General features: G+C 47.2%; 1 protein-coding gene and 1 long non-coding RNA gene across 14 annotated transcripts; both read right to left on the bottom strand.

The window, feature by feature from the left end:
* Positions 1 to 67,584: 67,584 nt before the first annotated feature.
* On the bottom strand, positions 67,585 to 125,726 carry TMEM200A (transmembrane protein 200A). Of its 13 annotated transcripts, XR_005986290.1 has the most exons (5): positions 125,608 to 125,726; positions 105,056 to 105,168; positions 103,481 to 104,485; positions 102,718 to 102,834; positions 100,993 to 102,448 (listed from the first exon to the last, which is right to left on the bottom strand). XR_005986290.1 is itself a non-coding variant. In XM_041745939.1 (4 exons), exon 4 carries the CDS (start codon positions 70,822 to 70,824, stop codon positions 69,349 to 69,351), a length of 1,476 nt encoding a protein of 491 aa, XP_041601873.1. In that variant the 5' UTR covers positions 70,825 to 70,840; positions 104,353 to 104,485; positions 105,056 to 105,168; positions 125,608 to 125,721; the 3' UTR covers positions 67,585 to 69,348. The 13 variants fall into 13 exon arrangements, 5 of the variants coding, with proteins under 5 accessions (XP_041601873.1, XP_041601874.1, XP_041601875.1 ...); XM_041745939.1 differs by lacking the exons at positions 100,993 to 102,448; positions 102,718 to 102,834 and adding an exon at positions 67,585 to 70,840 and having other exon boundaries at positions 104,353 to 104,485; positions 125,608 to 125,721; XR_005986288.1 differs by having other exon boundaries at positions 100,993 to 101,890; positions 102,131 to 104,485.
* Positions 125,727 to 139,801: 14,075 nt separating this feature from the next.
* On the bottom strand, positions 139,802 to 143,578 carry LOC121481656. Its single transcript, XR_005985334.1, has 2 exons — positions 143,311 to 143,578; positions 139,802 to 140,926 (listed from the first exon to the last, which is right to left on the bottom strand). It is a non-coding gene; the product is annotated as an uncharacterized LOC121481656 (long non-coding RNA).
* Positions 143,579 to 144,179: the final 601 nt, after the last annotated feature.

Raw genomic sequence — 144,179 nt, 5'->3', positions numbered from 1 at the left:
GTCCCCATGAATGCTTTGTAAGGAATCTGCTTGGAAGAAATATCAACTAACCAAGAAATGCCTGGGGAAACCATAGTGAAATGTTTGTCAGTGAACGTTGAAAATATTCAACTGCAATACTTGGTCCAAGCAAATGTGAGAATCGGGGTCTCAGAACAGAATGTCAATATTATTTACAACGTAGAAATAAGATGAAGGGAAAGAGCAAAAGAAGAAGGCAGGTGAACAAAGTCCTATAGTGGGGATTCAAAGGTTATCTTTTTTGAAACTTTATTTGGCAATGACTTCAAATTTATAAAAAGTTGCAAAAATAAAAATAGCGCAAAGTACACCTTTACGTAGATTTACCAGCTGTAAACATTTTACCCCACTTGCGTTATCATTAGTTCTCCTTTCCTGCACACACACACACACACACACACACACACACACACTCACTCCACAGTGGCCCTTTATCCTTAAATAAGTAAATGTATATTTTCTAAGAATAGGGATATTGTCTTGCATTACAGTATGGTTACCAACTACATAAACCTATATCGATGCAATTTATTACCTAATCTATCATCTATATCCAGGTTTTGTCAGCCAACCTAGGAAGATCATTACAGCATATTTTCCCCTCTAAAACAAGATGTGGGGCAGCCCCGGTGGCTCAGTGGTTTGGTGCTGCCTTCAGCCCAGGGCGTGATCCTGGAGTCCCGGGATCCAGTCCCACGTCGGGCTCCCTGCATGGAGCCTGCTTCTCCTTTTGCCTGTGTCTGTGCCTCTCTCTCTCTCTCTCTCTCTCTCTCTCTCTCTCTGTGTCATGAATGGATAAATAAAATCTTTAAAAAAATAAAAATAAAACAAGATGTGGTGAAGGGTCAGGTTTTACAATTAACTGTCAGGCTCTTTAGGTTCCTTTAATCTGGAATATTCCACTGCCTTTGTCTTCTGTGACATTGACATTTTTGAAGAATGCGGTCCCCCCACCACCACCACCCTTTTTGTCTTCTTTTTCTTTTTTTAGCAGAGCGTTCTTCACTTGTGTTTGCCTGATGTTTCCTCACCCTTGGATCTAGGCTATGAATTTCCAGCCAGAATGCTACCAAGGCAATGTTGTGTTTTCAGGACATCAGATCTGGAGGTGTGTGAAGCTTATCTGGCCCTCATACGTGACGGTAATTTTGATCATCTGGTCAAAATGTTCATTTTCTCCTCTTAAAATTCCTCTTTAAGAAGAAGTCCAATGGAACAATCCACAAAAACAGGGACTGAATAGGTATCATGATGACATATAATCACTGTTTTGCTTTGTTTATCCTCCCTTGCCACAAATAAGCAGTCTGTAGAGGGGATGCTTCAGGATTATGCAAATCATCTCATCCTCACCCAAAGTGTATCTTTTAAAATCATCAAATCAAGTAATAGAAGTGTGAGCATATTCAACAGTACAAAATTAAGCATTAAGAAAGATGATATAATTTGCTAACATAGAGTGGAGGAAGGGCGACAGGAGAGAAAGGAAAAAGGAACTATTGCTGACAGTAGCTGAAAGTGTATAAAGCATAAAGCTAGTACATCAAATGATCATCATTAATGAAATCACTAGAAGCAAAACATGTCTTTCAATATATCAGAACTACTTTTTGAAATTAAATCTAAGCTAAGCACATAATGAAATACTTTGATAGGGTTGTATAAACAAACAAAAAATGGCAAAATGAAGACAATACATAGCTGTCATGCCTCTATGTAAAAAAAAAAAAAAAAAGCCTCTTTCACCTACGAAAAGACAGATTTTCAGAGGGAGCCACAAAACAATATCTAGCTTTCTGTTTTATGTAAGGGGTACTTAAGACACGTGGGAGATATTTAAAACAGGTTGATTCAGAAAATTGAATAATTTTAGATGGACAAATATATGTGAGGAAAATGCAAACCCAATAGAACCCAATAAATCCCAAATCAAGGAACAGAAGTGTGAAGTATGTAACAGTACAAAGATAAATACTGAGCAAGGTAATATCAATGACTAAAATGGGGAGAGAAGAGGAGGAATGAGAGAAGAGAGAAGAAGAAATATCAGGTCACAATCCTCGTATTGGACAGACTGGAATTCAGCCCAAAGACCTGAGCGGAAGGCAGACGCTTAATGAACTGAGCCACTCAGGTGCCCCTAGATAATCTTGAAAAAATTGGTAATTTCAAAAACAAAAAACAAAAAACAAAAAAACCCAAAACAGAAATAGCATTTTTCTAGCAGAATGTAATAAAATCAAATGAATGGCAAAAGCATTAAAAAGGACCTTTCAATTTGGAAAAGAAAAATTGCACAAATTACCTAGAAGAAATGATTATGAGAACACTAGAGGTATGTCAGGCCTAAGGAATATATTTAAATAAGGGATCAGAGGAATAAGTATTGGCTTGCATATTCATATTAATACAAGTGAAGCAACAGAAAGAAAGAAATCGAGTGTCTGACTAAAAGAATTGACAAACGCAAAGCAAAGCAAGCTGAGCAAACCAGAAGGAAAGGATTCTTTTTTTTTTTTTTTTTTTTTTAAGAAGGAAAGAACTCTTAAAAGTAAAAGCAAAAATACAGGAGTTAGAAAACAGGAAAACAGTTGGACCAGCAAGCAAATCAAAAGCTGCTCCTTTGGGGGGAAGAAAGTAAACATTAAGTCACATAAACTGCTGGCTAAGCCAGCTAAGAAGAGGAGGAGAGCGGCCAAGGCCGTGGATAAGGCAGGTTAGGAGGCTCCTGCTGAAGCCCTTGAGCCCGTACCTACACCGGAGCAGCAATTTCGTGACTTCCTCCCTTTCTTTTATTTGAATCATTGTGTTTGGGCTTTTTTGTTTCTGCTGTGGTTATCTTTGGCAAATAGAACATTTCTAGAGAATTACCCTCTGTACCAAGGTTTTCAGACTGATTCATGTCAGTTTGAGGAAAGCAGCCTTCTGGGTCCTCTCCGTGGAGGAGGTTCGCGCCACATTGTCCGAAAGAAGGAGGGCAGCTCCAGAGCTTCCAGAAGCAACGACCGGCTGCCCGGTGGCTCTGGTCTGACCCTGTTTCATTTCCAGGGGCAGAGGGGAAGGCACAGCAGGCTCCGCATCAGCACCAGCCTGGCCTTGGCGTCAACAGCAATCTCCAGATACTTGGGGGGGGGGTCCTCGCTCGGGAGTCGTCAGCCTCGAGAGGGATGCGGGCTCTCCCCTGCGGTAGGAGAGGACACCTCCCAGCAGCCACCCCAAACCCCGAGAAGGTGGCTTTAGCACAGGGCTGCGCTTGGGCCGTGGCATACAACCGGCATTTGACTTCGTGCTACTCGGGCCTCTGTGCTCCCAGGATCAGGAGAAGGGAATGTCCCTCACCGTGGGCGCGCAGGGATGCACCGTGGGTGCGTGGGGATGCACCCTGAGCACCTGGGGATACACCGTGGGTGTGCCGGGATGCACTGTGGGTGTGCAGGAATGCACTGTGGGTGCACGGGGATACACCGAGGGCACCCAGAGATGCACTGTGGTCGCACAGGGATGCACCGTGGGCATGCGGGGATGCACCGTGAGCGTGCGGGGATGCGCCATGGGCACATGGGGATGCACCGTGGGCACACAGGAATGCACTGTGGGTGTTCAGGGATACACCGTGGGAGCGCAGGGATGCACCGTGGACACCGGGAGATGCACCGTGATTGTGCAGGGATGCACTGTGGGTGCGCGGATGCACCGTTGGGCATGCGGGGATGCACTTTGGGCACATGGGGATGCATCGTGGGCATGCAGGGATGCACCGTGAGCACCTGGGTATGCACCGTGGGTGTGTGGGGATGCACCGATGCACCGTGGGTGGGCAGAGATGCACCATGGACACGCGGGGACACTGCAGGCAGCGGCCAGCCGTGGCCGTCTAGCCAAGAGCCTCTCAGGGTCGCAGGCCACCAGGGCCCAGGGGAGCTGCCTGGCGGGAAGGGGCAGGCCCTCTGTCGCGCCAGAGAGCAATGCAGAACCTGGCAGGACCGGATCACCGGCTCCTGGCGCAGCTCCTAGCAGAAGCTGGGGAGCGGCCACGCACCCCTTTCACCGCGGGTCCCCAGGTGGAGGCCGGCAGGGCCCGGCCCACAGGTGCTGGATGTTAAGCTGCAGTGAGGTTTCGAATCCGCTGAACGAGTGGACCTTTTGTCTGAAAATGACAGAGAAGCTATGGCTCCAGGAGGACATGTCCTTAAAGGGCAAGAAGGGGAGCTGCCCGAAGCTGGTTTGGGTGCAGTGATTGGAAAGGAAAATAAAGCAAGGTTTTGGGGAACTCACCCGAGTTCAGGCTGTTTCAGGACGTGTGAGAACTAGGATCTAGAGACTGTTCCTGTGTTCATGGACGCCCTTGGCCTCTTGCTCCTAGAGCCTGTTGGATTCAGTCTGACGGCTTCTGGCTTGGCATGAGCTAGTCTAGATTTTAACATCTGCAGGGAAGGGACATATTAATGGGATTAACCTAAAACATGGCTCCTTATGACATTCTTTCGCCTTGAAGTAGGTGGAATCCACAATCAGCAAATCCTCCTTGACCTAATCGACAAATGTCCCCCATTACTGTTTTGTAATGTATTTAGGACGAGCCGATGCGACATCTGAGGATCTCAAGACCATATTTTCTACGTATGAGGTTTTTTTTTTTTTTCCTTTCAAATGCAGCCTGCACGTTTGTCCTAGAAAGGAACTTAAAGCATCTGTCTCTCTATCTGCCGGGCGCGTGTTCCTGTAGCAATAGCTGCCATGACACGTGAGTTGCACAGATGTGTCCCCGCTGGGCTGTCTCACTGGTGGGGGGGGATCCCAGAACTGAACCCTGATAATCCATAACCCGAGCTCCCAGCGACCGCTGCCTCTGCCATTACCCCAGGTGTAATCACTGCTTCCCCTCGAGAGAGAAGCTTCAAGCCCCGAGTTCACAGGCGCCGAGCGGGAACCTCCGCCCTCTCCTTGGCGAACCCACTTCAGGAGAGCCCACGAAAGCTGCCGTCTACCTGCTGGAGCTAAAACCAACACGGCTGAGGTTACCCGTGACTCAAGCCTTCGAGGCACAGGTGAAGAAAGGCGGCCTTCGTGCGGGTGAGACGGGGGCGGCGGCCGCAGGTGCGGGGAGTGGTCCCCCCGGCCGGTGCCTGGTGCTCCTGCTGGGGGGGCAGGTCACAGCCTCGGTAGGAGGAGCGGGACCCCAGCACCCACTGGGTGCGACCTGGAGCAGCCTCGCTGCCACTTCCCGGGGGTGGGGGCACAGATGATGGGGGAGAGGAGGGATGTGGGGGAAGGATGGGGCAGGGCAGGAGCCCCAGGAGGCCCAGCAGTAAGCCGTGTTCTACAGGAGGCCAGGAGCAGACTGGAGGAGCCGGTGGGGAGGACAGATGATGGGGGGAGGTGTGATGGGGGGCAGGAGGCCCCAGAGGCCCCAGTAGGTATGAAGCCATGTTCTACAGGAGGTGGGGAACGGACCGGGGAGCTGGCGGGGTGGGGAACTACTGCTGCCTCCCAACATCCAATGCCCGGCTTCCGTGTGGCTGCAGGGACCCAGCAGGGGGCGGTGAGAAGGAAGGAGCTGGGTGCCCAGGCTCACCCCGGATTCCGCGCGGGTCCTGCCCTCGGGGACCTGGGATCAAGCCCCGAGCGTGGACTCTGCTTTGTCCTCTGCCCCTCCCCCGCTCGTGCTCTCTCTCTCTCTCTCTCTCTCTCTCTCTAAACAGATAAAGACACAGAGATAAATGCAATCCTTTAAATAAAAAGACAAGCGACGGGAGTGGTGGGCAGTGGCCCTGTGGGCACCGATGGTGAGCCAAGGGAACGGAGCTTCACAGCAGCGCCGTGGGCCTCCTCCCTGGGCCTCCTCCCTAGGCCTCCTCCCCGGGCCTCCTCCCCAGGCCTCCACACTGGGCGTCCTGGCTGGGCCTCCTCATGGCGCCTCCCCTCCTCCTTGTCCTTCAGGGAGACAGAACGGGGAAGCGGCCGTGCAGCCTTTGCTGGTTTCTGCCTTCCAAAGTTTGGGTCTTCGGCAGAATGGGGACCGAGTGTTAGCAAACCCTGGAATTCGTGGGTAGGAGCTGAGGAGCAGGGAGCTGGACGGAGGCACCTGCTGCCCGTGCCCGCATGCCTATCCCAGGGTCTGCGCTTCCTGGGCGAGGGGCCTGCTGGCCTGCTCCGGGGTGCAGTCCCGGGTGGCAGCACTCAGCGCAGAGGCGGTGTCGCAGGTGAGTGGGGACTCCCTGAGCTCTCCCGTCCCCCCGCGGGGCCGACCTGTAGCCCAGGGACTGAGACCCTGAAGGGACAGGCAGGCAGACAGGGACAATCCTTCAGGAGCGACGACGAGCCCCTGGATTCGGGTGAAGAGCTTTTGAAGTGGAAAATTGCTCAAGGCTACGAGGTGCCTGGTATACAGTCGGGACTCACAAGCAAGTCGGGACTCACAAGTCGGGACTCACAAGTTGGCTCTGGCTGCGCGTGGCAGCGAGGGGCCCCTGATGCGGCCAGAGCCCTCGAGGTCATTGCTGCACCCACTGGTGAGAAGGTCCTGATACAGTGACTGTGGCACCAGAGTCACGGTCGGAATGTGGCTCCGGCACCCGCTCTGCCACTTCACCTTTTAGGAGTCGTTTCAATGATCCGGGCCTCAGAGATCCAAGCTGCTATTGCTCCTCCTATTTATTTATTTATTTATTTACTTAAAGATTTATTTATTTATTCATGAGAGACACAGACTGAGAGAGAGGCAGAGACACAGGCAGAGGGAGAAGCAGGCTCCATGCAGGGAGCTGACGCAGTACTCGATCCTGGATCCTGGGATCATGACCGAAGCCGAAGGCAGGTGCTCAACCGCTGAGCTCCCCGGGTGTCCCTGCTCCGCCCTTTTAATATGAGTTGTCTTCTTTGGAAAATTCAGCTTTTTGTCTCTAGATCCGGATCCCAAGCTCTTGACAGACGCGTTATGAAATGGGCTCATTTTAGAACTACCGATAAAGCAGCAGTGGCTGAACGGACGGATCTTCAGAACCACAGGTGGAGCGTCTCTAACCGCAGATCCCCGGGCACAGAACCCGGGGCGCAGGCTGCAGATGCTTGTTGCGCTGGCAGGCAGTGGGCCGGGACCCAGGGTTTAAAACAATCTCCCAGCTAACGCTGATTACCATGTAGGGTTGGAGACGATCGTACAAAGGGGCTTGGTGATGGTGAACCTGAGTTCACGAATGGCTCCTTAAATTAAAAATATTAATGTAAAAAATAAAATTAAAAAATTAAAAAAATAAAAATATTAACGTAAAGAGAAGCACCTCAGATAAACGTTGTTAGCAAACGTGGTAGCCGAGACCCCGCTGGCTCTGGAAGGAGGCAGAGACTAGGGAGTGTAGCCCATTTGTGCACGAATCCTGCTGTATCATCCTCATGCCTGAAGTTTCCGGGTTTCGGAGGTTTGCCCAAAGCCCTACCTTCTGTAAAACAGCTGGAGCTAGGAACTGGGTCCTGACTCCCCTTTCCCCTTCCCCCGCACCACCTCGTAACAGGACGTGCACGCGACGCGCATCTGCCTCAAGAAAGAAAAGGCAAGATTTCAAGCCCAGTTTCAGGAATGCTGTTCTCAGTTCCCTGGGTGCAGCGAAGCGGCAGAGAGGAGTGTCGCCTGTCTCCCGCCTATATTCTTCTCTAAGCTCACGTCTGAGCTGCTAGTCTGGGGCGGGAAGAGGGCCAAGATGTCCCGAATGCGGGTTCTCTCCTCTTGGATGTAATGTCTGCGGGTACAGACAGCCGCGGGCCCCTGAGACCCTTAGAAAGATCCTGCTAGAACAGCCCAGAGGACTTTGCTGAAGGTTCCTCTGCTGGTTATCAGCCTTCATAAACTGCCTTGCACTATTTTCTCTCTCTTTTTTTTTTAAAGATTTTATCCATCTATTCATGAGAGACACAGAGAGAGAGGCAGAGACCCAGGCAGAGGGAGAAGCAGGCTCCATGCAGGGAGCCCGATGCGGGACTCGATCCCAAGACCCTGGGGTCACGCCCCGGGCCGAAGGCAGATGCTCCACTGTTGAGTCACCGGGGCGCCCCATGCCAAGTGCTATTTTTGCACCCATTTCACTCTTCCTGGGGGCAGGAAATGGGTGGATAATCACTCTTCTGATGGGTCGGTAATCACTCTTCTAACTTCCTCAGCCCTCACCTTATTAATTCAAATACCAAATTTGTTTTCCTAACAAAAAATTATATGTATTTTAAAAATTTTATTATTTTTATTATTTTTTTATTTCATTTCATTACTTTTTTTAAGATTTTTTATTTTGTTTATTTAATTTTTTATTTTTTAATATTTATTTTTAAATTGTATTTAAATTTATTTTCAAATTGCATTTTTATTTAAAAATAACTTCATAAGGTGTTTTGGGAATGTACACACAGGATTCCTACGATATTCTCACTCATCAGTCATGACTCTAATGAGCCTATATTTAAGAATCATCCTCAAGCAAACCTGTTATTACTAAAAGCCTCCTGACATCTCATACGGGCTGTCTGAAAAATCACTCCCTCTAGACACAGTGTATTTCATCTATGTCTTTGCATTTGATTTTAGTCGTAATTATGGAAGCCGCCATCTGATTCCATATATTGTTTTTGTTTCTGCAATAAGGAAGCCGACTTCACTCGTGGCAACGTTAATAACCTCTGCGGGAAATATTAATCAGCATAACGCACATATGAATCTAAATAAAATCGTTTGGTAATTTTCAAGGATAATTTGGTTTTATGAAAGGAATCTGAGAAGATTATGTGCCCACAGGGCATTCTTGTCTTGCACAAATAAAGGACTATATGTAACGCTTTTGATACAACATTTTATGCAGACTTTTTCTTGAAACAGTAGAGTTGCAAAAAGAAAATGGAAGGGAGAAGAGCAAAGTTAACGTCCACTTATAATGAGCTGAGCTTTCTAAAACCAATTAACCTCTTTGGAACTCAGTTTCATCAGTTTTTTTTTCTTTTAATAAGGGGAGAAATGATCATGCGTATCTTAATGCCAGTGTAAGGATTAAGTGGCATAATTGATGTGAAAGTCCTCGGTAAAACTGTACAAATGTTTACGATCATAATCGCTCTGTGGAGTTTCATGAGCCATTTTGGTCTGAGGGAAATTAAGGGATTTCTCACCTTCCTGCAACAATCATTATTATCCCAATAATGATCTGATCCATTGCACTTTTTGCAATCCCAAATTTGGTTCATGATACTTTCTTGATTGTACATTTAGTTTGCTCATCTGTCTGATAGGGTGCATTTTACTTTTCCTTATTTTGTAAAAGAAGAGACAAAACACAACATTTAGTTAAGCAACAGTTTTATATTCTGCGTTAACAGTTTTATATTCTCCTTAGGCCTCGCCGTCCTGTGCTCTCTTGTGGAGATCTCCCATCTGGGGAGCGAGCAGGCCTTTGCTACCATCCTCCTCTGTGCGGAATTAAGAAAAAAGGCAAAGTGAGGCTGACTCTTTCTTTGCTTTCTGGATATGCAGAAATGTCTTAGGACGTAGAGTAGCCAGAGGCAGGAGGACAAGCTGGCAGCGCTTGGGGCTGCTGTCGCCTGCGCCCGGTGAGTCTGAGGCATCACTGGAGCGGCCAGACCAGAGAGAGCCTGAAGTCTTTACTGTGTGGAGTTATCATGCATATTTTTCTGAAGTAGTGATATAAGGAAGGTAAAAAGGAATTTGCAGCAGTACGCGATGTTGCTTCCTCCATCTGACTTGTGTGTCACGGGGTCACCAGTAGCAGCACACGGCTATTACTCACTTTGAGAGGCCCCCGGAAGCTGAGAGTTCTCAAGTGGCTTCTACCCCTGCTCAGGCGCAGGACCAAAGAAGATTCATGGACTTTGATCTTGGCTTTGGACACTTCAGTCATGCTGTTGCAGAGTTAAAGAAAGGCAGAGGGTTAAGGGTAATGTCGCTAGAGGAAGAAGTGAGAGCTTTCCAGCACTGAGTCTGGAAAGAGGCCAGAAGTCCCAGTATTTCTGAGGGAAGGGTTTTATGTTAATGTCTTTGAGAGAAACAAAACCAATCAGATACAGATGAGGAGACTTACGCGGGGGTGGCTCATTGGGTACGGAGGCTGAGGGGTCTCACTATCAGCTGTCTGCAAACTGGAGAACCAGGGAAGCCAGTGGCGTAATTCAATCCCAATCCGAAGGGTCGAGAACCAGGAGTTCTGATGGCCAAGGGCAGGAAGAGGAGAGAGGAGAGGAGGAAGAGAGAAAGAAAGGAAGAGAGGAGAAAAAGAATGTGCCCTCTGCCCGGTCTTGGGTGTGTACCTCAAAACTGAAGAAGGCAATTGGGTTTTTAACCAAGTACTATGGCCGGGAGCTTCTAGAAGCACATGGTAAAATTCATCCCGGAAGCTCCCCACCGGGGAGCACGTCAATCCTTTCTACCACGTCACGCAGATGCAGTGTTTTCCTTCCCTGGATTGCGGAAGGAATGGCCTTCTCCTTGTCACTCTTCAACGGCGCTCTATTCCGTTGGATTTTCAGCTGTGTGGAGGACAATGGCTGATACCCCAGGGAAAGGCGGTCTCGAGGACCAGCTGCATATACGGAGGAATGTACAGACCTTTAATCCACCTTAATACAGTCTTCAAAACCGTTAGGCGTTCAGAGCTGTACCCCTGTTTCGTGTCAAAGCTAAGTAGCTCCCAGCCATGGGAGACATTCTTTTTCTTTCTTAATATTTTATTTATTTATTTGAGAGAGAAAGACTGTGAGAGAGTGAGCATGAGTGGGGGTAGGGAGGGGGAAGCAGGCTCCCCGCCGAGCAGGGAGCCCGATGTGAGGCTCCATCCCAGGACCCTGGGATCATGACCTGAGCCAAAGGCAGGCACCCAACCCCGACTGAGCCCCCCAGGCGCCCCATGAGACAGCCTCTTTCTTAATAAGCTGTAGACAAGACTCAGTGGTTCTCTGTAGATACTTTGGCTGTAACCTTCTAGGTCTACCCTTCCTGGAGGCCCATCCAGCCCCCTTTTAGCTACCTACACACAGATGTCCTCTGTGATTCATTAGTTCCTTTTTATATAAACAGCATTCTCTCTCTCTCTCCCTCTCTTTTTATCATCCTTGCTGTCCTCATATCTCAAAATAGCAACTCTTACTAACCAAGGATAAACCCACCTTAAAGATGAGGAAACTGGATCCTAGAGTGTGACTATTACACCTGCTTCTCATTGCTCCTGACTCACCGTTCAGGGCTTTCTCCACCACCCATACTGACTGTCACGAGCTTCCCATCTCATGTGAGCTCTGACACTTTTCTGAAATCTTTGCCTGTGTTAGTCATTCTCTCTAAAGAGAGAAAGAAGTCAAAATCCACGGTAAAATCAGAAGTAAAATGTGACTAGTGCTACCAGATATCAAGGGATTTATTAACTACAGAAATCATGACAGCATGGTATTAAATCGGAGATAAGCAAATAAACAAATGGAGTTGGTTATGTAAGGGACAGAATCATATAAATATGGCTTAAAGCAGTGAAAGAGCCCTGGAAACAGCCCTGTAAAAATTAGATTCCATTTGAACAGAATGTAAACTTGGATTCCTATCCCTCAAACAAACACATTCGAAGCAGATTTAAAGATCTTAATGTGAAAAGTGAAAATTTTATTTTTTAAATTTTTTTTATTTTTTAAAAGTGAAAAATTTATTTTTAAAATTTATTTTTTATTTTTTAAAAGTGAAAATTTTAAATTGACAAGTGTTGGAGAGATCTCCGTGGCCTTAGGCTGGGGAAGGAGTTTTTTTAAAAATATACAAACATAAAGACTAATACAAATATTAAAATTTAAAACTTCTTTATCGCAAAGATGTGACACTGCTCCAAGATAAACCATAAATTAGCAGAAGATGTTTCCACACATTGACCCCATAAAGGTTTAGTATCAGACTATATGTTTTTTTGAAACTCTTTAAAATGAATATGAAATTACACAAGCCAATAGAAAAATGAGACAAATACGTGAACGACCGATTCATAAAAAAAGATGGCCAATGAGCCCATGAAAAGATAACCAATGACTCTATTAAGTGAGGAGGTAAGCGCACATTAAAACCACAGTAAGACAACATCTCCCACCCTTCAAAGGACTGGAAGCTTTAAAGCCCAACGGTCCCAAGAGGCGGCAGGGGTGTGGAGCCCTGGGATAAGAGTCTGAACCGGGATGCGGACCCCAAGGAGCAGTTCGACAGTGTCCAGTTCAGCAGAAGATGCACACGGCCTCCGCTCAACAACGCCCTCCGCTCCTCATCCCTGAGGCTGTACCACGAAGAGATGCTTGCACGCGCACAGAGGACAGGCGCCATGTGGACAGCAGCACGATTTGTATGGCTAAAGTTGGAAATATCCTATAAAAAAGACTCTTAACAGAGGATCGGGTCTTCACAGACCACCACAGTGTGGAGCAATGAAAACCAATTAGTAAAGTGGAGGTGATTCATATAATATAACAACAAACTCTCTCACTATCACGTTGAGCCAATAAAGGATAATTCGCAAAATACGGAAGACGTTATACTATCTATATGGTTTAAAATATGTACGATAATGAGATACAATGCCTCTGAGATATGCATATATGGGCATAAAGAAGTGGTAAAATCATTAAAAATGCTGAAATATGAAATTTCCAAATTAAAGATTACCTGGTGGAAGATGGGTGTTGCATGAAGGATTTCAATAATGTTGGTAGCACTTTTTTCTTTGCTATGATTTATGAATATGTTGAAATATTTCATAATAACGTCTTTAGTCGGAGGGAAGAAATGTGAGTACAAATTAACTTTTCCCAGGTACGTCGTAAGTGCCAGGTAACGTGCTGTGATCACGGGTATCATTTCATTCCACTCTCACGGCACTTTCTTGCATAAACTCACGACTCTGTTTCCATTCCGAAACATGTTCCACGTTGCCAGCGTAGGAATGAAATACCCAGGTTGTGGGCAGTAGAGTTGTGGGCTCCAGTCCTGCCCTCGACAGTGTCTACTCTGTGGCCTTAAGCAAGTTACTTCCCCTCTCTGGGCCTGTCTCCTCATGAATAGGGAGTCGGCCTCGATGTATACTTAAGCATCCTCCCCACCCCAGAATTGCTTTGTGAATTAAGTAATTGATGTTAATAATCATGTTCTCTCCCAGAAATATTTTATTAAAACAAACCAAAGAGGAAAGGCTCTACAGAAAATGTTCAGGTCAGGGTAGTAACTTGCAAGGACCAGATGACTGGCCTGAGTCCTAGACTGAGCACATAATCTGATAAAATGTGCCTATTGTAAAATACGTTTAAAAAAAAGACTCTTAAATACAGAGTAGAAAACCTATTCCCACTCGGATTCTCATTAAGCAGATTTGGTGGTGGCAGATTCTTTTTACCGCACCCTGGTACTGGACGGGAGAACGGTATTAATTAGCACTATTATTCAAGAGCTTGTCACGATGGTTATCCTACCAGTTTTAAAGAGAAGCGGAATTTAAAAGAGCTTAATTCACGTGACCGCGTTGCCACAACACAGGCGACCTCTAGAATGTCCTGAAAAGCAGGCAGCTGTCTGCCCGGCAAGTTCCGGCTCCTGACACGGTTGTGGGGAGTCGCCGACCTTGGCTCTCGGAGATGTCCCGGAGGGACAGAGCCGCAAGGTCTCACCTGCAGACAAACGCCAGCATCCTGGCCACCACAGGTGGCATGGGGCAGGACGGGCCGGGCGGGCAGGCCCTGGCTCAACGGCTCTGACTCCTGGGTCTCCTGGGCTCCCGGTCTCCGCAGACGGGGCTGTCTTAGCTCATCGCCCCAGGTGGGCCTGTGACATGGGTTGGCCCACTCTGGCCAGCGTGCTGCTCATGCAAACACCGTCCCTGGCGGGCGCTGGTAAGGGAGCCAGGCTAGTGTCCATGGAGCCGGCGCCATGCACGACGGAACACACGCTCCTAGTGTCCCGTGCGCAGCCCGCTCCCCGTGGCCGGGAGGGAGCCCCAGAGCAGCTCAGGAGCCGAAGCCAATACCTACCATGAATCAGCAGAGGCTCTTACAATAAACGGAGGAATGCTTGCAACAAATGGGGTCCGTGAAAACAAACGAGAATCGGAGGAGCGACCCTCGGTACCAGCCGGAGAGTGTGGAGCCCCTGAGCCCTGACGGCGCCACCCAAGGGCGCCGGGCTCCGGCGGCGAAGGTGGCAGGTGCACGGCCCAAGCTCCGGGAAGAGGGTCTCCGCGAAACCCAAACAGTGGCACGGATCTAGCCACCTCTTGCAGAATCTGACGACTCATGTAGCCCAAGCCATGTCAGCTTTGGGAGAATTTGGATAAATTTACTCAAATGAACATAATCAGCATGAAGGTGTTACAGCGCTTCGTGTCCTACAAGCAGGGCTGCACGGTGCGCCCGGGCCACGGCCGCCGCGTCAGTCACATACTGACCCAGAAAGAAAACCTCAGTGCGTTTAAGGCGGAGATTCTAGAAGAATGTTCCCTGATGGACTGTGGTGACACGATCGATCGGTCAATCAGCAAAATATAAAAGGAGAAATGTAAAATATGACAGAAATATAAGAACTAACTTCTGGGGAGAAAAATTAAAAAGATAATAATTTATCTTCTAGGATCCACTAAAAGGATAAAAGTCTTATAAATCGGTGTCAAGAAGTGAAAACTCAAATTCCCTCGGGGGCCGTGCGGAGAGATGAGGGGTGAAGCTTGTGAGATGGTGGAGAAGAGACGCCCAGCTCTAGATGCAAACCTTCAAGGGAAAATAAGATAAGACATGAAAGTAAGAGGGAGGGAGGGAGGATGAGGAGGGGAAGGAGGAGAGAGAGACTGAGAGAAGGAAATGTGAACCAAACAAAATGTATTTGTGGTTAATTTTTAACGCCTGTTCTATTAAATATAAATGAGAATAAAAATAAGAGACATCGTTTGAAGCATCAGGGTTCAGAGCTGAGGGCCGAGAGAATCCTCGAGATGTCTTTGATACAGAAAGGTGGTTTTGTCAAGGTAGGGGGGCGGGGGGGCAGGACAGGAGCAGGATGGGGGCAGGAAGGGGGAGTAAGCTGGGGGCAGGATGGGGGGCAAGATGGGGGAAGGATGAGGGGCAGAATGGGGGCAGGAAGGGGGAGAAAGCTGGGGAGGCAGGACGGGGGCAGGATTGGGGACAAGATGAGGGGGCAGGATGGGGGCAGGATTGGGGGGCAGACTGGGGGGCAGGACAGGGCCAGGATGGGGGGGCAGGATGGGGGCAGGAAGGGGGGCAAGAGGGGGGCAGGATGGGAACAGGATGGGGCAGGAAGGGAGGCAGGATGGGGGGCAGGATGGGGGCAGGACAGGGGGCAAGAGGGGGGCAGGACAGGGGCAGGCTGGAGTAGGGACTCATGAGTCTCTAAGGAGTTAGGGCACCAGGTTCCCAGGACCCCAAGGGGCCAGGCTGTGGCCAGTGGGGTCCGTGACTTGTACGAGGCCTCCATCATGAGACGGTGGGGGGACCCCGAGGTGATTGCCAGCGTCCACCTTGCGGGAGGAGGACAGGGAAGTGTCCAAAGCGTGTTTTCACGTTCCCGGAGGCCGCCGGGTGGTGACTGGGAGCTGGGGATTCTGTGCCCCGGGCAGAGCAGCGGCGGCCTGCATGACGAAGGGCCGTGGACTCTTCCTTTGTCTTTGTTCCCACATCATAGAGAAAGTAACGTGATACACTCAGCAAATGTCGCCAGACTGGTTTGGGAGAAAATAGATCTGGGGCTCCACCTGACACTGTAAATAAAGTAATTTCCCCGGAATCAACTGCACGTAGAATAAATTCATACAAGCAGCGAAAAAAATGGCAGAATATCACCAGCCCAGGTCAGGTGCGACTCTCCATGGACCAAAAGGAAACATGTTGATAGGTTTTTCTCTGTAGACATCTGCATTTCCTTGTGGTAAAAGATTGAGTGAGAAAGAGCAAAATATAAAACTAAGTACAGAATAAAAAAGAAGACAATTCGGAAGAGGAATCGCAAATTAACAATCAGTGTATTACGAATGCTTTTGCCCAATTAGAAGTCAGGGAAACATAAATCTCAGAAATGCCACGTGGTTCATGGGCCATCGGATCGGCAGAAAGGAAACGGACGGACAGCATGAGGCCCGGCCAGGGTGTCCGGACAGCAGGCCTTCTCTTTTGTGCTTAGTGAGATTGTTAATTTGTGCAGAGCGTTTTTTGGAAAGTACGTCTCTTTTTGCTATGGCGAGTGGGGACTTAATAAACATTTTTGTACACACGTTACTATATATTCCTGCTTTATTTCCATCAGAAATCATCCCAGAAATAGCTCGGCCATTGCGCACGTTCCAGTTCTAAAAGATCACACAGGACTGCTTTCTTCCACTTCGGAGCCGGTGGAAAAGCTGGGCCCGGCGCGTGGACTGTGGCTGCCCTGGCTTCTCGTTTCAGCATCTCTGGACTCTGCAGCTCGAGAGGCTAGATGCCCTCCTGCATCCTGGGCCTGCAGTTCCTCCTGGGGCTGGAGTCCTGTGGGCTGCGGTGTCCAGGACGCGCTCGTGTCCCGACCTGGCCCAGAGTGCGGGGCGGCTTGGAGGAGGGGAGACAGGTGCTGCTTAGGGCCGCTGGGGCCTGGGGAGCAGCAGGAGCCAGGCCTCAGGGCAGGACAGGAACCTGGGGGTGGCAAACGAGGACATGATGTCCTAGGTGCTCCTCGGGGCCACCTGTGCTGTCGCAGGCCCCAGCACCTGGAAAGCATCCCCTCTGTGCCCCCCCCCGGAGCAGTGCCAGGCCGCAAGGGTCTGTGGGCCTCCTTGTCCCCGGAAAAGACCGGGGAGTCCTCAGTCTGCTTCTAGGAACAGCTCCCTGTAAAGGGAAAATCCAAAGGAAGGAAGGGTATGGCCCTGAGGCTGCCGGTGACTTGGCCAAGGGCAACTGCAGGTGACGCCGACAGCTCCAGGCTGGTGGGTGAGCAGCTTTTCCGGGGGTTTCCAGGGCCGAGGAGTCCTCCCGCGCTCCCACCGGGGAGGACGCGTGTCCCGGAGGCTCCAGGCTGGGCGCCAGGCCGGCCTCTGCCCTCGGGCGCACGGCGGGTGGACGCTCTGAGCTCAGTGCGGCTTCCCGAGCGCGGGCCATGAGCAGGGAGGCAACTATCTGAGAGTCTGCTCATTTCGTTTTATGAGAAGTTTTGGTCACGTCTGTGCTGGGAAGCTGTGAAATGGGGTCACAGTAATAGCGACCTGGGAGCGATCTGAGGGACGTATGAAAGTCATCTACCACCGCAGTCTCTGGGACGCAGTAAATGCTCAATAAACACTAGTGACTAGTTGTGTTATTTGTGTTTTACTAGCCTTTATTTTTCTGTTTATAGAAGATAGTCTTAAGAAAAATACGAAAATCTCTAAAGAAGAAAATAAAACCCTATAATCAAAGGAAATCTGATTTTCTTCTCCTGTATTTACAAATACATGGATTGGAATTATTATATAGAGAGTTTTATCCCATTCTCTTAATTACATAACAAGCATATTCCTATACTTATTAAAAATTATATGAAAAAAGCCTTTAATATCTGTGTGATGTAATGATATTCATGTACAATAATCTATTAGCTATTCTCCTACTGATAGATTTTGGGGTTGTTTTCACTTTTTCATCATCATCATTGTTTTTTCAAAGTGTGAACATCTCTGTGTTTTGCCTCAATCTCTTATTTCCTCAGAAAAAAAAAATTCCCGTAACTAGAATTACTGAGCCAAAGATGATCATCATTTTTAAGTCTGATACATTGCTTTTTAAGACAGTTCAGCTGCTGTCAATTTTTGATTTTCACAGCCAAGTTTTGTGAGAGATTTATGCTCTCACCGGGACTTCATCTGACCCTACTTTCCCATATAATGGAGAACCGATTATATTTTTCTTTCTTCTTTTCAAGCGTTACGTTATGGTCACTCATTTTAATTGATATTTCTTTGATTTGTAGTGAATTCGAAACCTTTTCCTAGTCATTTCTAGTTTTTTATGTAATAAATTACTTATTTGTGTCTTGGACTGATTTTCTACTTGGGATTTTAGTGGTACCTTGGAATACTTTGTATATTAAGGATGGCAGCTCATATCCTAATGCAACACAGACCTTTTTCCCTTCCGTACACACTTTTTTTTTTTTTTGCCTTTTAGGTTGATGACAGTTTTTGACATCAGGTTTTTAACTTTTAGGTAGATGAATCTATTGATCTTCTCTTCATGAATGTTTTAAATGTTCTACACATTGCAAAAGCAGATAAATATTCACTTAAATTTTCTTCGTTTTATGTTTTTTCTTTTTTAAATTCAACCCCTTTAAATCATCTGGAATGTACTGAGGGCTTTGATAGGAATAAGGATCTGGGGATCCCTGGGTAGCGCAGCGGTTTAGCACCTGCCCTTGGCCCAGGGCGTGATCCTGGAGACCCGGGATCAAATCCCACATCGGGCTCCCAGTGCATGGAGCCTGCTTCTCCCTCTGCCTGTGTCTCTGCCCCTCTCTCTCTCTATGTGTGTGACTATCATAAATAAATAAAAATTAAAAAAAAAAAGGAATAAGGATCTGATGTGATGTTTTCTTCCAAATGGCCATTTTCTCCAAGATCGTCTATTGACTAAGGCAATTGCTCCTGATTGATTGACAATGTCTATCTTTATTTTAAAGTTTTTCTAAATATTAGGACTTGTTTCCGTTTTATTTTATTCCATGGCTGAGATGTTTTTATATCTTGGTTCTGTCACAGGGCCTCCACGCTAGCTTTCCCAGTGCTGCTTCAGAACCTTGTTAGCTAAACATGCATTTTTTCATCCAAGGAAAATGTCTAATAAGGCAAAACCACATGGCATAACATCAGAAACCTCACTGCAGTTGGACAGGAATCCGTTTATCCATGCTTTTTGGACAAAGGCCTTTCATCAGCTAAAAATTCCTTTGCTTCATGTGCTTCTCTGATTATAACAGCTTTGTTAAATACCCATTACTGACTGCATAAGTATGTATCGAGCCAGGCCCTGTGCCAAAATGAAAGCACCCTGTAAATAATGAGTTTCTCTCAAACAGCAATCTAAAAATTCTTACACAGCTGTCAAGTATTTGTGATAATTTACGCATATTATTATGACTTTCCTTTTTAAAGGCCTATTTTCTGATTATAAATGGATATTAATAGTTAATATTTATTAGTTTATAGACATATGTGATATATAGGGAAATGTGAAAAAATAAAATTATAACCTCAGTACTTTGAGAGAGGAAAACAACTATTGGCAATATTTTGGTATATTTTCATTTCAGGCTTTTGTATATAAGTTATATACTTTTTTTAGTTATATACATTTTAAAATAATGTTCATTTTTCTGATTATGACAGTAAGACATGTTGTCTGTAGGAAATACTTAAAGCATAAAGAGAAAAAAAAATCATCCCAAAACTCATGACACAATTTTTTTCCTGCTTTTATTTATTAGCCATTCTAGTATGTACATTTGAATATTTTTCTACATTAAGAAAAAACTATAAATATCACACAGGTATGTATTATATATTTAATAATCTCTCCACTGTTAAACATTTAAGTCTTCAAAGTTTCTAGTTTTAAACAATGTACAATGAATATGTTTGAACATAGTGGGTTTTCATTAGTTTCTTTCAGTTCATATTATTTCCTTAGGATTTCTTAGAAATGGATTGTTAGTATCATCCCCCCAAAAAACATGTTTATTGCTAAATTGCTTTCCAGAAACATCATATCCTTTCCTTTCTATAAGTTCATAAAATATCATTATTATATGTTTTTTGGAACGTACATTTCTTGGGAAACAAAGACACTTACCCATCTCTGGGCTTCTGTATTCTCGAAAGATTTCACTTTTACTTATTCCTTTTCAAAGATTTTTTAACTATTCATAAGAGACAGAAAGGCAGAGGGAGAAGCAGGCTCCATGCAGGAGCCCGATGTGGGACTCGATCCTGGGTCCCTAGGATCATGACCTGGGCTGAAGGCGGCACTAAACCGATGAGCCATGCAGGCTGCCCAAGATTTTACTTTTAAGCAACCACAGTTACAAGTTCTTTTATTTCATCAGGGTCTAAAGACTTCAACTGACTAATGGTTCTAAAAATAGGAATCACCTGGGGATCTTGTTAAAATGCAGATCCTAATTCAAGAAAACTAGGGCGGAGCCAAGAGTCTGTTTCTGAAAAGCTTCCAGGGGACATGCGGGGGTGATTGGTCTCTAGGTCACAGCAAAGAACCCAGATGCCTTGTTACTTTCTTATCAAATCTGGGGCTTCACTTCCTTCCTATGTTTATCTTACCTTTGAAGTTTGAAAATTATTCTTCTTGATGGAGACCTAAGCAAAAGAGAGGGTGGGCGGGGTGGGAGGAAGAGAGTGTGCAGAGCATGCTATTTTCTAGGTTAAAATTATGCCATGTGACCCAGGATGTCTCCTGTCCATGGTCTCAACACATCTTTATATCCTTAGTATCCTAGGACCGCAGCTCGTGTTAAGATTGGATCTCACTAATCTAATGACCATTTGTCCCCTTTTGTTCTCATCCTTGTTTTTTATTGTTGTTGTTGTTTGTTTGTTTTTTTGCCATATTTCTGAGTGTGTCCATTACTGTGAGCAGTCACTTGGGTTTCTAAAAGCCCTCACATCCCCTTCCTCATTGTGATCATTGCACCATCAGAATTTAGCTTTACAGACCCCCCCCCCCCCCCCCCCCCCCCCCCCCGCCAACACACACACAATGTCTTGAGTTACCTTATCGTTTCACGCTATGCATGTCCTCTCGCCTTCCAGTCTGCTCTGAGTTTTTGGAAATCCACTTTTTCAAGCTCCAGCAAAACAGGATTTTTTACCCACACTTCCCCTTCTTTGGCTACTGCAACCTGTAGGATGGGATAGCCACCTTCTCCCAAATGTCGGTCTCTTCCTCAGTTCTTCCCTATTGAGATTGGTCAAAATTGAGAAGAAACCTTGTGAATATGTATGTGAAGGAGATTGCCTTGCAAAATATAACACCCTTGAGGCTTGTACCGTATCCTTCTCAGAGTGAGTCATTCCCCCGGTTCCTTCCTTAATCTTGGACTTCTCAGCAAAGCAAGTAAAAATTATTAGTCTGCTTATAACGGAAGAGACTTTCCTAAGCCAAGTAGTTGGAATCCCTTCCTGTGCAACGTCTCACGTCCACATCAGGTCTGTGGTCTGTGTTAGGAAGGTGTATATCTTTGTTCTATCACTTCTGTTTCTAACTTCATGTGTGTGTCTCTCTACCTATAAAAAAAAGGTGTGAATTATTTTTTCACGGACAGTGCTAAATGTCCTTGTTAACAAGTCTGTTTATTTAGAAAGTCATAAAATTCTCTTGTCATATTTATGGAATGGACGCTAGCCAATGGGTCCATATTCAGATAGACTTACACTTTACTCCGTGTTGGTGTTTCTGGTTCACTGTGTTATCCATACATAGTGCACAGACTGTGCTTAAAGACTATTCCCACCGACTTCAGAAAATTACTTCAAAACACTGGGTCAGAAACTGCAGAGACAATCTAAGGATGGCGATGTGCAAATTGCATTACGCCACATATCAGGATTTTTGAAAAGCAGCCTAAAAAAGTGATACACAAATTAAAAAAATAAATAAAAATTAAAAAATAAAAAAGCGACACGCAAGAACGGCATTCAGATTCATGTGAAAACCCCGGCAGTCAACCTGCTTTTGGAAACTAAACCCATCTCTTTTAAAGGGTCAAGAGAAACATCGTATACTTGAATTTTTCATTCCAGATCTAAAACATTTATGTGAGATGGTAGGTTTGTGAAGAATTATAGAGTTCTATTGAATCACTTGTGCATCAGTTTACTAGCAATGTTGAGATTTTATATGCATCAAGATGCTCTTGAAGTGTAAACATTATAAGTAAACTGGTCACAAAATTCCTATTGCTTCCCTCAAAAACAGCATGGATAAAGTTCTGGTCATTAAGGAGATTGAGGTGTCAACCTAAATAAACTTGCTCTGTTTGGCCCCCCACAGACTTAAAGCTGGAGGAGCACAGAATTTGCTATCTTTGCTTATTGTTGAGAATTGTCCCCTTAATCAATCTCTGGGTAAACGGTAGCTTTCATGTTGTTGCCTGAGGATGCCTGAGGGTGGACTGAGAATACAGACCAGAACAGCTGGTGACTATCTCAGAGGATTAATTCATAACATTTGTAAAATAGGAAAAATATAGTTGAGTTACAGGGGCGGGATCTGCATAGATGGATTCTAAGGTCATATCCGTAACTGAAGAGTCAGAAGGCGAAAAACATCAGTATCCCCCCAAATGTAAAGTTTATGTAATGGTTTTTAATCATGTGTGGGGATGCTTTTGCAGTGTCTGGAGACATTTCTGATCATCCTAACTAACTTGGCAGGCAGTACTGCTCCCGGCGTGGAGCAAGCAGAGGCCAGGGATGCTGCTAAACATTGTACAGTTCACGAGACGGAATTATCTGGCCCAAAATATCGATGGTGCTGATACTGAGAGACCATGATCAACAAGGTATTTTTTCAAAGGAGCTTTATGTCTTAATTCTTGTGTTTTTATTGATTTGGTCATAGAGATAAAGCCAGTAGGGAAAAGGGGAATTATTATTATTGTTATTATTTGTTAAACTTGTTTATCATTGTAGATGATGTGGAGCCCATGTCATAGAAAAATGTGCTCTGTTTCTGGCCCTGTTTTGTTTTTGTTTTTTTTTTTTAATTGAATGGTGCTTACTTCATGCTGTGGCAAACTAATCAGGTAGAAATAAATGTATATAGAATAATAAAACATTACGAGTGCCTCAATATCACACAGGACAAAATGGAATCTGGCCATGATGTAGTGGATGTGATTAATATGGAAAATAAGCAAGATGGTTCAGGGCACCAGGGGAACATTTGTCCTGAATTATCTGGGTTGACTTTCCCCTCTTTTTATGAGAACTGAAAAAATCGCAGAGTCTTCTCTCCATGCAAGGCAAGCATGAGCTAGATGATGCAGTGCGCCAGGGTGTAGGCAGGGGAGATAATTAGTTAGAGGTATTGTTGTTCTTGGCTAAGGATGTAACTGGAAATAAAAGAACTGAGCAGGGAAACATGACAACACTCCATGTATTACTGTGGCTGACGGATGATACTTTGCACAACTAGCAGTTCACTTCCCCCAATTCTCCTCCTGCACAATTCCTTTTAATGTGGAAGAGGGATGCAATACAGAGAGCTCATAGGTATGTTAGCCCTTTGCTGCTGGGGTCTGACTACCTTGGATGCCTTGTTTATGTGATACGGCTGCTTTCTCTTTTTTTCCTCTTTTGAGTGTTTATCAACTTGAGTTGGTAGTAATTTATTATTTGTCTCTGGGTAGGAGAAATGAAATATTTTATTTATACTTGGCATATAGCTCTGAGTGGTTTTGATAAATATTGATTTCATACCTTACAACGTATTTTTAACTTGTTAAAAATGAGAGTGCCCCGGGGCACCTGGCTGGCTCAGTAGGTAGAACATGTGACTCCTGATCTTGGGGTTGCAATTTCGAGTCCCACATTGGGTGTAGAGGTTACTTTAAAAAAAAAAGTAAAATCTTAAAGAAACTTGAGTGCCCCTAGAAAACTCAGTAACACAGAAAGTTTTAATAAATACAATTAATTAAACCATTTGGCATCTTTAGCTGGTGATGATATGATATAGTCCCTTTTTTGTAGCTATTTTTCTTCAATTCATTAAGGTCTATTTACCAACTCACGTTAAATAAAAATGCAGGTAAAAAGCAAATTCCTATGGCTGAGCGACAGAGCAAGAGAGTAGAGTTTATACACTGAACTTATGTTCAAACTTACAGTAATGATAGATTGAATAGAAAACCAAAAATGTATGTCTAGGCTCAGAAATAAGATGGAGATCTCCGTGAAACAGGAACTGCTCAGGAATGAACACATAAATGGGGCTGAAACCATTGGCATTTTAGAATCTGGTTCCAAAAGCCAGAAGTGGTGGCCAGGAGTTTCATTCCTGCCAGGGAAAGGGAGCCAGACTTCGCGAGATGAGGGATTGGAGAGAGGCTTGCTGTGTGAAGCCATGGGCTCGGGTATGGCTCTCTGACCACAAAATGAGAATAAATAAATGTTTCTGAACCACCTCCTGGCTCTTCAGCTTCATGGGAAGCTGAAGACCTAGGGAAGTGGTGCAAGCAAACCATCACCTCACCACCCCAAGCTAAACCAGTCCATGTGCCGGGTCAGTGCCTGCATCTCAGTGTCCCCAATACTGCCATAGCACAGCAGTCCCCAAACATCCTTACGAGTCCTTGCCTTGGATTAGAAGCCCAAAATGCTGAGTGGAAGCAATAAAAAACTTCTAAGTAGGGATGAGTGAACTCAGATTTGTGTGTGTTGAGAAGAAGGGCAACTAACTGTTAGTGAGGAGAGTTGAAGAGAAAATTGAGAAGAGTGGAAAACTGGGGGAAAGGGTAAGGGGAGGAGAGAGAGGAAATCACCAATCACTTCAAATAAGCATTTAAAAAAACATCCCAAATATGTGAAGAAATAAAATAAGGAGCACTAACAATAAAAGGAATAATCAGAATGTGAATTCACTACATGTAGTATTAAATGCGCTTAGAATATTTTTTAAAGTGATGAAGAATATACAACATCTGCTCTTGAATGAAATCTTTTGTTTGAGGACGATGGTAGACTCACACTCAGTTTTAGAAACGAATCAAAATCCCATGTGCCCTTCACCCGGTGTCCCCCAGTGGTGACATCTTGTAAAAACAATAATACAATATTACAATTATGATATTGCCATTGATATAGGCAAACACATAAGATTTTCATCACCTCAAGAACTCCTTTTGTTGCCTTCTTATGGCAACATCCAATTCCCTTCCAAGATCCATGCTCCTATTCTTAACCCCTAGCAACCCCTAGCAATTCATCTCTTCTGCATTTCTGTAGTCTATAACCGTCATTTCAAGAATGTTACATAAATGAAACTGTCCAGTATGTAACCTTTGGAAGGGACTGGTTTTTATTACTCCACATAATTCTCTGGAGATCCATCTCGGGTGCTGATTTTATGAATAGTCTGTTCTTGTTTGTTGCTAAATAGTATTCCACTGGATGGATTGGCACATTTTAACCCTTAACCTAGGAAAGGATATCTGGTGGTTTTTAGTTTGTAGCTATTTCAAATAAAGCTGCTATAGACATTCATGTATACATTTGCGTGTGAACAAGAGTTTTTGTTTCTCTAGAGTAAATGACCAGGAATACAATTCCAAATCATATGGTAATTGTTTGTTTAGCTTTTAAGAAACTACCAACAGTTTCCAGAGTGGCTGTGCCATTTTATATTCCATACCAATGATGTATGAGTGATTCAGTTTCTCTACATCTTTACCCTCATTTAGTGTTGTTACTACTTTTTTTTTTTTTTGCCATTTTGATAGGTATTTAGTGATATTGTGATTTTAATTTACTCTCATGGCTTTTTATGTTCTTATTACTATCTGTATATCCTGTGTACTGACATATCTGCCCATACTCCTTGCCCAATTTCTAATGAAATTGTCTGCTTTTTGACTATTGAATTTTGAAGGTCCCCTATATGCTCTAGATGGTAGTCCTTTGTCAGATATGTGTTTTGCAAGATATTCTTCCAGGGTTTAATTTGACTTTTTATCCTCCTCACATGGTTTTTCATAGATGAAAAAATTTTGATTTTGATAGAGTCTTGTTTGTCATATTCCCTTTTATGGATCATGCTTTTGGTGTTGTGAGGAAGAGGTGTGTGGCCTGCTGAGTGGTGGTAAAAACCTTTACCCTCCGCTGGACTCCTCCAATACCACGGCAGGGGAGAGGGGTAGGAACACCTCCTTACTGCTAGGTGGCCATTGAAGTCCAGGCTTCCTACGTGGTCTCCATGGACACTGCAAGGGACAGACGTCATTACCACCCAGTGAGAATGAGCCCTATTTCCCTGATATATTGGAGGTAAAAAGAAAACAGAGGAACTCACTACATTGTTGTTCTTTGCATTTCAAGGTCTCTAGCCAATCTGCTTATTCTCTCCTTCTTCTAGAATTGTATTACCTTGCTTTTTTATATAACATCTAGGGACTTTAGTTGTGCTTAGCAGCAGGAACAGGGAAAATTGTGTCAACTCTATCTTCCTGGAAACAGAAGTCTTTAACTTCTATTTTAATATAAGACAGTTTAAATCAAAATCATCAGGAATAAACAAGTCATGGTACATCTGAAAAGCAGATTATAACTATTGGAAATAAAAGGATAGTCATAATCACATTTAGTTTCTTTTTAGATACAGAGAGCGGAAAGAGACATTGCTCCTACCATTATATATTACAGTAACAACATCGCTAACAACAAGCTGAACGAACTGTAAGTTTATGACTTTTCTTGAAACTCTCAGAGAGCCAATGTCACTGGGCAACTAAAAAACGATGTTGACTTCCAGCTAAAAGACGATGTTGACTTTTGTCAAGTGCTTTTTCTAGATCTATCGAGATGATCCTAATGTGTGACATCTTTAGTCTGTCAATATGGTAAAGTATGCTGATTTTTCAAATTTGAAATCAGCTCTGTTTTCCCAGGATATGAATGGCTGTGAAGTATTATCCTTTCTATGTGTCACTGGATTTGATTTGCTGACAATTTGTTGAGGATTTTGTGTATATATGCATGAAGGATTCTGCTCTATAGTTTTCTTTACAATACCTTTGGTTTTGCTGTCATGGTTTTATGATCATGCTATCATGTCTGGGCTCTTTTTTTCTTCACGTCTGGACTCTTAAAATGAGTTGAGAAGTATTGCATTCTCTTCTGTTTAATGGAGAAAATTGTATAGAATTGATATATGTTTATATCTTAAACATTGGATAAAATTTACTAATGAACAGTTAAAAAACCAAGATCTGATCTAGTAACATGTTGTCATTCAAGGAACATAATTAAAGCAAATGTGTAAAAAATTTGAAAATTGAAGACTAAAAAATGAGATAAAAGCAAAAGAAAATTGGAGTATATATGTTGGTGTCTGACATATATGAAGGACAATGTATAGTCATATGCTGTGAAGAATGAAAAAGAATAAGCACAATAGAATAAGAAGCTACTATTACCATAAATAAATATGTACATAACAATAGAACCAGATACTCAGAAAAGTAATAGGTGTCAGAATGTCAGGGAGAAATAGAGTAACCACCAATTTTAGTTAGCAACTTTTTTCCTGCTCCCCTCCATCAAAGAGATACAAAGATCTGAATATATGAATAATTCAGTTACTAACAAGCTAAAAAAAAATAGCTGTATAATAGAACACTATATAATAGAATGTTGGAAACATACTAAAGTATATCCAACAAATGAACAAGTGATACTTTTTTCGAGCACTTACAGAAAATTTGGAAAAGTTCTCTATGTAACTAGGCAGCAAAGGAAGGAGCAATAAATTCCAAAATAATATGGATCATTATGACATATTATGACACATAATTATGTGTTATGTTATATTATGATTATTATGACACATAATAATATGTCAGAACATCTCTGACAATAATTTAAATAAAATTAGAAAATAAGTGGATCGTTTAGAAAACCCAGTTGTCGTCCTTATAAGATATACTACTGCTCTACTGCTCTCCTATGAAAGGAATTCATAAGGGCTATTGCAAATATCCTTAGAATTGAATGGTGATGAAAACATGTTTATCATCAACTGGGAGGCACACAGATAAAGCAATATAAAAGAAATTAATTCTTTATGCATATTTGTCAGGATAAATAAATTGTATAAATATGTATAAATAATTCTTTATATATATTTGTCAGGATAAATAATAGAATAATCTTTTTAAAATGACCTAAGCATTCAATTAATACAATCAGGAAAAAAGAGTAGAGCAACATCAAAGAAATAAGAAAAAAAGAAATAAAGATAAGGATAGGTATAAGGGAAATAAAAAATTGAAGAGAATAATGAAAACAGTTCTTTGAAAAGATTGACTAAATCTAGAGACCTTGGGCCAGAACTTCTTACAGGAAAAAAAAAAAAAGTTAAAATAGATAAATTACAGAATAAGTGGAAACAACCACAGAAAAAAAAGCTTAAAATAATTTTCCAAAGTAAATTGCAGTGTGCCAAAAAAAAAAAAAGCTAAAAATCATCATGAAACATACATACTTACGAAGAAAAATAAATGCTAGAAATCAGCACAAAAAGGAATAGAAAAGTTGAGCAGACAAATGAGTGTTAAGGAAACAGAAAGTGTTGTTGAAAACTGACCTTTGGGCGTCAGAGCCAAAATAGAGCAGAAGACAGAGTTTGGGATAAAAAGGAACAATGGATTAATGGCTTTGCTGGATTAAGGAGTCTGCAGCAGGCAATGGCCTTCAAAACCTGCAAGCCCTCTGGGAGGAAGTGGGGGGTGCCTTACAGGGAAATACAGCAGCTAGCTGATTTTGACAGGAATTCTGTGCAGGCACTGGCCTCCTTTGTTCTGTCTTTAGGGTGGGACTGGGTCCCTGAAATGAAAGGCTAAAAAGGGAGTAGGGGAGGTTGTGGAAGGGAGGAAAAAAAATTCCTTTAAAAATCAAGCTTCCCTGAGGCATTAGTGCAGCCATTTTGATTTTTGCTCACCTTTGTGCTTTTAAGGGGTTTCAAAGTGGCTATTTTAACTTTAAAAATTCCATCTTAAAAAACTACAAGCTATTTTGAGATTCTACCAAATTCAAGGAATAAATAGTTAAACTGTTACTCATTTTTGTGGAAAATAGAGAAAGGGCACATTCTGGTTTGTTTCGTGATCATGGTATAACTTGATTTCAAAATCAGAGAAGGGTGACACAAGAAAAGAAACCAGGGGCTCATTTTGCTGATGAATACAGATGTACAAATTCCAAATAAAATATCAGCCAATTGAAACAAAGTAATAGCACAATGGTATTTGTTAAATACCATAGCATGAAGAACGGGGTTTGTCACAGAAATGCAAGGATGGTTGAATATGAGTAAAGTCATCAATGTAATTCTTCCCTTTAGTCAACTAGAGAAGATATAATACGGTTTTCTTACTAAAAGTGAAAAAATTATTTCATAAAGTCCAACATGTAGTTATGATTACATCTTATCAAACTAAGAATAGAAGCCAATTTCTCCAAGTTAGGATTATGAACCAAGTGTCTATGGCAAACCTTATAGCAAATGTCACAGAATCCAAGTCAGACATCAGTTGTATGGCTCGGCATTATTTTATGAAATTACATGCTGTCTAAGGCTGCTTTCTCGCCACACAGCAATAGGGACCTATGTGGTACACATCTAAAATATTTGCTTTATCTGGCTGGCCCTTTAAAGAAAAAGTTTGATAACTGCTGATCTAGACCATAAAGAAACTTACACAAATCAGTAAAATTACACCAAGGACCTAACTAGAAAAATGAGCATCTGCTAAGTCACATAATAGGTACATTTCAAAGAGGCAAAAAGCAATTGTAGAGATGCTCCAATTTATCATTAATTGAGAAAATAAATTGAAACCAGAAAAAGAAATTACTTTACACTTGTCAAATTGATAAAACCTAAGGTCGTTTTTTCCCCGCAAAGATTTTATTAATTTGTTTGAGAGAGAGAGAGCACCCATGTTGGTGTGAGGCACAGAGACAGAAGGACAAGCAGACTCTGTGCAGAATGTGAAGCCTGACGTAGGTCTTGATCTCATGACTTTGAGATCATGACATGAGTCAAAATCAAGGGTTGGATGCTTGACCGACTAAGCCATCCAGGCACCTCTAAACCATTATTATAAACATAATTTGAAGGGGGATTAGTTATTCTACTAATTTGATTCAGATACTAATTTGGCTAGATTTTGCTTTATAATATACTTTGTCTAAAATTCATGTAAGAATATTAATATGGAAAGAGAAAAGCAGAAGATGACCTTTGTTGCAATTGTCAATTTAAGAATTAAGGAAGCCCTGCGAAATCCAAATTCTAAGAGCACACTTCTTATCAGATTAACATAACTCCTAGTGATTTGTAAATATGTCAGAATTGATTTGCAAACCTAAATAGCTAAATGAACCTTGAGATGACAAAGTTCTATTTGAATTCATGTCAACAAAACACCAGATAAATGCTTTGGTAAAGAATCAACTTGCATGTATTTTCAGAGATGATAGTCTTTTAATTACAGACTTAACCCACCTGCTAAAACTTTTTATAAGAATGTCCTTACCCACCTCCACGTAGTCCTCCCCGCCGTCACCCACTCACACCATATTGCTCTACTCTGTCACAGGCAGGAAATGTTTTTATTCAATCTGAGTATGATGAAGTTGCTATTGTCCTTATGTTCTTATATAATCTTTGTGAACAGTAAGTAAATGTATAGTGCAAGGCAAAACCCTGTACTATTCATTCATGTGTCATACTACATGCATTTAGCTTGTGCCAGTGTGATGCCAGATACTCAACATATAAAAATAGTTCCTGCCCTCCAAAAAATTTTGTCTAGTTAGGCAACAGTTACAGTACAGTCTGGAAGTACTCAGAGGAGAGTGAACAGGGCCTTACGAAAGCACAGAAGAAAAGTGTCTGGTCCAGCCAGATGTTGAGAAGGTAGAGCACCAAGGGCTTGTCCTAGACAAAGGACTGCTTTAGTTGAGGTCCGAAGTGCGTGGGGTTGTCCCTGCAACAAGGCTCTAGGAAGTAGGAAGATGAGTCGGAGATGGCGGGAGATAAGTAAATAAATTCGGTTAATGAATATTTGGTTAAATGCGTATATCACTCATGTTAACTTTTCTACGGGCGCCAGGTACTATAGCATACGGTATCGAAAGTGACAGCAGGAGGACAAATGCCTGTCACTGGTGCAAGGCAGCCAATCACCTTACACATGAAGCCTCCCCACCCCACCGAAGGAGGCTCTTTCCAAACCTCAGGGAGCCCGTTTCAAGTCTTAGCCGTTGTTATTCAGGATGCTTTTTCTAACCCCAAATTTCATACACAAAGGAAAAGAGAAAGGACTATAAGCACAACGCAGATGCCTTAGACCCTTCTGATGTGTTGAGAGTTCATTTTAACCCATATTGGAAATCATGGACTAGTCATGGGTAAGTGAAAAATATCTATAAGGGGATCCCTGGGTGGCTCAGCGGTTTAGCACCTGCCTTTGGCCCAGGGCGTGATCCTGGAGTCCCGGGATGGAGTCCCACGTCGGGCTCCCTGCATGGAGCCTGCTTCTCCCTCTGCCTATGTCTCTGCCTCTCTCTCTCTCTCTCTCTCTCTCTCTCTGTCTATCATAAATAAATAAATCTTTAAAAAATATATCTATAATTTGAGTCCTATGAAGGTTAATTCTAACAGAAGTCTTAATCACATTTATTGAATTGGTTGGTTTTCCCTTTGGGATGACTCTCCAATAAATGCAGATGTGCAGTCATATTGGTATTTATAAACAAATGGGGAAACGCCGAGGCTTTCATATTTCCGTGGCTGATATTCATCTTGCTTTGAACTGGTTTGACAACTCAGACAGTGAGCCATTCATCACGTCCTTCCCATCCCTTTCCTATTTCAGGAGATAGTACCTCTCCCCACCTACTTGTCCCAACCAAAAAAATGGAAGTGATTCCTGATTTTTCTTGTCTTTTCCTCTGTCCCCTATAACCTCACCCCAATGGCTCAAGCCCACAAACAGCAACATACATATTTACACATGCAGCCAATGCATGAGCGTGTGCAGGTGTTTCTATGATGAAAATAAACCAAAAAAAAAAAAAGAAAATAAACCTTCGTTCTAACTACTTCTTGATCGGTACCGTCCGCTCTCACATGGGCTATTATGATAACCGTCTTCTGGTTTTACTGTTTGAATTTCCTCTCCTCCTACTCTAGCCTCCAGACTCTAGGTTGTGACTTTTAAAACTATAAATGTTCTTATCTTACTCCTTGGGCCAACTCTTTCGGGGGTTTTCTGTTGCGTTGATAGTAAAATCCAGCCATCTTACCCTGATCGAAAGGCCCTGCATAATCGGATGCCTGCTTACTTTTGCAATTGCTTTCCACTTGTTCACTATAGTCCATTGACATGCCTCCTTTCAGCCGCTTGAATTGCTAAGTGTTTCTGGCCTTAATGTATGCACTTCCCTTCGCCTGGAAAGTTCTTGCCCCCGTCTACATGGCTGGCTTCTTCTAATTATTTCTGTCTCCACCTCCATGTAACCTCCTGAGTCCTTACTGACACCTCTACCAGAGAATCTGCCCCCCGCCACCACCCCAGGCCTGTTACTCTCCATTACAAGGCCTATTGTTTCCCTCATAACCTATCACATTTTGTAATTATTCATTTCTTTGTTGATATGTTAACTGATGTGATCCTCTAAAATCCACGAGGGCAGAGCTGTATTTGTTTAACTCACCCCTGCATACCATAGTAATGGACTCAGCACAAGCGTGCTGGGTGAATAAAGGGGTGAATCAGTTGATGAATGAACCTGTGTTCTTTACTTGGCGTGCACTGATAATGAAAACTATCGAACGGAAATGTCACTCAGTTAATCTATCATGCACACCTGTGTGGGCGAAAGAGGCTGAAGAGCAACAAATGTGTTGAATAAGGGAAAGTTGCTCAACAACTTTAGTGCTATTCCCTAGGAGGCCTGGATTTTATTTTTAGCACTGAAATTTTAAGTAAAAAAAGTAAAAGCATGAAGACTTGAGCCAAAGAGAAATAAAATGCTATGCTCTCCTTTCGATTATAGAAACCAAATACTTTAATTTGGAACAAAGAGCTGAACTGGAATTGGCAGACATGTTCCAGAGAGCCTAGCTATCAAATGGATTGTCTAGAAAATTTAAAATTCTCCCTGTGGATGGTGACAGTGCCTACATCTTTTTAATTTTAATTGTCATATTCGCTGCCTTCAGGCTTGAAAAATAATTACATCAAGATGCCTATTATTTAGGAGGGGGAGGAGAGTTGTAACACAATGGATACTAAAGAAGATATCACATATTTGAAGCTCAGGCTATGGGAACAGTGTGTAGCCAAATAAAAGCAGTGGGCTGAGCTGCAAGTTTTCAGAAGAGAAGTTGGTATGACTAGAAGTTAAACACCCATGTGGGATAATTGCTCCTTCTTGGGCCATTGAATTCCTTAATGAAACAAAAGTGATGACCCCAGGAAAAACTGCCACAACATTAAAGCTCAGAGACCTATTTAGGTTTATTACAACCTATTTGGGTTTCTGAGGAATATGCAAAGAGAAGACAAAAGAGATACTGTCAATACCAACGGCCTTCAGTTCTTTGCTCTTGAACAAAAACTTGTCTAGTTTTGGAGAATTTATGCCTAGTAATTTAAAGTGATTGGTCTCAGCTTGAGCCCTACTCATCTTTACTGTCTTTGCTGATTTTTTAGCACTAAAACATGTCTAAGGCTTTCTGAGATGAGTGTTCTAGTTAACAATCTAGAATACAGGAAAGATGTGAAAATTAACATTTTCAAAATTCTACTTCTGGCCAAGGCTCAGCAACAAAAACAGGACTTAACCTCCTGCCATGAAAATGTAAAATTGCCAAATATACAGGCAACAGCTGTCTTCAGACTTTAATTATATTGTTTTCACAGACCTGTGATCCCTGATAGAAGGAAACAAGGTGAGACATCCTGTGAGTGGGCTCTTTTCTCCTTAGAACCAACGGTAAGACTATAAAAGTAGAGAACATAGCCCAGAAGTCCCAATGAGAAATTAGGATTCAAGGAGGTCACAGGGTCTGCTGATGGTGGAAAACAGAGCCCTAAAAGGAAGGAAATAACATAGATAAAGAGCTCAGAACTCTAAGGGAAGGTCCCCTTGAGTTTTTGCCGAGCAATAGGCTGCAGATGCTTAGGAGGGAAACTCCACAGGATGAGGCAAACAATTTCCAGGGCTCACACAGGGTGGGGAAATGTTCAATCATTTGGAGTGGAGACTCCAAAATGATCATATTAGTAACAGAAATTAACTGTTTTTGGAGTAAATGATACTATAGACCCAACCCAGGCCTTAAAGAGATCAAACTGATCCCCAAGTAACTCAACCACCTGCAAAAACAAAGCTTCGCACTAGGTCAAGAAAACATAATCCAGGCACTCAGTAACATAATGCTTACTATTTTGGGTATCCAAAAAAAAAATTGTTAGACATGTCAAGAAGCCAGAAAGTGTAACCTTTGCCATAAGAAAAGTAAGTCAAAGGAATCAATGCCATACATGATGGACTTAGCAGCGACGAATATCAAGGCAAGTTGTAACCATGGTCAAGGATTTAAAGGAAACATAAACATGATGAGGAGAGACATGCAAGACATAAAAAAGAGCCAAGCGACACAATAGAAATGTACCTAACTGCACATGTAAAAATAGTGAAAATGGTAAACTTTATGTCATGTATATTTTCCTACAACAAAAAAAGAAAACCAAAATGACTTTTAAGAAACGAAACATATAGTGTCTGAGATGAAAATTTCATTGGACAGAATTAACAGATGAATATATATTGCAAACAGCAACAACACTTGTTTTGAAGATATTGCAATAGAATCTACCCAAAATAAATTATGGGGAGAAAAAAGAAAGAGAGAGAGAGAAGGAAGGAAGAAGGAAGGAAGGAAGGAAGGAAGGAAGGAAGGAAGGAAGGAAGGAAGGAGGGAGGGAAGAATATGAGAGGCAAGAGGGAACAGAAAGCATATTTAAAGAATACTGGCTAAACTGTTTTCAAATTTGACAAAAACTATAAACCCACAGTATAAAAAAGCCTCTAATACTCCAAATTTAAAACAATCTACCTCCCAATGATAAAAAGGAGTCAAAAGAAAAGAGACACATGGTATACACAGGAACAAGAATGATTTCAGACACAATCAGGCATCATGCAAGTTAGAAGGTGATGGGCTAGTATCTTTGAAATTGAACACCAATAAAAAATAAATTTATAAAAAAAATTTAAAAAATAAAGTGCTGAAAGAAGTAAAGAAGGCCAGCTTAAATTTCTGTAGCCAGTGCAAATATCCTGCAAAAACACAGCCCTAATTTAAGACATTTTAGATAAACAGAAGCTGGTAAAATTCACTGGTCACAGAACTTCACTCCAATACATATTAGAGGAAGTTCTTCAGGTGAAATAGAAAATGATCCAAATGGAAACTTAGAGCTACACACAGAAATGGAGAGTGCCATAAATAGTGACTCTGTGTGTGAAGATACTAGGCAGCTTTTTTCTTTTTTCATTTAAAAATCACTTTGAAAGATAATTTAAACATTGAAAATAAAAATGACAATTTATTGTGGATTTTACGACACATTTAGAAGTGAGATGTGTAGCAGCAATAGCACAAAGGATGGAGGACCACCGTATGTGAAATATTTGAAAACAGCCTGTGGTATGTTAAAGACGTATATGCTAAACCTTCAATCAAATGCTAAAACTATTAAGCCAAGAATAGTGACTAATACCTAATATAGGACATGGAGCATCATAAAAATATTCGAGTCAAAAGAAGATAGGAAAAGAAAGAAAAACAGAGGACAGATAGGGAAAATAGAAAACAAATAGTAAGTTGGTGGATTTGAACCCAAACCTAACAATAACGACCTTAAATGTAATTTGTCCAAACACCCTAATAAAGGGCAGAAATGATCGAACTGGGGGGAAAAAGACATGAATTAACAGATGAATATATATTCATCTGATATATATATATATATATATATATATATATATATACATATATATGTATACAACACATCTGCTTTCTAAAGCAACATTAACATTAAAAGGCAGTCCACAGACTGGGAAGAGGTATTTGTGCTGGCTAACCCTGAGAAAGGGCGAGGCCACAAAAGTCAAGCAGACATTTAAAAAGAAAATTTACAAGTGGCCATAAACACACAAAAACTTGCTCAACATCACTGGTCATGAGAGAAATGCCAAGTGAAACCACAGAGCTCTCCTATGCACTCCGCCGAATGTTTGAAGTCAAATGTTGTTAAGGCTGGAGAGCGCGTGGGGTCCCGCCCACCTGTGACGGCCTCGTCAGCCGGTATAAACACTGAAAACCAGCTTACCCGTTCCTAGTGAAACCACACGTGTATGTACTGACCACCTGACCTGGCGGTTACACTTCTAGGTATTTACTCAAAAGAAATAAAAAAAAAAAAAAAAGAAAGAAAGAAAATCTATGCCTACAAAAAGCTCGTACACGAATAGCAGCTTTTTATACAATCCCCCCAAATGCCAAATAGCCTGGTGTCATGACAACAGAGTAACTGGAAAAACCAATTGTAGTGGGCCCGCACGATGGAGCACTACTCAGCGATGCAAAGGAGCCGCTACTGACATACGAGCCCGCGAACGAGTGCCCAGGACATCACGCTGGGCGAGGAAAGCCAGGCCCCGCGTGACACACATCGTATAAACGTTTCTAAAAAAATTTAACTTATAGTAACGGAAATCAAAGAAGTGGTTATCTGGGGCTGAAAAGGTGAGAAGCTGGGGGAGGTTTTTTTATTTTTATTTTTTTTTCAAAATATGTATGTAAGAAATTTGCTGGCATGTGCCTGTGAAAATATTGTATGTTGTGACTGTAGTGCTGGTTCTTGTAAATCTTGTGGGACTGTAGACTTAAAACAGGTATGCTGTACTAACATCGATTATATCTCAGCCAGCTTGGTTTTTTAAAAGTTCAGTCTGTATAATTGTTAGGATGTCTTGGGAGTTGGTGGGCTAAGTGGTTCACTGAAGTTCGAATCAAGAAGTGTACCTGCTAAAAAAAAAAAAAAAAAAAGAAGTGTACCTGCTGTCCAATCATATGTGATTAAAAAGAGAATTTATTTACGTGCATATTTGCTTGACACTTTAATATTTGTCCATATTAGTATTGTATATCTACAACACAAGCAATTAGGATATAGAGAGAATATACATGTTTAGTTAGGTTTAAGATTAGTATGGTTGGGACGCCTGGGGGGCTCAGCGGTTTAGCGCCGCCTTCAGCCCAGGGCGTGATCCTGGGGTCCCAGGATTGAGTCCCACGTCGGGCGCCCTGCATGAAGCCTGCTTCTCCCTCTGCCTGTGTCTCTGCTTCTCTCTCTCATGAATAAATAAAAATCTTAAAAAAAATAAGATTAGTATGGTTAATAAAGACCTAAAATCGTTCAATTATGATCAATGATACACCAACTTTTTTTCTCCCGTAGATAAATTACACAATCAGAGGGTTTTATCCGTATTCAGGCTCAACTCAAACATCCTAAATTTCCTAAATCTTTTATAATTTTGTCACTCGACAGATTTCAGTAATATTACTTGGAGTTTTCAAAGCTAATCTCCATAATTGTATTTCTCTATATACAAACCGTTTTCTCTCCCACTCAGATAAGTATGAAAAACCAAAGTTGCAGCATAAAAAGAAGACATTTTGGTCCACTAGATATATCAAAAAGTACAGTGAAATGTATCTGTGTACAGTCACGTGATGGAGCTCCCACGGCTTTCGGCAGCGGCTTTCAGGTCGTCTGGGGCCGTGTGTGGACATGAGGAGAAGCCCTGGGAGATGCGCGGGGCTGGGGTCGGGGCCACGTAGTAGATGCCACCCGGGGACCAGCCTCCAGTACAGTGGCAGGTCAAGGTGCAGCTCCATACGCACTGTGATGGTTTAGTGTATTTAGTGTATGTGTTACCTTGACCCGGCCGTAGGATGCCCAAATAGCCAAACATTGCTTTTTTTTTTTTTTTTTAGATTTAAAAAAATGTACTTATTTCACAGAGAGAGCAAGCGAGCACAAGCTGGAGGAGCAGCAGGGAGAGGGAGAAGCAGGCTGCCCACTGAGCAGGCAGCCCGAGCCGGGCCCATCCCTGGGCCCCCGGAGCGTGACCTGGGCCGAAGGCAGACGCCCAACCCACCGAGCCCCCCGCCCGGGCCCCTACACATTATTTTTGCCAATGTCTATAAGCGAGTTTCTGAAGAGATTAGCTTTCGAGGGGATGGGCTGAGTGACCAGGTGGGTGGGCACCATCCACCCCACAGAGCAAGGGAGGGAGCTTGCATTCAGTCTACTGGACGCGTTCAGGTGGGAGCCGCTGTCTCCCGCCCTCGGTGCTCTGGGTTCTCCTCCAGACTGGAGTCTGTGTCACTGGTTTTCCAGCCCGTAGCCTTCGGACTGGCTTTCCCAGGTCCTTCCAGTTGTGGGATTCCTCGACCTTGTGACTGTGAGAGCCAACTCGCTGGTACCGAATCTCATTTTCTGTGTCTCCGTATCTCTATGGACTCTGCTTTCCTGGAGACCCCAGACAAGGGCAGGCACAGGACCCTAAGATCCACACAGGCTTAGGGCGGAGACTGTTTCTGGATCTACCAGCTGCTCAGAGTAGGACAGCTAGAGGGCTGCTGGTAGGTCAAGGGGGGCCTTTCAGTACCGGACACCTGAGGTCAGGCAAGCTCTGCACGGACATCTAGGACGCCCAATTTGGGAAATAGTGGCAATTCATCCGGGATATTTGCAGCCTTTTCTGGAGGCATCTTGGTAGGCAGCCTCATTTTGGGGTCAGCAAGTGGTAGCCTGACTGGTCTTTCCACTTTGCAGGGAAAAAGGAAAAAAAAAAAAATAACACCGACTGCGTGTGTGAGGAGCCATCTCTAGGCACTTTGCCTGCATCTCATCTCATCCCCACCTACTGTCCACATTTTCATAAGAGGAAATCATGCAGCTCAGCAAAACGATCGCCTGCTTTGGCCCGACACTACATCATTAGAGTTAAGAATTCAACTCCCATCTGTCTCCCTCCAAAAACTGTTCTTTCTACAACTTTGCAAGGCTAAGAGGCCATTTTTGTCAGAACGCCAAAAATTAAGATTTTCACCGACCGTTCATACTAATCAAATTTATAAGAGACTGATTCCCTTAGAAAGGTGTAATTTATGGGGCGCCTGGGTGGCTCAGTCAGCTAAGCATCTGCTTCCGGCTCAAGTCAGGACCTCAGGGTCCTGGGATCGGCCGAGTCGAGCCCCCCATGGAGCCCCGCGTGGAGCTGCAGGTCAGGGCCTGCATCGTGCGCAGCTGGAGGTCTGCTTCTCCCTCGGCCCCTCCCTGCCACTCGTGCGCGCTCTCTATCAAATAAATAAAATCTAAAAAACAATAAGAAACAAAGAGTTATTCGTAAATATGCCTTGAGCACTAAAACGGAGAAGGAAGACTGGAGTGCGTCAGTCAGAGGGTTAGTATATCCTCTCAGCAAATTGAAGACTGACCTGGGAAGCAAATCATATTCTGAATATTGCTTGGTGGGTGCAAATGGGAAACCCAGGGCCCACGAGCTTGAGGACGAGGCTCTGCTGTTAAGGGAGCCGCAGGCGTCCTCTTCCTGAGGAGCGGGCCGGCCTTGGGGCTCGGGGCTCCGTCTGCAGCGGGCACAGCTGAGGCCACGGCACCGCCCCGGATCCTTACTGTGCACACCGCACGAGGACGCTTCTCTGTTTCGGAATCCGGTGCGCTGGACAGCCCGGGTGGCTCAGCGATTTAGGGCCGCCTTCGGCCCAGGTTGTGACCCCGGGGTCCTGGGATCGAGTCCCTTGTCGGGCTCCCTGCATGGAGCCTGCTTCTCCCTCTGCCTGGGTCTCTGCCTCTCCCTCTGTGTCTCTCATGAATAAATGAATAAAATCTTAAAAAAAGAATCCTGTGCATTCATTCAGTTCATACATATCGTGCGTCTCTAAAGGCCAGACGGTTCTCGGCTCTAAGCGATACAACAGTAAATAAAAATCAAGTCCCTGCTTTTGATGGAAGGAGTGTGAAAAAATATCTACACTGTCAGAATCAAGGAAGGTAAAACACGGACTTCACTGCAGCTGGAGATCTGCAAATACGATTGCTTTTACAAATGGATCTTCCGTTACGCTCTTCTCCACCAGTTACTTCTTTCAAAGGTCCCGGGGTCACTAGCTCTATCCTTGTGTGTCACCTATGTAAGGTGAGCAAGTGGCTGGGGGACACAATGCTTCCGGTGGAAGTGGGGCTTGGGGAAGTGTCAGGGCCCGCACCTGGGAGGCTCCTGCGGCTCCTGAGTGCTGGGATCCAAGATTCCTGCCCTCCCCCCCCCCAGGAGCCCGCAATCGCACAGCCCCGTGTCCTCGCGGCGCCACCACTGCCACCCTGGGCTCGGCTGCGCTGGGTGTGAGGCCTGCTCAGGCCGGGCCTCAGGGCCGTGGGGACTGTAAGGACGCCTCCAGGGTTCACAGCAGGTGGCCGGGGCTCGCGGGGTGCGGTTACCCCTCTGCAGCCGAGGCGCTCAGTGGCCTGGACTCAGCCATATCGACTTCTCCTCTAGGATGGTGTGGCCCACACTAGCAGGAGAAAGGAGGGGCCGGTGGCTGGCGCCGAAACTCTTAGAATGATTAGGAATTCTTCTCACGATGCCACCGCCAAGGAGTCTATACAGAGGAGGAGGGCAGCCTTCGCTCTCTGCTACTCAGTCACCGGCAAAATAGAATCCAAGAACAAAACAAACCCCTATCTTCAATACAGTAGAAGGTTCTGGCTTCTACTCGCCACTGGGCAGGTTCCAGAGTCCCAGCGGCTTCCCCCTGGAGCCCCAGCCTCTTGGGAGGGCCGGCCCTGGCCCTCTGCTCCTCGCCTGGGGGAGGCCGGTCGCGGGACGCAGGAGGGCCCGGGCGAGCCACGTAACCTCATGCACGGGGGTGGGTTGGTCTTGCTTTTCTTTCTTTCTTTCTTTCTTTCTTTCTTTCTTTCTTTCTTTCTTTCTTTCTTTCTTTCTTTTTTCTTTCTCTTTCTTTCTTTCTTTCTTTTTCTTTCTTTTTTCTTTCTTTCTTTCTTTCTTTTTCTTTCTTTTTTTTTTTTTTTGTAAATGAGGATAAAATGTACTTGATTCTATGAAAAACGACTTTCTTCACAAGCTGATTGAAAGGATCCACTGTGGTAGTTACAGGAGAATAGCGTGAGACTGTAGAGCGGTGCAGATCTTGGTCGGCTGTGGGGCGGTCCTTATCCTCTCCACCTTGCATTTGCATAATTAGGGACTTCTGCGCCTCTGCTCACAAAGGGTGAGCACTGGGGACACCACATTTGTCGTCTCGGGAATCAGAACGGCCAGGTTTTTGGTGGGTAGGGCACCATGCTCAGGGCTGGCGGGCCCTATTGCTCTTAGGCATCTGCATATGATCCGACAAGGTGCATGCTCATCTTCCCCGCCCTCGCCTTAGCCTCCCACTCCTCCATCACCGTGGGCACATCTACCCCCTCGCCCACCCCCGCATGCCTGGGCCTGTCCTGCCCGCGCCTGGGGACACGAGGCCACCCAGCCAAGCTTGCAGCCAGCTGGAATATACGAAGGCACTTGGTGTCTGCCCTACAGGTCCAGCTGTCCTCGCAGCCAGTTCCCAAGACTCAGAGGGAAGAAGTTCCCATTAGTCTAACCACGACTCACAGTTTGCAGATGCCTAGGAGTGAGCAGTAATGAAGGAAGCTAATGAAGGTGTGTGAGCTCATTCTGTTTGATGGGAGAAAGGAAGAGGAGTGTTTCCTCATCGGCTCACTAGACCCCTTAACTATAGCAGGGTCTTTAACAGGGGAATCTATGCTGTCCTCGAATATTTGTCACTTTTATTCCTTTGCTGATACTAAATCTTCAAAGAGGAAAAGTTAACTTGGAAAATGAATCTATAATCATTTTCCCTTTGACAATAAAATGAAAGAGAGAAAAAAATCTGTTTAGAGAGCTAGATGCAAAAACCTTTAACAAGAACCAGAGTCTATCTGCATCGAACTATATTTAGATGGAAAGCCAGCTGGCCGCACTCCAACTGCATCCCCATGTTTTGTTCAGAACTCAGCAAACTCTGCCCAACCAAATACACCGTGTGCGGCCAACGTTGGTTATTTAATACGGGTCTTGACTACTGGCAACAACAGTTCTAAAAATAATCACCCAGAATACATCACGGATTATCTGCAGGACAGGAAAAGTGTTTAAAACACTTGTTAACAAACAGACTGAAAGCAGCACATGGCCCGCTATCCCTAATCCGAAGGACCGCTGTCTCGTTAGTGGTTTCAGTTCACGATGTTTGCTACAATGGTTACATGTTTCAGTAGGTTTGTACTTAATTCCAATTTAGCTAAGATGACACTGTCCTTTCCAGGACCCCCTTCTCGGAAGAGTTTCACGTTAGCGGGGCCGTTGGAGACATTTTGCAGTATTATCACCTATGTGCTGGCTCCCCTTGTTGGGGTGGGGTAGGCAGCACTAGCCACACGGCCCTTCCAGCTCCTGCCAGAAACTCCTTCAACTCCCCAGACGCCTGAGCCATGCACATGCTTAGTCCCTCTAGGACACCCTGCAAACTTGGAAGCGCTGAGCCAGAGCCAGAGACTAACAGCTTCTATTCCATCTTAAGGGGTCCGGGTTGGCGTCTCACCTCTTATCGTCACATAATCTTCCCTTCTCGGTGGTCTCAAACTCTAGCACCAGATGTAAAGGCAACCACCTCACCTTGACTGTTTAACAAATTCCTACACATGTGTAAGATCAGAATTTTTAAATAAATCCTAATGGTTCTGTTTCTCTGATTGAATCTTGGCTAATACACGTCTTGGTGCTGGAAGGGTTTCCCCAGAACAGAATCTGAAGGGTGGGTCCTCTACTTACCCTTAAGGTTGCACACTATCTGGAATTGACTCTCTGATATGATTAGGCTTGGAGTCATTGATGACCTTGTTCCCAGTGATAACGGCTAATGAAGCACAGCAATGAGCCTGGGATCATGGAGTTTGCTGTTGTGATTACATTCTTTCTCACCCTGAAGCAGCTGGCCTAATACAATGGAGAAATGGCTTTTTGAAGACTCAGTCAGTGATGGATGGCAACACCAGGGCTGGGCCAATATCCTCATTTTTTCAATAGCCTTTCCCCTCAAGCTAGGATTCACAAGTCTAGGAATCAAAGGGCTAGAAATGGGATAGCTCTTCTTATGAGAGGTCAGCTAGTAGAATTTTTGCTTTCTGTACTCATGACTTAGGACTCTGGTTATCTTAGACATTCTGGTTTCCATGTAAGGAATGTTTCCTCCAGAAGACCCAGCGATGGATCCACAAAACTGAAAGCTGAGCTTGCTACCCACCTTGTTAGGCAACTTGTGCCAGCAAATCATCAGGCAAAGAATGGGGTTATAGTATTGGCTGGGATGCTTAACACTGATCATTAAGGGGGAATTGAAATGCTCCCACACCCTGGGAGTAGTAAGGAGGAGTATGTCTGGGATTTAAGAGCTCCCACGGGGCACCGTTTAGCACTTCCATGCTCTGTGACTAATTCAGCAGAAAGCTAACCAGCTCGATCTAGGCAGCACTTCTACAGACTCAGACCCTTCAGGGATGGTTTGAGTTACCCCGCTGAGCAAGGAACCACAGCTCTCTGAAGTGCTGGCTGAGGGCAAATGGAATTGGGTAGAGGAAAATGGTAGTTTTATCACCAACTATGCCTACATGACCAGTTACAGAAACAAAGAATGTAATAGTTTAAGTATTTCATTCTGAAATATATATATATGTAGAAATATATATATGTAGATACATATATTTCTTGATATATTCGTCTTCCTCTGTCCCATTCTTCTAGTATCTAACATAACATTAGTAGGAGTTAACTTTTTTATGTCAGTATGTAAGTTACAGGACACCCAGGGGACAGCATGACTCATCTAGAAAACGAATGAACATCCCTTAAAGATGGGTAAATAGATTCGGTGTCTTCTTTGCTGGAGAAGGTTACCATGTGTTCAGTGTATGAGGAGATTGTTGCATTTTGCTAAACAGAAGCATGATCTTGCCTGTATTTGTACTTTAAGTATGGTTAAAGGAGGTGGATATAGATGGCAAGTTAACAAGGGGTAGAATGTAGCGGCTCTACACGGTGTCAACCTAGCTAAATTGAGGCTACGTCTCCCAGAATTCCTTTCCCTGCATGAGTTCTAAAAGAAATGTTGTGCGAGACGAGAAGATAGAAGAGGCAACCATATTCCTTCAATTCGCAGAAAACAGGTGCAGGGGCCCCAGGCACTGTTGTGGGGTCTACAAGCTTCTCTACTGGCCTCACCTGGTTGGCCTGGGGTAACAACCGCCATGCTCCTCCTCCAGCTCTCACTATGTCCTCCTTCACCTACTCTGACTCCTGGGCCAGGAGAATGTTTAGTTTGGTGATAAGAGAACACTTCCTCATCAGTTTGGAGACTTGAGGGTGGTAAGTTCTCATATAGGCCCCAGCGTATTATGAACTCCGGTTTGTACTTCTGGGTTCCAGTTCGCCTTCTCTCTCCCCCTGGCTCATATTCCTGTTCCCTTCCCAATGGTCTGTCCTACTGGCTTCAAATTCAGCATAGATGCAAGAAGTTTTACTTAAACTGCTTATCCAGTTCTGATAATTGTGCAAAGTAAAAAATATCTACATAATCACCAGGTATGTACATGTATGTGTGCATATATATGAACATACACATGCAGAAATATATAAACAAAGACAAATATGGCACACACACATAGATAAAACCACCAGCATCTAGCGTAACACTCGACCATAGGCACTCAAAACACATATGTTGAACTGAGGCAGTAAAGTGAATAGAATTGAAAGATGGTCTGTATGAACTTACATAATGTTTGAAGACCATACAGGTTTACCATGTCATAGTTCTGTAGGTCATTAGTCTGGTGGGTTTGGCTGATGGCTGTGCTCAAGTTTCCACAAGGCTGAAATTAAGGCACAGCCAGGCTGGGCTGTTAATCTGGAGGTGACAAAGGAGAGCGTGCTTCCAGGCTCCTTCAGGTTGTTGGTAGAATTCAGTTTTGCCTGAGGTCCCTGTTTCCTTGCTGGCTACAGCCTGGGGGTTGTCCTTAGCCTAATTCCCTGCTTCATGGCCTCTGCATTTTCTTTTTTTTTTTTTTTTTGGCCTCTGCATTTTCAAAGCCAGCATCCGTATGTTGAATCCTTCTCATGCTTCCAATCCTCTACTTCGTCTTCCCTGCCTCCAACTAGAGAAAGTTCTGTACCTATAAGATTAGATGAGCCCCAGCTGGGTAATCCAGGGCACTCTCCCTATCTTGAGGTCAGCTGACTAGTAACCTTAATTATATCTGCAGAGCATTACCTGGATTACTGTTTGACTGAATAACTAGGTGATGGGAATGTTGGAGAGGGTATATTTGTAATTCACCCACCATATTGCTCAGTCACATGTGATCCTAATCCTTGAGTTTAAAGCACAGCATGGGGCAGTCCTGGTGGCTCAGCGGTTTAGCACTGCCTTCAGCCCAGGTCACTTCAGCCAAGATCACTCCAGGGCGTGATCCTGGAGACCCGGGATCGAGTCCCACTTTGGGCTCCTTGCATGGAGCCTGCTTCTGTCTCTGCCTCTCTTTCTCTCTTTCTCTCTCTCTCTCTCTCTCTGCGTGTCTCTCATGAATAAATAAATAAAATCTTTTTTTAAAAAATAAAGCACAGCATGGAGACTAGAGAGGAAGATGAAGATGAGTCATGGACAGACTCCTATGCTATGCTATGGCATAGAAACCTTAATTTGCAAACAATTGAATGGGTTTTAGTAGAGAGTTCAGGGTTGTGTTTTAGTTGGACTTTGGACTGCAAAAAAGAAGGCTGGAGAAAGTTGTTAAAGGTCAAGGACAAAGATGAGCCTGAATTGTGAGGATGATAGTAGAAATTTTAAAAAACTAATGCATTCCAGAAGTATCTAGAGAGTAAAATTGCTGAGGAGTTGGATGCTGAGAGGAAGCAATAAGGAAAAGGAGAGCTCTCAGATCATTTCCGAGCTTCTGGCTGGAGGAAGGTTACCAAGAGCACGGTGGTGGTTCCGAGACATGAAACACAGGGAAGCAAGCAGGTCTTGGAGGGATTAGGAGAGGAATGAAAGCTTCCATTCTGGATCTACTGTCCGTGAGATTTATGGGAGAAATACAAATCTGTGTGTATGTGTGTCAAGATTTTTGTGGTTTTTTTTTTTAACATGGCCATGGGGTAACAGCAAAGAGGAAGGGAGTAGATCATAGTAGCTCTTAAAACTACAGATATTTGGGAATAAACACATAAACAAAAAGCCAATCCCCCCTAAAATTAATTTGTACAAATTTCATATGGATTATTGGCTCACCCTTAATCAGTGGGTGGGTTTCAGAGATGTAGGCATGCGCATTTTCTCTGATGATAATATCAAACTCTGTTCAGGTGTGTTTGGCTTTCTGACATTCTTGGAGAATGTTTAGCTGCTTACAACTTAAATACACAGGTCGTGGAAGTCAGAGGGAAGAAGAGGAGGTTACTCGTAAATACAGAAATGGGGCCACGATCCACTCTCTACGCCATATCCGCTCTACCTTCTGGACCCTCACTTTTTGCTTTTCTGCCTTCAAGGGTATTACAGAAACAAAGAAACCTAACAAGGAAATTTAGAGACAAGCAACACAGCTTGAGTCCCTGGTAGAAGAACTAGAAAATTAAAAAGCAGCTATAAAACCTTGCTGCCATGACTGTCGGAGATGTCCTCTCAAGCAGAAAGTTAATGGCAATGGTCAAACCCAACCTTTTCCAAACCAGCCGCTACCCATGTTGATAATTGAGTCTATAAAGCATGACGTGTTTAACACATTTTTAGGAATTAGAATGGAAAGTGAAAGTACCTTGGTTAAAAACATAATTGGAATATGAGTTAATCGTGTTACAGGTACTGGACTTTCCTGCTGTTCTGGGCCTGGTCAAAAGCTTCAATTTTCCTGCATTTGCATCCTGCAAAATGCAATTTTGTGCATTCTGGTAACCCAAAATCAATTATGCTATCTCAGCAAAGGAGCGATCTTATAAGAACCGTCTCCTCTTAAGTATATTTTTTTCAGAAAGTTAAAGATAGCACAACTCTTTGTTATAAATGGCACATGCGGTCATACACGTGAACCATTTCAAAGGCTTCTATGTCCACAGTATCCACTTAACCTTGAACTTCACACATGGCTCGTTCTCTTAATCCTTGGAGGAATGAACTAAGCACTTCTTAGTACTTTCTCTAATCTGAATTCTTCTTTTTTGTGTGTGACTCTTGGAAAAATTTCAATTACTTCCATTAAAATTAAGCACCGAAGAAGAGTTTTGCCTTGGACCAAAAGTGGGGAGTCATCAGCCAAATTAAACATAAAATCACAGGGTGTCTGCACAGCTTGGGAGAACAATTCATGTCATTTGCCCAGTAATTGAAGGGCCGATGACGTGCAGTGACGAGGGTCCTCAGCCGTATGTGGGCTCATTCTTTACCAGCTCCTCATTATCACTGCCACCACCCAGCTTCCGCCCTCATTATCTCTCACCTGGGCTCTTGTAATAACCTTCTACTGTCTTCTTCCAAATCAGTACCCTGAACCTCTGCTTTCAAAATATCCCTGCAAGATTCACTTTCTTTAAGTGCTGTGCTGATTATGTCACAGCTCTGCTGGGAAGCTCTAATGTACCTCGTCCCCTGTGGAGCAGGTTTATCCAAGCTCCTCAGTGGCCCCTGCACGACCCTAATTTAGAGCACTGTCCCACCTCCTCCCAGTCTTCTTTTGCTTTTTCATCACTTTTACAGTAAACATCAACTAGCCTCCATCTACTTTCCCACCACTGAACCTCGCATCCCTTCGTTGCCTCCATGACTAGGCTGTTTCCTCACATCAATGGCCAATGATGTGGCCTCTTGACATAGGCCAATGTTCATGCCACTTTTGTCAAAAAAGTGCCACCAGTCTGGCAAAGCATCTCTCAACTGTGACCTCTTTCACTATGACTTTTTTCAACCCATTTACTTCCCCTTCTTGAGCTGGATAAGACCTGTTCATGCATCTTTCATGGCACTTATACTGCTTTATATTGTAGTTATTTGTTCTTTCAAAATAATTTCTCAATTTCTTTAATCTGTGTTCCCTTTGGGAGAAAAATCCAAAACTCTTCATTTTAATATTTTTGGGATTCCAAAAGATACGAGTTATCATGACTAATAAAGAAATCAAAGTAATTATAGTATTTACTGTGCTTTTAAAAACTATCGTGGTCCCCACAGAATGTCTTCATCAGTTGATAATTATAACTCAATCAGTGGATTACACTGAAAATGTATATAGAAGCTAAGCACAGTACCAGTATCCTAGGAAATGCCCCATAAAAGTTGGCTATTTTTATGAGTATAATGAGCTCCTTGAGAGTAGGATTGTCAACTGTTGGTTGCAATATTCACAACTGGCTGATCCCTTAAATGATATGATTTTTCCTTCATGGCAAATTTAAGATCGTATCGTCTAAATAATGATAATCAGTAGTAACACTCCATTCCACATGTGTTGTGACTTGGCTAATGGGGTAAAGAACAAATGAAGCAGTGGCCCAAAGGGGACAATGTAAATTGGTGCAGTGTGGATAGCAAAGGACGGGTAAGTTGATTCTGGGTATTTCTGGACATCACTGTGAGTTCAGAGTCAGATTATTTTCACACTGAAAAAGATATACAAGTTACCCTGATTGGTATGGTAGTTCAGCAAGCCAGGCAAATATCCATTCCAGAACTTTAAATTGTTCAATAATAATTACCAACGTGTCATCTCAGGGCTTGAATAGAAAATCTGTCATATGATTCAAATAACTTGTTGAATCCACATTAAGAGAAAAAAAAAAAAAACATCTCTAGGTTTATCTCTAGGTTTCTGGACTCAGTGATCTCCAGTGGGGGTCATATGACAAAAAGACAAGTTGGTGATGTCACACACCCATTTTAACTTAGTAAAAACTCATCTATGGTTAAATATTTATGAGCTTGGAATCACCCCAAACAGAACTTTTCTGAAGTTTTCAGTTATAATTATTAGAAAAGAGGGCTTAGAAATTGAGCCAACATCAAAAAATGAAGTTGAAGATTAAACTCAATCACCTCTGTTAAAGAAAGAAAACTATCAGCATTTTCTCGTCAGATGACTTAGAAAGATACTGTCCAGAAAAGCATGGTTACACCCGAGGACATCGTTAAATGCCAATGAAAACGCCATCAAACGTTCCAGAAAGCATTTCATTGTCCATTAAAGTTAATTTTATTATTTGTTATTAAAAACACAAACTGTATTCTTCAAGAAATCAGGCAAACCATCCATGCGTACCTTTTACATCCCTGCAGACGCTGCAGGGCCATGGCTCTGGATAGAGCGTTAGGTGCCCAAGGGAACACATTCACTTGTTTTGAATCTTATCAAAAAATTGAGTTTGTTACTCTACACCATTTGTTACTCCCTTATCTTTAAATTAAAAAGTAGCACAACAAATAGTTTTCATTGACTTAATGGGGGCTTTGAGGCCAACCCTTAAGCCGGCTGCCAGGAATTCCACAGGGTCGTTGGGGTTCAGGCCCTGGGAGGCGGCGAGGCCCTTGCGACACGGGAGCCTCCATCCCCTTGTCCACTGCTACGGGAAACCTTCGCACGGCCTGTGGGTGAACTTCGGGTGGGGAGACCTCGTCCGGAGGGCAGGGCCAAGGAGGCTTCCCCGGGACGGTAGCTGCGAGCGGGGACCTCGGGACAGCGGGGCGGGCCAGGGAGGCAGCGAGGAAGCTCCGTCCAGGGGCGGCAGGAGCAGAAGAGGCTGGAAGGAAGTGGCGGGGCCAAGGAGGGATGGAGCCTCGCCCTGAGCCAGCGTTATCAGGCCCCACGCCTTCTGCACTCGGTCCCCACCCGCCCCTGGTCACCGGCCGCAGTCCCGGCCCAGCCTAGCAAAGGCCTGCCAGGTGCCTGGAGAGAACCTGAGGCGCAGGTGTGCGCGCAGCAGGAGCCCGCTGGGCCCGGGCAGCAGGGAGCGCCCGCCTGCACCTATCCTCTCAGGCCCTTGCCATCGCCCCGGCTCCCTGTTGCCGGGCCCGCCGGCCCGCGTCCTCGCCCTGGTGGCACCGGAGCCCCATCTCTGTGTCCCGGCAAGGGTCCCACCGAAGGCTTCCTCGCCATCTCAACAAGGCTTATAGGGCTCACAGGGCTCGGGAGCGAGGTGCCGGGGAACCGCAATGAGGCCGCGGGACGTAGGCTTCCAGGTTGGGCCGAGCAGCTCCCCCGAGGCTGCCAGTAGCAAGCTGGAACTCAGATGACCGCTGTGTCCCCGCCTGTCCCCCTGCACCCACCCGCTGGCCGGCCAGCGCCCGAGCGCCAAGTCGGGCAGGACTTTCAACTTCCCTCCTCATGTCTCATTCATTTTCTATTTGTTTCTTTTCCTTGTTCCTTCCTCTCACCCTATAAACGCTTCTTGCCCTCCGTCTCGCTTTACAATTCTCTGGACCAGTGGGAACGAGGCCACCCACTGCAGGGCGTGACAGTGTCACCCAAGGTGCCGTCTTCAATCGCTTTTAGCAGATGGAAGAAGCAGAGGGTAAAGGAGTTGGGGAGGCGGACAGAGCGGGCAGGCAGGGGCTCCTGAGCCTCAGGAAAGACGTGGTCTCTACGAAACGAGAGCATAAAGGCCCTGAACAGTTCAAAGACACACGGGGATGCAGTCAGATGTGCATTTTCAAAAGATCATGTGGGCCTTTGACGAAGAAGAACAGCCCCAGTTTGAGATCTGTGGACATGGTTCATGCGCGACTGTGTTGGGCCACAGCAATGGACGGTCACAGCCTGAGCACATCAGGACCTTATCCTCCCCACGCGCGGGCTCGGGCCTGTTACGGTGGCCAGGAGCTCGGAGACACCTCCGGGCCCCAACTCCTCGGGCAGCTACCCCTTCCTTACCGTGGCCTTGGCCACACGCTGGCCTGGGTGCTCCTGCACCCCTGGGTGCTGAGTCCATGGCGCCGGGGAAGGGACACGAGCAACAGATGAGAACCCAGCCTGCCCCAGTCCTGACCTTTCTCCCCCCCCCCCTTTTTTTTTAAGATTTTATTTATTTGAGACAGAACAAGACAAAAAGAGAAGAGAGAGCATGAGTGGGGCGAGGGAGAAGCAGGCGCCCCACAAGCTCACCATGGGCAGCCCAGACCTTCCCAGGACTTTGCCTTGGGAGTTGCCCTCCAGGGACCCAGGTTCACAGGCTTCTGGGATCCAGCAGTTAATGTGTGCTCCAGAAAGGGCTTGGGGGGCCGGGGGCTCAGCCGGGAATCATCAGGCCCTTGATCTGGGCCCAGGTCAACCTCCACGTGTAGAAGAGGGTCTGCTTCTCCCTTCCCCTCTGCCCTGCGTGCTCAACCCCCACTCAAAGACATAAATCTTAAAAAAAAAGAAAGAAAAAGAAAGAAAGAAAGAAAGAAAGAAAAGAAAGAAAGCAAAGACAAGGACATGGCTCTGAGTAGGTGCAGCACGTGGGTTCGTGGCCACCGCACTGCACTCTGCAGGCCTGTCCCTCCTTCTGCCCTGCGGCTGCCTGCGCCCTCCATCCCTGCTGTGGGGTGCACCTGTGTCCCTGCCCTCGGGTGCACCTCTGCCCACCCACACCAGCCTGCACAGGATGGGGGGCACGACGTCATCACCCCCGTCCGCGGCCGCGGGAGCATGAGGCCTGAGCGTGCAGAGGCCCCGCGAGGCTAGGCAGCGCTGTGCGGGATGCGGGTGGGCAGAGAAGGCGACCACAGCAGTTCCCACGCTGTCCCCGGGCTTCTCACCGGCACGGTACCTCGGGGGTGGACCTCAGGCCGTGACAGCGGGGCCCCTGCGGCACCAGCCCCTGTGCTACCTGCCGTCTGAAGCTCAGGTCCCACGGGAGGCCGGGTCGTCCTTGGAGCCGTTGGCCTGCACCAGCCGCGCCAGCGCTCACACGGGCCACCTGCTGCTTCCTTCTGCTCCGCCCACAACGCACCCGCCCACCCGAGGCGCTGTGATGCTGGGCTGGATGCGGGGCTGGATGCAGGGCTGGATGCGGGGCCAATGCGGGGCTGGATGCGGGGCCGATGCAGGGCTGGATGCGGGCCTGATGCGGGGCTCCCAGGCACCCACACCAGGGCCTCGCTGCCCAGGGCACCGCTGTCCCTGCGCATCCCCACTCCACCCTGCTCACCCCGCTCCCAGCCCGGGGACCGAGGGGCAGCTTGCTAGGCGGGCAGCACGTCCTGACCCGTGGCGGGGAGGCCGGGGAGCCAGCTTCACAGTGGGATGAAGAGCCTACGTGCCTTGATTGTCTTACACATCCCAGAGAGCGAGGGTTTTAAGATGGATTGACTCAATAGGTTGATTGCATATTTTATTTTATTTATTTATTTTATTTTATTTATTTATTTTATTTTATTATGATTTTATGTATTTATCCATGAGGCACAGAGAGATGCAGAGACCCAGGCCGAGGGAGAAGCAGGCTCCCTGCGGGGACCCGATGCGGGACTCGATCCCGGGACCCGGGGTCGCACCCTGGGCCGCAGGCAGGTGCTAACCTGCTGGGCCCCCCCGGGCTGCCCAGTTGCCTGGATATTTTATAAGACACAGAGGATGGAAACTACTTGAAGACACGTGACAGGGATACAGACACTAATAATTCAAAGTACCAAGAATTTGTGATTTTGCCTCAGGCCATATTTCAGAGAAGGCTTCCTTCCACATTCGAATTTACCAAGACGGAAGCCCGCTCCCCTCCATTGTTCAGGAGCCTGTCTAGGAAAATCTTACATCTGGTACAATATTCATTGCTCTGAATGAAGACAGGAAATATCTGAGACCTCTCCTCATTTACAATTCACCCTTGAATACACTTAATTTTAATGAAATTCAGAAACTTTAATTCATTGTCAGCCGGTCTTGATTGAGATCTCTGTTTTGGAGAATACATAAAGCCATACTTAATATTTATTTTCTTTTTCCTTGAAGGAATTATAGCTAGACCTCCTCAGTCTATTTGCATATAAATACGGTAATAATACGTTATGTATGTTAAAAATTATCATGAAAATTTGGACGCAAACACCAGGAACTCCTTTACTCAGTAAAAACCCTTTGGGCCTTCAAGCCTGGTAACCGGGAACCAACGGACAGGATGCGCTCAGGACACCCTTGTACTTGAATTGCCTGAATACAGATTAATATTAATACCTGGAAGTGATGAACCAGTTTTCTAACATCAGCAATGAGAAATTGATGACTGAGACTGAACATTTCAGGATGACTCTGCCCTCCCAACCATTAGAGCCCAGCCAGTGCTGTAATGCAAAAATAAATATTACAGTTGCCATGGAAACTGAATCACCTTGGAGATGATTAATACCAGGAGGGCTAACGGGAGAGGTTGCAATCTCATCATTTCTGGCCAAATTAATCATGATCAAACAAAGAGCAGCAAACACTTTTATAAAGGCGTATGAGCCCAAAAACTTGTGTTTTTTTTTTCTAGACCATTTAATAATTATTAACAAGTTATGGGGGTGGTTCAGTCCTTTGAGTGAATCAACCCTTGTGATCTCAGAGTCGTGAGATCAAGCCCCACAGCAGGCTCTGTGCTGAGTGGGAGTCGGCTGGAGGTTCTCTCCCTCCCCCCAACCCCTACCCACTCTCCCCTCTGCCCTCTCTCTCTCTCAAATAATTTTTTTTAAGGAATTACTATCAAGTTTTGTTCTCTGTGTGTCAGGAAGTTTCCTAGTGAATCATTACATTTTCATATATGGAGCAACTTTTTACTAGCTCAGCTGTAGGGGGTGTTGAATGACTCTTCCAACACAGGCAGGAAGGTTTCATGATGAAAGTCCTCCTCTCCAGCATTTTTTCCTATTTTTCCCCTTTTTGCTGTGATTCTTCATCTTTTGAGAGTCTGGTGACTCTAGATTATTACGATCCTTGAGGTTTTGATTGTGGCTTTGACAAAAATTGCTTTGCTTGTGAGAGCCTTGCCAAAACATCGATACATGATGATGTTATCAAGAAGTGTATTATTGAACAGGAAGAAATTTTATTGTTTAAATAAAAGAGTTCTTAATGGAATGTAGAGACAATAAAAAAAAAATTGTTACCTGGCATGGCTGGTTGGTGATTAGGCTGTTCTAGTTTCAAAAGACAATGAAATTGTTATCAACAAACAGACTGTTCCAGTCACATATTTCTCTCAGAAATTTTAGCATCAGAGGGAGAAATAAGAATAGAAATAATTATGTTTTTTTTCAGGTGGAGGGGGTTACATTATAAAAATATTACTGAAAATTGTTGGTTCAAAAATGATGGTCTCGATGGCTGTAATTAGTTTATAATACTTCCTCCTAGGCAAAGTGATGTTACTATCAATGTCTTAGTAACGTTGAATAACATGCTTCTGTAGCAGAAAAGCCCAGAAGTCTCAGAGGTTTAATTCAATGAAGATTATTTTTCAAAACCAGCACAAATTTAACAGCCCACTTATCACGGAAAGGGGTCACGGGTCTCACGTGCCTCCTAAGAGGACCCAATGAGAAGTACCCAATACCATCTACAAAATCCGCTAGCCAAAAAGCTTCACTAACCAAATGATCCATTTACAGGACATATGGGGCAGAGAAACTTGTCAAATAACACCAGACGCATGTGGTCTCCTAAATCCAGAATATGGAGAATGAAAGGGGACAAATGGCCTGGTTTCTTCAATAAGGAAATCAGGAGGGAAATGTGGGAGGGGAATCTAAAGATTGAAAGAAACTTAGAGATATTAAACAATTGTAATGTCTAGACATTATTTAGATCCTAATATGAAGAAACGAAGAGAAGGAAAATATGAAATGATTAGGGAAGTTTTAATACCAAGTGAATATTTGATAATATTAAAGAATTAATGTTAATTTTCTTTGCTGTGACAACAGTATCGTAATTAGGCTAAGATGAAAGAAGACTGTTGGGGGTAAATGCTGAAACGTTTATCGATGAAATGGCATGTCTGGGATCTGCTCCAAAATAATTCAGCGGGAAGTGGTAGTAGAGGTGAGACCTTCACCTTTTTGGTTTTTTAATGTCTCAACAACTAGAAAATTTGCTCATTAGTATAATGACGTGAGAAAGAAGACTTCATTGTTAAAATCAGCGGCTTTCTAAAAGCAACAAGGATGTGAGAGATGGGCTTCCACCTGTGGTATCTGCAGTGTCTGAGACAAGAGGATTTGCTCCGGTGTTTTGGGGTCGTCCCCACATGCATATAAACAGATTTAATTGAAAAGTCCTGGCGCCCCTTTTATTTCCTTCTTCATCTTTCACTCTCAAGGATGGTGTGGGAGGTTTCATGCCTACATTGTTCTATATACAGATATTGGTTCAGAGGGTTCTAGTTGCATTTGTTCATTTTTGAGTAACTGAGTCCTGACTCTAGATTAGCGATGCTAAAAGTATGTAGCTGGGACCTCCAGGGGCCCCCAAGACTTGAAACAGGTCTGCAAGGTAGACTTATATTCCTGACAATAAGGTTCCGTTTGCTTTTTCACTCTGATTCTCTTGGGAGTGTGCAGTGGAGTTTCCCGGAGCCTACGTGATACATGAAAACATCACTGCTCTGAAAGCTAATGGGATGTGCGTTTTAATTTTTTAAAGTTCTCAGGTTTTTTTTTAAGATTTTTAAAATTTATTTATTCATGAGAGGGAGAGAGAGAGAGAGGCAGAGACACAGGCAGAGGAAGAAGCAGGCTCCATGCAGGGAGCCCGACGTGGGACTCGATCCCAGGTCTCTAGGATCACGCCCTGGGATGAAGGCGGTGCTAAACCGCTGAACCACCCGGGCTGCCCAAGTTCTCAGTTTTATTTTCCAATACAGCGAGCACCTAGATACATAAAACACAAATGCAAAATCTCCTTGGAGTCTTCAATAAATTTTAAGAGGATAAAAGGTTCTTGAGCCCAAAAAGTTTGGGAACCCCTACTTTAGATTGTTAGTACATCTGTCTTGAGTAAAACCACTGTGCAAGGTGTTGATGGGGTTCAGGACACACTACCCCAAAATATTGCATCGTGACATATTGAGTATTTTAAGCTAAAGGAGACTAAGGAAACAGCAGAAGCAGGAAGGTCACTCTGATCTCCTTTCCACAGTTGCTTTTCTTCCCTGAAAACAGGGGATAAATCTCCCTGTATCAGGAGGAAGACATTCTTATCACCAGAGAAAAGGATTTAGGGCTGAGAAAGCCATATGAGCAAATCTTGCTACTTTTTCACCATTTACTACCCAGAGCCCAAACCCCTTTGTCTTGTCAATTCCTCACAAATTTATTGTTTCTTCGTCTAAAAGGTATACAGGTTTCTTGCTTCCGCCACTTCTCCAGGTCTTTATTCTCTTATGAAGTTTCCTATAGACATGTAACATTTTCATACAATTTGTATTCTTTTCTCCTGTTAATCTGTCTTTGTCAGCTTCATTTTCAGACCCAATCAGGACTCTAAGAGGGTCAAGGAAAACTTTTAACTCCTCTGCAGTGTTGTAGAAGCTTATAAATTTTTGGAGAAGTAGGACTTGATCGAGCTTGCAGAACAAGCGGTTTTACTTCCACTTGCTAATAACTGTCTGCATCGTCACAAGACCTGGTAAGAGACTTGCCTTCATTATAATGTCACAGCAAGGTAAGAGAGCAGCCACGCCTATCTGTTAACTATTGGCGAGCATTGTAAGCAACCAGAAAGAACTTTTTTAAAGATCTTTAAAATTTATTTATTCATGAGAGACACAGAGAGAGGCAGAGACCCAGGCAGAGGGAGAAGCAGGCTCCCTGCAGGAGCCTGATGCGGGACTCGATCCTGGGACCCGGGGTCATGCCTTGAGCCGAAGGCAGATGCTCAACCACTGAGCCCCCCCTCCCCAGGCACCCTACAACCACAAATAACTTACTGGGGATTTGTACCCCCATTGGCTTAGGTCATTTTGTACCAGTAATGAAAACCATAAAGCATATGCTCAGGAGACTTGGAGTAGATGGTTGGGAAGTTGGTGGAAGAATAAAGCCAAGAGATGAGCACATAGACTGGAAGCCAAATTCACTTAGAGAAGAGAGTAGAAGGTTTCTGGGGGGGGGGGCGTCCATTGTGGAGGGAATGTAGAGGTTCTAGCTGTAGAGGTTCCAGGTTGTGGAAAAAGCTATGATACGGGTCTTAGGCTCCTCCATTCCCAGCAGTTCCTGTATTACAGGAACCATTACAGGAATGGTTCCCTCCGTGGCAGCTAAGCCAGCTCTAGTTTTCCCTTCTGGAGAAAGGAGTTTCCAAAAACCTGTAGAAGTATAATTTCTCCCTGCCCTACCTGCTTGCAGACAGGGATGATCTACTGGAGAACAAAGATATTTGTTCCACAGTTAGAGGAAAAAAGCTAAACATCAAAATATAATCAATTAGGCAATTGAATTGCCAATGGACATACCCCGAAAATTCCCCGGGCTCTCCTCCGGCCTGGGTCCAGTACACCTGTTTGCCTGGTGCTCTTTCAAGGGTAGCTAAGAATATATGCCAATCTGTTTCTCAAGGTTTGAGAAGACTTTGCTCTAGCCAATGGGGCATATGTTTCTTATTTTTTAAAATAATTTTAGTTCACAGATCTGTCACTGACAAAACAAAAAGCTTAGAATGTATGCAAATGCATTCGATGACAGGTTAAATGACTTAATAATTTGTGAGTGTCTGGATCATCTGAGAAATAGTCTTTTCAAAACCATTTGCCCTTATTTTTCCTGGCCTCGTCCAGCCCCTTCATTCTCTGGCCACGGGCTCCACCTCCCAACCCTCCCACTGTGGGCAGGGGCTTCCATGCAGGCCGGGGCAGGCCAGAGAGGCGGGAAGGTGGCCCCGGCCGGAGGGGATGGTTGACGCCAGGGCAGGGTGTGAGCTCCGGCGTTGTGGAGGAGGATTTGGCCATTTGAACTTTGCAGGCTCCATTTATTTATTTATTTATTTATTTATTTATTTATTTATAATAAATTTATTTTTTATTGGTGCTCAATTTGCCAACATACAGAATAACACCCAGTGCTCATCCCATCAAGTGCCCCCTCAGTGCCCGCCACCCATTCACCCCCACCCCCCGCCCTCCTCCCCTTCCACCACCCCTAGTTCGTTTCCCAGAGTTTGGAGTCTTCACGTTCTGTCTCCCTTTCTGATATTTCCTACCCATTTCTTCTCCCTTCCCCTCTATTCCCTTTCACTATTATTTATATTCCCCAAATGAATGAGAACATACAATGTTTGTCCTTCTCCGATTGACTTATTTCACTCAGCATAATACCCTCCAGTTCCTTAAAGGACAAACAATGGCTCATCTGGTGGTGTTTTCACGGCACTTAACACCATGCCTGGTACACAATGGGGTTTCAAAAAATGATTGTTGCATTGGCCAGTTAAGGGTGGCATCTTGAGGGACATTTAATTTTCTAAACTATGCAATTCCATTTTGTTGGGATGTGGATTTTTTTTAACAGTGACCACACTATTTCCATAACCAGTAATATCACACAAATACTTCTAAACACCTGAATAATGGTTGAAGAAAGTCCTGCAAGCAAAGGGGAAGTAATAGCTTGGGTTGTCAAATCCAAAGGAAAAACATAGACGTGGTGGAGAGACAAAAGAGATTGGGGACAGTAACAGCAGGAAGAGCAAGAGAGGAAGGAAGATAGAGATGACATGGTCTGGTACAAGCCCAGCGTCCGTTTTCCACAAGGGGCGGGACACAGGGGTAGGTTCAAGCCAAGCCTTGGGGAATTGGGGAGCAGAGAGGATGAGGTCAGAGTGAACCAGCGACGTCTCTCAGTGTTTTGTCTTATGCTTGGGGCGTCTCACCCCTGCCCTGGGGCCTAGCTCCCCGGCCGGGCTTCTTAAAGTTCCCGCTAATCTGAACTTCGGGTTCCCTTCCCGTTTCTCTTCTGTTGCTCTCTAACTCAAACTCCCGACTCCGGGAAGGCCAGATGTCCTGCAGGCTTTACTTCTCTCAGTTTCCGGGGCTTAACTCGAGCGGCAATTTCTCTCTAAAAAGACTGTCCTTGAAATAGTTCCTTGATTCATACAAATCCTTCAAAATCTAGTTCAAGCTGTTTCACTTCAGAGAGCATGACTTTCTTTTTGGTATTCTCTCAGGGTGTCAAGGACAGTGCAGGACTCACCGAGGGTTCCCAGCGCCACAAACGGACGTCACAGGGGTGTGTGTGCGATGCTTAAGAGTCCTTTAAAGAATCTCTTTCTTTACCTTATTTAATAATAAAATAAATAACGGCAGAATTTTTTTCTTACTTACCCTGGAAGAGTGAATGTTTGCATCTTCAGTTTCTATTTTCCCACTCTTCTGGTATCTGCTGTTAGCACATAGGCATCAAATTTCGTTATGCACAAGTTTCTATTTCAGGGTTACATCTAGGAAATAAAGGTAATTTGCATGCTCAGGGAATGTCGGGGTTCCTGAGTGACATGGGCCTGGGGAGACGTGCTGTACCGATCACACGGCCTTGTTAAAATTTTTTTTTTTAATTTTTATTTATTTATGATAGTCACAGAGAGAGAGAGAGAGAGAGAGAGAAAGAGGCAGAGACATAGGCAGAGAGAGAAGCAGGCTCCATGCACCCGAAGCCCGACGTGGGATTCGATCCCGGGTCTCCAGGATCGCGCCCTGGGCCAAAGGCAGGCGCTAAACCGCTGCGCCACCCAGGGATCCCTTTTTTTAAATTTTTAATTTTTTTTAATTTTTATTTATTTCACACGGCCTTGTTAAATGAACTGAACGGGCAACTCTAAAGAAACACTGAATGAAGATGGTCATTTTGGCCTACAAATTCATGCAATTGAAATAGTATGTAGGCCTTGGTAATTGTTCCATTGCTGAAATGAATTTTCAAGAGGGCTTGGGCCTTAAAGACTAAAGCAAGTAGATGGGACAAAAATATAATACAAAGTTAATGTTTCCAAAAGGCCACTGACCAACCATAAGTACTGAATTCTTTTTGCAGTTCAGAAATAGCTTTTCTGTTTTCTATGTTTTTACAAGATATACACAGCTTTTGAAATTACTTTCTTGTTTTATTTATTTTTTTAAGATTTTATTTATTTATTCATAAGAGACAGAGAGAGAGGGAGAGAGAGAGAGGCGAGACACCCCAGAGGGAGAAGCAGGCTCCTACAAGGATCCTGATGTGGGACTTGATCCTGGGACTCAGGGATCACACCCTGAGCCAAAGGCAGACGCTCAACAGCTGAGCCACCCCGGAGCCCCTGAAATTACTTTCTTATTCTTTCTAGGATCAAATGACCAAGAGTTACCCCAGATTAACTCTTTCTTTCCCTTCCTGCAGCTGGTTGATAGCCCAGTCCATGCCTTCCACTTTTATAACCAGCCACATATGTTCTCTCTTTCTTATCGTAGAGGTTTTTGCACACCGACACATCTGACTCGTGAGTATAGGACAATGAAATACAGTCTGTACTTTCCACCATGAACCGAAGAGTAAATTCTACCAACATCCATTAGGAGCCTGATATGTACCAACGTTTACAAGACTCTTGATGAATAGAGTCTGACGTCTATAAATAGAAATATTGAGAAGAGAGCCCGCAACAAATAAGTTAAAATCAATTCCTAAATTTCCTGGACTTTGCAGTACACACACCCGTTTCAAGACATAATACCCAAACTGACAATAACCTCCATTCTAACCAAAAGTCAACTCTGGGTTGACTGTGGCAACAGGAGCAAGACAACAGAAATCACACACATAAAGCAAACTTAGAAATACTCAATATCACACCTTTTCAGATATCCTCGCTTTCCTTCCATTGCGAGCCCATGGCAGCCTCACCATTATGCTGCAGAGGGCCAATACCCACTTTTTGGTTCTCCTTTAGCCAGAGAACACAGCCATAAGATTATGCCAACAAAGTCAATAATGAAATATATAAATTTAAAAAAGAATTTAAAAGAGAAGAGTTTAAAGGATCTGCAGATGAAATACTATACATTTAAATACTTGATTGCAAGCCATACTTTCGGGACCAGACTTCTTTGGTGTAAGTTTATAAACATACAGTAATTTTGCATCAATATTTCTTAGTGCACATCATTGCCAGAACTCCAGCATAAGAAAACTATGGCTTCTACTAAATTTACTTTGTAAGCTGCTAAATATCTTGCAGGTCAATATAAAATACAATGCAGGGTTCACACACTAGAGTATATTTTATTTTTCACTTTGATTACTTTGTAAGACATTTTTTTTTCCTGTGAATTGGTAATGAGTATACTGAACTTTAGGGGATAACCAATCATAACCTATATTGAATATGATCCAGGTTCTAAATGCCCTTCATATTTTTGCTCATCTGTATTTTATTTGACCCTGAAACAGTAATAGACTATAATAACAAACATAAAATCCAAGAGCCTTTGAACGATAGTTCCTTAACTCTTCAATTAACTGGCTGGAAAGTTCATTTGACTTCTCAGGTTAACACAGTATAAATGGTGACACAAGGTAACACAGTGGGAATTGGAAGTGCTTTAGAGAAAAAACTATACCTAATGAATACAGAACATGTGAGTGTAGAAAAAAAAGTAATTTCATTTTTAAAAATAATAATCTCTGAACAGCTCTGAGCTATTGATTCGTTAGTCAACAACCTCAAATTAATGAATAATTCACGAACCCTTAGGGTGATTGACAGAAATAAGCTGGAAAATAAACACTGATAATACCTATTAAGATGTATTTTTAAATCAAGTAAGAATATTTTCTCACTGTTTCCATGATTAAAAATTATAAGCTTGGTTTTATTCCAAAACAAAGTGTAAATGGAATGCCATTTGCTATGCATGGGTTTTCAATAAGCATTAAAAACATATGGGAGTCCCTGCTCTCTATCCCTCAAATCCCACACTCTTCCTTGCCTCCCCCTTGCCTTCCTGCCTTCCTTGGTGTACATGTGGTTCATTGAATATGGATGCAAATGACTCACTTTAGTTCCATAAATCTTGTTCAAAGATAATATAATGCTCAGGCAGGAAAAATGGTAGAGTTACATAGGTAATATATTAAAATGCAGGAAATCATGGGTAAGATAAATAGCAAAAATTCCCATTTCAAACTCTGTGCCTTATCTAATGTCTGTCCCAAGTATATCACCCCCTGCACACCCCACACAAACCTCTAAGATGGGATGAAAGTTTCAACACTGTATTTTCTGCCTGAAATTTTAGATACTTTTTCTTTACCAGTCCTAATGAACTCAAAATCTATCCATCAGAGTTTGAACATATATATATTTTAAAACCTTTAAAAAGAAAAAAGAACCACCTGGCTTGATTTTAATTGATGTAGATCCTGGGAGTCAACAGTTCCAGGTTTGAGTCCTGGTACTGCCACTAACGTGTGTCCCACTGGGTGTCAGCTCTAATGTCCTATTGCTTCTAAAGTCCAGGCTTTTATGTTTTCATTTGCAAGTATTCAATCTTTACACCACAAATACCATGGCCTTATTATCTAGATTATAAATAATTGCACCACAAACAAAATCTCTAAATTTACAGAGTACACGTGCTCCTGGAGACACAACCCATACTATTTGGTGATGAGAAAGAACTAGAAAATCATTCGAAATCTCAAAGTATTAAATGGTGAATGAGTAGGGAGGAGTGAAAATAAAAGTGAATTTCTCGATAATTTCTGTAATAAAATAACTCCTGAACCAACCAGGAGTGAAAGGAAGCAGTAAGAAGAGAATATTCGAAGTGTATAGTGAAGACCTACTTGATGCATGAGAATGACAAGATCCTGTGTGTGGAGTTTCCTGTGTCCTCTTTATTATTTATTTTCTCTTTTCCTACAGTCCCCATAGGAATTGACCTGCTGACATTTAAAGGTTGAGTGACCTAATTCTGTCGCTTTAATAACCCAGCTCTTGGGCAGGCCTGATTTTTAAATTCTATCTTCAAGATGGCATCAATGAGTAAAAAGCACTTCAATGAAGTTGGCCTTTCCCCTCTTGCGCCATCATCCTGAAAGAAACAGCAGACAGAAAGAAACCAACTTTAGTATATGTGCCGCCAAAACAAGCACAATGAGTGGGGGAAAATCAGAGAGGAAGACAAACCATGAGAGACTCCTGACTCTGGGAAATACATAAAGGGTTGCTGGAGGGGTGGGGGGTGAAGAGATGGGCTGGCGGGGCGACGGGCCCTGAGGAGGGCACGTGATGGGATGAGCACCGGGTGTTGGACTATGTGTTGGCAAATTGAATTCAAATTAAAAAAGAAAGAAAGAAACCAACTGAATTACTTCAGTTTGAATTTGGATCACAAGGGACTTAAATCGTTAAATGAGGATCTGATCCCATATCAACGTTATTATTATTATTATTGATACAAGACCTGAGATGGGATTACATGTAGCATGGGAGAAGAGTAACAGAGCAATTCTTTGGAAGTAAAAGACAGGATAGTGCATGTAGGGCCACTGCTCCTTAGTGAATAATGCTTAAGATCTTTTTTTTTTTTTTTTTTTAATGCTTAAGATCTTTAACAATCGAAAACACCACAGAAGTTGGATGTACATCATTGGGCAGGCCAAGACTTTCATCTTTAAAATACAGTAGGTAAGCTTTGGTAAATCGATGGATTTAAAAAAAAAAATACTTCCTTTAGTCATTCATCATGTGTTTCCATAAATTAAAAAGGGTTAAATTTGAACTGCTAAAACAAGTAACTAAAACTTTATCTTTAGTAAATTGTTAATTGCTAGTACAATATCCATTTTGATACAAACGTTGCTAAAAATATTTCCACTTTTCTTTTAAAATCATATAAACAGAAACACTAATTTGACTCTGAAAACTTTTACAATTGATAGCTGCTCTTAAGCCCGGAGTTTAAGATATGCCCTTATCCAAATATGGGAATATAAATATACATATATATGAATAATAATAATAAATAAGAATATATATATTTTCCCCTCTTAAGATTTACACCTCTTAATCCCCTCCACCTATTTTGCCCATCCCTACATTCCCCTCCCCTCTGGAAACCACCAGTCTATTCTCTTTATTTATGAGTCTGTTTCTGGTTTTGTTTGCTTGCTTGTTTGTTCATTGGTTTTGATTTTTTAGATTCTACATATAAATTATATCATTTATTATTTGTCTTTTTCGGTCCAACTTATTTCACCCAGGATAATGCCGTCTAGGTCCACCCTTGTTCTCACAAATGGCAAGATCTCATACTCTTTCATGGCTGAGTAATATTCTATTGTGTATATATGTCACATCCCCTTTATCCATTCATCTATCGATGGACACCTCGGTTGTTTCCATATCTTGGTGATTGTAAATAAAGCTGCAATAAACATAGAGGCACATACATCTTTTTGTTTTTGTTTTTGTTTTTGTTTTTACATACATCTTTTTGAATTAGTGTCCTCATTTTCCTCAGGTAAAAGCACAGAAGTGGAATTACTAGATTGTATGAAACTTCCATTTTTAGCTTTTTGAGGCATTTCCATGCTGCTCTCCACTGTGGCTACATTCCCAGGGCACAAGGGTTCTCTTTTCTCCACATCCTCACCAACATTTGTTATATTTTGTCTTTTTGATACTAGCCAATCTGACAGGTGGAAGGTGCTATCACATTGTGGTTTTGATTTTGATAATTCCCTGATAATTAGTTATGTTGAGCATTTTTTCGTGTGTCTGTTGGCAATTTATTTATTATCCACCAAAGTCAATATTTGCTGCTTCAAAGAATCTCTACCTCTTTTGTCTAAATAACTTACATTATCAATGTTGATCCTACATCAACACTGGGCCACCTGCCATCACCTGGGATGGACGCATTCACCCTGCTTGTTAGTCTGCAGACAACCGGCTCGCTTGTCTGAAAAAGCTCCTTTGGTTTTGGAGAATGTATTAGCTCCCCATGGCTGTAACAAAACACACAGGTTTAGTGGATTAAAATAACATATACTTAATTCACTTCTGGAGGCCAGAAGTCCAAAATCAGTTTCGTTGGGCTAAAATCAAGGTATCAGCAGGGCTGGTTCCTGTGAAGGCTCTGGGGTAAGAGTTTATTTCCCTGCCTTTTCCAGTGTCAAGAGCTTTGTTCCCGTCATTTCTTGGCCTGTGGCTCCTCTCTCCATCTTCAAAGCAAGGATCCTAGCATCTTCCATTTTCCCTCTGGTTTGAACACATCATCTCTGTAGTCAAATCTTTCTCGGCCTCCTTCTCATGAGGACACATCTGAATAATCCAGGATAATCTCCTCCAACTCAAGATCCTTCATTTAGTTGGAGTTAGACGTTCATTTTGCCATATAAGGTAGCATTCATAAGTTCCGGGAGTGGGACATGAACAATTTTAGGAGGCCTCAATCCATCCTGCATCTGGGGGTGGGATGTGGTTGGGGTGAAGGTGAGAACGCAATCAGCTGACACTGTCAGATAGTGATGCTGAGTGTTCACCATGTGCCCCCCTAGGCACCACCCTGGATCCTCTATGAGCTCCAACCGATTAAATCTATACTAGCCTGGAGTGGGGCTGGCACTCAGTTGGTACTCGTTGGTGGTCTTGCCACAGCAGGGGGAGGAGCCCAAAAGCGACAGAGCCGGGTGCAAATTCTGATGCTCTGGCTCTGACATCCATGAGTCTAACCACTCTGCTCTACTGTGGTTCCTGCCCCTCATTATTTGAGAAGCAAACAGAGATGGTGACAAGCACTGGGTCTTCATCCCAGGGCATCAAGAACCCAGTGCCTCTAGAGTTTAGGCTTTATCATTTATGTTCTTGCTCATTTCACTTCCCAGTTGAGGAATCTAAGGCTCGAAATTAAGAAATTAATAAAAATGGAGTTAAGTGAAATTGAAAGATTGATTCACTCCAGGCTACACAGCTGGGGTAGTAAAGCCATTAAGGGGTATACTGTGGTTTCCTTACCTGCTCTAGGCTAAGAACACCCACTCAGCTGCCCCACTTCTCCAGGCACACCTTGTGTTAGAGCCAGATTTGTGTTCCCCTCCAAATTCATGAAGTCCTAACCCCCTGCACCTCAGAATGACATCATATTTGGAGATAAGCAGAACCTTTAAAAAGGTGATGAAGGTGAAATGAGGACAGGATAAAGCCCTAATCTAACAGGACTAGTGTGCTTCTAAGAAGAGAGACTCGGAGATGTGCATTCCAAGGAAAGGTTGTGTGAGGACATAGGGAAAAGATGGCCTTCCGGAGGCCACGAAGACAGGCCTCGGAGAAACCAAACACCCTGATCTTGGACTTCTTGCTTCCAGGTCTAAGAGAAAATAAATTTCTTTTGCTTAAGTCATCCAGTTTGTGGTATTTGTTATGGCAGCCCCAGCAAGCTAATACATCCCAGGTAGATCACAGGCCTTAGATCTCTTTGGCCTAGAGGCAGTTAGCCCACAGTCCAGATACCTGATGTTTCCCAGGGGAAGAAATGAGAGTTTCTAAATAATTTTCAGGATTTATTAAAGCCTAAAGGGAAATGTACAAAACGCACTCTGACTAAAATTCCAAGTTTCATTGCTTTTGGGTAGAATTGTATCAAGTCAACATGGTGGCATCCACTGTCTCATATTCATCTGAAGCTTTAATTAGCAACAAGTGTCTGATTAATTTAAAATAAAGTTAATCATTTCATAAAGTTGGCTTGTTTGGGAAATAAAAAAAACCTCAGGCTTTTTGATGAAGAGAAGAGTGAGCAGGAATCACTGCTTTGGATCCAATTCCTTTCTTTGGATCCTCCAAGCCCCATGCTGTTTAATCCTCTTCAAGCTGCTACAGCTCTTTCAGGGGTGAACTGAGCAAATTACATGGCTTCAGTCACCTGTCATATCAGGGGTGCTTAGAGTCACTGTTTTCAAATTTGGAATTATCACTGACATTTGCTAGGTGCTATGTATCTGGTTGTTTTCCTGAAAACCAATGAAACTTTAAGTGAAAATGATCCCAAGTCAGGGTTCCCCAGAAAAACTGAACCTTTAGGAGATAGACAAATAGATTGATAGGTAGATAGATATAGAGAGATTTACTATGAAGCACTCGCTCACATAATTGTGGAGGCCACGAAATCCCACCACCTGCCATCTGCAAACTAGAGGGGCAGAGGAAAGGTGGCGGTGTAGTTCCAGTCCAAACCCGAAGGCCCAGGAACCAAGGGAGCCGATGGTATAAACCTCAGTCCAAGTCCAAAGGCCCAAGAAGCAGGAGTACTGATGTCTGGGGGCAGGGAGACAGATGTCCCAGCTCAAGCACAGGGAACAGATGTGCCCTTCCTCTGTGTTTTTGTTCTATTCAATCCCTCAACAGGTGAGATGATGTCGACCTGCACTGGTGATCAGTTGATAGATTCACATACGAATCTCTTCTGTAAAGACCATCATAAACACCTAGAAATCTGGACGTCCCTTAGTCCAGTCAAGTTGACACATAAAATTAATCACCACACAAAGAGAACAAATATGAAAATAGTCTATTTTCAATAAGTGGAGAGACCCAGCTCTTTAATAGAAGCAAAATAAGAAAGCCACAAAACCCAATACACATCCTAGAGGATCAAGTGCCTCCAGGAGACTACATCTTGAAAGTTTGAACAACAGTACTTTAAACAGAATTGTACATTTTATTTAAAAATAATAGCAAATGTAGGCAGAACACAAATTTCTATTAAGAACAGAAGTTTATTCAATGCTTTATAGCAAAATATTGAGCTCACTCTATAACAATACACAAGCTTGGTATTCTAACAAGTAACACTGACTCAATTCAGGGAAGCTCGGATGCCAACACAAGGTGGGATTGTGGGGAGCTACGGACAGAGATGTATTTTCCTTCTCCTTTTCCACAAGAGCTGCAATGATACTGATGCTGATGCCACTCAGAAACATTTAGGCATTGGGAAGAATCTGTAAAATTTCCTGAGTATTCCATTAAACAGTTCTTACAATTAAATGTTACCTTAATGGAAAACATGAACATTTTCTGATGGAAACATTCATTTTCGTGTTTATTATCTTCGGTGACTGACAGCCACAATTCCAAAAATGTATTACACCCTAAGAAAGTCTTTGGGGTCTTCATAAGGCTTTCCAGCACAAGGTAAATTTCAAGGCCATTTGTCAAGGATTAAATTTTCTTGAATCACCAAGCTAGTGATACACAAAGATAAAAAGAAATGTCAAGGTTAGCTGATTATTTCCCAAAGAACAGGATCTAAAAAATGTTGAGGGGAAAGAAGGATGTGGGAATGCGTGGATGCTGGATGACAAAAGAGATGGCGAGGAGGGATTCTGAGCCTAGTTACTGTTAACTAACCCATAGTGTATTTTTGTGACTAGTCAACATTTTCTTCATGTATATAATTATTTCAAGATAGCATTCCTACAAACTAAATTGGCTCATTCCTTTTTTGAGTTAGTTGCAAAGAAATTCTGATTCTGAATATCTAAAGTTATAGCTAATAGCATTTTGATATTTATCCCTAAGAATACCTGGCATTCTCAGCCATGGTTCTCGAATACATGTTTTTTTTTTTTGTTTTTAGTTTTTTGTTTTTTATAAAATATCCCCAAAATAGAACTAACATTGAAAAAAGATATACCTACCCAGAGCTCAGGGAACTAGTCACAACCAACTTAATTCCTATCAATTAGCTCACATAGAGCTAAACCAATTTCACCAATTCACATTATTTCGCTCACACAGAAACTAGATCTTTTTCCTTTTAAATAATTTATCTGATTTTGTAAAAAAAAAAAAAAAAAATTTAAAAAAGCAATCATTTAGAAAATCACACCTATGGTTTGTACTCATGTTCATCTATAAGTTTATTTTGAGTCTTGGGCCTAAATTTGGTACTGTGGGTCCACACATTGGTACCCTGCCCTTTCCGAACCGGACACTTCATTCTATGCAGATGACCATCAACGCGAGAACTTGAAAGTAAAGAAAAGGGAGCTGTAGTTCAGATGGGAGTCTGGTGTGTTCATATCAATAAAAGAGATAATGCTTCCAAAGGAAGAGAAAACACTAAACCATGTGCGATCGTAGAAAGAACTGCAACCATGAGCAACCCAAACATAAGCAGCCATCTCCCACACAGAATTACAACAGCCAGGTCTAACCCACTACAAACCATTTGATTAATAAAAAGGCTTATAACCTATACTTTAACAAGGAAACACTGGTGAAAATAGTTTTAAAATATATAGCCTTGTAAAACGATATATTTTTGAACATTAAAACCTGGTTTCAGAAGTTCCCCGCTTCAGGTTGTTACTCAAAAACTCATCATGTTCAAAACTCAAATTATTATGCGATCTGGAAATCATGAGGAGCTTCTCCTTGTTGGTAAAGTCTTTTTTGATTGCAGCCTGGGGCACAAGCAGCCTCTCCACGGGGTCCTCTTTATTCTCTAGTTTCATGTAGCCTTTGCTGTTGCTTCGGTCCAACCGAGGCCAACTTGGGTGTTTCCGTTGCTCCGCCTGAACAGTTAGGGTAGAAGCACCCCGGTCTAAGTCTAAGGATTTTGAGTGTGATGAGAGCAAATGTAAAGATGTGTTGGACCCGAACTGTCTTCTCGCGGCCCCAGGAGACAAGAACTGTCCAGCCCCAGGTCCGAGGGCTACAGAGGACTTGTACTGGCTCGACAGCGACTCGCCAACAGAATGATTCCTCGGGAAGGCCGTGCCGACCGGCTGGAAGGGCTCCCTGGCGTCGGGAGGAGGGAGCACCAGGGAGTCCATGGACAAGTTCCTCGCCCTGCTCTTGAGGTTGTCCGCAGCCTCAGTGATGTGGTCTATACTGGGCTCGTCAATGACGCAGTTGTTAAGCTTGATCACAGGCAAGGTAAAAGCGCTGATGGACGATGACACGATTGATTTGGTTCCACACTTCTTGGGGCCACCCATCTTGTCCTCTGTCGTCTTGGACGCAGGCGGGTAGAGGCCAAAGACGGAGACAGAGCTGTCAGAAAGCAAAGGTGGCATGAGATGTCCCAAACTCTTATTTTCATTCAGCGCAAGCTCATCCTCCTCGACAGAGCTGTCCATCCGAAAACTGCTCCTAAAGCCGGAGAAAGACGCGATGGTGTTTGCTGCCAGTCTCGAGGCGCAGGAGCTCCCATTCTGTTTAACCTCCGAGTCTCCCATCACACCCGTGTAGAGGCCGTTCATATGCTTCTGCTCCTTGACCCTCAGCGTGTGGATATCGATGACCGTGGAATAGATGTCCCTCATGTGTATGATTTTTGTTTCTTTGTCACGGTTCTCGTGAAGAATGGCATTGGCACAGATGAAAATGAAAATGCCAATCCCCATGGTGAAAGGGCCGAGCATTTTCATCTTATCAGAATGCAAATGCTGCTCAAAGAAACGGACCACCACGCCACCCTGGTTCCGAATGACCTGGGTCTCGTTGGTTGACAGTGTTGTCTCGGCATCGATGAAATGTTCTTTTTGGGGCCAGTATCCAAGGACTGCCATTGCGATTCCTACAATGGAGATGAGCACTCCTAAAATGAGGAAAAACCCAGATGGGGAATAAAGCCGGATTTTGCCCCGCACCACTACGACGTCGGCCTGAGGCCGACGCCGGGCCGGTTTCTTGTCTTGGGCAGCAGGTGCCGGGCTGAGGCTGACGTGGTGCTGCGATCTCGCCGAGTCTTGCCTTTTCAAGGCGGCCAGGCCTGTTATCACTCCCCCGGTTGCTATCATAGCTCAGCCTTCTGTTCTGAAAAGAAAGAGAAAAGATGATCATCTTAGCTGTTCTGGGACATGCTCACCAGTTCAGCAATTGTTTATATGTTTTTATTGTTTGCTGTTTCATTTAATGAAAAGGGGCAGTGGAGTATCTCTTTACCTGATGTAGTTTGGGTAGAAGTTTTGTCTATTGAATAGCGTAAAATTCTGGGGATTTCCTTTATCGGCTGAATTAATTTCTGGGTTGTTAATGAAACATGAGCTCAAGGTATAGTTTATTTAAATAATCTCATCATTTATATAAAACAGTCCCTGATCACAAGGCACCCCCTCCACACACACACACACACACACACACACACACACACACACACGCATGCCGTCTTTCATTATCTGTGTTATCTCAAAGAAATGGGAAAATCCAGAACACTTAATAGACCCCAAACCATCAAACCCTAGACTTACAAAGAGAACACATTCCAACAAATCACAGTTTAACATCCACTCTTGTGGAAGTCACCAGTGAGCTCTCGCCTATCACACTTCGTTTCTCCCGATCTGTTCTCAGCCTCCTTATTTCTCTGTGTCCATGAACACTCGGACCCCTGCTTCTTTGAAACTCACTCTTTTCCAGTCTCCTATGATCCTAAGTCGGGCTCTTTCCTGCCCTCACTGACTACTTTCATTGTGGTTCATCTTCCCTCCCCTACAACTAGACCGCCTGCCCCCACGAGGCCGACCTTTGGCCATCTTCTCTTTATATCCCCTCTTGGCCTTCATACCCGCTCCTACACCTGCCGCCATCACGTCTGTGCTAACGCATCCCAAGCCCGTACTGCAGGCCGTAGCCAGGGTTCCCAGGGCAGCGCATGTACGTCCACACACCGCTCACACAGCTGAGTTCACCCTCCCTCCGTATGGCTTGACTTGTCTCACTTCCCTCACAGTGTCGCTTCTTCGGGTTGACGCTTCATAATTATCTTTAACTCCTTCCTTTCTCCTTTCTCTCATCTGCTGATCAGGTTCTAAATCTGAGAAATGTTCACTCCCTGACGTCTCTCCTTTCTACTGCCCACTCCAATCCTACCCCGCCCAGCCCAGGCCGCTCTGGGTACCTGTCACTAGACCATTGTAATAACCTCCCAGCCAGCCTTCCAAACTCCAATTCTCTTTCTCTTCCACAGTCAAGCTTATAAGCTGAGGACAGATTAATTATGTGATTCATTATCCTCAAACACAACTCTGAAATTGTTTAAAGAGTGGAATAATGGATAAAACATTCCCCATTACCTACCAGCATTAAATGCGGGATTTCAGACCCAGGGGATTTAGCTTTATCTCTAACTGTTCTCTTTCATTTACATAAAACTAAAACCTAACAAAGTGCCCTGTACTTCATACTGTACTATTTTTGAGACTTTGTTAATAAGGTTTCGTTCGTCTAGATGCCCCTTCCTCACCGTCTATGCCCCATTTCACATATTAGCACAGGCTGGTCATCGAAGCTCGTGTCCCACTTCCCTTAAAAGCTTTCTTTGACTCACTCAGCAAATCCCACCCGAGCCCTCATTTCTCAGTGCATTTTAGCAAGTTTTCCACAGCACTGGCTGTATTATAACGTCTCAGTTCTTTCAATTCTTGTGGTCAAACATCAAGTTCAATTCATATTTTCATCACCAAAAACATTCAATATAATAGCTTGCGTGGAGCCACTGTTCAAGAAACACACGCTAAAACGTTCAAAATGAGAGTAATTCTTTTCCTGGGATTTGTTGGATGACCATCATGTCACACCACACTGACTTCCCCAGTCAAAAATAATGAACAAACAAAATTAATACCAAAACAGAAAGCAACATGTTGTGAGTTGGTAAAATATTTGTCATTATTTGTAAGAACAGTTCTCCAGCTGCCAGCGCTGGCTGGGAGGAAACGGAGGATATTTTAGGACTCACAGGGTCTCTGGCAAATTTTTGAGAGGGTTTCAGATCTCAGCTTGTGAAATCAAGCTCTCCTTTTGAATTGCTATTTATGATTTCTGAGCTCTGTTTAAATAAGCGGGGTCGTGGAATGCATCCACACGTTGAGCTAGCTGAACAAGCAGCTGAGTAAATCCAGCCTTGGCCGCAACTATAACTAGGAGGAAAAGAGTTTAATGTCGAAAGGACCAACTATCCCGTAACACACAGCACGAGCCTAGGAAAGTCAGCTAGGCCTCCTACTGCGGTTCAGAACCTCTCCCGGACCTTGGCTACCTCGAAGCTTAGTCAACCTAGGTTGTCTCGATCCCCAAACAGTTCTGAATGTTTGAATAAAATAATTTGATAAGATAGAAGCCATCTAACTCCGTTATTTCCGTGTGGCGGGACGAGGATTTAGTTTGCCATCCTTCTAAACAGAATGAAGACAAAGGCACGGACTTTTCCATCGGGGGTTGAAAGCCTCCATGGTGGATCACATTCCACGGAGCCCATGCCCACCTCCAGTGGTTAAGACATTCCCGCTATCTTGCCCTCTCCATTCCCGAGGCCCACGGAGGAGAGGCGGCTGGAAGAGAAAACCACATTTGAGAAAGACGGATGAGGATCAGAAGGCAGGACAGAGTGACGGGGAGTGGGCCTTGAGAGCAAGCATGCAGGGCTAGTCGACGTGTGAAAACGCAACTGGAAGGAGGAGAGTCCGGGCCGAGGTCAGAAATAAAGAACAGGGAGGGGGGGAGATGAAAGGACCCCCTGGCTTTTTCAACCTGCTCTGGCCAGACCCCGAGGGGGCACGCAGCTCCGGGCGGGTGCCCGTGTCTTCCTTTGTGAGCCGCTGTGGTGACTGGGCCCAGACTGACCCCGACAGGAAGGCAAAGGTGCTTAAACACAGTCACTGCTTCAAAGAACTTGAACCTCCACTGTAAAGAGCTAGTCTATCTCCATAAAACAGAATTAACGCCCCTAGAACCAAAGGTTTATCGTGGAGGACCTTTGCAGCAGCTTCCGGCAGGTGGAAGCTTTCTGATTCTCATCACAGTGAGAAGCCGAATGAATAGTATTTGGGACAAGGAAGGTCAAGGGAAAGCGAGGCTGGAGAAGAGAGCCCTGGTCTGCGCCGAGCACCCCCGAGCACCCGGCTCAGCGTGGAGGGAGGGAGCCAGGCCACGCGCGAGGAGAAAGGGAAGGAAGGCCCGGGTCTTGGAAGATAGCAAGGGTCCCTCCCAGGTGCTTGACTATCCCATTCACACCTGACGGGGCTGGAGGAAGACACAAATACCACTGTCATAGCTTAGGAGGATCGACCTCAACTCATAGGCCGATGCCGTAATGAGGGACCGACATTGCGACCCCCATGAAGATGCTGGTGGAACTGCAAGCCCGGTGGGGGGCATCTGGGCCTGGGCCCCTGCACCCCCGCCCTGCAACATCAGTCTGGTCTACGGTGTTCGGTCCATGTGAAAGCAGCCTAAATCTTTCTTTTTTTAAATGTATGCTAAAAAGCCACATCCTCTCCATCCTACACTTTTATCACTGTATGTGTGCTCCTACCATCCCGGGGCAGGGATAGGACTTATTTCCTTAACCATCCAAGTGAAGAATTTTGCTACTACACTGAATTTTCGTTCTGCTAACTTGGGCACAGAGTCTGTGCTTCCCAATCTCTCTGGATCCACAGCTTTCCCTAAACCTTTGGAATTGGAGGACATGCTGGGATACTCCAGTAGGGGCCTCCTCCTAAGGGGGGGGGGGTGTTAGTCTGTGTAGATATTCACTCATGTAACGGTAAACACTGACACCTGGGCTTACGCGTCTAGTGGAAGACTCAACATCGGTTTTCTGGCCAGAAGAATATAATGATCAGCAACTGTCTTTTTGAGGAGGCCTTTCGACGAGTTATACCTCAACCTAGCTAGAGGGTCAGCCACAGTCTCCTTCCATGTTCTCCAGAGAGGAATCATGATGTCGTCAAGACATGCATGAAAATAAGCATCTGTTGACAGCCAAAAATTTTTTTTAAAAATTAGTTTGGGTTAACTTTTGGCTGCATATCAGTCAGCCTATCTGCCATTCCCAGTGCTCGTGAATAAGCCACGTGCTGCTAGCTGTCCCTGCCCCAATTAGCAGCTTGCGACCCACACTCACCCTTCTTCCCCCCCCCCTTCCCCCCCCCGCCCCCCCGTCAAGCAGATTTGTGCTGGGCTGTGTCTGGCCTGCACCTTCTTACCTGCTCATGAGGCACGTCAGTGTCATCAACAGGGACTCAGGCCCCATAGCTACCTTTCCACCACAGGTGCAGCCTCTTGCACTCGCTCGCATGCCCCATTCTTGTCCGCTTGCCTACCTGGGGCACCTCTGCCCTCTGGGCCGTGCTCACCTGACACCTCCGGCTTGGCTGTAAGCGCTTGCTCCGGCCTGAGCAGATCTCTGCCTTGCATATCGTGTCAGTACCACACCACTGGCCTCACCATCAGGCCTCACCTCCCTACTCTTGCTCAGCCAATCGTTTTTGAAGTTGCTGCTGTGGCCAGTCACTCCCATCACGAGCTTACGCACCCTGTGGACCCGGCTCTCCATGGCATTCACCCACACGTGGGACTCCTGCCCTCACGGACGCCCATTCCTGTACCCTGTATCCTCTTGCGACCACGTGACCTCCTGCCCTGACCACGCCGTGAGACTCCCGCTCAGCAGATGCGGTTCCAGATGCATTCGCACACTCCCCTCGGACATGGTAAGTACGTGCACTTGCAGAGTCGAGGGACGTTAGAAGTCTTTGAATCAGACATTCCTTTTAAGCAACTGAGGACCAGGAATGCTGTCCCAGATCCAACAACGGAGAAGCAGAAAGAATAGGACTGGATTTCAAGTTTTCAGACTCGCAGGCCAGCGTTCATTCTTGGTTACATATTCCTCTTCCTGTTGTTTTTCCTGCTACCCCTGGGCCTCGCACGGCGCCGGGAACGCGACAGATGCCCAACAAGTTGATCTGTTGACTATGACTTGATGTGAGGGATGCCAGGGCATGACTGGCACGTGCTGGAGGCCAGGGGCACGGTTCACAGCTCGTCCTGACTTCCAGGAGCATGGAGTCCGGTCGAGAGCAGGAAAGCACCTAAAATGAAATCACCTACTTGCTGTGATGATGGACTTGAGGACGCTCTTCCCCACTATCTGGAGTAATCCGGAGGCTTTGGAGAGGCAGCGGCAGCAGGGCAGTGGAGACGCAGCCGTAGGATTTTGCCAAGAAGCAGATTCTAACTCACTGCTGTTCTTCACTCTTTCACAAAGGCCCTTGCACCAGGATTTCTCTCTATCCACTCAACCGCAGTATGCTTATTATCCTAAATATATTTGATATTGTCTTACTTCTCTGTTTGAATTTTTATTCTTATCTCAAGGCTTAAAAATGCACCAGAATGTGAGGCTATCTGCCAAAAGGAAGTGAAAGTTAATCTGTGCCTTCAGGACCAAACAAAAACATTATATAAAAACCCCATGTGGTATCCACAAATGTGACAGAAATATTTTCTGTTCTTCCCAGGAGAGACATTTTAAATTTTCAGACTGGGATTTTTAATCTACATCTTTACCAGAGTTGGAAGAGAAAATGCCTATGGGTGACTAATAAGTTCAATCATATTAAAGTTTAAAAAATAGGAATAGGGTAGAAATCATTGCTTAGCACATAGCATAATGGATTTGCACACTGTCTCTGGAATCACAGAAACCTGATAGCCAGGCAGCCTTGGACAATTTTTTTTTAAGATTTATATATTTATTTATTATTATTTTTTAAAGATTTATTTATTCATTCATGATAGACATAGAGAGAGAGAGAGAGGCAGAGACACAGACAGAGGGAGAAGCAGGCTCCATGCAGGGAGCCCGATGTGGGACTCGATCCTGGGACCCGGGGTCATGCCCTGGGCCTAAGGCAGGTGCCAAACCACTGAGCCACCCAGGGATCCCCAAGATTCATGTATTTTGTTAAAGAAAGGCAGAGCACTGGTGCACGAGCAGGGGGAGGGACAGAGAAAGGGGGAGCATCTCCAGCAGACTCCCGCTGAGCGCAGAGCCCGACACAGGGCTGCATCTCATGACACTGCGATCACGACCTGAGCCGACATCAGGAGTCAGCCGCCCAACCTACTGAGCCACCCAGGGGCCCCTTGGACAAGGTGTTTTAAATTCCTATCTCAGTTCCTCCATCAGTCAAATGGCAAAAACTTTCCTTAATGCTCAGTATGTAGAGCACTGGCCCTGTTAAGGATAAAATGAAGAAATATCTATGAAAAGTTCACTGTAGTGTTGACTATAGTAAATCCTCAAAAAACAGCAGCTATTTTTATTAGCTCTTCATTGCTCAGTGCCATCCACTCTTTCGTTTCTCTGCTAGGCAAACCAACACACACTCCAATATGCGAAGCGAAATAATTAACAACGGCTCACTGTACGTGGAGAGGGAATTATGACTGCAGGTTTGCACGGGATTTAGAGTCAAAAGCTATCTGAATGGAAACTGTATTTTAGTGGCAGGAGTGTTAATAATTTGGTAGTTACTAGGAAGAGCTGTGTTTATATAAGAGAGAGGCAAGTGGGGGATTATAGAAAGAATATAAAGCATGCCCTCCTCCTAGTTCTAGTTCTTCAGATTCAGAGACCTGTCGTACGACCAAAAAAATACAAGCAATTACAAGAATTAAGTTCATCTGATGTTTTGACCTATCTTAATGATGCAGGTGAACCAAAGGCAGCGGGATCTGATCAATTCTGCAAGCACCATTCTGCTTCCATTGGGACTCTCGGGAGGAATATGGGGCTTGGGGATATGGGGACTAGAGAATTTGCCATAAGGGTGATATAAAGCGAACATTGCAAAATGTTAATTTTGTGACAAGAGGTTTAAGCTGCGATTTTATGTACATGTGATGACCTGTGCTGGTCTGCCTTGGAGAAGGGCATCCTAATATTCAGCATAATTCTACATCTGCATGAGGGCTGGAACTACAGGGAAATAGAGAATTCTTTATAATTAGCAAATGATACTCGAGTCATTAGATAGAAAACACCACGTTACGGTCAAGGATATCCTATGCATGTGGAAAACGCTAGGAACAGAGGATGCGCTGGGAAATCCTATGTGTTCTTTGTTACTGACGCCTTCAAAACCCACCAGCCTGACAAACTGTACAATTAGGGCCCAAACCAATTATAGACTGTGTAACAATGACAAGAAACAACTGCTCTCCCAGGACTAAGAGCCACGAAGCTCGCAGAACGCAAAAGTCTTCAGGAGGCCAAATAACAGATCTGTAATGAGCTGTTGGAAAAAAACCCTGCTGAGACCCAGTGGGAGACATTTTCCGCAGGAACAAAAGAAATTAGAAGCCTATTTCCCCCAAAGTAGAAATAATGCTTCCTGCCTTGTACCCTCATTCTTCAAGTCAGGACAAGCTCTCACAACGTAGCCACCCTTCCCGCTCGCTCACTGCGTTTCCGGGCAGGAAGCCGACTTGAAATCGATGCACAGAAGCTACCGTTAAAGAAGTCACAGGTTTACGAAAATGCAGATTAGCTGAGATGAAGAGCTGAAACACTGAAAACCACGGGCTGGACTTGGTATACAGACCTCTCCCCTGCAGAGAAACACCGGCGGTCACATCACTTAAGGGTACGGTGACAAGGCTTCTGGAGACAACACTGGTAAGTGAGGCTCCAGTAATCACACCCTTTCCAGTGACTTAAAAACCCCAAGAAGCCCCAAACACGCTGGTGACTGTCCCATAGGACAAGGGGGAAGGCCGAAACCCGGTAGCAAGTCTCAGTTCTCCTTGGCCCCACTTTCTAGCAAACATCCTATGTCAGCCCACCAGGTGTGTGTGCAGCGCCGCTGGGTCAGTACTGTGACGGGGCCCGAACATCCCACTTTCTTCTCTGCTGCAAATTAGGGACCATTTCCCTCCAGAGCAAAAGCACCATCTAGATTAGCAAATAGCTGTGCCATCTTTTAATCCACAGTAACACACCATCCATCGAATTTCTCATAAAGTTTTCCAAACCATGGTAGCTCGAGGCTGCCATGAAGCATTTGTAAAAGCCCAGAAATACGTTAGGCAATAAGTCAGACCTCATCGTTTCCACTGGGGAATTTCTTTTCCCTCAGAAGTGCGACCTGAGTAGGATTGCCCTTCAGGCAAGGGGGGAAGGGGTGGCCTCGCGGGAGAGGCCAAGGCCAAAGCCTTCACCAGTCACAGAAAAGAATGAAACACACACAAAAAAAATTTAAAAAAATAAAAAAGAATGAAACACACGAGTCCTTCAGCATAAGGAACATAGTCTTTAGAGAAATTCTGGCAGAGGAGGCAGTGGGGACGCATGTGACTATTTCTATTTTCGTTTACCTCGTCTTTTCTCCTTCTTGCGCAGCTTAGGGGCAGCAAGGTGAATCGAGGAAATAGATTTTTACAGTTCCAATTTAAAACCAGTGTTGGGGGTGACTGGGGTGACAGGCACTGAGGGGGGCACTTGATGGGATGAACAGTGGGCGTTATTCTATATGTTGGCAAATTGAACACCAATAAAAAATAAATTGACAAAAAAATAAATAAAAAATAAGAATTTGCATCCATGTATCAAAAAATTAAAAAAATGAAAAAATAAAACCAGTGTTGGTCAGCCCATCTGTCCTTTTCACCTCCCTTCCCCTCGGCTCCCCTCCCCTCCTCTTCTCTCCCTTCTCTGTGCAAGGGAAAAATCCAGCAATACAGTAAGTGAAACCGGTTTCCCTAGTTTCCCCCTCCTAGAGGTCAGCCGAGTGTTGTGTTTTTGCAGCTTTTTGAGAAGTGGGAAGGAGGTTTTCTCACTTGGTGTCTTAGAATTGATCTATGAGAACTCTTTACATATGAAAGAAATCAGCTCTCTGGTAGTGATATGCCTGGCACACATATTTACGTTTTGGCTTCCGTTTTTATTGTATCCTTTATCGAACAGAAAATTTCAATTCTATGTAGCCAGCCTTATGTTGGTTGATGGCTTCCCAGAATCATTAGAAAGCTCTTCTTCATTGGAAGGTCATGTTAAAAGTTCTTCCATGTGGGGGCACCTGGGTGGCACAGGGGGTTGGGCATCCGACTCTGGGTTTTGGCTCAGGTCGTGGTCTCGGGTCGTAGGATTGGGCCTTCCAGTAGGATTCACACCCAGTGCAGGGTCTGCTTAGGAGTCTCTCTGCCTCTCTCTCTGCCCTTCCCCCTTGTGATCGCATGTGTGCGCGTGCACTCTCTCTCTCTCTCTCTCTCTCTCTCAGATAAAGAAATCTTGAAAAAAAAATTCCCTCATTTTTTCCCCCCAAAATTTCATGTTCTAATTCTCTTACATTTTCATTTTCTTGTGTATCTGGATGTGTGTGTGTGTGTGTAAGAATACAGGTAGGGCTCTAACGTGTTCATAGGAAACCTCTCCTCCTTTGCTTCGAAATACTTTCATTGTATATTAATTTCTTATAGTCGTACTATGTACCAAATCTCATACCCATTTTGGTCAATATTAAGATTGCCCATTCTGTTCCATTAATCTACTAATTTGCCTGAACGAAACTAATATGATAATACATACCTGGACACCTGATAAGATTAGTTTATTCTCATTCTCCTGCGTCAAAAATTTCTTGCTATGCTTACACATTTTATGTTGCCTGTGAACTTCAGAATTTGAGCTTTAAAAACCTGGCAATTTTATTGTGATCACACCAGATCTCTACATACATATGGGGAGGACGGACACTGTTGTACCACAGTAGCATTTCACTAAAAGCTTTATGCCATAGTTTCGTTTCATTTCTTTCTTTTCTTTTTTCTTTTCTTTTCTTTTCTTTCTTCTTTCTTTCTTTCTTTCTTTCTTTTTTTTTCAACATAGATGTTTCTCACTTCTTCTTACTCTTTTCTTTCTTGGGTCACTGGGTTTTGATGTAAAGCGGAGTTTTCTGTCCCTATCATTTCCATCTTCAAGTGGTTGTCATTTGGCTGTAGGAAGGCTGTTGACTTTTGTGCATTAATTTACTAAGCTGCCTTAACTGAGCTTGTTGACTGTTAATAAAATAAATTTTTAGTTCATTCTCTTACGTGTCCTAGAAGGACAATGATATCATCCAGATATATCTTTGCCTCCTCTTTCCCAATTTTTTAAAAGATTTTATTTATTTATTCATGAGAGACCCAGAGAGAGAGGCAGAGACACAGGCAGAGGGAGAAGCAGGCTCCCTGTGGGGAGCCTGATGCAGGATTCAATCCTGGGGCCCCAGGGTCAGGCCCTGAGCCAAAGGCAGATGCTTGACCCCTGAGCCACCCAGGTGCCCCCCTCTCCCAATTTCAAACCCACAATCGGCATTTTCTAACTGTACCACCGAGGACCTGGAGGAGGTAGGTAAACCAGGACAAAGTGGGGGGTGTATGTGGCCCTCCCTGCCTGGCTCCTGGGTTTAAAGGGAGCACCCCCGGTCCCACCACCGGAGGACATGGAGGGAAGGGGGAAGGTCAAAAGATAGAAATGAAGGAAGAAGGAAAAGTGAGTTCAGTGGAGGAAGAGAAGGTGAACCATGTTCCGGGGCAGAAAATTATGGAATACTAACGCAACACAAACTATCAGAAACCATGAATCAGTTCTATCTGTTTTCTTAAAAATGCTTCCTTCTTTCCAGAACTTCTTTAAAAAAAAAAATGGTCATGCAAGGTCAGGAATCCTCCTGCTGGGCCTGCGGGGCTTACCAGGTCGTCCACACACTCTGGCTGAATATATTGGCCGAGAGGGGAAAATCGAGAAGAACGGTAAACTGCCCACAATCTCAGGCATCGAAGAGCAAACTGGAAAGAGCGCAGGACATGATTTCGAGGGAGGCTTAATCTAACAACAGCGACGGAGGGAAGCATGTTTCTAAACACACCACACACGCACATGTCTGCTTTCCACGGGTGGGGTGTGTGGGGGCCCTGCCTGGGACAGCTTCAGCCTCAGCTGTCTGTGACCCCAGATCGCGGCCTGCCTCACTGCTAACTTCCACAGGAGACAGCAATCCGAGGGGAAAAGGGACAAAAGAGATTCCTCATCCAGCCACAGAAGAAAAAAAAATACAAATGTCCAGGAAGCAGAGGCAAAGAGCAACCCGACAGGAAAGAGAGGCACGCGGCCTGACGCAATTTCGAAAGAAAGCTGCGCCTTCGTTCACTCGTTGACGGAAAAGGAAAAGAAGGGTTGACTATGTCCATTCCTGGGGGTGACTTGCAAAGTCGCCCTCCTCCTCCCCCACTTCACTTCCACGACCACAGCCTTGAGAAAGCCTTGCAGGGGTCCAGGGGATGGGCGCGCGGGGACAGGGGAGCCAGGCAGTCCACGTGGGCACGAGTCGTCGGCAGGGCAAGGCTCTGCTCTGGCCGTGGCCTGGCGGGCGGGTGGCAGGGCCTGGCGCCTTGTGCCCAAGGGCCCCCGTGCATGCCCCCCGGTTCATCTGAATGGAGACAAACACAGTCACGAGGAACTTTCCTTCAGGCACCGGCATCCCATCCCGGGGCTTATGGAAGTTGAGTTTAGGCCAAGGTTGAGCCGGCCTCTAAACTGTGCGTGGGGATCCCTGGGGGGGGGGGGGGGCTCAGCAGTTTGACACCTGCCTTTGGCCCAAGGCATGACCCCGGGCCCCGGGATCCAGTCCCACGTCGGGCTCCCTGCATGGAGCCTGCTTCTCCCTCTGCCTGGGTCTCTGCCTCTCTCTCTCTCTCTCTCTCTCTCTTTCTATGTCTATCATGAATGAATAAATAAAATCTTTAAAAAAAATAAAAATAAAAATAAACTCACGTGCGACTTCAATCTGAGTTTTAAAAATGCCTTCGATCTCGATGCTTATCATCAAAATGAAAGACTAATGGGATTATAAGGACGAGTTTTTGATGTGTATGCTTTTTAAACAAATACGCAGCATTGGTTCAGGTTTTTGATCGTCAATGACATCCAGCCCACAGACAAAACTTGCTTTAAAATTCTAAGTATTAAAAAAAATAAAAATAAATAAATAAAATTCTAAGTATTTCTTAGGTTTGCCGCAGCTGCCTGCCAAACCATGGATTTTACCCGTAGCCTTTTGAAGGTGAATCAGACGTTTGCTGGCTTATTAACACGTTGGCCCATGAGAGCCTCACAGCCGTGGGGAGCAGGCTGTAGCACCGCGGCCCGACACACAGCTGCGTAGCTGCCCCCTCCCGGCGATGGGCCAAGAGTCCAAGACGATATATCGGTCGTGTGTAGGGCAGTGCTCTGCAGCTCTGCAGCTCTGCCGAAGCAAGCTCCGACCCTACAACCCCTGGGGCCACCTGATTACCTCCGAACTGGCTGATCTCCAAAAGGAAAATTACGTAGATGGTGGAAGCAATGGCTGGGCTTGTTCAGGCTTCAGCATCCTTCGCTTCCAACCACCTATTTAGAGGGCGTCTGGGCTATTTTTTTTTTATTGCTTTGGAAATGATGACGAGGATTCTTCTTTGTTCCTAAATCCACGTAAGATAACGAAGCCAAGTAATTAAACAAATCAAAGCACAGTCCTAATTCTTCCAGAATGATGTTGATCATTTATTCAAATTCCTCGTTCACTCTGGGAAGCAGGGAATCTCGCATTTCTATTTAGCGCTGCTTGGGCTGCTTTTCTTTTTCTTTTTCTTTTTTTTGGTGGGGGGGGGGGCTGGTTTTCATTCCGATCACCACTTACAATGATTTCAAGCTTCTACGTCCCTTGATCTGAGGAGCCGTGCTTGTGATGTTTATTTATTTCTGCACTCGGTGCAGACTCGTTGAGCACCAACTATGCGCCAAAGCTCAGCGGTGAGTGTGCCATCCCCTGTGCTGTCATCGGGCCGACAAGCCGGTGCTAAGACGCAGTCTAGGCACAGCGACGGGAGTGTTGGTGGACACACAAGGCCCAGAGGAGACAGTGACCTCGGAGTGTGCGGGTCAGGGCAGCGAACGGGCAGGAGAGGTTTCATGACCAAGGGAAGAAGAGGAGCAGAGAGGAACTCCCAGCAGAGGAAATAGAGGGAAGGCGGCCACTAGGACGGCATGGATGGACCTGCAGGAATTCGGGCTGGTTGGGGGTTTAGACCTAAGAAGCATAGCTTCCTATCAGCAATCCCCAAGCAGCACACGGAAGTCGGTGGTGAACTCCCCGAGACTTACTCTACCACAAGTCGTCACCACCATCATGATCACAGCCCAGCCCAGCCCCGCCTAACCTCATAAAGCAGCAGAGGACCCTGTGCTGCGTAAAAGGTCATTGTAGGATTCACTCCGATTGGAAAGGGCTGGAGTTGACTCGCCGAAGCTCTGCAACCTTACTGAGACCAAAGTAAATATTAGGTAAACGGGAAATAAGTCAATCGGAGAAGGACAAACATTATATGGTCTCATTCACTTGGGGAATATAGATAATAGTGAAAGGGAATAGAAGGGAAGGGAGAAGAAATGGGTGGAAATATCAGGGAGGGAGACAGAACATAAAGACTCCTAACTCTGGGAAATGAACTAGGGGTGGTGGAAGGGGAGGAGGGCGGGGGGTGGGGGTGACTGGGTGACGGGCACTGAGGGGGGCACTTGACGGGATGAGCACTGGGTGTTATTCTATATGTCGGCAAATTGAACACCAATAAAAAATAAATTTATTATTATTTAAAAAATGGTGACTTTTTGAAGATGGTGGCAAGGCTCTCACAAGCAAAGCGATTTTTGTCAAAGCCACAATCAAAACCTCAAAGATCGTAATACTCTAGAGTCACCAGACTCTCAGAAGATGAAGAATCACAGCAAAAGGGGGAAAAATAGGAAAAAATGCCAGAGAGGAGGACTTTCATCTTTTCCAGAGGGAAAGAAAAAAGTTTGACTCTTTTCCAAGAGAACAGTCAAGAAGCTCAACTTATTCATCTGGAGGCTTTGGGGGGAAAAGGATGAAAATTGTGAAGGAAGAATGAAAAATCAGAAATAAGAGAGGAGGTAGTGTTTACGGAGCTGTGATGTCTCATTAGGAACTAAATACACACCGTTGTCCTTGATTTTCAGAAAAATTCGGTGAGGGAGGAAAACCGCTTCACTGAGACTCAGAGAGGGTAAGTAATTTGCTTCATGTCGCACAGCCAGGAAATGGGAGAGAGAGCAGGGCTTCACATCCAGACCCGCTCAGCTCCAGGAACGTGATTTTTATCCCAAATCACACTGCGCAATAATAGGATAAGGGGGAGGGGGAGGCGTGACAGCAAGTGTCGAGAGAAAACAAGGAGATGAGGGGAAGATGGAAGAATTTGTGCTTATGAATATAAACTGCAGAGAGGAAATAATACGTTATTTAAAGCAACAACAAAGTCTTTCATTTAAAGGAAAAAAATGTCATTTAAAGAAGGAGATCGTACGCATCTCTGAATTGCAGAGCGCGGTGCCACGTCCTCAGCACCGCACCATTGCTGGTGATGACACAGTGAGTTCCGTATCTGACCTTTGTAGGAACCCATTTCTGTAAAAATCGTCAAAGTTGTATATGAGAAATAAACAAATGCCTCAAAAAAAACACACAGAAAAACCCTGAAACTACCCAAAACTATAGTACTGGACGCAGAAATAAAATAGAGATCGATTATCCCAAAAAGCAAGCGACGGTGGCGTCACTCCATCTATTTAGTTGCCTTCGCATCCTGCCACCTTGATGCGTACTCATCGCCATGCCGCTACGCACGTGACCCAAACTAAGGAAAGGCACTTAAGGAGGACCTGGCACCCTAATCGGATTGGAGAATATTTTAGACCCAACTGGCTTCAAGATTTTTTTTCCCCTAAAGCGTCATCGGTACAAACTAAGGAAATGCCAGCAAAAGGTTTTTTATTAGTTAGCAATGTTTATATGGAGGGGTTTTCTCTCTTTTTAGGGGGTAATTCAGCAGCATGTACCTTCTTCTCCTCTCGACTGTATTAACACAGCGACCCCACCCACCAGTTATGGCACCCTCACGGCGATGGACACTGGCGGTTATCCCCAAAATGTAGACAGACATTTTTTTTTAAAGATTTATTTACTCATGATAGAGAGAGAGAGGGGCAGAGACACAGGCAGAGGGAGAAGCAGGCTCCATGCCCAGAGCCCGATGCGGGACTCGATCCCAGGACCCCAGGATCACGCCCTGGGCCAAAGGCAGGCGCCGAACCACTGAGCCATCCGGGGATCCCCGTAGACAGACATTTAATGACAGGAAGACATGTTCAGTAAGTATATCAACCCAATATAAAAAACCCAGTGTGATAAGCAATCTCATTTATTTGAAAAATCTATTTCATATGTCTCCGTGCGGGCACAGCTGGAGAGCGGCAGCCAGGTGAGGCACAGCCGTCGACCGTCCACTGGTCGGGCCGCAGAAATGCCCCTGCGTAGCCAGAGGCACACTGGAAAAAATGCACACATGGGGAAAATACCCAGAAAAGCCATATGGAAAAGAGTTCACCCTACGGTCTAAGCACAGTCCCCAGTTGGCTCGTCTAACAACAAATACCCCCAATAGAAGATCACGTAGCATCTAGACTTTGATTTCTTCCAGCTCGTGCAGCACAGCTCGGTAAACACTGCTTTTTCACTCAAAAGTCATATTACTCTGTTGTTACATCAAGATCAGTTTGAGAGCTACAGCTATGAATTTAAAACTTGGCTCAGTCAACTACGTGATAGAGCTCCTTGTGCAAAATCACAGCCCGTGGATTTTATATTCCACCCCTAGAGCTGAAGTGACTTCGTGATTTCAAAAAGGCCGACTGGCTAACTAGCTGGACACCAGGTGCACGATGCAAACTCTTGCGAATTTGGGAAATAGCTGATGAAAGGGTCCAACTGTGTTATGTGACAGGAAGCCATCCCTTTCCCCTCCTTTTTTTTTTTTTTTTTTTTTTTTTTTTTTTTTTTAAACATTTTTTTTTTAATTTTTATTTATTTATGATAGTCACACACACACACAGAGAGAGAGAGAGGCAGAGACACAGGCAGAGGGAGAAGCAGGCTCCATGCACCGGGAGCCCGACGTGGGATTCGATCCCAGGTCTCCAGGATCGCGCCCTGGGCCAAAGGCAGGCGCCAAACCGCTGCGCCACCCAGGGATCCCCTCCCTTTCCCCTCCTGACCGAGTGCAGCCTTCAGGCAGCTCCCTGGACTACCCCCACCCCCGGACGGTCTTCTGGGACCAGAGGTTCCAGTGCTTTAGCAATTCATAATCCGTGACAATCAAAACAACACTGGGGCTGCACACAGAAGACAACACAGGGATTCTAAGAGCAGGGGAGAAGTCATTAGGGCCATTCCCATGGTTCAGAAGCAACACGAACAGTTATGTAAACCCAGTGCCTGAGCAGAGAGGCCCCCGGGAAGCCTGGAGGCTTGTGGGGGAGGCCTCAGGGGGAAGGAGGCCTGGGGGAGGCCCGGGGGAGGGGGCGGTGGAGGGAGGCAGAAGGCCTGGGGGAGGAGACCTGGGGAGAGAGGTCTGCGGGAGAGGGGGGAGGCCTGGGCACCTGCCGCGGGTGCCACGTCCATGCAGCACACCCAGGCACGTCCAGCGCGCCGCTCAGGGCTCAGCCGGGTTCGCAGACACGGGTTTCATTTCAGCACCCCCCCCTGAGGAGCATGCACCCACAAGCGCAGGAGGCTGCAGGCCTGCGTGCCTGGGAAGCCTGCAGCCGATGCCAGGCTGACAATCCAGGCGGCTGGGTCGTCGCGGGGCACCGAGCAGCTTCCGCCCCGACGGTGCTGATGGGCCAGGTGCTCCTGAGGGTGCTTCTCCACATTCCAACCCCCCCTCCCCCGGTCCACAGACCCCTTCCTGCCTTGCGTTTTCCCGACCCCATGAACCAGGCAGGGGAAGTGACCTGCCTTGTCCCTGAAAGGTGAGCGGACAGGTGTGTGTCCCTTCGGGGGACAAGGCGTGTGTGATTCACTAGGACCCCTTCCCCTGGCTGGGACCCTCCAGATGGGTCCACACCTCAGGTTCTCATACGAGAATGACGGGAAGGGCTGCGGGCCAACCCACATGGACCTGAATAAGAAAGACATCCTGGCTGTTTTAAAGCACTCTGATGTGGGGTTGTATGCTCTGAACACCCCGCCTGATGGATACAGCTAAGTACTGCTGTCTTTCCAGTGCCTTCTAAAGAAACCAGAGCCAGGGAGGCTAAAAAGCGACTTGAATGCAAAAGGGTACTGTCACCAGATTAATGTTTTGTTTCATGCCTGACCCTCTAGCTTCAGGAGCTAAAGAAAACCCTTAGCGGATTTCTCAGGGATTCCCTCTGGTGGCTCCAGGTCATTTTTCACCCAACTGATACATGATGACATCACATGACTAATAATTGCTCAGACTAAACATTGCCCCCATCTACGGAGATGAAGCAAATTGCTCACTGTGATTCAGCTGGTATGTGACCAACGGAAGGATCCAAACCTAGATCTTTAGGACCCTAAAAGCTGTGATTTTATCACACTGCTACATTGCCTTTATGGCCCAGTATAACCTGAAAAGACTAGAAGTTTGCATCCTTAATAAACTGTAATTTTAAGGTAATAATTCAGGTTCCCGCTGCAGGTTTTTATTTGCAAAATCAGAATATTGGCGCTCCCATCCTTAATAGGTTGCTCTGAGTCAGGTTGAGTTTAAAGGGTTTGCAAACTATACATTGATAAAATCAGAACTGGTGCATAGTGACACTTCGGGTTTGGGACACTCCCTGGTTTCTGAGGAGCTCTAAAAAAATAGAAGTAGCAGGTTTGTATTCACCTCTCTGTACTTTCATTATGGGGAATAAAATATTTCTTCTAAATAAATAAATAAATAAACAAACAAATAAATAAATAAATAAATAAATAAAAATTTATAATAAAATATAACACTTCAAAAAAAATAATGCAATAACAGTACTTCATTCCAGGTTCCTCAAGCAATATTAACCATAATTTAATTTTCCCTTGATGCCTCCGAGTTGTTTCGCTCCGTTTGGAATCTGAGTATCCGCCACGACCCGCTCCCGCGTGCCGCCCGGAGGGCTCTGTGAGAAGCCAAAGCCTTTTTTTGAGATGTTTAAGATCGAGAATGGGAAGGAACTTTTTAAAAGCAGACTGGAGTCGCGAGGTGCATGCGGTCAGCGCTGTGACACGGGTGACAGTCCCCAGGGTGCGGAGTGGGTGAGGGGAAGGTGCCGTGGCTGACCCGCCGCTGCCATAGGCTTCCCCGTCCCCAGGCTACGCGGGGTGCCATCCTCGGGAACGAGGGGCCCAGCAATGTGCCCACGGCGCGTCAAGGCAACGCGGGCAGAGCCAGAGCGAAGGCTCGGGGTACACTCCGCTCTGGGCTTGGCGGCATCTATTTAACCTGTTGTTTGACTTTTGGGTGTGTGTCTACCCTGGTTTTGCTGGTCCCTAATAGGTCTGCAGATTCCCGGGGAAGGTAAAGTCCTTAGGTCGCTGGATCAGCCTCTACCCGTCAGGGGCTGTTTAGACAGGTTGTAGCCGGAGTACGAGAAAGCCAGTGTTTTCTAGACGTTACATTCTGTATCTGTTCTCATGAAGGATGCTTCCCACTTGTGGAGGGCTTACCCATATATTTAAATTTCTTCACCTGCAGGATTCTCTGCGTTCCTACACACTGCCAAGCCAATTTGAACCCGAGTATATGAGCATGCCCATAATACTTTCAAACGAATTTTTTAAGAGCACCACCAGTCTGTGCCCAAATTTTCATTATTTTTTTCTAACTAATTCTAATTATTATCGTAATAATTCAATACCAAACTAAGTATCTGAGGGACATTCACATTGGTCTGTCATTCATTCACTCATTCATTTCATTTATTCATTTACATTCATTCAACAAATATTTGCTGAGCGTTCATTATGTGCCAAGCACTCTGTTGGGAGCCCGGAGAAAGGACCTAACTGTTGAGTGTTGAAGAGAGACATCGGACAAATCACTGTGAGCGTTATGTGCGGTAGGAGGGGCAAACATAGGGTGGTACAGAAGTGAACACCAAGGTGACCCCTTTTGACTAAAGGAGTGTGAGGAGGTGACTTTAAACTAGAGCAGGGGAGATCCCTGGGTGGCTCAGGGGTTTGGTGTCTGCCTTTGGTCCAGGGCATGATCCTGGAGACCCGGGATCGAGTCCCATGTCGGGCTCCCTGCGTGGAGCCTGCTTCTCCCTCTGCCTCTCTCTCTCTGTGTCTCTCGTGAATAAATAAATAAATAAATCTTTAAAAAAAAAAAAAAAAGTAGAGCAGGGAGGGAAGAACAGCATGGGCCAAGACTGACGTGGTAGGAGGGGCAAGGTCACAGGAGATTTCACAGATCATATTAAGGGCATTAAGCTTTATCTTGGGAGACACTATGAGCGGGCTCTAAGCAGAGCTAGATCAGGATCAGATTTGCATGATTATAAGATTCCTGGCATCGGAGGGAAAGGAGGCAAAAATGGATGTAGGAAGACCAGGTAAGGAGCCCTACAGCAATCTAGGTAGGAGGCAATAGTAGCTGGAACAGGGTGGTGGCTATGGGGTTAACAGGGTGGACAGAACTGTGGAGGGAGGACCAAGATCTTGGTGTGGGGGAGGGGAAGTTGTCAGGATGACACCCACCGGTTGCTGGCTTGAGCACCTGGATGAAGACAAGGAACAAATGAAAAGCTGTTTGAAGGAAAAGTTTAGTTTTGAATAGGTCATTGGTCCTTATATTCCTACAGACTTACAGTTAATTAACTATGTGTACACACACAAAGACAGCAGTCCTATAAGGAGAAGTGGAAAATCTAATCCACTGATAAAATAAGTATGAGGCTTAATGACCATGAATCATCATGTTGTTTTTCTCAGTGAAACAGATCCTCTGAATCTTCACGCTAGACTCAAATACTCCATAATGAACGTGATTTTGGAGCTAATTTCTGTTCTACAGTATTGCTTATTTTGTAACCTGGAGAAGAATCCCAGCAGCAATTGGCACGGAATAATTGTCAAACTTAATTTACTGTTAAAAACAACAGCATCAACAACAACGACAAAAATCCTCCTCCTGAAGTAAACGTCTTAATGAAAATCAATGTAATTATGACATTTAAAATGTAAAAAGGAAAAAAAAATCCAGGAATTTCTATAAAATATTCAGTATACAAAACACTTTCAAACCCTGGAAGAGATGGGAATTCAAAGTATTATTGTTACCAAATCATCTCTAGTTTAATTTCCAGATGACTTGTTTTAGTAAAGATGATGGATCTTTGCTAATGATGCTTATAAATACTCTAATAATTCCTTACACATACATAGCACAGTAGCTCATTTACATATCAGATTGGAGTTTTCGTTCGGATAAGGGTACAACCTCAGACGCCCTCCCAGAATGGTCTCGTGGGTGCCTGTAAGTGGAGGAAAGGGGTCTGTAGGGCAGAGGAGGGTGGTAGGTTACCATCAATTTAGTAAACTGTCCAAGTGGGGCTCAAGGGAGTCCCAATGTCCCCTCACAATTGAGGGATCCATCATCTTCTGGAGTCTTTGGCTCTCCTTTTTTCTGGCATATAGTTTTTTTGAAATTATAAGGAGCTGATTCTGTCACCAAGGAATGATGTGACTCATTAATAATGAAGCTTGCTGTTGGCAAGCCAGGCACGCAGAATTGAGAACATACTAAATCCTTCATCAATCCATGTTCCATTTTTATCTCTTAGTCTCTACAGGATGTGTGGGGACTTGGGGGTGAAGAGGTTTCCTTACCCATCTGCTCATCTCCGTAGCTTGGTACCTTATCAGGCCCTCAAATGAAGAAAATCCTTCCTTTTGGGCCAAACCTCTATTCTCTCCATCCTCTATAGTCTCTAACTCCCTGATTCTCTTCCATTTCTTTTTGCTTCCTCTGAGGCTCGATCTGCTAATGCCTGCATTCCACTGGGTTCTATTCTGGATGGGGTGGAAAGGGTGAGCTTTCAGTCCTCATGGACACAGTATTTACAAAACAATAAAATTTTACAATGCCTCAAGTAATCTGCCTCCTATGAGTTCATATGAACCAGGAGTCTCTGACCCTTCCTTCCTTCTCCCTGTATGTCATATCTAAAGGTTGGTTTGGATGTTCAGTATGTTCCTGGCTCCAGAAATACAGTGTGTATGAGCAAGGGGAAATATCCCTCCAAGCACATAAATGTATTTGCTGGTTCACTTGTTTATTATGTTTGTCCTCCAGGAGATCATGAGCACACTTTGTTCCTAAGTTCCTAGCACAGTGCTTGATGCGGAGTACTCTCAAACAATATTTACTTAATGACATGATGCTAATAAGTCACTTCTCTGATCTCATGAGGTTGGAAATTCAAGAGAGACAATGCACGCACACATTCTTGTACTCTGGGCTGTGCCATGTATCTGTAAGAAATTATTACAGCGCTTACAGACACTGCTAATAAAAATCCGCCGTCTTTACTGAAGCGACTCATGTGAAAATTGAGCTAGACATCCTTTGGTGACACTAATACTTTGAATTCCCCCTTATTTCCCCAGGATTTCAAAGGGTTTCATATACTGAATATTTTATAGAACCTGTGGCTTATTCTCCTTTTTATCTTTTAGTGTCATAATTACATTGATTCTTATTAAGACTTTTACTTTGGAAGCGGTTGGAAGCAGACTCTTCTTGTTGTTTTCTTAATAGTAAATTAAGTTTAACAGTTATTTCATATTAATTGCCACTGAGATTCTCCTTCAAGTACAAAATAAATAATACTGAAGGAGAACAGAAACTAGTCCCCAAATCACACTTATCAGTAAGCATTTGGCTCTGGTGGAAAGATTCAAACGTTCTTTTTCGAATAGGGACGTTAATGATATTCTTAGGCAGAGGATGTTCAAGAGCTCTAAAGTCGCAAATAAGTCTGATCCGTTCCAAGAACAGAAAGAGGGCCAGGCACTCAGGGCTTAGGGGGTAGAGGGGGTGAGCCGCACAAGATGAGCGTGGAGAGAGGGATGGGCTGGTCACACAGTAAGAATCGTGGGGCTTGCTGAGTGTGGTTAAGTAGGTTAGGGACGTGATCTGAGATGCAGACTTCGCTTTGGCAGCTGTGAAGATAAGGAATGAGGATAAGAAGTAAATGAGAGGAGAAATACTGGGTTTTTTTCTTTCCCTCTTTTTGAAGGAAGAATGAAGGTCACCTGCCCACTGGGCTCCCCGTGTAGCCCATGGAAGCTTCCTGTTCTCCAGCCCACAGCTATTTTCTTACTCCCCAGGAGGTTGTGGTAGGCTCTTCATTCTCAACTCTACCCCATTTTCATTTGTGATGAAGAACTTTGGCCCTCCATGTATCCATTTCAATCTTTTCGCTCTTTTTCCAAAGCACGTCCCCCCTGGGAGCCACTCAGAGCCAGTGTCTCAGAGCAACGCACTCTGCTTTAAACCGAGGGCTTGAAATAAATAAATAAATAAATAAATAAATAAATAAATAAATAAATAAACAAACAAACAAACAAACCAAGCGCTTGGGCAGAAACCTTGTGACTCTGTCATGAGTCGGGCCACAGGGCCCTTGTAATTTGCCTCTGGGAACTCTGTTGACAACGGGCGGCCTAGGGCATTCGATGGTGCCAGGTGGGACCTGTTTGTGTGTAGGCAGGGCCCAAGGTTTTGGAAGGGAGCCGTCCTCACTTCAAGGTCAGGGTAGAATGAAGTTAGACATCTCATTCCCAGCTTTATCCCAATCCCATTCCTATTCCAACTAGAGTTGAGACAAGAGGTCTCAAAAAGAACAGAACAGACCACAGACCACAGAATGCATTAAACTGTCCTACATAGGGATAAAGGAGCATCAAGAACATTTCCAGATCTCTCACTTGGGGCATGGCCGCGCCACGTGTCGGGAGTGGGGAGACTGGGAAGGAGATGTGCACTGCACAGGGTGGTGTTAATAATCAAGAGTTCGGGTGTGGACACGCTGAAGTGGAGATGCCTGTGAAATACCAAAGAAATGCCCAAACCCCAAGAAATGCCCATTTGGCGTCTCCATCTCGGTGTCCCACAGGCATGTCAATGACAAAGTTTTAGTACAACTGACACAAAGAACAGTCTAATGTAGAGTGGTCTGAAGGCAGCTCCAGGGCCAATATCTGTGCTGGAAATACAAATTTGGGGTCACCAGTATATACCGCGCGTACAGGGTGGGCAGTACCTTATACCTTTGCCTGATATCAAAGAGCATAGATCTGATGGAATGTCAATGAGAAACTGCTGGCACTTGATTCTGAAGGTTTCATCACAGATTACTTTGGACACAAAATCCTCTGAAGACAACCTACTCCTAAGTAATTAATGCCTCTGTCTATTTTGGAGAAGATATGCTATACATGTGTGTTCATTTCCTATGGAGCATAGAAGAAATTAAACATCAAAGCTCTGCTATATTAAAATATACATCCTCACATTATAAAATAAATCTTAAAAAAATGAATTGACATGAGGATACTTCAGGAATAATTTCTCTTTAATAGTATGTTCCAGAATCTTGGCTAAAAATATGACCACAGATCTTCTGAGCCCAGCAAATTATTAGGTTGCTTCTATATCAACATTTAAAAATGGCATTGAGCCCTATTCTCCTTCATGAACAATTCATTCCTAAAGCCATTTGGTGGGGAAGGAGCAATACTATGGCACAGCACACCAGCTCAGGGAATCCGAGCAGGACCAGGAGGAGGGCATCCCCTTGGTGTGGGGCGGGGACAGCAGTGATGATTATCTACTGAGAGGGTCTATAAGCAGCAACAATGCCCTAATAATGAGCACACCTATCACCCAAATTTGGGTTTCTAAATATCGTTCTCCACTGAAAGGAACAAGACCTTCTGGAAGAAATGGATAATTTCAGAACTAGGGTAGGAGAAGTGTAACATGACCTCAAAATAACATGGGCCCCCAAAAGCAAGGAAATGCTCAATGACAGTGATCTGTCAAGAGGACACAGAGGTCAGCTTGCACGAGCTCCTACCAGCCAAATGTGGAAGAACAGAGCATCAAAATAAATAATGGTAGCCACAGATTACAACCCACTAAGCCATGAGACCATGATAATATAAACAAGCAAATGCATAAATTTGAAGTTTAAGAAAAGATATTTACACAAATTCAAAGTGCCCCCTCATAAAACACTTATTAATTATAAATGGAAAACACTGTGAAACTTTGATGGACTAAGGAGTAGCAAAAACCGGAACAAAGTGAACATCATTATCATGAGGCGAACTGAAATCACGCACTAATTGACCCAACACGGAAAAAGCGCCATGAATCCAGAATAAGCCACTGTGGCATAAAAATTATTTTAAGATAAAGGTATTTTGAGTTCCTGAAATCCCTTATCTGCCTAAAAGCAGAGGCTCCCAAAACAGCTTAAAAAAAAATTCAATGGTCATAAATCCCCATCTCTGGGAACAACTCCAATCTTCTCTTTCAGAGAGAGAAGCTGGCACCACACCCGATGATCGTATCTCCCATCTATTTTCCTAAGGGCCCATTTATCATTCTAGAGAGTCATTTGTTTTTCCATAAGTGCCCTTTCCCTGCACTTCCTTTCTAAAAAGTCCTGTGTCCTCCTCGAAGTGCCCATCTGGCCCTCTCTGTTCCCGATTAGGATGCCATAGGAGTCTCAAATCTTTACTACTTCTCTGCGTTACCATTGTGACCTCCCGTGCATATGTGATTGATTAAATCTGATTTTCTTTCCTCCTTACTAACCTGCCTGTGTCGGTTTAATTTGCAGGCCCCCATACCCTGAACTGGAGAGGTTAGAGGAAGAGTTACTTTCCCCCTCAACAACCACTTCTGTGATACCCGTGCCGAACCTGAACCTGAGAACAAGGAAGCATCATCAAACAAACCCACGCTGAGAGACTTCCTACAAAACTGGCCTTTCACGATTATGAACGTCTGGGGCCGACTAAAGAAAAATTCCAGATTGAAGACGATGAAGAGACGCGACCGCTGAATCCAACACGTGATTCTGGACCGGATCCTTTTGTTAGAAAAGACAAGACTGGGACACCCGGCAAAACAGGAATAGGGTCTGAGGATTAGAAGGTAGTAAAGCATCAGTGTTAAGGTTTGGGATTTGATGGTTGTATTATAGTTATGTAGAGAACATCCTTGTAAAAAACGCACACTAATCTACTTGCCCGCTAACTCGTGCCAACAGGTTATTTTCAAGTGGTTTAGGGAAAAAGAAAAGTTCTTTGTGGTGTATTTGCAAAATTTTTGTAAGCATGAGGTTCAGGAAAGACAAACACTTCGAAAAATGGCGTTGCCTCGCCTCAGCACCCCGTCCGTTCATGTCCATCAAACACAGTCAACTGCTGGCTTGAAACAAATCTCAAATGTCGAAGGGAAAGGCCATACTGTGTTCCCAACTTCCATTTGACCCAGAGAGCCTCCCTGCAGAGGCCCCTCCGCACTCTCTGTGGCTTCCCTGCAACAACTCTGGCGACACGGAAAGCTCATTATTAAGTTAAATAAGAAGGTCAGGCACCCACCCAAATTCAATCTCACCCAAATTAAGATGTAAGCGCATTAACGTTTCACTCAGGCTTTTAAAGTAATGATTCCTGTCACGTTCGCTGATCCTCGTTTTTGTCTTCGTTTAAACGGCAGATCTGCCACGCTGAACAGAGGCAGCGTCTCACGTGTCACGGGTTCCAAACACTGCAAAGTCAGGATGTCACATGCGATCCTTTCACCAAATAGACTTCCCAGCACATTAAGCAATGTCACAGAAACACGAGGTTTTTCTTTACATGATTCTTTTTTTCATGTTTCAGCAACATATTATGTGTTCTTTTTAAATGAAAATGTAGGGGATCCCTGGGTGGCTCAGCAGTTTGGCGCCTGCCTTCGGCCCAGGGTGTGACCCCCGGGGTCCCAGGATCGAGTCCAGCATCGGGCTCCCTGCATGGAGCCTGCTTCTCCCTCTGTCTGGGTCTCTGCCTCTCCCTCTCTCTCTCTCTCTCTCTGTGTCTCTCATGAATAAATTTTTTTTTAAAAAATGAAAATGTACTAGAAAATGTGCACAATTACAATTAGGTTATTTGGACTTTAAAAAATGTGTTGGTTGTTTTTTTTAATGGGAAAGTTAAAGGCATTTAACATCTTATCACTCCAGATTTTGAATCCATCTGAGGCTTTATCGGCCGTCTTCTAGCCGCCTCCTACGGAAGAGATTCTAACGTGGAAGGATGAGAACAAAGCAGGGCAGCGAGGCCATGTGGTTGGTCCTCAGCCCCTCCCTAAGTCCTGGACCACACAGAGGACGCCTCCCACTCACGAGCACCTGCAAAGCAGGTGTGATCACAGCTACACCTGAAGGCTGGTCCAGGAGGTCAGATAGGGCCCAGTTCCACAAGGTAACTCAAACACCTCCCTTTTGGTTTTAAAAAAAACCTTGTAGTTTTTTGAAAACTATGTAGTCCATCGACAGCACTTTACCTTAAATAAATGGAGTATAGCGTTCTGCTGTTGGCCGTGCCCCACGACCTCCAATAACCAGGACAGGCCTCCGAAACGCTAAAAATGAACTTCCATACTTTTCTGAGAGCTTACTCCCAGGACATGATTCATCTAAATATGATTCACTCGGAAGTTTATTAAAAAGAAAGAGCGGGGAGGTGCCTCCCCACGGAAGGCAGAGTATTCCAGGGAGGGCACCTGCCTCAGAGGTCAGCGGGCAGCTTGCCCCGTTAGCCCTGTCCCCCCAGACGCTGGCCACCGGCTGTTCAGATGCCGAATCGGCTCCTTTGATGTGGCTGCCTGCTGGTCCGGAGCCCTTGACGCGCTCTAGAGGAGAGCCAGGCAAGGACGCCCACCGACAGAAGCGATTCGTGTCCACGACGTCTCTGACCCGTGCCCAGGGGGTGGCCAGCAGTGGGGGGGACACCCCGGGGAGAAGTCGGCCGGGCAGGCGGCCGCCCGCTGACCTTGTGCGGGTCAGAGTGCTGGGGTCGCCGGGGTCTGTGGGGCATCGCTGGGGTCGCGGCTTGCTTCAGGCCACACCTGGCTTCACACAAGCAAGGATGCGAGCCCGGGACTGGGTGCAGCCGCTCCCAGACCTACGTGGGCACCTGCCGTGGCCTCTGGAGCGCCGGGCCTCAGGCCACGTCCTAGGGAAGCAGGTGGCCACATGATCAAGCCCGTAAGAGGGTGCTGGGGGCCGGTAATGCAGGGCGGGCACGGGTGAGGTGGGGCACCCTGCAAGGGGGCAGGAGGATGCATGCGGCTGCGAGTCCGTGCGGTTGTCACCCCAGGCCCAGGTCACCCAGCAAGGCGCCTGGCGTCGGGCAGAGTGGTCAGGCAGTACTGGGGGCGGGGGAGATGCCGCAGGTGGGCCAGGTGGGCGGACCTGTGGCGGGTGATGGGGGAGCTGCGGCGGGTGAGCCGGGTGGGAGACTGCGGCAGGTGGGCCAGGTGGGGGGGGCAGCGGTGGATGGGCCAGGTGGAGGGCCTGTGGCGGGTGGGCCAGGTGGGACCCTGCAGGCCACTTGGCCGTGACCCCAAGGGGACCCAGGAGCATATGCCTCGCTCCAGCAGGAAGTGACCCAGCGACGTGGCACATTGTAGGGTCCACACCCCCGGCGGAGCACACAGGTTCCTTCACTGTCCAGATGCTGCCCTTGTGCCCCCCCCCCATGTCACACCTGTTCCCCAGAAGCGGCCGACTGTGCTCAGGCCCCCACAGGCCTCGGGCTGCCACTGCATCCCCAACTGTTCTCAGGTCCTTCCTGTCCTTCCGCATCTGGTTGCCCAGCGCAGCGTGAGCCCCGCACCTCCCAGAGTGTTCTGGGAGCTGGGCCACGCGGAGCCAGAGGCAGGGTGGAGAGCGGACCAGGACCCGAGGCTGGCGCTGCAGCCGGCGGTCGAGCGGGGACAGCTGACCACGTGTCCGGGGAGCTTGGTCACAGCCCTGCTCCGGTGCCAGGCGCAGCGAGGAACCCGTGCAAGTGCCCGCTGGGCAGAGCCCCCAACGAGCCCCTGGGTCGGAATCCAGGCCACCAGCTGCAGCTGTCAGTCGGGGTCCACACCGCCCCGGCCCAGTGCGTGCACAACAGCGCCCGAGCACCGGGGATGGGGTCCCGACCTGCCCCCTCATCTCTGAGCCCCTCAGCCATGTCCCACCTCCCCCTGGTCCACACTCGGGGTGCACTTGGGGCGGGCCATCGCACCTGCCACGGACACTGGGGCTCAGGTACGCGCAGGCCCCACGGCAGCAGGCCAGCCTGTAGAATCAGGGGCGAGGGCCAGCGTGGGAGACCACATGGATGCAGACTCAGCAGCATCATGCAGGGACCCGAGGAGAAAGGGCCAATGACGGGGCGGGGAGCAAAGGGGAAAGGTAGACAAGGACGCAGAGGTGGACACTCGTGGAGGACATGGCCCGGTTTCCTGTCGAAGGCGGAAGATCTTTGCTTCCGCAACAAGGCCGGCCTCGTGAAACGAAATAAGCTGCTTCCAGGGAATAACAACCGGGAAGTTAAGTTACTCCGTCTGGGATTTAGGACATTGTGCGTCAGGTGCAGCATCTACGAGGCGCACCTGCAGACGGGAAACCAGACGACAGGCACCTGCATGTCAACTTACATCAGCCCCACAACGTAGCTGTTTTGTTTTTTTGTTTTTTGTTTTTTTGTTTTTTACAATGTAGCTGTGGACGGCAGCTGCGGGTGGCACAGACACGGGGCAGGTGGACAGAAGGACGAGGGAGCCCGCGGCAAGCTGAACAGGGGCCACTGCTGGTACCGCAGGGGGAAGACAGGTCAGCCATAGGCGACTCCCTGGGGACCGATCTAATAAGCCACAATTATCACCCAGAAATCACTCTCTGGAACACAGCAGGTCATCAATACACGTTGACTGAAAAGCAAACCGAAAAGTTAAGTTCCGTCAAAGTTGAACGACTCTCATTAAGTGTAATAAAAAGTTCCTCTGTGGATCTTATCCAATTAACAATAAATCTCGAGTACTATGTGAATAGAACAGCTGACTATGGGCTTCATATTTCTTTCATTTAGATTTACTTAGTCTCTTCATGTTTTTTCCCATTTTTTTACGCAACCGTGTTCTATTTTCCACAAACAGTGTCGTAGTCTCGTCGCTGGAGGCGCAGTGTCTGAATTTCCATTACTTGAAAATTTGCTTGTTGGGTTTCACTTTAAAGTTTTGTTATTAAAAAAATAAAATAAAAAATAAAGTTTTGTTATTTTTATTGTTTTAAGTGTGTAAGTTTTCCCCCTATTTATTCCGGGAAATGTTATTTTTACATAATGTTCCATTTGCTCATTATATGAATTACTCATGACAAGTTAGAATTTTTTTCTGATGAGAGCACTTCACCAATTCCTTCTTTAGAGTATTTTAGTCAGGGTAAGAATGCCAAAAGTCATTGTTTCTTTTTTTTAATTTTTATTTATTTATGATAGTCACAGAGAGAGAGAGAGAGGCAGAGACACAGGCAGAGGGAGAAGCAGGCTCCATGCACCGGGAGCCCGATGTGGGATTCGATCCCGGGTCTCCAGGATCGCGCCCTGGGCCAAAGGCAGGCACTAAACCGCTGCGCCACCCAGGGATCCCATTGTTTTTTTTTTTTTAAAGAGGAACTATGAATATATAAACTTTAAAATTCTTTTTTTAATAATAAATTTATTTTTTATTGGTGTTCAATTAAACTTTAAAATTCTTATGTTGCAAAGCCACTACAGTCAATTTTAGAACAAAAACTGCAAACAACGTTGCAACATATACAACAGGCAATTGTATATGCCTGTTCCTACTATATAAAGAGTTCTTAGAAATCAATGGTTAGAGCAGCCTGGATGACTTGATGGTTGAGTGTCTCCCTTTGGCTCAGGGCATGACCCCAGGGTCCTGGGATCGAGTCCTGCATCGGGCTCCCTGCATGGAGCCTGCCTCTCCCTCTGCCTGTGTGTCTGCCTCTCTAGGTCTCTCATGAATAAATAAAATCTTTAAAAAAAAAAAAATCAATGGTTAGGGGCTCCTGGCTGGCTCAGTAAAGCACGTGACTCTCAATCTCAGGGTCACGAGTTCAAGCAACTCACTGGGCATTAAGACTACTTAAAAAAAGCGGGGGGGGGGAAGAAATCAATGATTAAAAAAAACAACACTGCATTGGAAAAATAGAACATAAACAGGCAATTTACAAAAAAACTGAAAAAGGTCATTAATAAATGAAAAAAATGCTCAACCTTATTAAGAAAGAAATGCCAAGTAAAGCAATTACATATCCCTTTATACGAATTAAATTTACACAGTTAAAAGCAACTGGAAAGATCTAGTGACGGCGAAGCATGGGGTAAGCATAGACCCGGGAGGGTAACAATCTCGTAATACCTGCGTAATTTTAAAAATATGTACACCCTTCGACCCAATGATTTCCTTTCTGGTCTCCGACTCCATAAGGTTGGGCACGTGGGACAGGAAGACACTTGTGTAAATGTCAAGATCCGCGATCCAATGGTCTCAGTAATCAAACATCAACAGCAAAAGTACAAGAATGGGGATGTGAGGCTTTACGAGGGACCAGTCACTTCCAAGGAGCGAGGGCAGAGTATGGGACGTAGTAGGAGGGAGCTGCCAGTGGCACCCCAGGCACTTTCCTCCCTTTTTTTCCAACTTTTAAAAAATATATATTTATTTATTTATTTGAGAGAGAGAGAGAGAGAGAGAGAGAGAGAGGCAGAGATGCAGGCAGAGGGAGAAGTAGGCTCCATGCAGGGAGCATGACGCAAGACTCGATCCCGGGACCCCGGGTCACACCCCAGGCCAAAGGTGGGCGTTGAACCGCTGCGCCCCCCGGGCATTCCGGCCTCCGTGTTTTCCCTGCCGTCACGTGTGGCATTTGCTTTAGCTTTGAAGTTGGACGCGGCCTGAGTTTCCTTCTTGACCACATTGACACCATCATCACCAGCAAAATCGCCTGCACCCAAGCAGCGATTTCAGAAGCAATCGTAGCGAACAGAAACGCACTTTCACTGACCCCTTATTTAAAAAGAAAAAAAAAAAGACATCACCACCTCCTATCAGGTTTAACAAGAGCTTTTTAAAATTGAAGCATTGAAGATTCTCATGCAGAGCCTGGAACATTCTCTGAGCTACTTGTACTCAAATTGGTTGTTTGTATAATCCTTCCCTGCGAAGAGAGGCTTTGCGGCCCGGCTCTTCCCGTGTGTGCCTTCACCGACCCGCTAGGGACGCTTCACAGAGCCTAACGGAACAAACCGTCTGGGGCTGGCGATGCAACTGCTTTTCCAATTTCTCCAAAATTACAGATTGACGTTGACACGCTCCAGCTGGCTGGCATTTCAACCAAGGTTCCAAGCACTCGGGAGCGGGGAAAGCTAGCAAAGTGACCCCTTTTCCAGGCAACTCAATCCAGCTGCAAGGACAACAGCCGGTCCACCCGGGGCGGCGACACAGCCAGTCAGCGCTGTTCCGGAGGGGAAATGGGGAGCCCTTGCTTCGCTGCGTGCTACATGCAAGATGAACCACGGAGGCAGATGACTCGATGCGTCTCCCACGTTGCCGAGGCCCTACTACCTGCGAAACACGACGGGAGAGTGAAAATAACACAGAACAAAGCGAGGAGCCCGGAGTTCGAGCTCGGGGTCCAGCGCGAGCCAGCGGGGTGAGCGCGGGCCCATCACTGAGCGGTGCCTTGCCGCAACTTCCTCTGCTGGCAAGAGCTCACGCTAAGTCCCAGACCCTTGCCCACCTTCCGGTTCAGGACCTCACAGCTCGACGTTCACTAAGGGGTCCTCCGACCTTTGCAAGCGGGCAAGTGAGTCTGGCCGCGGTCCTCCGCTTACCCAGAGCTGCGACCTCTCTCCCAGGGAGGCCGCTGCCCACGTCGCAGACCCGCCGGAAGCTCCGGGATATGAATTCGGCCCCCTTCACGCCCAGACTTCATGCAGACCTTGCGACATCTTAACAAATGCGTAAAAGACGCCAAAAAAACAAATTAGCAAGGGCGCTGTCAGCCAGACACGAAGAAATGAGGATAATGTGCCAAGAAATGTCCTCCCACGTGTACAGCAGCCGGTAATTGGAAGTGAGAGGGATCCCCGCCTCCCGGAGCAGACTGTGCAGAGGCGGGGTGCCCCTGCCGACACCCAGGCCTTTGCCAGAGCAGCGGTGGCGGCGGCGTGGGGGGCACAGGGCCCTGCCGCCCCCGCCGCCCCGGGTATTTACGGGGACGGGGTCCCGCCGCGGCAGGGCCTGTGGCCGGGGCTGTGCCCTTCTGCAGGGACGCTCGGCGCTCCCCACCTGATCGCTGTGAGGCGGCCGGGGATCTGCAGCTCTGGGGTCGGGCCCCACTGGCCTTCGGGGTCTCGGATCCTGCGGACCCCGCTAGGCAGGAGGATGCTGGCTCCCCCGGTGCGGGAGAGCCGGGAGCCAGGCGTCCGGGGCTGGTACGAGGCCATGGGAAATGGGCAGCCCTGACGTCATGGCCCGACACCCGCCCAGAGGGGCTCGGTTCACTGAAGCCCTGAAGGCCCCCAGGGCTGTGATCACGCTGCCCCGCACCCGCCCAGCACCGCACAAATGCCAGGGCCAGAGAGTTGCTGTCACCCTAATGAAGCGCGGCGGGCGCTGCTCCACCAGGAAGGTCAGGGGCCAAGGACGGACCCTCCGCACAGGGCGACGCGGGCGTCGGCAGCAAAGCTCGGCTACGGCCTCCCCAGCTGTGGCTTCCAGAGGCAGCCCCGTGGGCAGTGAGCCCACGCCTTCCTTGCCACCACCCCTCAGTGCGGTTCCTTCGGAGACAGCGTGGATCAAAGGGCTCGTCACCCAGCGCTGCTCTGGTCACCGCCTGGGACGGCCGGTGCACGTCTGCCCGTGTGGGGCAGCCTTGCTGCAGGCAAGGGCTCCCGGGATGGTGGCCCTGAGCAGCAAGCTGGCCTGGGAATGCTCGGGTGCAGGACGACCACCACAGGCACCGTGTGAGGGCAGAGGCTGGCGATCTGAGGCCGCCCGGACGGGAGCCTCCCTCCAGGGCGCCAGCCGGTCATTTCTGGGCCACAGGCAACGACACGACTCCACCGTGGAGAAGTTATTTCGTCTCTGTCGTCCCCACACGGGCACATGCCCTGTGAAGAGCACTCTCACAAGAGCGCGCAGTCCCGGGGGCCGGTGACCAGGGGTGGCTTTGAGGATGAGGACACGACGGTGCTTTGCCTTAAAGAGGAGATGTCAGTTCAGTGAAAAAGAGGAAGGGAAACAGGGCGAGGAGGAGCCAGCTCCGAGGGCAGAGGTGCGGGGGCCATAGGCATGAGCCGGGCTGCAGTCGGGCCACCAAGGGCCACTGCGTCCTGCTTGAGGTCGGCCTCCGTTATGGAGGCGATGGCAGGTGCTAGGCCGTCCATGTGTCCAGGGACCAGGCGACCAGCAGAGGCCCGAGGCCTGAACCTGAGGGCAAGAGGCTGCATAAGCATGGTCCTCACCCATCACGGCCTCTACTGAGCGGAGCAGGCGTTTTGGGTCCCCTCGCTGCTTTACACACTTTGTTTCATTGAAGTGATTTGCATGTATTACCCACTGTCGTCTTCACAGCAGCCCTAGGAGATCGGAATCCATCTGAGGGATGAAAAAAACGAGGCGACAAGAGGAGAAGGTCACCGAGTCCTCAGGTGGCAAAGGAAGATCCCGACTCCCGACCCCCGCACCAGGCCTGGCTCCTGGGCTAACACATCGAGGGAAAGCTGAGAAGGGGCACGGAAGGGACCAGGTGAGTCTACAGTCCTTGCACACCAGGCTGCTGGTTTGAGAGCTCGGGAAATGGCAAGAGGAGCTCCCCGGGGCCAGGAAACGGGAGTCCAACTTAGTAGGGAGGCTCTATGCCTGAGACACACGCTTGGGGTCTTCAGGGAATAGGTGGTTGGAGCCTGGCTATTCCAGGGAGGTGTTCCGGGGTGGGGGTGGGGGGAGAGAGGGAGAGAGGGGGAGGGTGATGGAGGGGGAGGGGGAAAGGGAGGAAGAGGGAGGGGGAGAGGGAAGGAGAGAGGGAGGAAGAGGGGAGGAGAAGAGGGGGAGGGAGAGGAAGGTGGAGAGGGGGGACGAGGATGGGAAGGGGGAGAGGAGGAAGGGGAGGGGGAGGTAGACGGGGAGGGAGAGGGGGAGGGGGAGGAGGAGGGAGAGGCTTTTCACCTCTGTCCCGACTTTGAAGCCTAAAGCCCCAGGGTTCAGCCCGGGTTGACCCACACTTTGAGTGGACCCCCAGCGTGACGGCGTCCTCTGGTCGGGCCGTGGGAGAGGAAGACCTGAAGGAGACGGGACAGCAGCGGTTAGACCAAAGGAGACCTCAGGTGCCAGCTAGTCCTTGCCCTTTTCATGCCCCTGCCCCCCAAATCCGCTACAGGTCCCTGACCAACCCAAGGATCCTAGCGGCTTCTGCTGGCCGGCGGCTCCCCCCCCTCCCCCCGCCCAGCTGTTGTGCCTCCACCCGAGGCAACGTCGGCTCAGGGAAGGCCTGGGGCCCCCGAGGGGCTGGCAGCTTAGCCGACGAGCCAGTCACGGTGAAGCATGGAGGGCTGCACGCCGTGTAGACGGCCGGCCCGGTGGGCGGCTCTGCACCCAGAGCTCAGGCCACTGCGCGCCCACGGCTCAGGGTTACAGGCCGCGGCCAACAGAAACGCCAGGGGTATTAGGGGCACTGGTGGGCAAAGGCCAGGCCTCCTCTCCCGCCACAAAGAACCACCCAGCCCTGTGGTCACTAGCATGGGGGCCGGGGAGCGGGGAGCCAGGGGCAGAGGGCACCCAACGCCGGGCTGCCGGGGGAGCACAGCAAGCCCACCCACGCTGGAGCTGCCCCCGAAGATGTGCGAGCGCACATGTGCTCCTTACTGAGCACTGTTTCCCCACAGTCCCGATCCATGTGCCAGCATCCAGTAAGCACCTACTGTATGCGATGCATCTCTCCAGCTCTCCGAGGGAGAGACTCATGAGGAAGGTGGGGTTCGTCCCTTGAGTCCAGAGGACACTAATTCCTGCCCAGCTTCCCCAGACACTTCATTGCGTAAACCTCACGTCGACCCTACGACGGAGCTGAACGGGCCTTGCTCCCTACAGTCGGACGCTGCTTGTTGAGACCCCAGAAAGACCTCAGCCCACAGGGGCAGTGGCAGGGCTGCTCGGCCGCCTCTCTCGTGCTGCCCTGCACCCTGTGGGACAGCACCCCACGGGCGGCACCCCACACCCCGGGTAATCTACGCCGGTCAGTTCACCAAAGTGTGACACCTTCACGTTGGCTCTCCGGCTGCCGAGCCTCCCGGGGAAAGTTAGACACCTGCGAGGTTTCATAATATATCATTTCTCTGGACCAGACAACGCAGATAAAATAAATAGAACTGTATGATTTATAATTGTGTCTATCAGGACATGAGAGTTTTTTTGTTTTTTTTTTTTGAGTTTTTTTGTTTTGTTTTGTTTTATCAAAGAAAGATTATAGTCAGAAATCACCTGGGAGTTTGTTGCACAATTCGTTTGTTATCCTTTTTGGAAAGTTGGTAAAGCATTCGGAGCAGCTCTGAGTGGCCCACAACATCCCCAAAACCCAAACGCTTATTTCTGGCCACTCTCGACAACTGCTTAAAATGCACTCGGCAGCAGAAAAACGTTTATCGGTAACCCTGGCGTGTCGGGATGAGCCATTTTTATAAGGCGATTTTTACGCTTCTGAAGTAGTCAGCATTAACAGAAGACTGGGGGAGACCCCGTAGCTCCGTCCTAATGGCAGGAGCACGTGGGAGGAAATCAGTCCCAGGGAATATCGACCTTTCGTCCCTTACTTAGTACAACTGACCTGGAAATTCTACTCAGAAATTTTCAGATTTGGGGAATCTGAAAATCAGTGAATCCTCAGAACCAATTGATAGTATCAGAACCCGGCTTGCCACATTCTGTGCCCCAATGTGTGGCTCCCGCTTCTCCAAGCCTCGCTGCGTGATTGCCGGGCAACCGTCGATCTTTGTTTCCTCATCTGTAAAATCAGAGGACTATGCGAGTCCAGCAATCTATAATGCCGACCTACAATTTATTTATTCTAAAGGCCTAATTTCCTGAGAGGCGATGAAAATGTCATTGATTTACCGAATTACCTAACTGGAAGATGGTCGTGTTTTCATATGATACTTATATTATCTTTTTTTATAAATTTATTTTTTATTCGTGTTCAATTTGCCAACGTATAGAATAACCCCCAGTGCTCATCCCGTCAAATGCCCCCCTCCGTTCCCGTCACCCACTCACCCCTACCCCCGCCCACCTCTCCTTCCGCCACCCCTAGTTCGTTTCCCAGAGTTAGGAGTCTCTCATGTGCTGTCTCCCTCTCTGATATATCATATGATATCTATATTATTTTTATAGAAAACATGCTTTGTTTTATATTAATTCATCTTTATCAAATGAATCATGGATTTTACCAAAAAAAAAAAAAAGTCTGCTTGTTTTCTCCTTAAACATAATGATTAGCATTAGAATGACTGCCATTTACTATTATTTATATAAAAAATAGTGAAAGGGAATAGAAGGGAAGGGAGAAAAAATGGGTGGGAAATATCAGAAAGGGAGACAGAACATGAAGACTCCTAAGTCTGGGAAACGAACTAGGGGTGGTGGAAGGAGAGGAGGGTGGGGGTTGGGGGTGACTTGGTGATGGGCACTGAGGTGGGCATTGACGGGATGAGCACTAGGTGTTATTCTATATGTTGGCAAATTGAACACCAATAAAAAATAAATTTATTATTAAAAAAAAATTACTGCCATTTAGGGGCACCTGGCTGGCTCAGCAGGTGGGAACACGCGACTCTTGAGTTCAGAGCTGTGGGTTTGAGCCGGGTTTGAGCCCCACGTAGGGTGTGGAGATTACTTAAAATAAAATCTTTAAAAACAAAATTATTGCCATGTAGGGATACACTGAACGCCATGGGGTAAGTGGTTTTATAAGCACCCATACCTGCAGGGGTTGGTATGGTTAAAAAAAAAAAAAAAAGCCTCAATAAATGCGTTTTTAGTAAGGACACTCAAATGCTTGCTCTTTTTAGTCTCGGTAATTTCAGTGTGTGTAATGGGGTGATGCATGTATTTTTTAAGTATTAGAATTATTTTAAGAATCAGCTATCTACTCGCAAACGTAAAAATTAATCATCATCGTTTCTGGGGACAAGATGGGGAAAGCGTGATGACCTAGTTAGGACAGGCACCAAAAGGATCCATCATCTTCTCAGAAACTGGAGAAAGAAGGACACGTGAATTTGGATTCTAAGACACTGTTCCTGGATGAAGACCCCCCCTAAGCCAGAGGACACACATCAATCACAGCCACGGAAGCAGAACTCAGCTACGCAGCCAGTTGTCCTACCCGGAGGACGGGTCCCGTCTTCTCCCAGGACACATATGCTGCCTCTCTTGACACTTCATTCCGGGCCTGACCGACCCAGCTGGGGAGCACCTACACGTAGGTCACCTCCTGGCGCTGCAGCGAGAGCACATTTCCTTTTTAAACTATTTTCATCCTCAGGAGGAAGATACCTGATTCTCACCCCTCCGAAAACCATCAATATAAGCCTTTTCGTCTCCAGAATCCTTTCACGCTTCCCAGCTTCTTAATCAGGCCTCGTTACTCATCTGTAGCTTCACCCCTCTCCCTTCCCGCCCGACAGGTGGCTGGCTGAGGCGGGCCCAGCTCCGGAGGTCTCCGCCGGACAGCGCAACGGAGTCGCGGCACCGTAGGCCTTGGCTTCCCCCTTCCCCGATGCCTGCTTTCATTCTCCCTTTCACTCCCAGACTGTTCATTACAAAAACTCATGCCCCAGGCAGCAGAGACTGACCGCCAACCCCCAACGCCCCGGGACGCTCATTGCCTCCCATTTTCGTCGTCCTTCCCACCTTCGCCAAAGGACTTCCCAAAGGGAAAAAACAAAGACAGAAATGGGACCTGCTCTGAAGCAGCCTGGTCACAGAGTCCAGCTGTCTTGTGGACAGCAGTTCCAGGGAAAGACACTTACGGGTAAGGAAACCACATCGTGATTTCTCTAGAACTCCCTCTGGAGACCTGAGCCCCTGACTCAACCATCGCCGAGGAACCCGAGGAGCCGTGGGGACTGCGCCTGAACCGAAAAGATACAGCTTCCCGGTTCTTTCCGATGCTGTCCCAGCAAGAGCATCTGTTCCGCTACGGATGGACGGACGGACGGACGACGGGCGTCCCCCGAAGGGCTTTCATGTCGCTCTTTAATGCTAATCACCTAGAGAAGCTTTTCAAAAGCCAAGGTTTGCTTTTTGCCCCAGGAGGCTGGTGTTTGCAGGGGGCAGAGGGGCCGGCACACGAGGCGAGGAGGGTCCAGAAAGGCCCCCAACCACGTCCCGGGATCCCCGGGACCATCTGAGAGGCCACCCAGTTCCCCTGCACTGGGCTTCACGGCCTGTGGTGACCGGCTGCCTTCCCGGCTCTGAGAGGAAGCCGCAGAAGGGCCACCCCGAGCAGCGTCGTCCTGTCACCAGCACACTGCAGCTCTTGTCCGCAGAGATCGTGCAAACACCAGGGCTGCTGTGTGAGGTGTGTCCTCTGTCCCCCCCTCCCTGGGCCGGCCTCGAGCTTCGAGGGACCAGGCCCTGCTCAGCCTCCTCGTTGTCAGACATCCCTTCCCTGCCGGGGACGGGGCTGGGATGAGCCACGAGCATGGGAACCAGAAAGCTCTTCCACTATGCCCCCTGTTCCTTCCAACCGCTGCACATCAGTTGCATAAACCCAGACGCAGACACGGAAGGGACACAAAGAACACGGGGAATGCTAGCTAGTCCACGTCTAGGAGCTCTCCCCTTGTAATACACAACTTCCCCCCAAATATCCATAAGATTTCAGGGAAAAAAGGGGGAGTTTCTTCCTCGATTGAAGAATGATTTCCTCAACTGTGCATTTTGCCCAAGGCATGGCCAAAGGGCACAAGGTAGCCCCTAAAAAACTCACCTGGACATTCTCCTCGTAGTTTATTTATAATAACAGGGGCTCACGTAGCTAGGAGTTGGCTGAGGCTCAGACTCCAAGAAAAGTGTTTTCAAAAAGGAAAATGGAAAAAAAAAAAAAAAAGGAAAACGGTGTGAAGAACCACTGGTCGCAAGGTCATCAACCTTCCTTTACTCCAACTGGCACATCATGTGACTTTAAAATTAAAGAAGTGCAAAGAAATTCTTTTTTTTTTTTTTTCAGACAATGAGCTTCTACTTGGCATCTTTTTTCTTTTTTTTTTTCTTAGATTTTATTTATTTATTCACGAGAGACAGAGAGAGAGAGAGAGAGGCAGAGACACAGGCAGAGGGAGAAGCAGGCTCCATGCGGGGAGCCCGATGCGGAACTCGATCCCAGGACCCCGGGGTCACGCCCTGGGCCAAAGGCAGATGCTCAACCGCGGAGCCACCTGGGCCGCCCCTACTTGGCATCTTCTTTGGGGGACTTTGGTGGAGATGAAAGAACTGGTGGCACCGGAAGCAATCCTGTGAGACGGTTTCCTCTACAAAAGGATCTACAAACTTATTTTTACGGTGAGTGTTCAGCCAGGGTAGCGACCCACCTTTATTTTGCATTAAATTTATTGGAGGATCTTCGATTTGGCAAAATAAGGCAACTGCTCTACGTAATACGGTTAACAGGAGGAACGGCCTGACAAATCCCCAACAATAAACTCTGTTTAGAATGTAAACAGACTCTTGGATCCCTGGAAGAACAAATAGATCATAAAGATGGCCATAAAAAGCTGTCGAGCGGGCCGGGCTGTTCCCACTCACCTCCGGGACACGGCCCAGCGGGAGCCCGGCCCTTCCTCCTTCCTTGAGGCAGCTCTAGGAGCCGAAAAATCACAGTTTTATTACTGTGACCACTGCGACGCATAACGCCCCAGAAGCACGTGCACGGAGCACCGTGTTAACAACGCAAATCCCCTTTCTAGATAAAGACCGCTTTCTTCTATATTTCTATTCCAAAGATTCTATTTAAAAAAGTGACTGGTTTTGGGGACCTCTGGGTGGCTCAGCAGTTGAGTGTCTGCCTTCAGCTCAGGGCGTGACCCCAGGGTCCCGGGATCGAGTCCCGCGTCGGGCTCCCTGCACGGAGCCTGCTTCTCCCTCTGCCTGTGTCTCCGCCTCTCTCTGTGTGTCTCTCATGAATAAATACATAAAATCATAAAAATAAATAAATAAAAATGATGTTTTTCTCATGTTTCTCTTTAACCCTGGATGAGATGCTGTGATAGAGAGAAATCTTTCTGCAAAAAGACAGTAAGTAAAGATACTCCAAATACAAACATTTGTGATATAAGAGAAAAAGCAAAAATAATCCCAAAGTGTCTGACACTCCAAAGCTTCTAACAAGAAGACCAGAAAAAGATTCCATCAGAAACTTCAAGGGAAAAGGGGACAAAAAAAAAGGGGGGGGGGGACGAGCTCACTTCAGTGTGAGTTGGTCGTCACTTCAAGTTGTTAAGCTTGATAGAAAAATGCCAAAATATCCAATGACACGTCTGGGAACCATGCCTTTTTCTCTTTCTTTTTTTCTTTTTTTCTTTCTTTCTTTCTTTTCTTTTCTTTCTTTCTTTCTTTCTTTCTTTCTTTCTTTCTTTCTTTCTTTCTTTTTCATGTTTCTCTTTCTTGAATCAAGGAAATGGCAAAGGAAAACTCCACCTCTCACAAGAATCAATGTCTCCTTTTTTATTAATTAAAAACTAATTTAAAAACGTAGGTACTGGGGGCGCTTGGCTGGCTCACCCAGTGGAGCATGCAACTCTCGATCTCCCGGCATAGAGATGACTCAAAAAATAAAACCTTAAGAAAAAATAAATGCATAAATGAAACATAGGTAACAGAACATCGTGCAGCCTCTAGAAAAATATGTTTACCAAAACTTCAGTAACACTACTATTAATAAACTAAAAGAAGTATGTTCTGAAAGGCTCACTGGCAAAAACAACTAATAATGTTCAGAAGATACTTAAGCAATTCCTGTTTTTTTTTTCAGATTATTTGAATAAATTATTCCTACATACTACCTTGGGTCCATTGGCCCTCCAAGTTTTAACATTTATCATAATTTCTCAGAAAAGTTTAGAAAGGAAAGAATAATCATTTGTGCTCATAATACAGACAGCCTTCGCGGCTTCTTGACCCTCCTCCTTATCTGGGTGCCAACTGCGTGGGGGGCGGCACGGGGACCCCGAGGCCTCCGGGGTCTGGAGCATGCACGGCGGCCCTGCACCTGCTGCTGCCGATTTCACTGGGGGCCTCGTGGATGTTTCCAGACCTCCAAATGGGCACGGCCAGGAGAAGCCGGGTCTGCTGCCCCAAGCCCCCAGGGACCCCCCACCCCCCAGGTGTCCCCTGCCCCCCTCAGGCCCCCTGGGACCCCCAAACCCACTGGCCTGTCCCTGGACCGCTGCCCCAGGCTCCCGGGACCCCCAGACCCCCAGGCCCCCCAGACCGCTGCCCTGTTTGGGCTTGGGTGGACCCCGTAAGCTCGGGGAGACCTCTGAGCTCCCGGGGACACCAGGCAGCCCTGACGGGGTCCCGCAGCCACTCAAGTGGGGGCCACGCCTGTGTGGGGTCCCCAGGCCCAGCTGACACAGCAGCGGCACCTGCTCACCCACCCGCCGCGTAGCGGGAAGCTCCCCGTGCCTCAGGGGTCTGCCCAGGGATCATCTGGCTGCACAGTGAGGCAGGGGGGGGGCACTGCCTGAGGGGGGTGCTACCTGGGGGGGTGCTACCTGGGGGGGTGCTACTTGGGGGGGAGTGAGGCCTTGGGTGGGACGCTGCAGCCTCCTCCACACGCTGGCCCCCGTGGCTGGAGCTGGGGTGAGCTCTGCAACTGCCCTTGCTCGTCCCCTGGATCCTGTGCCCCGTCCTGACAGCTGTCGGCCCATTGTTACCAGCCAGGCCTCCAGGTGGGCAGAGGGGGGACCTCGCCAACAGCTGGCTTGAGCAGGGCACCTGAACCTGCTGCACGAGGCCCGAGACTCTCCCCAGACAGGCTCGCCACCCCCCCCCCAGGACTTCATGGCCACGCAGACCTAAGAGCATGTGTGCAAAGCAAGGTCATCCAAGTGGGAGCGACCGGAGGGAAAGGACCACACCGGGCGAGGCCACCCAGCGTCCCACGCTCCATGGGATTCTTTATCTACAGGACCTCTGCAGGTGGGCGACCCCTTCAAGGAGGTCCTGCCCCGGCCGCAGCTGAGCAGCGTGGGCTTCGGCAGGGGAACGTCACCTGACTCGGGCCACACGGCGCTTAGGTGGCCGAGCTGAACGTCTCCACGGCTTCTCCAATAACCCCCGGCAACGGGACTCTTTTTCTAAACACAACGCCCCTTAAATCACAGAGAGCTCCAATAATCAAAAGTGGACCGTGTATTTTAAACACCCGTCGGAAGGAGAGCCACTTGGCCAGGCGCCGGCACATGGCCTCCGAAGTGGAGGGCAGGGTCAGGCCCCGCGGCCCCGGGGAGCAGGCCGGCGGCGAGGCAGCTCCCACTGCTGACCGTGGGTCCGCGGTTCCCCAAATCCTATCAGACGAACTACAGAAAACTCAGGGACAGAAAACACATCCACGTCTCTGGTCCCTGGACATGGACTCCAGGGGGCCGCTCAGAGCCCTTCCACCAGCTGCCTCCCAGCACCACCCCCCCCCCCCCAGGGAGCGGGGACGTCCTCCCCCCGGGTGTCACCCGTGGGCCACTGTGGCTGGGAGCTCACGGGGCCCAGCGTCGGGCCGGGGAGCACGGTCCCTCATGGATCCCAGGTCAGGCCAACCCCCCAGCACCCCACCTCCTCTCCTCAAGGGCCAGCCTCAGAGGGAGTTCCCCGAAAGGCACAATTTTTTTTCAATTATTTTTTTCTTTTCTTGAGGACAAGCGAGAAGATGGGTGAGCAGACACAGCACGCCGCGCCCGGCGCTGCTCCCGGGACACACTGCTGACGGGCCTGACGGCCCGAGGGAGACACTGGCTGCCCCACGGAGCACGCAGGCGGGAGGAGGAAGGCGCTCCTGGGCTGCCGGCCGGGCCTCCCATAGGGTCCCCGCTGGGATCTCAGGGGGCTTCCCGAGCACGCTCCTCTCCGGCCGCCTGCCTTCCGTGCATGGGCCCTGCTCACGGCAACGCAGGGGCTACTGCGGCCTGTCTCCTCGCCGCCGCAGGCGTCCCCCACACACTGGTCCCTGTGGCCGGAGCTGGAGCGCCCTGCAACTGCCCTGGCTCGTCCCCTGGATCCTGTCCTGTCCTGACAGCCATCGGCCTCCAGGCTCCTGCTAGACGTCGGGTGAGGGCAGCAACCCAGGCGCTTGGGAAACAGGCGAGCATGAAGGGGCAGAGGAGCCAACGAGCAACACTCCCCCAGAGGCCAGGCGGCACCGGCGCTGAGGGTCTCAGGCCTCGAGCCGCGGCGTCTCTGAAGGGCAGGGGCAGTGGTGCAACGAGCAGTCGAGGCAGAGCCTAGGCTGCTGGGCCCCAAGGCAAGGGAGCCAAGAGACGGCCCCCCATTTGCACACCCCCGCTCGTGCCGCCCCCACCACCACCCGCAGGCCGCTGGGGAGAGGTTCTGTTCACGGGGTGGCAGGCGGGGCTGGGTCCCGGGGCCCTGCCACCCCGCGGTCTCCTGCCAAGCAGCGGTGAGCTGCTGACCCCAGGGCTGGAGGACACGAACTCCCCAGGGCAGGAACGGTGGAAACGGGGTCAGGATGCAGCGGCCTTGCGACCTGGAGGGGGATGCGGCCACCTTTTCACTTGTGTCCTCTTTTGTAATTTGTCTTTTAAAAATCACTTAACCAGGGGCACCCAGGGGGCTCAATGGTCGAGCATTGGCCCTCGGCTCAGGGCGTGACCCCGGAGTCCCAGGATCTAGTCCCGCATTGGCCTCCCTGCAGGGAGCCTGCTTCTCTCTCTGCCTGTGTCTCTGTCCCTCTCTGTGCATCTCATGAATAAATATATTGCTTAATCAAATTCTGAATTTAAGGCTTCCGTGAGCTAGTCCACATTTTCACTCACGACCACCCCTTTCCCCAAGCGTGGGCTCAGGGAGGCCGTACGTCATCTCTCAAGGCTGTGAATCCTCTCCTGCCCCCTAGACTCCAAGTCCCTCTGGAGGAGCTGCGGGGCTCCCAGCACCGACCACAGAGGCCGGCTCTTGGCATGCTCTTCACAAACACCCGAAGATGCGGTGCGGAGATTTTGAACGCGATCTCCCCAGAGACACCGAGCTAAACATTCACAAGCAAACATCACTAATTACGTGCTACTATTGTCTTCTCTTCAACTATGCAGGTGTTGGACAGAGTTAGTCCTGCATAGAGAACAGTGCAAGGACTGGAAGACTTAAGAGAATAAATAAGGGATTTCCACATGTGTCATAAGGTGTGATAAGACCACCGTGTGCATTTCCCGAAATTTCTACCTCTACAGCACAGGGGCAGGGGAGTGGGGCGGGGGGGGAGAAGAAGTGTGTAAGGAAGATGATTATATCTGCATATTACATTTTTGTTTTCAAGATTTCATTTTTCAACACTTTGAAAATATTTTTAATTTTTAAATATTTTAATATTTTTAAAATATTCTTTAAATATTATTTTTAAATAATCATTAATTTTATTTTTAATTATTTTTAAATAATCATTAATTTATTTTTAATTATTTTAAAATAATAATTGATTTTATTTTTAATTAATTTTAAATAATCATTGATTTTATTTTTAATTAATTTAAAATTAATTATTAATTTTATTTTTAATTATTTTAAGTATTATTAATTTTCAGAGGCACCTAGGTGGCTCAGTCAATTAAGCGTCCGACACTTGATTTCAACTCAGGGGGTTCATGGTTGATTTCAAGGTCGTGGGATCAAGCCCCGAGTCTGCTTGAGGTTCACTCCCTCCCCCCAAATAAATAAATCCTTTAAAATATATGATTAATATTTACAATATTAACACTTTATCTAAATATTTTCAGAAAAAAATGATGCCGTGTTTTCCTAAAAATTCTGTGTTCTATACCTTACAGTGATTTTTCTCCTCCCTGACATCACAGAAGATCAAATATACTCGATTCAGCAAACACTGACTGAATGCAGACAACACGCAAGGCCCACAGTTAAATAAGCTTCACATAACAACAAAAAAAAAGTGCAGTGGACTGACTGAGCTGTTCATATTCTACCAAGAGAACTATATTTATCTTAGTATTGAATATTTTATTTATGTTTATTTTATTTATATTAAGTATTTTATTGTATTTACATTGAGCGCTCTTTGAAGGTGGATATACTATGTATAGTATGTCTGCAGCCACGTGATGATGTTCGGCACGTCTTGAGTCTCTAACATGAGGGGCACTTTTGCTCCCAATCCTCTGTTTTTAATAAATGGCCTTACTTACACACCACGCTCCAAACAAAAAACCTTCTAGTAGCCCCCACGTGCACTGAGAATAGAGGTTTCCCTCCCGCAGCATGCAAGGCTGGGCTCTCATGACGGTGCAGGCATGAGCCCAACCGCACCAGACACATGGAGTTGGCCCTGACCCTCCAATCTGCAAAAGCCCAGGCACTCTGTCGCAGCAGAGTCCTTTGCCTTCCGTGCGTGAACCCACGGTGGGTGTCTCCCCATCTGGAAGGCACCCTTGCCACAACCTGGGCTGTGACCCTGTCTTATCCTCAGCTCTTTACTAATGAATATCCTAGAGACCTTGAACTGACTACCCTAACTACTATCCTTGGCCTTCACCACTATCACGTATGTGACATGCTTTACTTTCAACCAAACGGGTCATGAGTACAACCTTGCGGCAACTCCTGAGCGAAGCTCCCTAAATCATGATTTGGCGAATAAATGAGTGAGAATGATTATGTTCAAGGTTGACTGAGATCCATACACGAAAATGGCGTCCTAACGCTCTAATGTTCTCCCTCAACTGTTAGAAGAAAACCAAAACCATTTATTTGAGTTGCATGTTAGTTTTGTAGAAAAATAGCAGTTGTGAAAAGATGGAAAATGGTATGCAAAACCCACATCAAACGGGCTGCTATGGTAGCTTTAATCGTTCCCTTGTAGTCTCAAGCGGTGTTTTCGGACAAGAAAAAACCCTACAGAGGTTTACCTAAGATGCAAGTTCCTCCTCCCTAGGGAAAGTCAAAGGTCCTCACTCTGAAAGCCAGCGACTATGACACGGCTGGCTTTTTTTCTGGAAAGGGGAGCAAAATCTGAAGGTTCAAAATTCAGGTTCTTTGGCTTATTTGGGGGGAATGGGTCGGTTAAGAGAGCCAACATGCTCGAGGGGGAAAACCTCAAGCATTTTCATATTCTATCTGGGACCTCACAGCCTGCCTGTCAGCTCATCGTGGCCCAGTAGCCCCGGTGGGGACGCAGCCGCCCGCCAAGCAGGCACAGGGCGCCATGGCGGAGGGGTCATGAGCAAACAAGGTCACAGCATCCCACGTGCCACTGATGCCCAGCGGGACAGGTTCACTCTACAGAGTGTGGCTCTGGCCCCACAGGTTCTCCGCAGCATGAAGACGCTCCCACGGGACGTGCATCTTATGGATTTTAAAGAATTACTCACAAGCTAACCTGCTCTCTGTCTTGCGTCACTATCTGCATCATCAGGAACGTGTGCAAATAAATTTTTAAAATTTGAATGGTTTATCACAGCATTTTAACGGTCTGCATTCTGAAAGAAAGGTGTTTTTTTTTAATAACAAAGAAAGTAAAAAGTTAAAAGCTGTTACTCATTTTGAAACAGTAGCTTTTCTTAATTTAAAAATAAATACATAAAACCCTAGTGCAGGCATAATGAGGAGTATTTCCATGCACTGTCAGTACACAGTCACCTATCCTGAAAATGAGTTTTGCACGAAGTATCTTGACACATCCCCACCCCCCGACCCAGGAATCAGCCTCTTCCACGGATCCTGCTTAGAGAAGTAATCTGAAATCGGAACAAAGATTCCATCAAAATGCCACTTATAATGCCAGATATTTGGAAACCGCCTAAAGGTCCAATTTTGACAGAAGATGGTGCATCCACACCATCAACTCTCATACAGATATTAACAGAGCTTGCCTGGGAGTTGGGAAATCTTTAGGACACAAGGTTAAGCAGACAGCGCAGGGTGTAACATGTTACTGACTATGGAAAAAATGCATTAAAAATGAGTGAAGAAAATCTCAAAATGTGACGGGTGCTTTCGGGTCATGGAATTGCAGGCAAATTGTCTCCCCGATTTGTTATACTTCACGTGTTTTCCAAAGTTCCGACGGGGAGCATGTAGTGCGTTTATGGCTGGAGGTGGTGACGTGTCCTCTGCAGGCGGTGGCCACCGCACGCCGGGTCCACGCTCGCGGCCAATCGCAGGGCCCATTGGGTAAGTGGTGAGCCGCGTGGGTGCGGATCCAGGCCTCGGCCCTGCCCACGGCGGCACAGACAGAGGCTGAGATTCCTTGGATTCACCTTGCGTTTCGGCCTGAAGATGCTGATGCGCAAAAAGGAAAATCCCCCTCGGCAGCGGCCAACCTGTCAGCCCTTCTGGGACGAGCTCGCCATTTGCAAGGTGGCTTCTCCTCAGCACGGCTAGTCCGGGCCAGGCGGGCGTTACCTACCCGCACCCCTGCTCAGCGCTGGGGTGGCTGGCTGTGGGCACCGGCCAACGTCTGGCTCCCCCACATCGTGAACTTCTTGAGGTCCCTGTCACCCCGACATCCGCAGAGTCTAGCCCAGTGCCTAGCAGACGGTGGCATCTAATAAATACTGTGAAATAGATTCGTGTCGCGACACCTCAGTGACGCCTAAGAGCAATATGCACGAGCAGGCACCTCCTGCAACGGAACCGGGAGGAGCCTCAGATGGAACCTCCAGCTCGCGAGCAGCGGAGCCACCCGAACCCCACGCTGGCCTGGCGCTTGCCCCCTGCCCCGCCGTTCTCCCGCACGAGGCCACTCTGTGCCCACGGTGGCTCAGGACAGAAGCAGAGCTTTGGGGGTCACACCCGCCCACAGCAGATTTCCCCCAAATGTGCTTCTGTGCCAGCTGCAGCCTTGTCTCCGTCAGACACGCTGATGAGGACAAAGTCACGGGATTGTTCCTGCTCCTGTGACCTTCCCCCAAGTCCCGGAACACGAGCCCCGACCTCGAGATCCTGTGCTAAGTGCCTTCTCACGCCCCTTGGCGACACCCCGCGACTCCGGACGGCCGACCTCCTCCACTGCTCCCCGTGGGTGCTTCCCAGGCCTCTGGCCACAGGGCAGGCAAGAAGTTCGTAATCCTACATGCTCCCCTGTCGTCTCTCTGCTCATGCGGGGCCTTCAGAACCCTCTTCCTCCTGAGCGCCTTCTGGCTTGACCACCCAGGTTTTGGACAGGCCCGCTCTTGCTCATCTCCGCCCGCTCCACTGCTACCGTTCAGCGTGGACATCAGGACAGTCGCCGACACTGGGATCTGCGCTGCTCTCTGAAAAATCCTTTGAACCCTAAACATGTATTATTTTTTTTCCCCTAAAAATTTTATTCATTTATTCATGAGAGACCCAGAGAGAGAGAAGCCGAGACACAAGCAGAGGGAGAAGCAGGCTCCATGCAGGGAGCCCGATGTGGGACTCGATCCCGGGTCCCCAGGATCATGCCCTGGGCTGCAGGCGGCGCTAACCACTGAGAAACCCGCACTGCCCAACACATATTATTCTACTGGGTTGCTTTAATAGTTCCCTGGGTGGTTATTTCCCCTCCCCCAAGGTGACGGCTCTGAGTTCTCACAAATAGGCCTAAAATATATACTTTTATCTACCTTCACATCCGCTTTCCACTTACTGTACACACACACACACACAGTCCAATGCACATGACAACACATATGGTCACGTGTCTGAGCAGATGACTGTGATCGCGTCGGCTGGGAGCGACACGATGTGGCTCATATTCCACGGGTCAGCAGGTTCATCCATTAAGCAGCATCGTCAAGCACCGGCCCCTTACGGCCACAGAGTGACCCATGTTCCTCCTCCATTCAGCCTGTGCGAGCGCCTCCCTCCTGCCCACCCACCCTCCCTCCCTCCCTCCCTCCCCCTCCCTCCGTACCTGTTCATCATATTTCAGGGCAGAGTGTCTGTCCACACAAAGGTAAACTCAGGCCATGGCAGCCGGCAGAGGTCCCTCCTCTGCAACAGGAATCAGGGCCTAAAATGAAGCCCCCCAAACACCTGACTCGCTGACGTCTGTGTCCTACATAGAGACAGATCCCCGCGGAGGGGAAACCCCGCTGGGTGGTTGCATCCCTGGCTCCGGATCCATCGTGCTGCACGAGTCCTTCCCACCCTGGTGACACGCATGAGCTCCCAGGCTCCCTGCACAGCCACATGCCCCGCTGACTCCCCACGGCCTTGGCCCCACGGAGGGCTCCCCAAAGGCCCAGAACCGGGTCTGGACGCAGGCACAACGGGGCTCCGTAACGGCGCCTTGTCTCTAGTCTGGCTCCAGGGTCATCCGGCCCTTTTGAGCCTCGAGTTCCTGGCTGAAAACGGGGAGAAAAGCCGTAATATTCCCCGTAATGAGGACTTGGTGCAGATCTCATCCCCGAGGCGCAGGGCGGCCGCTCTTTGCTGTGTCCTGACAACGCCTGACAGCTGGCAGGACCCGGTCTCCCCGGAGGAGCGGCCTCCTGGGGGGGAGGGGGGCTGAGGCAGGGCGGTGGCCCCTGTTCTGAGCTGGCCCCGGTCAGCTGCCCTCGCACAGCTTCCTTGCTCCCCGCAGACCCCACCCCAGGGACCCGCGACCGCCAGCACCGCCACTGAGCACCCAAGCCCCCCGGTCCATCTCCCCGGAGCTCCCATTGCTTTGGGTGCCGAGTAGAAAGTGGCCCCTCCACACATCTCTCCCACCGGTGGCGGCCCACAGACCCAGAGCCGCGTGTCCCTAACCCCCAGGGTCCTCGCCCCACACGGCCTCCACGAGGACCGGCGGACGAGGGAGGTCCTGGCGAGGGTTGGTGCCCGTGATAACCTGTCAGCCCGGGGTGATAACACCGCCTGGGCCTCCCCTGGCCACCTCCCACAGACCCAGGGAAGCGCCCGCCCGTCGGCACTGTGTGCGCCTCTTCTCTCTCCCACTCAAGCCCTGGCTACAGCTGTAGTGCCCGAAGTAGGGGGTCTCCAGCCTCATGATCCCTAGACACCCCGGGCTTCTGAGGGTGAGCTCACTAGGCTGCAGATAAAGCAGGGTGATACTTAGTGGAAGCGTGTAGATATAGATAAACGGAGATAGGCCGCAAGCACGAGTCTTTCAGTGAAGTCTAGGCGTGAAGGGTGTTCCTTCATCACCGGGCTTTGCCTTGGTTGGAAAGAGGGTTGCACTTTTGGAATCTGCATGTCACGGGCACCTGAGCTGCCTTCATGTGCAGACTCCACATCACTGTTCAGGGGGGGTCTGTCCCAAAACAGGAGGGGACAATTCTCCTCCACAACAGACATGTCGTTTTTGGTCATCGGCATCATCAGCTTCGGAGAACCACACCTCTCTGTGATCTCGACAAAGAGTGTCCATCGTGGTGTCACCACCAGCCTCCAGGTCCTCACCCCACCACCAGCACCATGCACACAGCTGGAGGCCCCCCAGCTAGACGGCCCCCATCATACTCTCTGACGGACGCGGGCGGATTCAACGGCCACTGAGGCAGGGCCAATTAGAGCCCTTCCAAGAAATTTCTAGAAGCAGAACCCGGAAAAGACAAGACCTCTTTTCTATGGCTCAAAAGCCCAAGAATTCAGGCTGCAAACTGCTTGAAAGTCAGCTTTCTCAGCACACGGAATGAAGCTGTCCCAGACAGAAAAGAGCTAGAAACGAGGAGAGAGAGAGAGAGAAAGAACCCCGACAAAGCCTCGTGAGTCTCTGGGTTCTCGCCATGACTCAAGCGAGGTCTACCGTTGGACCTTCCAGTCACATGAGCCAATAAGTCCTTTTTTGCTTAACATAGTTAAGTAGAGGTTCCTCATACAGACAATCAGGTGAGTCCTGACCAATTCACTTGGCCAGGAACATGGGGTGGGGTGGGTGGGAGGGAACTCGTCCACCCTTGGTGCTTCGGGCAGAGAGGAGGGTAGAGTGGGAGGGGATGTAGACATCCTCATCCTCACACCTTGCTCACATTCCCACAACTCCTGTGTAATTTCACCCCAGCACAACTTGCTGCTACAACAGATCCCATTAGCAGTAGCACAGCCCTCAAACCCCACCTTTATAGGAGAATTTTCTTTCCCAGCTGCACTCAAAGCCCTTGTGAGCATCAAAGCTCGCAATGACGCTGTCATAGTCAAACCCCTAGAATTCCTGCTGGGGAAGGGGAGGGGGTGAGGCGGGGAGGGAGCACACAGAAATAATCTGTGTGCTCATCAACGATACGAATCACGACATTCCGGGAGGCCTCGATCTCCTCACTGGAGACTTACCTTCCAGAACACAACCTAAATGTTTTATGCAGAAATGTGAACCTGCACCAAAATCAGACACCAGCCTTATCTCTCTGACCCATGAACACAGGGTTTCCTTTTTTTTTTTTTTAATTTATTTATGATAGTCACACAGAGAGAAAGAGAGAGGCAGAGGGAGAAGCAGGCTCCATGCACCAGGAGCCCAACGTTGGATTCGACCCCGAGTCTCCAGGATTACGCCCTGGGCCAAAGGCAGGCGCTAAACCGCTGCGCCACCCAGGGATCCCAATACAGGGTTTCCTAAGCACGTTCTAGCTTCTCCTATTCTCTACAATTCTGCAGAAAGGCAACGGGGCATAGAGCAGAACGGTGTTCCTTGGCCTTAATGGGCTCCTGGTGCGAACGTGCTTTGCAGTATTAGTGCCAGCTTCATCGCCGTTCTGCCCTAATTAGCCCTTGGCGATGTTGTGAAAAATCAGTCGCCATCATTTGTGAAAATTCACCGAAAACCATTCAGGACTAAGTAAGAGTTGTATTTTATTCATGAGCTCAGATAATCAATGATGGGCCAGGCCTCCTTTGCCTCGTGTCAGCACCACTATAACCCTTTCCCCGGGTCCGGCATGGCCTCCAGCCTGTCTTCCCCTGACCCCAACTCTACTAACCGCACCCTTCCCAAACCATGTTCTGACTCCTCCCTCTCGATTCCACCAGAACGCATCATGAAGTACTTTGAAAAGAGAGACCATGGACCAAAGCTCTCAACCTGTCCATGAGGGGATGAGGGGGCACAGAGGCCACTCAGCGGCTTGGTCAGATGACAACGTGGGTTTTCCAAGCCTCCCTCCAGAGTCCTTTGCAACCCGCCAGGCCCCTGATGCTCAAAGAGCATCCCAGGTGTGGAAGGATCTGTGCACACTTTCCAGGCACCCCCCCCCAGACTCTAGGTTCCTATAGGAGCGGCGATCTCACAGTCCCCCGGCTAGCAGGGCACCCCACATGTGCTCACTGTGTTCTCCGAGAGCCGGAGCACATCTATGTCAGCAGACAAAACCTCTTAAGTCCTGAACGGATGCATTTAGCAAAATTGCAGGTCATATATCCCTTCATAACACAAAGGGTCCATCTCACTGCAGATTCATTTTCTTGGTCTCCACACAAGCTTCTTTTTTTGTTTTTTTTGTTTTTTTTTTTTGTTTTTTTTCCAAATGCACTTTGCTTAAGGAAGAGGTCCCATGCGGTCTCCTACTTAGGAAGAGAGATAATAAAGAAATTTAAGACCGCCTTCCCTTTTTAGGCTATATATTCTGTTTAATAAATGCATTATTATGAGAACTTATTAATTCATCCTCTACTAATTCTGCTTAAGAAATGTAAAAGGTGACATCTGCTTTTAACCTCCTACTCCTCTATTTTCCTGAGCTGAGTATGCATTTCTTTGCCTTTAGGCTGAGAATCTTCAGGGGAATGAACAGTTAAACAATCAGCTCAGATTCGCTCCCCGTACGGGTTGGTAGTTATCTTCCTCTGCCGGGTGAGCCGTTGTCAAAATTCTGAAACCACACACATCCGACTATAGCAATGTAGCTCTTGGAGCTTTCAAAAGCTTCCCTAAAAATTCTTGTAAGTTAAAATAAGTGCAGCCATCCTTCCTCACAATGGTCCTTCCTGAAGAATCCCTTCCGATTACGGGTGCTGCCTTTGGGAGACCACATGGCACTTAACCTGGACCCGACTCAGACGCAACAGGTAAATCCTCTCCGCGCTGACGGCCTGGAAGCCACACACAAAGACTTCCCACGCGACAACTCCCTCTTTCACTGAAGGCTTTCCCAGCCTAGCATACAAAGCTAATTGTCACAGGGGTTACACATTATAGCTAAATCATCCCATAATTACGAGCTCTCTAGTGGGACTTGGTGAGAGAGGATCAGTCCTAACACATATATTTTTAAGAGTAAAAAAAAAAAAAAATTCCACAACGTTAAACCGCTAAAACATTTAACCATTGTTTCTGCTTAATGAAAACATTATTCTCTGTTCAGGACTCCTATTCTTCACCTAGGCCGTTTGGAAAGGCTGACACCACATGCAGATACGCTTCTGTACCAATGAACAGCAGTGGGAAAACCAAAGTTTCAAAATGCAGCCCCTTTTTCACCGAATGGTAATATGTTCTAGCATCAGCAGCCCCAACACGAACGGAAGGTCATTTGATAACAAGTGTTTCTACGATGCAAGGCCTGCCCAACCAGCTATGCCAACAGCTGTTACAGGGGCTGCTAATATTCTCCCCCGAAGCCCTCCGGCCGCGCGTGGGAACTTGCTTGGACTGTAAAGCCTCGAGGGCGGCCGCGCTTACGGCCAAGGGCAGCTGTCCACTCCACTCCTGCAAGGTCCTCGGTCGTCCACAGCGGCCCCCGAGCCTCTCCAGAGGAAACCACGAGGTCAAGGGACGCTTTCACGCAATGTATTCGGGGCTGAAGCGGCCGACGAGGGGCCCCGGGGTGCACGCGGGGGGCGAACTGCAGGCGGGACGCGCCACCGCCTCCCGGGCCGTGACCACGCGCATCTCACGCGCGCACTCGGCTCGTCCCCAGGCCCGGCCTTAGGACGACACAGGGGGGCGCAGAGCTGAGCCCGCCCGCGTGGGTGCCAGCGGCGCGGCTCCGGGCACCGCGCTCCGGGGGCCGCGCTCCAGGGGCCACGCTCTGGGCACCGCGCTCTGGGGGCCGCGCTCCGGGCACCGCGCTCCGGGCACCGCGCTCCGGGCACATCGCTCCAGCGGGCCGCGCTCCGGGCACCGCGCTCCAGGCACCGCGCTCCAAGGGCCGCGCTCCGGGCACCGCGCTCTGGAGGCCGCGCTCCGGGCACCGCGCTCCGGGCACCGCGCTCCAGGGGCCGCGCTCCGGGCACCGCGCTCAGGGCTCCGCGCTCCGGACTCCGCGCTCCGGGGACCGACTGCCCGCAGCCGCCGGGCTCCGCCGGGGACGAGGCCGCGGACGCCCTCGCGGAGCGCGCCGACCCGGGGCCGAGACAAAGGAGGGTGTAGTCGGGGCCGCGGCGGGCTCCGGGCTCCCCCACCCCCGCCCCCCGTGGGCCGGGGTCCCACGCCAGCGGCGGACCCGCTTTGCGCCCCAAACTTCGGGCGACCGCGCTCACCCCAGCTCCGGCGGCCGCGGCGGGGGCGCGGGAAGGAGCGACCCCCCTGCCCGCCCGCCCGCCCGCCTCCCCCCTGCCCTGCCCTGCCCTGCCCTCACCTGTGCGGGGCGCGCGGCCGCGGGGTTCCGGCGGGCTCCCTCCCGGGACGGTCAGCGCGGGAGCAGTCGGGGCGTCGGGCGCCTCGGGAGGCGGGCGGGGGCGGGGCGGGGCGGGGGGGGGGCGTCCGCAGGAATCTCGGAGCCGCCGGCTCCCTCCCGCCCCGGCGCGGCCACCGCGGCCCGATGAGTCAGACGAGGGGGCGGCCGGCGGGGGCGGCGGGGACGGTGGGGGGGAGGGGAAGGGGGCCGGGGACGGGGTCCAGGGGGGAGGGCGTCCGGGTCCGGGGTCCGGGGGGGGGCGGGGGTCCGGGGTCCGGGCTCGGGGTCCGGGGGCGGTGACCCGGGCGCCCTACCTGGGCGGGGTGGGGGTGGGGGGTGCGCCACGGAGCGCGGGCGCCTGTGCCCTGGAGGTCAGCGGCCGCGGGGTCGTCGCCGCCCGCGAGGAAGACAAAAGGGCCCCGGGGGCTGCGGGGAAAAGTTTTCCGCGCGGCTCCAGCCGGACCCGGCGAAGCACCCGCCCGAGCGCCGGCGGGGCGGGGGCGGGGGCGGGGGCGGGGGCGGGCTTCCAGGAGCGTCACCGCGCGCTGGGGACCCGGGTCCGGCCGGTGTCGCCGCCGCGCGGCCCCCGCCGCCGCCCCCCTGCCCCCCCGCCCCGGGGCGCCCCCTCCCCGCCCCTCCCCGCCCCTCCCGGGCCCCGCAGCCCCCCCCGTCCCCGGTTCCACTCGCGGCTCCGGGACGGCCGCGGGCAGAGCCTGGCGGTGGGGACGGAGGAGCCGCGCGGAAGCGCCTCTCGGGGCCGGAGGCCGCGCGACACGGACACACCCACCCGAGGGCGCGCAGCCGCCTGCGCCGGGCCGGGGTCCCGAGCCGAGGAGCTGCAGGGCGCCCCCGCGACCCCCGCCTCCCGGGAGCCGACGCCGGGCCCACGCCCCTCGGACCCGCCTCGGCCGCCGCGTAGGGGAGGGGAGGGGAAGGGAGGGGAGGGGAGGGGAAGGGAGGGGAGGGGAGGGGGCGAGGGGGAGAGAGAAGGGGCGGGGAGCGGAGGGGAGAGGCGGGGAGGGGAAGGGAGGGGGCGAGGGGGAGAGAGAAGGGGTGGGGAGCGGAGGGGAGAGGCGGGGAGGGGAAGGGATGGGACGAGGAGGGAGGGTACGGGGGGGGGGAGAGGGCGGGGAGCGGAGGGGAGGGGCGAAGAGGGGAGGGGAGGGGCGAAGAGGGGAGGCGATGGGAGGAGGACTGGAGGGTACAGGAAAGGGAGGGGGCGGGAGGGGAGGGAGAAGGGGCGTGGAGGGGAGGGGCGGGGAGAGAAGGGGGCGGAGACGGGAGGGGTGGGGCGGGGAAGGAGGGGAGGGGACGGGAGGGGAGGGGCGGGGCGGGGAAGAAGGGGAGGGGGCGGGAGGGTACAGGGAGGGGAGGGGGCAGGAGGAGGGGAGAAGGGGCGGGGAGCGGAGGGGAGGGGCGAAAAGGGGAGGCGATGGGACGGGGAGTGGAGGGTACAGGAAAGGGAGGGGGAGGGGGCGTGGAGTGGAGGGGCGGGGAGAGAAGGGGACGGACGGACGGGGGCGGAGACGGAAGGGGAGGGGTGGGGGCGGGGGAGGGGCGGGGAAGGGGGAGGGGCGCGTAGGGGAAGGAGGGGCAAGGGAGGGAGGGGCAAGGGAGGGAGGGGCGGGGGCCCCCTGGCGGGCTGCTCGGGCGCTGCGGGGGCTGAGCGGAGCCCGGTCTACACCAAGGGAGCCGGCAGTGGGGGTCCGCCCGGAAGGAGCCCCGAGAGAGTGGGAGTGGGGGCGGGGGTGGGGGGTCGCGGGGAACCCTGGCGGCAGCCACGTGCGGTCGCGCGGCAGAGGCGGGCTGTAGCCTGACCACGTGGGGCCACCGCAATGATAAATAAAGTCTCGTCTACACCCGCGGATTCCCAGTCGGGCCGCGACGCTGACGCGTGCCGAGCGCATCAGGCCCGCGAGGAGGGGGCTACACCCGCGGGCCTCCCGAGTGTACCTGGGGTGATGGGCCCTCGGGTGACAGGTGCTCGTGTCCTGGGGACAGGAAGGCGGGGGGGTGGGGGATGCCGTGCAAGGCCGCACATTGTGGAATTCGGACACGACCCGGCAATGAGGACACACCGTGGAAATGGGTTTCCTGGGGTTCAGTCCTCCTGCCTTAACTAGGAGAATTTGGAGATTAGGCATTTTTAGTAAAAAAAAAAAAAAAAATCTCACCATCAAAATGTTAAAAAAAAACACTAAACTAAAAAAAAGCGGGGAGGTAGGTGAAGAAATAAGTCACACTAATACACCATCTGTGGTCCTATTTTTACCCCCCCTGTATCTAGTACTGGTTAGGCCACCGCCACTTGCCTAGTTCTCTTGGTTTCCGGACACTCCACTGAGGACTGTGATTCCACTGGGACTTTCCTCTAGTTGTAGCTCTCTATATTTATAAAACCACATTTTTCTATAAAGCTCCGGAGAGGAGCCATCGTCTGGTAATGTTCACTAGGTTTCCAGAGAATAACAGGTTCCCACTGTCCATAGAGATCATCAGATCTGACATTGCCTCTAATACAAGTGGGGAGACATTTAAAATGGCCATCTCACCACCCTACAGGTCGATGAGTGAGCCTTTCTCAAAGAGCATGTGACAAGGGCCATGAAAGAACAAATAATCCCATTCTATGTTGATGGTCCCTCATTTCTGAAGTTAGATTTCAGTGATTCCAGCAACAAGGAGCAGCAGCAGAAAGGGACCATGTGAGACCACCCAAAGGGAATTATTTACATTTCCTTTAAAAATACTTACTATTTTTAAAGCTGAACTTAAAAAAAATTAAAAAATAAAAATACTTTTTGTCTCAGAAAAGACCAAGGTAAGATGTCCTATAAATAGAGGACTGTCTGCAATCCAGCAGACCAAGCAACTCCCAGGATATTCGTCATAAATTCTTTCCTGGCATTGAGTGCTGAAGGCAAGCCCGGGTTAATTATTTAATCTTTGTTAATGGCCAGTGTCTGTCCATCTGAAAAAAGCCCAGTGAGGATAACACCACTGGTAATGGATTTTGAATTTAGCTCCAAATCTGCTTTTGAAATAGCAGTTGGGGCCTCTCACCGCCAGCCTGCACTGCACTTCACACACACCATCCTTGCCCCGTCCTTACGAGATTGGTGAACTGGCACTAGAACAAGCCCATCTTATGAGAGCATCCTGAGAAGACAGCACGCATCTCTGTGGTTCAAGCTCACCTACCTACAAACACTACTGGCAGAGGAACTTTGAACCTCAATTCATTCCTTAAGTAGGAACAAAGGACCTATTTCAAAGTGTTTCTGTGCAAATCGAATGGGACGACACATATAAGATACTTCTCCCCCATGACATAGATTGGCAATACATATTGAAACACGCACACATCCCAAACTTGCTTTAAAGTAAAAAAAAAAAAAAAAAAAAAAAAGATTCTTCCTTTAGAATCAAGAAATAACTTGAGAAAAAAATTTGAAATATGAAGATCTAAATTTTCGCTCCTGGTATCTATAAATGTAAGCCCAATGGGTGGCAACACATTTTTAGCAAATTCGCTTTGGAAATACACATTGGAATAAAAAGAATAAGTATGTTAAGTAGATCATGTAACAAGGCTAAGGGAAGGCCTCTCACAAAGTAAGTTTCTGTGTGATTACGCCCATGTTCATTTGCCATAAATGTAGCCCATAGCATCTCCAGACCTGAGAAGAGGTCGTCAACCAAAAACTAAAAAAATATCTTCCATGGAAAACAAATGCAATTGCTTGCTAGATTTTTATCTGAATTGCTTGCTCCAGCTGTGAAATAGATTGATAGTCTTAAGGCCCCAAGATGTCTCTGCTGGAAGCCATGATTGCTGTTTCAAAATAAGGGGTAAAAAAGGACAAAGTCAATTAAAGAAAATGAGTTATGTGATTTTATCTTTAAAATTTGAAATGAGGTAGGGACACCCGGGTGGCTCAGGGGTTGAGCGGCTGCCTTCGGCTCAGGGCATGACCCCAGGGTCCTGGGATCGAGTCCCACATCCGGCTCCCTGCATAGAGCCTGCTTCTCCCTCTGCCTGTGTCTCTGCTTCTCTCTCTCTCTCTCTCTGTGTCTATCATGAATAAATACATAAATAAATAAATCTTAAAAACATGAACCTCAATTTTTAAAGAGTAAAATAAAATTTGGAACTAGGTAGAAGGAATACAGGGGAAAGGAAAATAGAAATACATTTATAAGTAAATTTGTAATGTCATTTTATTTCCCTGTGATTCTGAATAGCATTCAGCCACATTTTTAATATTTCTTTCTCATTATGTGAAATTGACTAATAGTCCAGTATATTTAGCAGCAGAAAGATGTTGCTAATTTCCTTTCATTAAACATGCAAGTGAGAGTACTAACCCTTCTCAAATAGAGGTTTTATAACTTTGCAGCTGATACTACTACCTAACTATTTTATAAATTCTGTATTAACCTCCTTATTTGATGAGACACCTGATGATTAGATTACTTTTACCCCAGGAGCACTAGCAGTATACCTTCTAAAAATACAAAGCGGGGGCGGGGGGGATACCTGGTTTTCTTCTAACGCCCCAATTCTTTCCTCTGAACAGCTTCGTAGTTATAGGTGCGGAGGATCGCTTCATGGCCACTGGCAGTCCAGGAAGTACTTTCTCAGAAAGTTCCTGACTCTTTTGTTACCAGAATCTACCCACAAAAGATAATTAGGCATTTGACCCAAGTAATGGAGAAGGGGGTGACGGAGGCACCTGCTCCACTGTCCGTGGTACTGAACCGGAGGGCGGCCGGGCCTGGCTGCTCCAAGTGTGGTCTGGGGACGGAAACCTTCCACAGCCATGTTGTTGGAAGAGCAGGATCTCAGGCTTCAGCCCCAACCCACGGGGTCAGACTCTGCAGTTATAACATCCTCGAGTGATTACTCAGCGTGTTACAATTTGAGAAGTTGTCCTGCCCAAGGACACCGTTTACTTGCTTTTATCCCAGCTCGTTTCAGTCTCTCCCGGAGGTGCACCCGCATGCCTCAGCGCAGCTGCTTTACTTGGTGATGGTGGTGCGGTGTTAGAGGGATAGCAAAGGCTCTCGAATCAGACAACTGGTTTCCGCATCTCAAACTGGTTTTCACATCTCCTCACCCATAAAGTGTCAATGGTTACGATATGTCCCTATAATGCCGTTTCAAGGATCCAATGAGAATAAACAGCATTTGCAAAGCTCTTAGCCTGGCATGTGTCCAATGTTCAACAAGCACCTCAACCACCTTGTGAGCGCTACATCCTTTACCAAAGAGGGGGTGCCCTTTCGGCGTCACGCTCTTGGGCACGGTGAATATATATTGTAAAACAGTTTAGTCTTTAATTTCTGCTCAATTGGGGCACCTGGGCGGCTCAGTTGGGTAAGCAATCAACTCTTGATTTTTGGCCCAGGTCATGATCTCAGAGAGTTGTGAGATCAAGCCCTGTGTCCGGCTCCACACTGGGCATGGAATCTGCTTAAGATTCTCTTTCCCTCTCCCTCTGTCCTTTCCCTCTCTCTTTTCCTAATAAATAAATAAATAATAATAATTTCTGCTCAGTCAAATCACATTAAAATTAGTTAATAAAATAAGATTTTAATACCCTGCAAATCCTCTTCCAGCGTGCTGTTTCTCCACCCATAATTATGCTCTAGAGCAAAGAAGATTAAGTTCTTCCTTGACAATTTTATGAGATCTGTTTTTATTAAATTAGAGTAAGATGATTTGGTATTTTGAATTCTAATATGTTTACAAATACCTAGATGCCTTAATTTTACTACCAACAAAAATCTGTACACATGTAAGGCTGATTTGGTAAATAGTAACCATTTGCACTTATGTATATAGTCTCTCATAAAGCCACAATGTTGGTAAAATAGAATGTGGTTTAAATCGTGCTATTTAGGAGCCCTGGGAATACCCTTTCACATGCTTATTTCAAAACATGAGGAAATGTTGACATATTCATTTTTCAAAAGAAATGTCAAGCCTGATCATCTGTTCTATTACAATAGTCATTTAATGAGTTTTGACACTTGGGACCATTGCTTACTGTGCCGCTTCTAATCTGGAAACACCTGTTTCTAAGCAGGAATGAGCTATAATGAACTTAAGCAGGCCAAATTCTCTTGAAGACACTGTATTCATTTTTTTAAAAATTATTGGAAAAATAACTTTTGAGTTCTTTAAATACCAGTCCTTTCAGCTCATGTTTCCATCTATGAACACAGGTTCAGTGCCTATCTCAGGGTCGTGCAACTAGACAGCACCAGAGGCATGACGAGAACCCGTGTCTTTTTATCCCTCGTTCAGGGCTTATTCAACATTCACTCACATGATTCATGTTAAGCTGCTTTGAAGTCCCAGGTGGTTATTTGAGAGATTTTAGCCTATCCCCAAAAGTAGATGCATTTCCCCCAGCCCTACCACACCTCCACATCTAAGGAAACAGACTTGTAATAAAATACGAGTAGAAATTCAGTTTTAGATTGTTCTTTTTTTTTTTTTTTAATTCAGAAAGCACTCACATAATGCCTAGGACATTATATTCAGTTAGGGCCATACAAAAAGGATATATTTTCTGTGGTCTGGTGTGTTTGGGCACTTTCATAAGCATATGATCACAATATGAAAAGTGCCCTAACAGGGGTACAAAATGATGATATAAAGTAGGGGTTGTCAGAAATCCTTTGGGGAGCTATAGTTCAAAGGAGGTTTCAAAGACATGGGGATACAAGATTTGGGTCTGAAGAGACGAGGAGGCTTCAAAGGGCGGACACAGGGGACTGAATTCAAAGAGGTAGAACTGTGTGTGCAATTTCCACAGGAGAAAACACGGTGGCACATTCAGAGGAGTGTAGGTAAGGCCAGCACGGGAGGGGCGTGGAAATAAGCCAGAGCTGTAAAGGGGAATTTGGACAGATAGACAGGGACCAGCTCACAGAGGGGCTTCCACTCCAGGTTAAGGAGTTTAGGTTTAGTCCTGGAGAAATTAGGGAACATCGGAATATCCCTTCGACAGAAGGGGTAGAGGTTTTGTGGAAGGGGTGAGAAACTCAGAAGCAGGCAGGCAAAAATGGTATAATGTTTATAACAGCCCAGGTAAGGGGAGATGGTGGACTGCACCAGGACGTTGGGAGTAACGATGAGTTGGAGAAATTCAGAAAAATACGTATTTCTGTTCACTGGTATTCAGTGAGCGGAGCATTGCACTGCCTTTTCTATTTTTTTTCTGCTAAATAAGAAATGAAGACTAAGGGTTCATTGTCTGTTTTCACTACAGTCTAATTCTGTGTCCTCAAAAACATCTGATTTATTTAAGAGTTTTATTTATTTATTTATTTATTTATTTATTTATTTATGAGTTAAAAATCAGATATATACTTAAAAGCAATGGATTGCGGTCTTGTCCATAGGAACAGAAGTATCACAGCAAACCTTCAGAGATACTTAGGAGATAGGCACAATTCTAAGCATTTTATATGTGTTAATTCTTCACGAGAGTCTTCGAGAGTGAGTACTAAATTCCCACCCCATCCCCCATATGCTGAATTACCTGAGAGCCCCGGAGGCTCCCGCGGCTCACACAAGTGAGTGAGGAGAGGAACCAGCTAGAGACACGCAGGCTGCTACGGGAGGCTGCGTTCTCAGGAACTGTTAGCCGTGGGCCCCCTGGGTGGCTCGGTGGTGGAGCGCCTGCCTTCAGCACCGGGCGTGACCCTGGAGACCCGGGATCGATGCATGGAGCCTGCTTCTCCCTCTGCCTGTCTCTTTCTCTCTCTCTCTCTCTCTCTCTCTCTCTCTCTCTCATAAATACATAAAATCTTTTAAAAAAAAAAAAAAAGAAGAAGAAGAAGAAGAACTCTTAGCCTCCTCCCAGTGAAACCAGGAGAGCATCTCTGTGCTCCTCCATGGGAGACCAGTCAGGTCACCGTATGCTCATGCAGTGGAAAATCACGGAGCCCTAAACAGAAAAGGCCCATCCCTAGGGATATGCATGGACGCCAGAGAGGTACTAGCAAGTGCGAAAAGCAGGTGTATAAGATCTTGTACAGCGTGACCCCATCTGTGTTAAAGTGTGAGCACGGGTGCGTATAGGGTGGGAGCACAGAGGGACACGTACCGACTACCAACGGAGACCACCAGTGAGCGCGAGGCTGAATCATTCCAATTTTTATTTCATACAAGCAATTCTGTTCCTTCCATTTTTTTCTAACAACCGTGTATTAATTTTATAATAATATTCTTAAAATAACGATATCATTAAGAATGCGGACCTGGCAACAGACAGATCCTACTGATAAATGGCCGATTTAGGAAGCTCCTGTGCGTATTTTCAGACTTTTCTTTGAACCTGGCATATACCCGCACAACAACGAATTTAAACACCAGGTTTCACCTTATAATTCATTAACTAAAATACAGAATTTTTATAATCCTTACTGGAGATGTGGAATCTGAATTAAAACCTTCCTGAAAGAAAGTTCTATGGAATCTTCTGGCAAGGGCAACCAATCTGCCGTTTCATTGTCTTTCCATCTTTTCAGTGTATGAAAGAATAATTCACTTCAAAATGAGGGAAAAGGCAAGGTCATATTGGCTTGATTCTTTGAGATCTTGCTAGCAGGAGCATTATCTGATTAAACTCTTCTGCCTCTATGGGAGAGCACAACTTTTTTCCATAAATGGATTAGATTAGAGACTTTCAGATGATGTAAAAAATAAAAAGTGACACGTTATTGCCATTAGAGAAATTAGCCTTGTTAACTAGCCTGGAGTCCAACATAGCATTCCTTTTTCCAACTGACAAAATAAGTCCTCATTCCTCAAATTCATGTCAAATCAAGCTTTTTTCTTTTCCTGCCAGCTTCCTCATTAACTATTTTAGACAAAAGTTGACGTGTGCCAACCAAAAAAATCCGAGAGCAACGCGTTTACGATGTTTACCCAACTGCGCTCATGAACGATGCTCTTCTACGACGTCTTATCAAGCGTGCGGTGCTCCTGTAGATTCTCGCTCACGGACCAATCCGTCGCCCGCTAGAGGTTTCGAGGTTACTTTTTCAACCTTGAGAGAAAAGATAGACCCCGGAGTGTTGGTGCTCAGAGTCTAACTTGCCCAGGACCTGACAACCTACCCGCATTGGGGCGGGGACGAGGCCACAGGTCTCCCGTCTGGCTCCTCAGCCCCCTCCTGTGCGAGAATACGGTCTTCTGGGAAGTGGTTACAGGGGAAGAGGGATCGGTGTGCAAGGGGCTCCTGCAAACCCAGAGGCTAACAAAGGCCGGCTTACCGGACCTGCAATTTTGCTGGGCAGCAGAGGAAATATTTTTATTTTTTATTGAAATGTAAAGATGACCGGTGAGAAAATTTTTAAGATCACAGGGACTTGTAAAGACAAAACACAGTCCAGCAAAGAAGTCATGAATCTCCATCTAATGATCCGACGTAGGCTCCTGGCTCATGGCACAGTAAGTATAAAGGTAAAAATCCACTTTCCTCAGCCAAGCGAATATTTTGATGAAATTGTTTGTGAATCCCTTGCAAAATTAGATGCTCAGCAACCTTGGGATGAGTCGCTCGGGTTTGAGAGCATATGAAATATGAATTATTTAGGGCAAACCAGTGAGTATTTGATCGTCTGCTTAGTTCCTCCCTGCAGTTCCATGGGCAAGGGAACCTCCCAGAGCCGGAAAGGGCAAAGGATTGACAGCAGAGCGCTTTGTGATGAACTCCACCCTCAGGAGAATAAAAGAAGAAAACCAAGAAGGCTGGCGGGGCCTCTGGTGCCATCCGTGGGAAGGTCAGAAACTATAAACTGTGGTAACAGCGGTTTGATCTTTTATTCGGCGTATTTCTCACGAGCCCCTACCGCTCACGTGCACCAGGTGCTGTTCTGGGCCCAGTGGCTCTGCCATTAATGACTCGGACCCCGCAGGGGCAGGAGGTCATTAGAGAACAGCAAAGGGAGGTGATAGGTGCCCTGCGGACCTCAAGCAGGGGAGGCTGAGGCGCAGCTGGAGCAGGAGAGCCGATTAAGGTAGAGGCATCAGTACAGGCCTCCTTGGCAGTGGACGTTTGAGGTGACTATTCCAATGGGGTGAGGCACGGCGGCAGGAGTACATGCCGCAGTCGCAGGCCAGCGGATGCAAAGACGCTCTGTGGTGCAATGTCCTGGGCATGCGTGGGGCCCCCAGAAGGCCAGGGTGGCCGGCAGATGAGGGGCCAAAGGTGAACCATGAGGGACCAGAGAGGAGGAGTGTGGGCCGGGCATGCAGGGCCTTGGGGGGCTCAAGCTCCCGTTGCAAACCCCATCATTTTAAGTCGTACCCTCATTTCCTGCGACGAGCACAATGACAGAATCCTGTGTTTTAGGGGCATGTGGCTGTCCCCAGGGGTGGAGCATGTGACTCTTGATCTCGGGGTCATAAGCTCAAGCCCCACGTGGGGTGCAGAACCCACTCGAAAATAAATACAAGAAAAATTAAAAAGCAGAACCTGCGATCTTATTTCTGGGCACCTATTTCAAACTATTGAAATACGGAGGTTCCTAACCTGGATAAATAAAACAAAACTAGATGTGTAGGTGCTTAGGTTCTAGAAGGCTCCTGTCCTCCCCGGAGTTTGAGCAAGGGCACCTGCCCAGAAAAAGCCAGTTCCCGTGAAGGAGTGGAGGGTCGGCCCTGCGAAGGCTGCCCAGACCCGCTGAGCAAACAGGCCAGAGAAGAGCAGTGGGTCGGGCGCTCGGCTCCCCTCGCTGGAGCCCGCGCCGCAGTAGGGCATCTCAGGGTGAAGGCGTGTGGGCCGAGGGCCTTGAACGCCGAGCCAACGGGTGTCAGGAGAGAGGCCGCGCATCTGTCCAACACATCCCCACTTGCTTGGCCCACAGAAACCTGAGGACGTGGGCACCCCAGCTATCATGTCCGCAGAGAAGCTGGGAAGGCAAGCAGTGCGGGCACCCAGAGGGCAGGCCGGGGGCGGTGGGGGCGAGGGGTGCGGGTGGGAGGAAGTGGGTGCGGGCGGGAGGAAACGGGTGCAGGTGGGAGGATGTGGGGTGCAGATGGGAGGAAATGGGTACAGGAGCCAGGGGGAAGGAACCTGCAGTTACCTGAGGAAGCCTCGGGGTCGAGTGCCCCTGGGGCCCAGGGCAGCACTGACCCGTCCTTGGAAGTCACAGAAGGCGGGCTCTCAGAAGTCCTGGTCACCAAGAAAGCCAAGACTTGGCAGGACCCTGTGAAGCATCCAGACCTCAGGGGGTGGCGTCGCCCCCGGGGCCTTCCAGGGCCAGAGCCGGGCACCCCTTGATCAAAGCAGACAGGAGGGGACACGGGAAGAGGAGCAGCGTCCCCACTTCCTCCAGCCTCACAGCTCTGAAGGAGGGCCGGTCTGCCAGCCTCGGGCCGAGGCTCCCCGAGCAGAACAGCTCCCCGAGGTCGCAGACTGGGATCAGGGCGCCGTCTCCCTGAGGCTCGCTGGGATAGGGACCCACGCCGCAGGATGTTGGAGGCCCAGGCCCAGCAGTAGGTCTCGAGGTCGGCAACATCCCGCTGCCTTCAGCGGCCCCATCCACGTGCAGCGCCACCGTCCTGCTGCCCTGGCGCTGGTGCTGGCGCTGGGGCAACAGGTGCTCCGGCCGCAGGTGCAGGTAAGGGCAGCCCGGACAGAGGCCTGGTGGTGACCAGAGGCAGAGCGAAGTCTCATGGGTGGAAAAGTCAGCGAAGAGGGTCCCCTTCAAAGCCCTTGCATTGGGAGTCACACCGGAGTTTTAAGCTGTGGTGCGGATGGCCGTCTGCCGAGCTGGTTCTCACGGGCTTTTACTCCTAAGGCCTTAATATCTTTATTCATTAGCGCAGCTTCTTAAAAAAAAAAAATAGCTCCTTGACTGGAATTGACTACCCCCCCCTCCTTTTTCCTTCATAAAACCTCCAGATTAATTCCTAATGAAGTAATTTTCTTGCCTAAAAACTTCAATGGCTGCTTCTTGCAATAAGAGAAATGCAAACCTACTGAGCGCGTCGCCGCCCGGTTTGGTTCCAAGCTCCCGGGCCTGGTCTCTAAGTGTCTAAGCACCGACAGACAGACGGCCCCCTCCCAGCAGCCCGCCTCTCACCCCCGGAGAGGACAGTACCCTCCGCTATGCCCCCTTTCTTTCCAGGGCCCCTGCTCATCCGTGGAGCTAGGCACCTGCCTCCGCCCTGACCCCTTGGGGACAGGATGGCAGGTGCCTGCTGCTCCATGGGAGGGGGCTCAGCAGGCAGGTGCTTTGTGCTGCCCCGGAGCCAGCCCCAGGTGGGGGGTTCGGGGCACACGGTCGCCTTCCCCACCCCAGGGAGAAGGTCTGGGCTTTCAGTGAAATGAAGTCTCTTCTAAGCCAAAAGGGCTGTTTGAAGAAGATTCTGAGAGCTATTGATAAGGCATCCCCGAAATTGCATTCTATACCGGATTCAAAATAAAATTACCTCAAAACCCTACAAGTACATTAAAAAAAAATCAATAACAATAATCACAGAAGTAATCAAATTCCATTACAATCTCCAAAAAGTTGTTTTTTTTCCAGAAGTTTCCTAAAATTACTGAGATGACTCCATTCTAGAAAAATCAGGTTTTTTTCCTAATAGTTTTGAATCAAGGCCTCCTAATATAGTCTGAATTTTCTAGGTTCACCAGCTATGCTCTTATCAAAATAGGGTCAACATTTTCTTTTACACACTATAGATAAAGTCACTGATAATTTTATGATATTTTAAGAATATTTGTTATAGCTGCTTTTCAAGAAAGCTATTTGCCTTCTTACTTCTTACCCAAAATAGCTAAAATGTATTAAAATATTGAGTTTCATATGAAACTTACTATATATTGAATATTGGGTTGACTTTCTTATTTTTGTTTCTTTTAACGATAGAGTCTCACTTTTTAAGCTCTCATTAAAGAAACGAACGTGTACATTCCCAATATTCTGGAAGTCTGTCAAGACAATATGGTGTTTCATATTGTTAAAAGAGAAATCCTTGAATAAGCAAAAACATGCAATGTTTTGGAGAGCCTCTAAAGTGAGTTTTAAAGTGATTAACTTTAATCATAAATGTGATGGTAAGATATTAAAATAAATCCTCCAATTCTTAGTTAAAATTAATTGAAAATGATGGTTAACGCACAGGTTGCTCAGCAATTACATTTTCATGTTTTCACATTAATTTTCCAAGGCTGCTGCTCAGTTTATTCGTGGTAGCCAAAAAACATCTCATGATAAACCTGAACTATTTTGTTTTCTGGGATTTGTAAGCAACATCTTGCGGGGTTGGGGGGAGATTCTAAATTTCTGGTCCTTAGCCATTTTTTTTCTTGGTTATTATATTTTAGATACAACGTCATTTGAGAACCTGGTGAAAGCTACAGCTCCTCATCCCAGAAAAAGCCTACTGCCGTCACGTCCACAAGTCTTCCCTATGCTCGTAGAGAAATTCACCCTTGGCCTGTGATCCTTTTGGACCATCCAGTTATTCGTAAGCCTGGAGTTAGGAATGCCTGTCCGCAAACCAGGTCAATGTTTCATGTTTGGTCAAGAGTCACGTCTGTGGTTTGGGTTTGTAGGAACTTTATTTCTCTGCCAAGTTTAGTCTGTTGATAGAATAACAAGAATAGTTTATGAATATCTGAAATTTATTGAGCTGAATTTGCAAATACGCCTGGGTGTGGAAAGCACATAATCACACATTTCAACATTTCACTCAGTTACCGGAGCTAAAGAACGTAGAGAAGATAGCAGAATGTCATCTTTTGCCCATTTATTTTCTGGAAGGCTTTCCAGGAGCATGTTTCAAGGTGTCTAACAAGGGCTGCTGTGGACACCACTCACGGTGCACAATCCCAAGACGCCCTCCCGGTCTTTGCCCACAAACAGGTGAAAGCCGGCTGCACGGCCACCAGGCCTCTAACACGTGTGCCCAGGAGCGTGCTGCCCGGGAGTAGCCTCACTCACCTGTAGATAATCAAGACGTTATTGGAATATTTACTCAGCATGGGCTTCAACCACTGAGAGTGCGCTGCATTTAATTTTCAGCCAGATTTTATTCCACTTCCCACTCAACAAATTTCTGTAGCTTCTTTTTTCTTTTCTTTTCTTTTTTTTTTTTTTTTTTTTGAATCACTGTAGCTTCTTAAGTGCAAGAAAACAACAAACAGACCATGGAAACCTGAATCGAAAACAAAAAGTGGGGGCTCCTGGGCGGCTCAGGCAGTTGAGCATCCGACCCTTGGTGTCGGCTCAGGTCGTGATCTCGGGGTCGCCAGGCTTCGCGCTCAAGTGGGGCGTCTGCTTGAGACTCTCTTCCTCTACCTCTGCCCCTCCCTCTATCTAAAAATAAATAAATAAATAAGTAAAACCAGGTCTTCCTACTGCATCTTTACTTAAAAGTTGTTAATGTCTGACCATTTCGCATTGTCCGTAGAGGAGCCGCACATGTGGATTAGCTGCAGGATCCTGATGTCGTGTGTTGCGTGAAAGCAGCAAAGTGACCGACCGACCGTGTTGGTTATCATCATGCGGCCCCCTGGCTTGCTTGCTTGACAGCAAACGGCCAAACAATAAATACACATTAACGCTGAGAGTTTGTGCGACCTAATGTCAATAGGGATCAATCATTGGAGGCACCGAAAAACCTTATGCGGCCCAAATATATTAAAAACGTCTTAATGCTCCCGACATCGTATTTTGCTTCCAGACAGATTTCACTAAACGACGATGCGCCTTGTCCAGCGGTCTGACTGCAGCAGGGGAATCAAACATCATCGGGGTTTGGGGGGGGATGGTTCAAGAAGAGACAATTAGAAGCAGAATAACCTACTTCATCATAAAGGACACCAGATGGCTGCCTACAACAGCAGAAAACCTTACACCAAAGTGTTTGGGGAAAAAAAGTCTCAAATGATATAAACAGAAATATGATCAGAATATCAAATTGGACCAGACTTATTTAGTATTTTCCTCCTTTAGCATTTCCAGAAAATTCTCATGGAATTAAAACACAAGATTTTTGAGTAAAATCCATTCTGATATTACTTTAACCGTTTTTGTGTTCACTTAACTGATTAGTGTTTGTGGTAGGCCAAGGAACAGCTCCCCGAAGATGTCCATGCCCCAAACATCCAGAAATGGTGAATATGTCACATCACAATGAGGAATTAAGTCGTCAGTGGAATTAAGGTTGCTAATCCGTTGACCTTGACGGTGGTGGGGAGATAATCCGGGACTCTCCAGGTGGGCGTTATCACTGGAATCCCTGTGAGTGGAAGAGAAGGCTGCAGAGTCAGACTCAGGGAGAAATGTGAAATTGCCAGGCTGTGGCTCTGAAGTCGGAAGAAAGGGACTACAAAGCCAAGATATGCCAGGAAAGGCAGGGAAGCTGATTTTCCTCTAGAGCCTCTGGAAGGAACCGGCCCTGACAAGACGCTGACTCCAGCCCGGGGAGACTCACTTTGGACTTTTGGCCTCTTTTTTTTTTTTCTTTTTTAAAGTAGGCTCCATGCTGAGTGTGGAGCCCGATGCAGGGCTTGAACATACGACCCTGAGATCAAGACCTGAGCTGAAATCAAGAGTCAGACGCTCAATTGACTCACCTGCCCAGGGGCCTCCCCAACCTCCAGGATTCTCAGAATAAACCTGTGTTGTTTAAACTTCCAAAATGGCAGCAGTGGAAAACAAATACAGAATTACTGAGCCACCTCTGCATCGCAGACGGGTGCATGTGGAGGTAGGAATCATGGACCCTCAGTAAGTGTGGTGCAGGATGAGATTGCATGCACTGGGTATCTCCTCTGCATACCATGTAGTGAGTTCCAGGGGACATTTTCACAATATTAAGAATCCTCTGACTTTTGAGGGGCTACGTGAGGAGGATAAACTTGATCATGTAAACTGAGAAAAATCAACTTAGAAACTTATATAGAATATTTGAAATGGAAAGATCAACACTTTGGGACACCCGGGGGGCTCAGTGGTTGAGGGTCTGCCTTCAGCTCAGGTCATGACCCCGGGGTCCTGGAATCAAGTCCCACATCAGGCTCCCTGCAGGGAGCCTGCTTCTCCCTCTGCCTGTGAGTCTGCCTCATTCTGTGTGTCTCCTGAATAAATAAATAAAATCTTTAAAAAAGAAAGGAAGAAAGAAAGAAAGAAAGAAAGACCAACATCTTCCATTGAATCAGAGCTGATGTCTGCACTACTGACGTTCTTTCTCCTACACCCGACCACCTGTTACGGAGGGTAACAGTGGGAATTAATTCTTAGAAATCCTGTTTTTTTGAAAGAAGAGATTGGAAAGGAGAAAGGGGGATTGTGGATCTAAGATTTAGGGTTTGTACTCTGTGCAAGCGGCAGGTGGTGGATGCTGATAGCACCGAAGACTAACGTGTGGTCTGCCTGAGGCCGGCCTCGGGCCTGCGCTGGCAGTGGTCTGCATCTGAAGGTCTGGGTAAGGCTGGATTACAGCCTAGTCAGGACTAGATAGCGGAGTCCTAACATTTTATGCAAACCCTCACGAGTACAGACACGGCCTGAGGTGCACTTAGGAAGCGGCTGGAAACCAGTCAGGTACACAGCCCGCCACCGGATCCCGGAGTGAGCCGCAGATCCCCCATCTCGCGTGGAGGGCCCGAGATCCTGACCAGCAGGGAAGTGCTGGGTGCACTGGGTCCCCTCAACGCCGCCTCATTTGTAGCAATGAACCTTCCTCCCGGTGCAGAGAACCACAGACTCCTCGAAGGCGGGGCGGGGGCGGGTGTCTGGGCACAACACAGACGGGCACGGGAGCGAGCAGGTGCTCCCACAGCTCGGAGGAGAACCACAGAGCTTTCAGGGGCTCTGAGCAGCGTGCTAGACGACGGGTCCGCCAGCTTCGGAGGCCCGCACACTGCGTGGGTGCTGCAGCCGCTGAGGGAGCATCGTCCCCCCAGCAGGGCGACTGCTGCATTTTCAGGCAGGAAGGGACGCCACACGCGATGAGCGCTCACGTCAGACTACGGGAGGGCACCCGGGTGAGGTGCCCGCACATGACCAGGACCCCGTGTCGAAGATGCTGCTTCCGCTTACCCGGGTGACCCTCTACACTTGGCAATGGGGTCCCTTCCTCATTTTTTAGAATGGAAATTCCCCGGAGACCGGCCTGGCACTGGCTTGGACCCCCGGCCGCAAGGCCACACGGGACCGAACTCAGGCAGCGGGACTGGCCACTTGGCCTCCAAGCCGCTCCCGGGCCCAGCCGTCTGACCTCACTGGCCTCGCCCGTGACCTGGATACCAGAAGGTCCCCCCCTACATGTTTACAGATGGTGAGAGACACAACACAGGTAACATGCTTCATGCGTGATTTCAGCAAGGGGCAGCTGCCGTCTTCACAGCTGGCCGCAGCTGCCACCGGCGCGGAGCATGGACCTGATGGCGCTGATTGAGGAGACCTCAGGTGATGGGCGCCTGGGCGGCTCAGGCCGTCGAGCAGCCAACCCTGGTCTCAGGGCCGTGGGATCGAGCCGGGTGTCTGCTTGAGGGTCTCTCCCTCTCCCCTGCCCCCTGTTTACACACACATTCTGTCTCTCAAATAAATAAATAAATAAATAAATAAACAAACAAACAAACAAATAAATAAGTAAAATCTTAAAAACGAAGAGAACACCTCAGGTTTGATGATGCTGGTTGAGGGATGTGATGAGTCAATAATCACGTATCCAACTCGCTTGCGTCCCTAACGTGTGGCAGAAGGAGCCCATGGTTAGCAGGACATGGGCGGTGCTCCACCAGGAAGGGGGCGTCAGGAGTTGTCTCCCTGGTGGCGACTGGCCAGAACTGAGCCCTCACACTCCCGGGTGTGCTCATCGTGGTGGTGGGGCACGCGGGTCGGGGAGCAGCTCGGTCCCGAGCAGGGCTGGACTCCTCAGCCGTGGCTCCGCCGTGCTTTCCCTTTCTGGAACGTCCCTAACCACAGGGAGAGAGAAATCACAACCCTGGCCCTGTTTCCATTCACCCTGGGGCGTGACAAATGCTGCTAATCGACTGCCTGCCGAGCACTTGGCCCATCTTTGGGGACAGGAAAGCCAGCTTGAGGGGCACCTGGGGGGTCAGCGGTGGAGCGTGTGCTGCAGCCCAGGGCATGACCCCGGGGTCCCAGGATTGAGTCCCCCATCGGGCTCCCTGCATGGAGCCTGCTTCTCCCTCTGCCTGTGTCTCTGCCTCTCTCTCTCTCTCTCTCTCTCTGTGAGTCTCGTGAATAAATAAATAAAATCTTAAAAAAATAAAAAATAAAAGAAGGAGGACAGCCACCTTGAGAACAGTGGCAGCTGGGAGCCTGGGCCTGACCCTTTGCTACTGTCAGGCCTTGGCGCATCCCCTGCAACTCGGAGACAAAGGCAGTTGGTGCTGCCACACGCTTTTGCAAATATTATGACTGTTTTGAATCAAACGGATTGATTGGGAAGTGCACGGTGCATGGTGAGCGTGCACACCACGGCTCTGCTGTAACAGGTCCGCCTACTGTCAGGGGCCTGG

This window comes from Vulpes lagopus, chromosome 2 (genome assembly GCF_018345385.1).
Source record: "Vulpes lagopus strain Blue_001 chromosome 2, ASM1834538v1, whole genome shotgun sequence".
Taxonomy (NCBI): domain Eukaryota; kingdom Metazoa; phylum Chordata; class Mammalia; order Carnivora; family Canidae; genus Vulpes; species Vulpes lagopus.
Note: the sequence above shows the minus strand (reverse complement) of the source record. Positions and strands in the feature narration are given on the sequence as shown.

Coding starts and splice junctions, on each gene's coding strand:
- TMEM200A (XM_041745939.1), bottom strand. CDS start 70,824: ATGATAGCAACCGGGGGAGTGATAACAGGCCTGGCCGCCTTGAAAAGG.